Below are 140692 nucleotides of genomic sequence, written 5' to 3' on the forward strand. Positions count from 1 at the left end.
GTGAAGGGTCATCAAGTTATAGCAGGAATCTACCTCACCAAGCAAAGTGAGAAGAATAAGAGCAATAAGGGTGGTGTTGTCGTCATGTTCGTCGCCAAACCCACTGGCTCCATGTCATCTACAAGACCCTGCTAAGTAAAGCAGAGAGTAACTGCTTGTTTCACCTCAAAAAATAGTCTCCTTTTCACCCACCAATAGGCTTCTGTCCCTGTGACAGGACTGAAAATGTGTTACATGTCAATCTTCATTTGCTGCTTGTCTTTCTCATTTGCTGCTTGTGTTCTTTCTTTAAGAGAACACAAAAAAGCCTTGGGCTCCACGAGTTGTAAGAGCACAAAAACAGAGTAAAGGTATTGAAAGTTTAACTACTAGAAATTCAGAAAGCAAAATGCAAAACAATAGTGTTCAGATAAAGATGGAAAATCCTCCTCCACAGATCCTGAACCTGTGCCTGCGGGAGGAGGAGCAGCAGCGTTTGCGGGAGGGGGAGTTTGAGAAGCAGAGACAACTGGAGGGTAGGGAGAGATTGCGCGCTCTCAACGCCATCCAGGAAGAGATACTGCAACTCAATCAGCTCCTGGAGCTGGCCGCACCCACCCAATCAGACCCGACCCCTGGTCTCACATCCTATAGCACCCGCGTCAACCATCTATGCTCCCAAGTGTCGGAGGTGGTGCGCACAACAGCTGAGGTCAGTGAGATCCTATTCTTCATTCATCTATAATAGAATGAGTCTTGAATGGCCTAAATTGCACTTTCAATAGACATTATAGCACCATATGTCAAATGATGGAACTCTTCCATCATGGTTCTTCATCAGAGTATGGGGGAAAGTAAACATCTCCATTGTTGCGATGTTTTATGTGCCTACTCTGCTCAATATGTGTAAGTGGCTGTGTGCTTGTGTAGGGAGAGTTCTCCAGTGTGGAGAACAGGATGGTGGCAGAGCGGGCACTGCATGAGATGAGGTCACTGATCCGGATGTTGCAAGAGGCTGCTGCCCAGGTGACGAGGAAGGAGCAGCGGGAGGAAGAGGAGCGCAGGAAGTTGTCAGAGCTGCAGGCCCAGCAGGAGGAGCAGAAGAAGAATGTAGCTCTGTCAGCCAAAGAGAAAGAACGGAATAAGGGTAAGGAGAGGGAGGATAAATGGATGGATAAAAGGAAAGTCAGGAATGTTTTAGTTTGGATACGAATGAGTGAAAGGTTAGGAATTGAACAATCGGTTTAAAAGCACTGTTCTGCCGAGTGCTGCAGCGGTCTAAGGCGTCACTACAGACCCTGGTTTGATCCCAGGCTGTCTCACAGCCGGCCATTACCAGGAGACCCATGAGGCAGCGCACAATTGGCCCAGCGTCATCCGGGTTAGGGGAGGGTTTGGCCGGCCGGGTGTCGGGTCGCGACTCCTTGTGGCGGGCCGGGTGCCTGCAAGCCAGTGATGTAAAAATACTTGAAAGTACTACTTAAGTAGTTTTTTGGGGTACCTGTACTTTACTTTACTATTTATATTTTTGACAACTTTCAACTTTTACTTCATTACATTCCTAAAGAAAATGATGTACTTTTTACTCCATACATTTTCCCTGACACCGAAAAGTACTCATTACATTTTGAATGCTTAGCAGGACAGAAAAATGATCTAATTCACACAATTATCAAGAGAACATTGCTGGTCGTCCCTACTGCCTCTGATGTGGCAGACTCACTAAATACATGCTTAATTTGTAAATTATGTCTGAGGGTTGCAGCATGTCCTTGGCTATCCGTAAATTTAAAAAAAACAAGGAAATGGTGCCGCCTGATTTGCTTAATATAAGGAATTTGAAATTATTTATACTTTTACTTTTGATACTTAAGTATATTTAAAACCAAATACTTTTACTCAAGTAGGATTTTACTGGGTGCCTTTCACTTGAGTCATTTTCTATTAAGGTATGTTTACTTTTACTCAAGTATGACAATTGGTACTTTTTCCACCACTGCTGCAAGCTGACTTTGGTCACCACTTGTACGGTGTTTCCTCCGACACATTGGTGCGTCTGGCTTCCGGGTTAAGCGAGCAGTGTATCTCGACCTTCGCCTCTCCCGCCTCTCTCTAGTCCATACAGGAGTTGCAGTGATGGTACAAGATTGTAACTACCAATTGGATATCACGCAATTGGGGAGGAAAAAGGGGTAAAATAAAATAAAAAGCTCTCTTCTTCCCAAAGGCCTGTAGACTAAAGCAAGCAGAGTCGTACCAAGAGCTCCAGGCCTCAGCTAACCAGTGGTACCAAGAGCTCCAGGCCTCAGCTAACCAGTGGTACCAAGAGCTCCAGGCCTCAGCTAACCAGTGGTACCAAGAGCTCCAGGCCTCAGCTAACCAGTGGTACCAAGAGCTCCAGGCCTCAGCTAACCAGTGGTACCAAGAGCTCCAGGCCTCAGCTAACCAGTGGTACCAAGAGCTCCAGGCCTCAGCTAACCAGTGGTACCAAGAGCTCCAGGCCTCAGCTAACCAGTGGTACCAAGAGCTCCAGGCCTCAGCTAACCAGTGGTACCAAGAGCTCCAGGCCTCAGCTAACCAGTGGTACCAAGAGCTCCAGACCTCAGCTAACCAGTGGTACCAAGAGCTCCAGGCCTCAGCTAACCAGTGGTACCAAGAGCTCCAGGCCTCAGCTAACCAGTGGTACCAAGAGCTCCAGGTCTCAGCTAACCAGTGGTACCAAGAGCTCCAGGCCTCAGCTAACCAGTGGTACCAAGAGCTCCAGGCCTCAGCGAACCAGTGTGCGCAGTCTTTTGAAGGCCTGAACAACCCTAAGGATATTCAGGTTGGTTGATCCTGCATGAATAAGAAATGCCGTAATAGGAACATGCAGTACCCACTTTATGATACACCTTCACAATACACCTTCACATTAAAAGCTGCATTAAAAATGAATGGCAAAATTGATATTGCTTAGTTTTTTTTATGTTTCAGAAAAATAAGGTAAGAATGTCAGCCAGATCTCAGGTGCGTCTGTGGGTTATGGATATGGATCAGAGACAAATAATGACACTCATATCTGTAGTACAGTGAAAGAAGGTAAACATTGCTTTAACATGTGAGATTGAAATTGTCTGCGGCATGTTTGTCAAATATCCAGGTTCCAAGCTCAGTGACATTTTTGACAAGATTGACAAGCTGTTGTCTGGGCGATTGGTGGTGTCTGGAGGGAAGTCTGTGTCCACCTCCCAGCATCCCAACAGCATAACGGCACAGACTTTGTCAGTTAAAAACTGGCCGAGAAGTTTGTGGTGAGTTCATATGACCTTGAATTTGAACTGGTGGAGACACAGGACTATTGGTCTGTTTTGTCTCTTTACAATCCAATGTGTCTTCCATACAGTGCCTAATGTTTAATCAAATCAAATTTGATTGGTCACACATGTTTAGCAGATGTTATTGTGGGTGTAGTGTTATTGCGGGTCTAGCTCCAACAGTGCAGTAATATTTAACAATTCACAACAATACACACAAACCTAAAAGTAAAATAATGGAATTAAGGAATAGATAAATATTAGGATGAGCAATGTTGGAGTGACATAGACCAAAATACAGTAGAATAGAATACAGTATGAGATGAGTAAAGCAAAAATATGAAACATTATTAAAGTGGCCAGTGATTTCAAGTCTATATACATAGGGCAGCAGCCTCTAAGGTGCAGGGTTACGTAACTGGGTGGAAGCCGCCTAGTGATGGCCTTGCGATAGAAGCTGTTTTGATGCACCTCTACTGACCTCGCGATCTGGATGATAGTGGGGTGAACAGGCAGTGGCTCAGGAGGTTGTTGTCCATTATGATCTTTTTGGCCTTCCTTTGACATTGGGTGCTGTAGGTGTCCTGGAGAGAAGGTAGTTTGCCCCTGGTGATGCATTGAGCCGACCGCACCACTATCTCGTCATTGTTGGTAGTCAGGCTTACTGCTTTTCTCGTCTGCAAACTTGTTGATTGAGTTGGAGTTGTGGGGCCCCTGTGTTGAGGATCAATAAAGTGGAGGTGTTTTCTACCTTTACCACCTGGGGGCGGCCTGTCAGGAAGTCCAGGATCCAGTTGCACAGGGCGAGGTTCAGACCCAGGGCCTCGAGTTAATAATGAGCTTGGAGGGTACTGGTATTGAATGCTGAGCTAGAGTCGATGAACAGCATTCTTACATAGATATTATTTTTGTCCAGATGGGATAGGGCAGTGCAATGGCGATTGCATCGTCTGTGTATCTATTGGGGCGGTAAGCAAATTGAAGTGAGTCTAGGGTGTCAGGTAAAGTAGAGGGGTGGTCCTTAAGTAGCCTCTCAAAGTACTTCATGATGACAGAAGTGAGTGCTACGGGGCGATAGTCATTTAGTTCAGTTACCTTTGCTTTCTTGGGTAGAGGAACAATGGTGGACATCTTGAAGCAAGTGCAGACAGCAGACTGGGATAGGGAGAGATGTCTGTAAACACTCCAGCTGGTCTGGGCATGATCTGAGGGCGCGGCTTGGGATTCTGTCTGGGCTGACAGGATTAACACGCTTAAATGTCTTACGCATGTCGGCCACGGAGGAGAGCCCACAGTCCTTGGTAGCGGGCCGTGTCGGTGGCAGTGTTATCCTCAAAGTGGACGAAGGTGTTTAGCTTGTCTGGAAGCAAGACGTCGGTGTCCACAACGTGGCTGGTTTTCCCTTTGTAGTCCATGATAGTCTGTAGACCCTGCCACATACGTCACGTGTCTGAGCCGTTGAATTGCAACTCCGCTTTCTCTATACTGACATTTTGTCTATTTGATTGCCTTACGGAGGGAATAACTACACTGTTTGTATTCGGCCATATTCCCAGTCACCTTGCCATGGTTAAATATGGTTGTTTGCACTTTCAGTTTTGTGCGATTGCTGCCCTCTATCCACAGTTTCTGGTTATGAGGCTACCCGAAACATACCCCAGTCTACGTGATCAAAACAATCTTGAAGCGTGGATTCCGATTGGTCAGACCAGTGTTGAATAGTCCTTAGCACGGGTACATCCTGTTTGAGTTTCTACCTATAGGAAGGGAGGAGCAAAATTGAGTCGTGATCAGATTTGCCAAAGGGAGGATGGGGGAGGACCTTGTAGGCATTTTGAAAATCTGAGTAGCAGTGGTGTGTTTTCTCAGTGTGAGTGCTACAGTCAATGTGTTGGTAGAACTTGGGTAGCGTTTTCCTCAAATTTGCTTTGTTTTTATTTATTTAATCTATTTTAGAATAAGGCTGTAACGTAACAAAATGTGGAAAAAGTCAAGGGGTCTGAATACTTTCCGAATGCACTGTATAGTATGCCAAAAATACATTTGCATATATCATGGCCAGTATCATGAATGCAATATTGGATAAAATGGTTATTCTTAGTGCTAGATTTACAGAGTCATTGTTCCTTACCGTTGTTGAGAAGATCATTTTCAAGGTAGTTAATGTGGCTTCTTGCTGTGTATGGTTCAAGGTTTTTTCCCCTTTTCTCATTCACTGCAGTGATAATCTTTGGGTTCGCCAAAGTCATATTTTTTTTTTTATTTTTTTTTTATTTCACCTTTATTTAACCAGGTAGGCTAGTTGAGAACAAGTTCTCATTTGCAACTGCGACCTGGCCAAGATAAAGCATAGCAGTGTGAGCATACAACAAAGAGTTACACATGGAGTAAACAATTAACAAGTCAATAACACAGTAGAAAACGAAGGGGGGGTCTATATACAATGTGTGCAAAAGGCATGAGGAGGTAGGCAAATAATTACAATTTTGCAGATTAACACTGGAGTGATAAAAGATCAGATGGTCATGTACAGGTAGAGATATTGGTGTGCAGAAGAGCAGAAAAGTAAATAAATAGAAACAGTACGGGGATGAGGTAGGTGAAAAGGGTGGGCTATTTACCAATAGACTATGTACAGCTGCAGCGATCGGTTAGCTGCTCAGATAGCTGATGTTTGAAGTTGGTGAGGGAGATAAAAGTCTCCAACTTCAGCGATTTTTGCAATTCGTTCCAGTCACAGGCAGCAGAGTACTGGAACGAAAGGCGGCCAAATGAGGTGTTGGCTTTAGGGATGATCAGTGAGATACACCTGCTGGAGCGCGTGCTACGGATGGGTGTTGCCATCGTGACCAGTGAGCTGAGATAAGGCGGAGCTTTACCTAGCATAGACTTGTAGATGACCTGGAGCCAGTGGGTCTGGCGACGAATATGTAGCGAGGGCCAGCCGACTAGAGCATACAAGTCGCAGTGGTGGGTAGTATAAGGTGCTTTAGTGACAAAACGGATGGCACTGTGATAGACTGCATCCAGTTTGCTGAGTAGAGTGTTGGAAGCCATTTTGTAGATGACATCGCCGAAGTCGAGAATCGGTAGGATAGTCAGTTTTACTAGGGTAAGCTTGGCGGCTTGAGTGAAGGAGGCTTTGTTGCGGAATAGAAAGCCGACTCTTGATTTGATTTTCGATTGGAGATGTTTGATATGAGTCTGGAAGGAGAGTTTGCGGTCTAGCCAGACACCTAGGTACTTATAGACGTCCACATATTCTAGGTCGGAACCATCCAGGGTGGTGATGCTAGTCGGGCATGCAGGTGCAGGCAGCGACCGGTTGAAAAGCATGCATTTGGTCTTACTAGCGTTTAAGAGCAGTTGGAGGCCACGGAAGGAGTGTTGTATGGCATTGAAGCTTGTTTGGAGGTTAGATAGCACAGTGTCCAGAGACGGGCCGAAAGTATATAGAATGGTGTCGTCTGCGTAGAGGTGGATCAGGGAATCGCCCGCAGCAAGAGCAACATCATTGATATACACAGAGAAAAGAGTCGGCCCGAGAATTGAACCCTGTGGCACCCCCATAGAGACTGCCAGAGGACCGGACAGCATGCCCTCCGATTTGACACACTGAACTCTGTCTGCAAAGTAATTGGTGAACCAGGCAAGGCAGTCATCCGAAAAACCGAGGCTACTGAGTCTGCCGATAAGAATATGGTGATTGACAGAGTCGAAAGCCTTGGCGAGGTCGATGAAGACGGCTGCACAGTACTGTCTTTTATCGATGGCGGTTATGATGTCGTTTAGTACCTTGAGTGTGGCTGAGGTGCATTACTTGTAAATTTCAACCTATGGGGTATTTTTATTGGATGGATTTCTGTCCCTTAAGGTTTTGAGAATGTGACTTCCTTTATCTTGTCTTTCGGTTCTTATTTGTTGATTTACTTTTAGAACCAGTAACTATCATGACATCCACTGTTCAAGTCATATTGTCAGTGTTGTTGTAGATAAGGGAAGGTAATCCACAAACATTTGTTCATAGACATGCAATTTGCTCATGTTTTTATAGTGTATAATAATTCTAGGGAATACTTGTGTAACTTGTAAAGTATGAAATGTTATAGCCATATCTTGCAAAATAGAACAATGTAGTGTTCCTGAATGAGAACATGATACATTATCAGTTTACTCATTTTTATTGAACATTTTTACATGTATGAACATCATTGGGGTGTTTTTAAATTTGTTAGGAGTCTCGGTACCACTTTGTCCAATGGATGCTGCCAAATTATAACAATCATTTCACTTCTTACACCCTGCATAGTTGATAAGAATGAGAATGTAATTAATCTGGCTATGACTGGAACCCTCAAGAACAACAATGAGGAACAATTAGCATCAGTCAAGAAGTTAACAGATGAAAGAGAATCTTGAAACAGGATTACTGCGCTTTTTTTTTTAGGGGAATTCAAACCCTGAGGAAAATAATATACTGATTATCAGATGTAGCTAATTAAACTAAGTCATGTTAGCTCGTGCAATCATTTGAACCTTCAAGTATATTGGAAAACAGAATGGGGGCGAAAAAATGTAATCCAAAATGCTAAGACTGTGTGTAGGAGGTATTTGACAATGTTTACACAGATGCAATGTAAATGTAAAGCTGCTAATTTGGTTTTACTTATGTTATATACACTGACTATACCAAACATTAGGAACATCTAATGTCGTCTCCCCTTAAGCCCTCAAAATGGCCTCAATTCGCCGGGACATGGACACTACAAGGTGCCGAAAGAGTTCCACAGGGATGCTGGCCCATGTCGACCTCAGTTGTGTCAAGTTGGGTGGTGAATCATTCTTGATATACACAGGAAACTGTTGAGTGTGAAAAATCCAACAGTGTTGCAGTTCTTGACACAAACCGGTGCGCCTGGCACCTTCTACCATTCAAAGGCACTTAAATATTTTGTCTTGCCCATTCACCCTCTGAATGGCACACAGGGTAGCCTAGTGGTTAGAGAGTTGGACTAGTAACCGGAAAGTTGCAAGTTCAAACCCCCGAGCTGACAAGGTACAAATCTGTCATTCTGCCCCTGAACAGGCAGTTAACCCACTGTTCCTAGGCCGTCATTGAAAATAAGAATTTGTTCTTAACTGACTTGCCTAGTTAAATAAAGGTAAAATAAAAAATACACAATCCATGCCTGAATTGTCCCAAGGCTTAACAATTCTTTAACCTGTCTCCTCCCCACTGAAGTGGATTTATTAAGTGACAATAAGGTTCATAGCTTCCACCTGGTCAGACTCATGGAAAGAGCAGGTGTTCTTAATGTTTAGTATACTCAGTGCACATGTTACTGCAGCCTTGACACCAGGTAGACAGAATGCCACAGTAATCAAGGATCTACAACTAAACGGCTTGCTGCTGCAAGTTTATTCAAGCAAATTAACATAGATCATTTGGGTGCATTTTCACAGGAAATAAATCAAGAGGTTGGCCTTTTGCCTAATCCATATTAGCTAGAGAAGTCAATTTCTGTGAATTGCATCAGGAGGACAAGAGCCTTATGACAAATGTATAGCATTTTTTTCACCCATCTCTCCTTAATGCAATAACTCTTCACATCTCCTGATTAAGTGAGGGCTGGAAGTGCTATTCAATCAGATCTCCTATTGCTGGTCAATATTTAGAGCAGTGTCAGTTTGGCCCTTGTGGCTTTTTGTAGCTTTCTCCATTCGTCTGTACCAGCTCTTCACCTTGGTGTTCTCCATCATGTCATCCCAGGCCTCAAGACCCTCCATCACTCTCAGGATCCCATACACTGCCTGCAGAGAGAAGAGTCGTGGACATAATTAGCAAACACTTCCTGTTTACTATTTGTCTATAGTAAACAAAAAGACAAACAAAAGTCTCATCAGCAAAACAAGTTATAGAAGTCTAAGATAATACTTCACATGACATGTGGTGCTCTTACCAGGTCAGCCAGATTGGGCTGGTCTCCACCCATGAACTTCCTCTTCTTGCCAATGGCCACCACCCACTCATTGACTGCTTTGTACAGATCCTGTCTCACGTCATCCTGCAGGTTGTGTCTGCAGGACAGAGGGGTTTAATATAGAACAGAGCTCATCACCAAACATTGGCTGGTTATTCAGAAAAATCCACTTATTCAAGAACTATTTACAAAACCTTAGAACAGATCATCTTTTTTAAATTTTTTATTGGGGCACCCACCTACTTTTCAGTCTTTTTGAGATGACAAACATGGCAGCTGCTCCAACATACTTTGCAAAGAATCCCTCATAAGTGCCAAACTTGCCCTCACGGACGATATAGTCAAAGGAGGCCAGGGCCTCTCCAGTGGTCCGGTAAACATTGGGCGAGATCAGGTGCACCAGCCAATCATCTGCCCACTTACGCCATTTGATCTCCTCCCTAAAGCAGTTTGAAGGGAAAGAGATTTAACAGAGACATTTAAGCCTAACTGATGCTTGACATGTATTATATTAGCATCCCCAATTACTACTCTTCCTGGGATTCAAACAGGAAACAAAACAAGTAAAATACATAACACAATACAAAATACACTACATGACCATAAGTATGTGGACACCTGCTCATCAAATATCTCATTACAAAATCATGGGCATTAATATGGAGTTGGTCCCCCTTTGCTGCTATAACAGCCTCCACTCTTCTGTGATTTCCACTAGATGATAGAACATTACAGCAGGGACTTGCTTCCATTCAGCCACGAGCATTAGTGAGATTGGGTACTGATGTTGGGCGATTAGGCCAGGCTTGCAGTCGACGTTCGATAGGGTTGAGTGCTCTGTGCAGGCCAGTCAAGTTCTTCCACACAGTTCTTGCCAAATCATTTCTGTATGGACTTCACTTTGTGCATGGGGGCATTATGCTGAAACAGGAAAAAGGGCCTTCCCCAAACTGTTGCCACAAAGTTGGAAGCACAAAATCCCCTAGAATGTCATTGTATAATGTAGCATTAAGATTTCCCTTCACTGGAACAAAAGGGGCCTAACCTGAACCATGAAAAAAACAACCCCAGCCCATTATTCCTCCTCCACCAAACTTTACAGTTGGCACCATGCATTGGGGCAGGTAGCATTCTCCTGGCATCTGCCAAACCCAGATTCGTCTGTCGGACATGCCAGAACACGTTTCCACTGCTCCAGAGACCAATGGTAGCAAGCTTTACACTACTCCAGCCGACGCTTGGCATTGCATATGGTAATCTTATGCTTGTGTGCAGCTGCTCGGTCATGGAAACCCATTTCATGAAGCTCCCGACGAACAGTTATTGTGTTGACGTTGCTTCCAAAAGCAGTTTGCAACTCGGTAGTGAGTGTTGCAACCGAGGAGAGACAGTTTGTGTCAAGCGCGTCAGCACTTGACGGTCCCATTGTCTGAGTTTGTGTGTCCTACCACTTCGCAGCTGAACTGGTGTTGCTCCTAGATGTTTCCACTTCACAATAACAGCACTTACAATTGACCAGGGCAGCTCTATCTGGTTGGAAATTTGACAAACTGACTTGTTGGAGAGGTGGCATCCGATGACGGTGCCACATTGTTAGTCACTGAGCTCTTCAGTAAGGCCATTCTACTGATAATGTTTGTCTATGGAGATTGCATAGCTGTGTGCTCGATTTTATACATCTGTCAGCAACAGGTGTGGCTAAAATAGCCCAATCTACTAATTTGAAGGGATGTCCACATACTTCTGTATATACAAATGTCTGTCTTGACAGTCCCCTTCGCAAACATAAGATCTTTTATCTGTTTTTAAAAAATCGTTTTTTATTGCTAGCTTGAGTTACCTGGGGTGGCAGAGACTTCCATGTAGTCATGGCTCTACTTAATACTGTGTTTCACTGCCTCTGTTCTGGACCTGGGAACTGTGAAGAGACCTCTGGCTGCATGTCTTGTGTGGCACCGTTGAGTGTCTGAACTATGTGCAGACAGTTCAGTACATTTAAACCATCAACACCTCGCACAAAGACCAATTGTGATGCAGTCAAATCTCTCAACTTTGAGCCAGGAGAGATTGACATGAATACATACCACTGACATTCTCCCTCTGTGTACATCTACAGTAAGTGCAATACACGCTGCTCTGTTCTGGACCCACTGCAATGTCCTTATTTGCTGCACCACTGGGCAGTAGTCCAGCTGTGACAAAACTAGGGCCTGTGGGACCTGTCTGGTTGATTTAGATGTCAAGAAAGCAGAGCAATACCTTATCATGAACAGATTTCTTCCCATTTTAGCAACCATTGAGTCTATAGTATATGTTTTGACCATGCCAGCTTGCCATCTAGTGTTACACCCAGAAGGTTAGTCTCTTCAACTTGCCGAATCAACACATTCAGTAATCGATCTAGATGAGGTTTAGGCTTGAGTGATTTGTCCCAAAAACGGTGCTTTTAGTTTTTCTTATATTTAGTACCAGTCAATTGCTAGTTACCAATTCTAAAACTGACTGGAGCTCTATGTTAAGGGTGTCAGTTATTTATTTGACTGTCGTAGCTGACTTGTACACAGTTGAGTCATCAGCATACATAGACACAGGCTTTATTCAAAGGTCAGTGGAAGGTCATTAGGAAAAATTTGGTACACCCCTCAACCGAATTCCATTAGACATCCATTAATACACTGAATAAAAATAAACACAATATGCAACCATTTCTAAGAATTTACTGAGCTGCAGTTTACATCTCATTCAAATAGAGTTGATCAGGCTGCTGAATGTTGTCCCACTCCTTTCAATGGCTGTGTGAAGTTGCTGGATATTGGCGGGAACTGGAACACGATGTCGTACACGTTGATCCAGAGCATCCCAAACATGCTCAATGAGTGATATGTCTGGTGAGTATGCAGGCCATGGAAGAAATGGGACATCTTCAGCCACCAGGAATTGTGTACAGGTCCTTGCGACATAGGACAGTGCATTATCATGCTGAAACATAAGGTGTTGGAGGAGGATGAATGGCACGACAGTGGGCCTCAGGATCTCATAACGGTAACTGTGCATTCAGATTGCCATTGATAAAATGCAATTGTGTTCATTGTCCGTAGCTTATGCCTGCCCATACTATAACCCCACCATGGGGCGCTCTGTTCATAATGTTGACATCAGCAAACAGTCAGCCACACAACACCCTACACGCTGTCTGCCATCTGCCCGGTACAGTTGAAACCGGGATTCATCCGTGAAGAGCATTTGCCCACTGAAGTCGGTTACGATGCCGAACTGCAATCAGGTCAAGACCCTGGTGAGGACAACGAGCATGCAGATGAGCTTCCCAGAGACTGTTTATGACAGTTTGTGCAGAAATTCTTCAGTTGTGCAAACCCCCCGTTTAATTAGCTGTCCGGGTGGCTGGTCTCAGATGATCCCGCAGGTAAAAAAAAGTCAGATGTGGAGGTCCTGGGCTGGTGTGGGTACAGGTGATCTGCGGCGGTGAGGCCTGTTAGAAGTACTGCCAAATTTTCTAAAAAGACGTTGGAGGCGGCTTATGGTAGAGAAATTAACATTAAATTCTCTGGCAACATCTGTGGAGGATATTCCTGCAGTCAGCATGCCAATTGAGTGCTCCCTCAACTTGAAACATATGTAGTGTTGTGTGACAAAACTGCACATTTTAGTGACGTTTTATTGTCCCCACCGAAGCACCTGTGTAATGATCATGCTGTTTAATCAGCTTCTTGATATGCCACACCTGCGGTGTGGCAGGTGGATTGATTATCTTGGCAAATGAGAAATGCTCACTAACAGGGATGTAAACAAATGTGCACACCATTTCTGAGAAATAAGCTTTTTGTGCATATGGAACATTTCAGGCAGCTTTTATTTCAGCTCAGGAAACATGGGACCAACACTTTATATCTTGCGTTTATATTTTTGTTCAGTGTAAATAGGTAACTCAGTCAATGAAAATCCATAACACCTCAGTATTCAGCAATAGGTTATGATCAATGATATCAAAAGCTGCACTGAAATTTAACAAAACAGCTCCCACAATCTTTTTATTAATTTCTTTCAGCGAATCATCAGTCATTTGTCAGTGCCGGGCATGTTATTAGGTGCCCTTCCCTATAAGCATGCTGAAAGTCTTAATTGTTTTTCTGTAAAATAACATTGTATTTGGTTAAACATGATTTTTCCAAAAGTTTGCTAAGCACCGGTAACAGGCTGATTGGTCAGCTGTTTGAACCATTAAAGGGTGCTTTGCCATTCTTGGGCAGCGGAATGACCTTTGCCTCCCTCCAGGCCCGAGGGCACACACCGTCATCTAGACTTAAACGGAAGATGTAGCAAATAGGAGTCCCAATGTATTCTGCTACCAACTTCAGCAATTTACAATCCAGGTTGTCGGTACCAGGATGCTTGTCCTTATTTATGGATACCAACAACTTTGTTCACCTCTGCTACAGCAACAACTTTGTTCACCTCTGCTACAGCAACAACTTTGTTCACCTCTGCTACACTGCTTGTCTTTCATTATTTGGTCTGTTATGCATGAATATGAAGACTCAGCGTTTGTTGTTTGCATGTGATGCCTAAATTTGCTAATCTGGTCAAGTGAATATATCAAAGGGTTTTGTTATGAACAAGCCATCTGCCTCAATGAAGGACGGAGCCAAGTTTGCTTTTTTTACCCAAGAATTTCATTTAAGGTACTCCAGAGCTTTTACCTATCATCTTTGTTCCATGGTATATTTTCTCCTTTTTGTTTAGTGATCTCAATTTACTGTATGTTTGCCAATCTGCGGAGTTGGAAGACTTATTTCCTATGCCTTATCCCTCTCAGCCATAGTTTTTTAATTAATCTATCCATGGGGATTTGGTAGTGCTAACAGTCAGTTTCTTGATGGGCGCAGGCCTATCTGTAACTGGAAGAAGCAATATCATAATCTAAAAAGAGTAGTGATGTATGTACACCTTTAGAGAGATTTGGACAGACATGCATGTATTTTCATGAATGACCCATGCACGGAATGGTTTTTGGTCATTATATGGTCAGCAGTAATTTGGCACCCAATGTGTTCACCTACTTTCTGGAATCTTTCTCGGGGTACATCGTCTGACCTTCAGCTTCATTCACCATCACCCAGTACTTGTTGTTGAACTCGATCACCTCTTTCCCCTTCTCATTGACGGCCTTCATCTCTGGGTAACAGCACAGAATTTCTGAGATGGTTTTATCCCTGAGGGGGAGATGGAGAAATCAGACCACTTCATGTAAAGAAAACACAAGAACACTTTTCATAGAGGAAGTTACTTACTTGCTCATCAACCGTGTCTTCAAGGCACTGATTATTAATGAGGAGTCATTCAGTTGCTGATGAGTCAAGAGCACAGAAGGGGAGAGAGAGAGAACACCTGACAAGTTTTCCCATCATCCCATACACACCTGTATGTTGTAACTATAATACCAAGTCATGCAGAGTGACTGTGTCCCCTCTTACCACATCATCATTCACCATCACAATTGGCACTTTTCTGTAAGTTGACCACTTGATTTCCTTCCTCATAACGGGGTTGACCTCCACAATCTCATATGGAAGCCCATGGTAGTCTAGGAAAGCTCGCACTTTACTGCAGAACGGGCAGGTCTTGTACTGATACAAGGTCAACTTCAGGCCACCAACAGAAGGCTGAGAAAGACAGGGATGTCAGTTAAAAGTACATTTCATTCATTAACGTTACATATACATTTACAACGAAAAATGTGGCACATTTGAGGATGTAACATTGGGCAAGCTACTTGACAAAAGTACACCAGAGGTTGTTAGCTGACAAACATAAGATTACTGTGCTTCAAGTATACATGGCCAGTAACGAAAATATTTTTCACATTAATATTCTTGCCAAGTATTATTACCTTGACATCTTCTTCAGCAAGGTGATGTTGGACGGAGAGCTTTATTGTTTGATACAAGCCAAGCCCCCCTCCAAACAGGAACGCACACCCCAGGACCCTGCCACCGCGCAGAGGTGTGCTGAAGAGCAGTTTGGAACGGAATCCTGCACCACCTGTTCTGTAGGCCCTGCTCGATCCATGTAGCGGGACCCTTGGAATCAGGGAGGCAATATTCCCAGCACGACATGGTGGAGACTCCAAAATGTGCCAGCCGACCTTACCGAGAGTTCTCGCACAGGCGGCTGCCATCTTAATTTTACATAAATTCCCACAATTCTGTGCGTTGGGACTTGTTCTAGTACATCGTATCAACGCAGAATTTTCGCTCTTGGTAATGCGTTTTGGTGGGATGTTCAAGAGCGAACACTTTCTATACGCTTGAGCTAACTCATACTGTAAATTCAAAATTTTTATTGGCTGGTTACGAGCTGGATTTGAAAGATTTAGTCGCACAGCTGTAAATAATCTTTTCTTAAAAGTTTATTTTGAGCATCAGTCGACATAACGCATCACTGCTTGATGCGATGTACACCAACGTAAAATGATAGGATCATGCATTATATGACTAGTGTTTGTATTACTACTGGGGCTGGATTAAATGAACAATTCCAAAGAAAGAAATGGCATCATGAAATTGTTAAAATCAGACCAATGCGCATTGCACGCCCCCCGTGGTTGCAGGGGGAGGTTTGAGAATGAAGATAGAGGATGACCTAGAAATTAAATGCTGAGCGATTGCAATGGATTGTGAAGTTTAGACTAATATCTGAATAAACTATTACAGTATCGTACTATATATCAACTCAAGGTGGTGCTGAACTCACTGAGGACATTTCCACAAGGATACCAATCGCTGATTTGGTACACGAACTGTGGATAATCAAAATGCTGGATGCCGGTACAGAAGAAATGAGAATCTATTCTGAACGTGCACGAGAAGACATTTGAAGAAGGTCATGAAATTGAGAGGATGATAATGCTGGAAAAACAGGTATACTACAGTCACCTGGGGTAACGTTCATTATGTGAGGTGCACTAGCTGTCACGGTGTTGTAGTGTTGCGTCGACACACATAATAAATAATACATCATATTATGATTTTGATCATGGTGGATTATTTTCATCTGAAACCTCACTGAATAAACCCCTAATCTGAATGCATGCGAATAGTAATTTGTCAGCATGCCCAAGACCCCAAGTATGTTTATGCATTTATTGGATGTGTAGATAATTCTCCCTATGGTCTACTATGCTGAAGGTGAAATATCATCCCCTCATCGTTGGTGCATGAATAAACATCTATCTCACATCCATCATTGCAACAGCATCTGTAAGTCAGTTTCATTAGATATGGTCTGAATGTGATACACATAATCTCTCTCTCTCTCTGTATCTCTCTCACTCACTCACACACACTCATGCTTTCTCTCTTTCTCTCTCTCTACAACACTTTCTGGAGTCTCTTTGCATTTCCAATGTCTTCATCATGTGTGTTTATCTGTCTGTGTGTTTCCATCAAAGGCCCCTGTGTAGACTGCCTTCACATTTAATGACATACACACATGAACACTTTTCTGATTAAAAGATAAAGGGCATGACGCTGAATATTTAAATCTCTATTGTTTTTATAATAGGCTGTGCATTGATAAGAATTAACAATAAACACAATGATATTCTTGGCAAGGAAGTGAAGTTCTCTAGGAAATATCCTTTTTGGATCAGGCCCTCCGGCCTTCAGCGTCTGAGGGAGGGTGACCTCCCATTGTTAAACTCAGCTCTTGGGCTATAAAGAATGCAAAGAAAGCCTCCCCCAAAAACAACAAACTCTCCAACAGCTTTTGAAATGGACTTGTTTGCTCTCTCTGGATTTTGATATATTATACATATGTGAGAGGCAATATCTGGGGTTACCATGGTAACATCACCTGTTGACCATGAGTTTTCAGGCAGGGAGAGGTTTTGCAGGATGTTGCTCTCTGCGTCACTCCTGGAACACAGGTTTTCCTTTGTACATAAACCTATCATGAACTGCCTCACAAAGTTGTTTTTTATGTCCACGTGTCTGTGTGCTTGTGTGTGTCTGTCTGTGTCTGGTGGGGGGGTGGGGGGTTGAATATTAAGAAACATGCCTAAAAAGGCATGAAATGATGGCTCTGTTCATTTTCGATCTCGGTCTTTCTCCTTCCCTGACTTCAAAACTGTAGACGATTGATCTTCTTCATGCATTTTCTCTTCATTGTTGTATGACTTTAAGCAGTTTTGATGTGGCATATGAGCTCATTTCTGATTCTGAATAGAAAAAAGCAGACCTCCTCTCTAATAGGCTGGCCTCACTGCACACATATGGCTCCTTCTTCTTTATGGAATGTGACAGGAATCTGTGATTTATTTTAAATCACACGCCTTAGTTTTCTGTGCACAATGCAGAAGAGGCTCCTTATAATCATTCTATATCTTTTTGGCCCTGCCCTTTAATCATCAGAACGAGTTGTAATGTGAGTTAAGTTATGATACAATGCCTTTGTGTGTAAACTTACTTTGCAAGCTGTCATTGTTCCAATAGTATAAAGGCTATGCCATTACCACTGTAGGAGCCATTTCAGCCTACTTGCAGTGCATTCAGACCCCTTGACTTTTTCCACATTTTGTTACATTACAGCCTTATTCTAAAATTGATTAAATATATCTATTTTTTCATCAAACACAATGCCCCATAATGACAAAGCAAAAACAGTTTCTTTAAATTTTAGCAAATGTATAAAAAAACTAAAAAACAGACATACATTATTTACACAAGTATTCAGACCCTTTGTCACGTTTGTCGTATGAAGGCAGACAACTACAGGCAACTACACATAGTCAAGATCCCAAACCAGAACGTGGGAAAAAGGCCTGCCTAAATATAAGAAAAATATTTAAATAAGAACAAATTCTTATTTTCAATGATGGCCTAGGAACAGTGCATTAACTGCCTGTTCAGGGGCAGAATGACAGATTTGTACCTTGTCAGCTCTGGGATTTGAACTTGCAACTTTTCGGTTACTAGTCCAAGACTCTAACCACTAGGCTACCCTGCCGCCCCAAGACAATGATAAACAGCTGTCTCTGATTGGGAACCATATCAGGCCAACATAGACATACAAAACCCCTAGACATACAAAAACCTAGAGTACCCACCCTAGTCATACCCTGACCTAACCAAAATATATAGAAAACAGAGATATCTAAGGTCAGGGCTTGACAGTACCCTCCCCCCCCCAAAGGTGCGGACTCCCGGCCGCAAACCTGAACCTATAGGGGAGGGTCCGGATGGGCATCTACCCTCGGTGGCGGCTCTGTTTCTGGACGCAGTCCCCGCTCCCTACACTGATCCCTCCGCTTCTGTGGAACTGGACCATGGATCGTTGTCGGAGGAACCGGACCATGGAACTGGGAACCGTCGCTGGAGACCCCGGACTGGGGACCGTCGCCGGAGGCTCCGGACTGGGAACTGTCGCCGAAGGCTCTGGACTGGGAATTGTCGCCGGAAGCTCTGGACTGTGGAGGCGCACTGGAGGTCTGATGCATGGGACTGGTACAGGTGGCACCGGGCTAATGACACGCATCTCAGGACGAGTGTGGGGAAGAGGCACAGGACGTACTGGACTGTGGATGCACACTGGAGACCTGATGCGTGAGACCGGTACAGGTGGCACCGGGCTGATGACACGCACCTCAGGGCGAGTGCGGGGAGGAGGCACAGGACATACTGGACTGTGGAGGCACACTGGAGATCTGATGCGTGGGACCGGTAGAGGTGGCACCGGGCTGATGACACGTACCTCAGGGCGAGTGCGGAGAGGAGGCACCACCCTTCCTGACTAGATGCTCACTCCAGCCCGCCAAGTGCGGGAAGCTAGCACAGGACGCACTGGGCTATGAATGCGCACTGGAGACCTGATGCGTGGGACCGGTACAGGTGACACCGGGCTGATGACACTCACCTCAGCACGCCCGCTCTGCAGCGCTCTCAACTGCTTCATGTGCCCCCCCCCCAAAAAATTATTGGGGTTGCCTCTCGTGCTTGTTCCATTGAGCTATTATCGTCGCCGTTCCGCTTTCGCTGCCTCTATCTCCTCCTTAGGTCGGCGATACTCCCCGGCCTGCGTCCAAAGTCCTGCTCCATCCAGGATCTCCTCCCAGGTCCATTCCTCCTGAATACTCTGCTTGGTCCATTTTTGGTGGGAACATCTGTCACGTTCATCGTATGAAGGAGACCAAGTTGCAGCGTGGTATGAGTACATTCTCTTTATTAAAATAATGAACACTGAACAAACTAATAAAATAACAAACAAAACGTGAATCTATACAATAGAGTGCTGACAGGCAACTATACATAAGTCAAGATCCCAAACCAGAAAGTGGGAAAAAGGCCTACCTAAATATGATCCCCAATCAGAGACAACGATAAACAGCTGTCTCTGATTGGGAACCATATCAGGCCAACATAGACATGCAAAACCCCTAGACATACAAAAACCCTAGACATACAAAAACCTAGAGTACCCACCCTAGTCACACCCTGACCTAACCACAATATATAGAAAACAGAGATATCTACGGTCAGGGCGTGACACCCTTTGTTATGAGACTCGAAATTGAGCTCAGGTGTATCCTGTTTCCATTGATCATCCTGGAGATGTTTCTACAACTTCATTGGAGTTCACCTGTGGTAAATTATATTGATTAGACATGATTTGGCAAGGCACACACCTGTCTATATAAGGTCCCACAGTTGACAGACATTCTGCAGCATTGAAGGTCCCCAAGGACACAGTGGCCTCCATCATTCTTAAATGGAAGAGGTTTGGAACCACCAAGACTCTTCCTAGAGCTGGCTGCCCGGCCAAACTGAGCAATTGGGGGAGAAGGGCCTTTGTCAGGGAGGTGACCAAGAACCCGATGTTCACTCTGACAGTGCTCCAGATTTCCTCTGTGGAGATGGGAGAACCTTCCAGAAGGACAACCATCTCAGGATTCTCTGGTCTGATGAAACCAAGATTGAACTCTTTGGCCTGAATGCTAAGCATCACATATGGAGGGAACCTGGCACCATCCCTCCGGTGAGGCATGGTGGTGGCAGCATCATGCAGTGGGGATGTTTTTCAGCGGCAGGGACTGGGAGACTAGTCAGGGAAAAATGAACGGAGCAAAATACAGAGAGATCCTTGATGAAAACCTGCTCCAGAGCACCCAAGACCTCAGACTGGGGTGAATGTTCACCTTCCAACAGGACAATGACCCTAAGCACACAGCCAAGACAACACAGGAGTGACTTCGGGACAACTCTTTGAATGTCCTTGAGTGGCCCAGCCAGAGACCGAACTTGAACCCGATCAAACATCTCTGGAGAGACCTGAAAATAGCTTTGCAGTTACGCTCCCCATCCAACCTGACAGAGCTTGAGAGGATCTTCAGAGAAGAATGGGAGAATATGAATACTTATGGAAATCTGATATTTCCGTTTAAATTTTTTTATTTAAAAAAAATTGCTTTGTCATTATGGGGTATTGTGTGTAGATTGATGAATGAGGGGGAAAAAACAATTTAATCAATTTTAGAACAAGGCTGTAACATAACAACATTTGAAAAAGGTAAAGGGATCTGAATACTTTCCGAATGCACTTTATGTGGTTGTTGTGTGTTATGTTGTCCATAGTTTTTGTCTTTGTATATTCCACGTAATTTGTACACTAGACGACACTATATGTTGGGTCATTGGTCACATGTATATTGGCACACAGGTGACCAGGAAGTAGGGATGCACAGGTATGGCGAGCATATGCTGTTTTTATCTTTGCTGATGAATGGGCAAAAGACCCAACAAAAGAGTGACATTTGGAAAGCGGTTTGTTTTGCAAGACATTTGGCAAATCCCATTGTATCCCACCAGTGCTAGAGTGGCTATCAAGAAGGTTGGCCAACTACAGTTTGGGTCCTGTTAGTAACTATCCCTTTTATCTAGTCTGGCTAACTAGTAGCCGACATGGAAGTTCCATAAAACGATTTGGATATCACCAAAGACATTTTGTGTTTACAACATGCTGACATTGGAGAGCAAAGACGATGTTATTAATAACGAATAGATGATGTCCGGTGGCATTGACTATTATACTTTTAAGCAGAACAAGACTCACCGTGTTGTCTGCATGGTGGGGGTTCTGAGTGTGCTGTGTACCACCCTGTCCTGCCTTTGTCCACAGGAAGTGGATGTGTAGCCTATGCCACAACCAAGCTTCCTGTCCTGGCTGTGGGAGTGAGGCAAGACTCGCATGCATGCAGCCATCGCATTGGCCACACGATTTAGCCCTATGAGGGGACATATTTGTCTTACAGTTTCCCTGACAACAACTATTCTACATTATGCAGGAAGTGCATCTGAAAACAGTTTGCAGTGTCTCAACCCTCGTTCTATTGAACATAGAGGACACATACTTGTTTCACTGCCCACTTATCTGTCTACCTATAGCCAATGTTAAATTGCACCCAATCTACGAATTAGGGTTTGATTTGGTTTAGATTACAAATTGGTCTCTTCTCACTTCTCTGAATGAGCATTGTACGCTAGTACTACATGTAGATGCTTTTGAAACTTACATTTCACAACAGCTACTGTGAATCACTCTTGTAAATTATGAAACCATGTGTTTTAAATCAAAATGTACCAAGTCTATACATGCTTCTTTCATGGGAGAAACAACTTATTTGTCTAATCTTGTAAAAAGCGACTTTAGTCTTTAGCCATTTGAGCTAAAAGCTGTGTGACCTAAATGCAGTATCATGTCTGTCATTCATTTGAGTTCAGCTCTCTGTTTGAAGTCCTAGTGAGCTACTAGAGAGGGTAGCTTGGGCATTAACAGGAGCAGTACTTCATGCAGAAAGATGTGTGGACTGAGTGTGGACACATTGCACCTCTAATGTATCACTTTCAGCCAAACAAACACTTCTAATTTTGCCTTGACAGCAGCCGACATAGCGACATGGATTTGCCCCAGAGCTATTTTCTATTGTTTTACCTGGATGTGTTGTTTTTTCAGCACCTCTCTTTACACAATTACTTGTTTTCTCTGCTGTCTGCATACTTCTGTAGGCTGTGGTCCGTGTGAAAAGGTGTGCGAACAACATTACAATGCTACTGAGGAAGGAAAATCAGCCACTAATGTTTGAATGTGCTGCTGAATGCTGAGGGGTTCTACCTACAGCAGGATGAAATAGAAGAAAGTGGCTTGGGCAGCTGCTGAGAACACAGACAGTCCCTTGTGAGAAACACTCTGTGGAGTTGAAAAGAGAGTAAGAGGGGGAGGGAGAGAGAGAGAGAGAGAGAGAGAGAGAGAGGGAGAGAGAGAGAGAGGCTAGAAGAAGCAGATGAGGGAGCGGAGGGGTTCCTTCCAGTCTGCAGTGGTGGTGTTTCTGTCAGCAGCAGCCCGAAGTTCCCGTTTGTTTGTGTGTGTATGTCATTGATGCAGAGTGAGAGTTAAAGCAAAAGGGAGAGTAGCGATCTGTTGCTGCAGGAGCCTCTACCCTCTGTGTTCTGTCTCTTGGAGTGAAATTATCAGCATGGAGACCAAGTCCCTCTCCAGCTTTCACAAAGCCCTGGCTCAGCCAGTCAAGATGTGTATGTTTGATTTCCCTGTAAACATACTGGATGATCTGGTAAGAAAGAGCTAATCTGTTGTAATTTGAGGCAGCCGCAGTCTCTTTGACTGTTGTGTGTGTGTGTGTGTGTGTGTGTGTGTGTGTGTGTGTGTGTGTGTGTGTGTGTGTGTGTGTGTGTGTGTGTGTGTGTGTGTGTGTGTGTGTGTGTGTGTGTGTGTGTGTGTGTGTGTGTGTGTGTGTGTGTGTGTGTGTGTGTGTGAGAGAGAGAGGATTGTGATTGAGAGAGAGAAGACTTGTTTGTATGCTACAGTATGCTACCACCGGAGTGGGGGTTCAGCTGTTCAGTGTGTCTGGCACACATTCACAGTATAGTTAGGCAACCATTCCCCTGTGATGTCATTCACTTCTGCTTTTTTTCTCACACATGTTTGATCATGCCCACTGTTGAATGTGGATGTGTTTTTATTGCTTATTACATAGCTATAAATATGGTAATACTTGCTGATGGTTTGGTGTTGTTGTTATTCACTGAGTTTGGAAATAGACTATGTGATCTGGTCTCTAGTTCCTTCTGACTGTGACAGGTGCATCTCTGTGTGTTTCATTGTGACAGCTGTTTTGCTCTAACTGTACTCTTCTTACTCACACCCTCATACACTTAATGATAGAGGAACCTGTTTTTGTTGTACTAGGTCCCTGTGGTCTAGGATGTACTTACAATTACCTGTTGAACAAATTGGAAAACAGAATCATTGCCATGGGGGCATTTTAAAGAAAAATGTTGTGTTCCCTCTGGCAGTCTTAAAAATGTTTGGTGTAGTATTTCTAAATGAAAAAATGGGCACGAAAATTAGTAATTTCTTGTTGAATGACAACAAAGACTTTCCTGAAGGATCTCTACTGTTGACCAATCATCGACGAAGGGGCGTAGACTTCAGCTAACGACCTCGGCTTGCCTCAAGAATTGTTGTGTGCCTGAACAACCGGGAAAAAACGAACCAAAGTCCAAAACAAACAAACATCACAAAAGTCGTCATAATATATGCACAAACTCTTCCGAACTGTTTCGGCTGTGAAGCATGCCGACACCCCAAACCATGTCAGAAAGACCATGCTTCCCCTGCTATTAGATAGGCTGTCTCCTCAAGGTATTTTTAAACTGCCTAAGAGTGATTGCTTTTGGTATTGTAAAATGATTTTTAAATGCAAAGACCTATGCGCTAGGAGTGCCTCAGAATGGGCTAGCAGCTGCTTGGTTCGCAGGAGTTATTTCACTGTGCTTGAATGGAAGGTTTCTTTAGGAGCCGCCTCTCCGTCTGTCAGGGGGAAGTTCCTCTAAGAGCTATATCGATGTGACTTAGTGGACTTTTTTGTTCAGCTTGTTCAGCTTCTAGTTCACATAACGCCCCATAAAACTAGGCTCTGTAACCTTTATCAGAGATTCACCACAAAAACACCTGTAACTTATAGTTCGAACGATACGTACTCCACCATAAAGAAGCTGTACTTGTGTTGGTAGTGGCACTACTTTTGGTTTAATTGCTTATGCTGACCATTTTTGCTTTCGTTTTAGCTGAAATCTACATTTGTCAATCCATTAGTTGATTTTCTGATGCAAATATAGAATTGTCATAATCATATTTTGTTAGGCCTAATAGCTTTTGTATACATTTTGCCTCACAAATGAGCGAGTAACAACGTTAGTTGAATGGGAATACCCCTGGGAAATCCAGGGTAACATGATGCCAGTGATTTCATTTTCTGTTCAGAGAAGTAAAGCGCAAAGTTTGTTAAGGTTTGTGCAGTTGAACATAGGGACAGTGTATTCACTCTTACAAGCTATTAACAGGCTTTTTGGAATCCCTATTATTTTTGAGTAGAAGTTAATGTTTTATTGTTCTGTGCGTGTTGACCCAGCTGTTTAAGTAAACACCCACTGGGGTGGGCCTGAAGTGGTCACCCAATCTGTGACTGGGGTGGGGAGCGAGGGGAGGGTGAACTCTGAGCCCTGCTCATCCCGGTCCGGTTTCATCTCCAGTGTTATCTCCTGGTTCTGAGGGAAGCAGTGATGTGGGCTCAGTGGACCTGTGGACTGCTGAGGAATGGAGGCTGCTGTAGGACTCAGTCTATGTGCCAGGCTGCCTTCATTACTGTGAGACACAGAGAGGTAGACAGACAGGTAGGCATCAACTCTGATACACTTAATATTACGCCGGGAAATGTGAGTTTCTTTGATATCTGATCTTTTTTTACTTAGCTTCTTTTAGCATGTTATACATGCTTTTAGTGAGCTTGAGCATGTGCGTGTGTGTGTTCCTCACATTTGACAGTGGCATATTATCCAATAGCTTGGCTTTGACTCTATTCTACAGTGTCTTCAGAAAGTATTCACACCTTGACTTTTTCCACATTTTGTTGTGTTACAGCCTGCATTTAAAATGGATTAAATTGAGATTTTGTGTCACTGGACTACACACAATACCCCACAATTTCAAAGTGGAATAATTTTTTGGGGGATTTCACCATGAGGCCAATGGTGACTTTAAAACAGTTACAGAGTTTAATGGACATCATAGTTACTCCACAATACTAACCTAACTGACAGAGTGAAAAGAAGAAAGAATGTACAGAATAAAACATATTCCAAAACATGCATTCTGTTTACAATAAGGCACTAAAGGATAACTGCAAAAAAAATTACACTATGTTCTGAATACAAAGCGTTATGTTTGGGGCAAATTCAAAACAACACATCACTGAGTACCACTCTTCATATTTTCAAGCATGGTGGTGGCTGCATCATGTTATGGGTATGCTTGTCATCGACTACGAAACATTTTTAGGCTAAAAAGAAGCGAAATAGAGCTAAGCACAGGCAAAATCCTAGAGAAAAACTTGGTTTAGTCTGCTTTCCAACAGACACTGGGAGACAAATTCACCTTTCAGCAGGACAATAACCTAAAACACAAGGTGAAATACACTGGAGTTACTTACCAAGACGACATTGAATGTTCCTGAGTGGCCTAGTTACAGTTTTGATTTAAATCAGCTTGAAAATCTATTGCAAGACTTGTAAATGGATGTCTAGCAATGATAAACAACCAACTTGACAGAGCTTGAAGAATTTTTTAAAGAATAATGTGCAAATATTATACAATCCAGGTGTGCAAAGCTCTTAGAGACTTACCCAGAAAGACTCACAACTGTAATCACTGCCAAAGGTGATTCTAACGTGTATTGATTGACTCAGGGGTGTGAATACTTATAAATTAGAGATTTCATTTGAATTTTCCATAAATCTGTGAAAAATTCTACAAATATATTTTTACTTGTTGTTATGTGGTTTTGTGTGTAAGTAGGTGAGAAAAACATATATTTAATCAATTTTGAATTCAGGCTGTAACACATCAAAATGTGGAATAAGTCAAGGGGTATGAATACTTTCTGAAGGCACTGTAAGTCAGATATGCTCATACTTCTGTATTTTGCAGTTGTAGGTTACAGATAGTACAATTGCACAACCTGAGGTGAGCCCAGTGGCCAAAAACACAATGACAAGTGTCATAAAAAGGTTAAGGCCGGGGTCTCCTCTCAATTAACTCACGCAGAGAATTGTTGTGATCAACTAGCATTATTTTTCTTTCTTCTGAATAGCTTGCACATGATTCATGGTTAAAACAGTCTGTCTGGTGATATAAAGGCCTGTTGTTATATGGTGAGACCTGTCTCTCTGGGTCTGTTAGCTCACAGGGGCTTGTCATGAGACGAGCGGTCAAGGACTGAACTCATGTAACACTGACCTGAGACTGAAAACACCATGGCCTGTGTTGCCGCCTGGCCCTGACCCACTATGGCAGAGGTCTGAAGCTGCGGATCTTAGAATTATCAGCAACAGGGAAATTCCAGAGTAACGGATTGATGCTGAGACAAATAATTTTCACATTAAAATCTATACCAATCAAAAAACAATGATTACGAAGTTAAATAAACCATCAAATTCTGTGCACAATGACAACTTTTTAAGAATTTTGCACTAAACATTTGACACAAACACATTTACTTAAAGAACAGTGCAGATGCAAAGTTTGGTAGCAGATTGACGGTTTTTGCTGTTGGTGACATCATTCTGTTACCATGGAATTGCCCAACAGCCATTTGATGAGCAGCAGATTGCAGCGAAATCATTCAAGTTTCCTAGTCAACAGATACCACCATGTAGATTTGCTGATGACAATGCATGCTTTTCAAGGTGGATTAATTTATGCTTGGTAAATTCTTGTTGAATTATGGATAATGGGAACCTTTTTGTCATGGCAACCTCAGGAATTGTGGTCACTGGGTTGAGTGTGTTGGTTGGCTAAAAATGTCAGAAAACGTATGATTTCAATTAAGGTAAGGAGTGCTGCCTGTATTATGCAAAGTTTGTGTGTTAGGTATGTGTGCATGCATGTGTGGATGAAGTCCCTCCTGAGAGAGTAGTAAAGCATGTTGGGGTATTTGCCAGAGCCATAGTAGAACAACACTGCTATTTGTTGATTCCAGAAGGAAGCCTGACAAATGGAATAGGGCGGACTGTTGTTAAATCATCACAGGGCAAAAGGTAGCAGAGTAATTACATTGCATTGATTGCAACCAACTGCTTGCACCTACAGGCTGACAACTTTCCATTTCCATCTCTCTCTCTATCTCTCTGTCTTTCTGTATCTCCTCATCCCATACAGCTGTTCAGGGAGAGATTTGTGAATTTGAAGCGTAGCAGCACTGGTAATCTGTATTTTGTGCTGCTGAATGCTGGGAAAGGGGAGAAAATGTGGACTCAGGAATGTATTGGGGAAAACACCCCCTGTTATTGAAGCAGATGTGAATGAACCAATTCACATTCACACCTGTTTTTATTTTTATGTTGTTGAATATTGTATTTTGCAATGTCTTGTAGCAAAGCTTGGTTCTCAAGAGGTTCCAAGTGTGTTCCAATTCTGACCAGTAGAGGGGAGTGTCACTCAAGAAAAATACCAGCAAAATGGTCTGTTCAGTCAATGTTGGAGATGACATGGGCACTCATCCACAGAATACAAGAGGCATAAATAACACCAATTATACCATTCCTTTGAACTGCAAACGTATTATCCTTGTGGTATAAGCAGCTGTTTTCAAAAATGCGAAAAGTATTGAATGCTATAGTTGATGCCTCACCTCCTTCAAACATGGCCGATTTGCCTTTATACAGATTACAATTCTCATTTCTCACTAATTGAAAATTAAACGTATTTTAAAGTATCTCCATTTCTTAAACAAGCCATACAAAGCTGGTTACAATTTCAATTTTATCCTCCAGAAAATATAGAACAAATATTACAACAAATATTATGCTTAAACTCCAATATAATGATTTATAAAATAAACAGTCTTTATGAAAATATTTTTTTTAAATGGTATTGTATTTATTAAAGATATTATTAATAGAAATGGTGGAGTTATGTCACAGACTCTGTATTTTTGTTCAGTGTATATGGGAATGTCTGCTCAATCCAAAATGACAACCAACTGATTGCAGAATTACCACATAAATGGAGGAGGGAAGTGGAAGAAGGAGAAGGTAGAGAACTTGTCTGCCATATATTAAAGATATAAATTGGCTGAAATGGATTGGCATAAATAGAAAAATATAGAGATTTTCGATTCCGTGGCACATGGTATATGAACTGATACAAACAAATTGTTTTCGACACTTCCGAGTTTTTCCATTTCAATTATTATACAACATTCTTACCACCAACATAATGCATATACGGGGGCATACAACAATCTCAGCTCTGTAGATTTTGCTGCGAAGAGACAGAATCACTAAATAATGTATTCTGGTAATGCCCCTATGTAGCTTGTTTCTGGTCACAGGTTCAGGAATGGTTAAAAAACATTAATTTAAAATGAACCTTACAAACAGTGTTGGGGGATTTGGAAAGCCATAGTCAATCGATCAATAATATAATAACACTCGTTGGAAAGGTTTTCATCTTTAGCTCACAATCGGTGGATACTATGCGATTAGAAAGGTTCAAAATGAATGTTCTACGTCACAATTCAAAATATATGGCACATGGAAACCAAACGAGGGCGGTCTACGGTGATGGGTGGGATGGGTTGAGAGTGGCTGTGGAGTGGGATTAAAGAGCTCGTGTTCGGTCATGTTTATTGGTATGTGTTTGCTGTATATAAACGTATATTATACGTTTAGATTATAATACCCCAGTATATATTATAATACCCCAGCGCTAAATTAAGTTATGCTGTTCTACTCACTAATTCCCAGGGAATTGCCCTCACTGTGGTTCTCTGACTATGGTCCATCCAATTGTAACACGGATGCGTTTTTTTTATTCATTATATTTATTTATAAGGTTTTAGTGGATTATAGCCTACAGTTTTGTTTTTTCTATCATTTTTCTGTATCTACTGAGGTGATGTCTATAATACATCTTGCCTGTATGGATATCTGCATTGGAAACATTTTAACAGGACCAATATTTCAGTCTTGAATATACCTTATCTGGAAACGGTTTCCACAGAGACCTAATAGTAATAACATTCACAGCGGGACGGGTACGGTCAGAAAGGAGGAGCTATGAGTAACATTCCGCAATGAGTCATGAATTTCTAAATACAGTAGGTCGAGGCGCCTGCCTTTTAGCAGTCTACAGTAGCCAGCGTCGTCTCTGTACTTCACTTTTTACTGTGTGGTCCTCTGGTAAAATGAAATGTATTGTAGCCTATCATCAGACGTAACTATGGATGTACGACAAAGAAAGGTTGTCACATCTATTGACTGTGGTAATCGTATCCGTTACTAATGGTCCGCTTTATGGGGATGTGCTCTGATGCGCAAAGCATCAAATCGGGATACCTCGATGAGATGTTCGATGCTGGAACATGGAAGGTGCGCAATATTTGGGATGGGGTAAAGCTGGAGGTTGGCGAGGACGAAAGCCCCGTGGTCCTTAACAGTTTTACACATTTGGACCCTGACCTACCACTATTTGAGGTAAGTTGGGGAACTGTGCGTAAAGGATTCTCCATCAATACCGAGACACTATTTTAATCTTATGTCCTATAGCTAGTGTGTCACTATACTGAACATTTGGTGTGATAGTTGCCTCGTGATTTGTGTCTTATTAAAATGTATAGAATTTAGGCCTACTGAAGTTCATAGTAATGTGGCAGAGTTTTCCTATGGTTGGTATCATGCTTTCCAGAAATATGTCCGGAGTGTCCTGTAGCCTACTACCCATTGCATAAGGACACGTTTAAATTCTCTAGGAAGGTCCAAAGAGTGGAATATGTTGGTTTTAATTTACTATCTGCTAATGCTCAGTATTGGCCTTATAGGCATATGGGGAAAGAGTAAAAAAGCACATATACTTCAGCACATATTATAAAGTGGGCGGTTCCTTTAGCAATTGTTATTTACTGAGACGTTGCAGCAAATAAACAATGTGGATGACTAGTCAAGTTGGTTGGCTTTACATAATGCCTCCTTCCATCACATGGAATCAGATGAGGGCAAGAGCGTAGTTGATACAGTGACTTTGAATGTTGGAAAAGTAAGTAAGTGAGTTGATATTGGCTTGGCTATTGGGTTAGTTGTTACATCAGATCAAGATTTGCCAGGCAAAACATCGGTAATTCTGGGAAAGTGCATTCTTACGCACACCCTGTCTGTGTATGTGTGTGTGTTTTCAATAACACCACTGTCTGGGCATGTATGTTTTAAATATGTTCAATAACCTTCTGAAGAATAAAATATGCCTTTATTTTCACCAAGCTTATGAAACTAAAGGCTGGAACTCAGACGATATGTTATTTTTTATAATAATTTTGTATTATTAAAGACAGTATGTTTCCTTCATTTATACATGTCACATGCTTAGAGAGGGCAATTCAGGCTCCACTCCTACATTTCTCTCTCCCTCTGTCTCTCTCTCTCTCTCCTATAATCTAATCCTCTCTAGTAACACAATTACTTGATGCTTAATCCCCCTCTTTCATTGGGCTAGGAGCTGCCTCTACAATCACAGCCATTCTTCTCCTTCAGCTGAGAATGTATGGTGAATGTACAGTATTGGGATTCAATGGTTCAGTTGTGTATAAACAAACTCAGGACACTGCAATTAATGTGACACTTCAGCCAATGGCCATTGATCGCTTTAGGGCCCCTGTAACCCTACCACAGTTATCCTTGAGCTGAAGCAGTAAGAGACTGTAGATAGACCAAATTATACTATATCTCAGTAGTGCTGTGTCACAGGCTTGTTGGCATAAGATTGATAGTGTTATGGTCACTCTGTCTTCTGAAAGGTTAAATTAATGGTAGTGGTACAACCAAGGGCAGTGAGGAGGATCCACCCTGTCATCACTATATACGTGTGTCCTTAGGCCCTATTCCAAAAGCCGTGATGCGTAGTCATCTAGCCAATATTGTCACGTATACTCCCTCTCCAGCCTCTAGGTCATTAGGCTGCTGATTATCCCGCATACCTGTCACCATCGTCTCGCTCACCTGCGCCTCATGACACTCATCTGGACTCCATCATCTCCTTGATTATCTTCCCTATATCTGTCCCTCTCCTTGGTTCTTTCCTCATGTGTTATTGACTCTGTTAGCATGTTGGTGTGTTTTTTGTGTTCATTTTATTTATTAAAACACTCATTCCCTGAACTTGCTTCCCGACTCTCAGCGCACTCGTTACAAATATACTGTTCTGATGATAAAGTACTGCACTCTATAGCTAATTGTTTATTTAGGGGCATGAGTTTATTATGGCAATCCAAGAGATTAAACTGGTGTAACTGGCACAAATTCTCCTTGGTAAAATATGAAGGACCAAAAGCCTGTTCAGATCAAAAAGTCTTATTGTTAATCATGTAATAATGAAAATATTAGGAATTAAAGTGTATTTCCACATATGGGGTTGTGAGCCTATTGGATTTATTATTTTGTCAACCAAAAATGTCAATAGCAAATCATACTCTCCCTCTAACTAGTCAATTACATACTTTGTTGTTGTTTTGTGTATGTTTGGAAAAGGTCTAGAATTGTCTTGCTGATGTTAAGGAGACCTTTGTTTGTTGGATCTTGTCCTGAAGACTCCAGGCGGAAGCTTAACTGAGTCCTGTAATAAGAAACTGGAGGTGGATTTGTAGAAACAGACATAGAGGAGCTTTTGTTGTTGTAGATCATTGAAATGGAGACAGAAAGAAGAGCGAATGGATAGCGAGAAAGAGGGAGAGTGAGTGAGAGGGTGAGGAGCACTGAGGTTCAGGGAGGTTGAATGAGAGAAACAGACAGTGGGTGGAATGTTTCGGCCTGAAGCCTGGAAAATAACTTTATTCCAAATTCTCTAGACCTAATAATACCAAATAAGTGGTAGTCTCGGTCTTACTTGGTTTGTCTGACTACTCAAAATCTAAGTTTAGTGGATACAGCTCCTGATCTAAATTCACATATAAAAAATAACTCTTACAGTGTGGCACTCAAAAGAGAATGTGGAAGTCAAGCAGATAATGCACTCTTGCATTCCTAATGACTAAAAGCTCAATCAGTTTACACTTGCATTACTAAGTGTTGTGCAAATCATAAATTGATGTCTATGGGACATTTTCTGCAAAGTTTGCGAATATTTTGGGTTTAAAGTTACAATTCTGCTCCAGATAAAGTGATCCTAAGCGGTTCATCATCTCATTGGCATTCTACAGTCGTTGTGTGTGAGAGAAAGCTGCTGCCTGTGCTAGAGGGCCACTGTTGGACTTCACTATTGTTTGTGTTGTGTACTCTATTTTGGAGCATCTCTTTCTGGTGGGGAATTCCAATGTGTCCTTCCCTGAACAGCTGGAGGAGACAGTGATCATTATCAAACCAGTTGTGGATTGGCCTACAGTTTCCAAATAGCCAACACTATCAACACTACTGAAATACTATTATGAAAAGTAGATGGTTATAGCGATGCTATGCATTTGCATTAGCTGTTATTGTGCCATGTGACATTGTCTATTCGGGCACATATATAGAACTGATCATCTCTCCACTGATGACTGAAGGATGGATGTGTCTGTTGACACTAGCTCAGAGTCCAAAGATCGGTGCTTTGTTGATGTGGTCATTGTGGCAACAGCTTCTGTACATGCTTTTCATAAGCCTTCTAACTGACTGAATCTAACACATGTTCCAGATAGATTCTTTTTATGGATGGGATGTACAGTACATAGATGATACCATTAACATGCCCACTCATTGTTGACATGCTTTGATAGAGGAAGTTCCCCATAGAAGTTTTTATTCTGATGCAGTCTTGCACAAAAAGTGATCTTGTGAAACGGAACCCATTGAAATGTTGCAGTTGTTGTGGTTACGGAGAGGTCCTCAGCCAGTCCATTACAGGCTAGTTTTTTGTTCCTTCGTTTTTGACGGACTTTCCAGTTGGATTTCGCTTTCTGATAAACTGCATGACTTATTGGACTTTAGTTATTCCTCGTGTGAGGCTCCTTTCCTTTTTTCCCTATAGGGATTTCCCGCTATTGTCTAGTATCTCGCTTAATCATCACTCTCTCATGAAAGTGCAGTACCTGTTTGTCAATGTCTTGGTTTTTATTTTCATAATAAGGAAGTTTATTTATTAGAATGTATGGTTACACTCTATTAGTGTGTGCTCAACACTTGATAAAATCACCTTAAGATCCAACACTTAATAAAACATCTACTCAAGTAGAATTTCAACACTTGATAAAATCATCATATGATTGAGTCGAGTACTCACAAAATATTAACCAGAATAATAAAAGTCTGTCAACAAGATGGTTGGTGACAAAGTTATTTCTTAGTTTACCTGAATCAAATGTTGTATATTGTATGTGTGTATGTGTTTGTCGGTGTCTATTTTTCCGTGAGAACTACAGACACGTGGAATTAAGACCATGAAAGGCATACTACTATTGTGTATGTGTTACCAGGGCTCAACATGCAATCTTTCACGTTCTGACCATAGTTCTGTTATTTTATTCTTTGTTTTAGTATGGTCAGGGCGTGAGTTGGGGTGGGAAGTCTATGTGTGTTTTTCTATGTTGGGGTTTTGAGTTCAGCCTTGTATGGTTCTCAATCAGAGGCAGGTGTTGTTAGTTGTTAGTTGATTGAGAATCATACTTAGGTAGCCTGGGTTTCACTTGTGAGTTGTGGGTGTTTGTTTCCGTGTGAGTGTTTGTTGCCACACGGTACTGTTTCGGTTTCGTTCATGTTCACGTTTATTGTTTTGTATTTCATAGTGTTCAGTTTATGTCTTAAAATAAACGTTATGGACACTTACCACGCTGCGCTTTGGTCCTCCGATCCTTCTCACTACTCCTCCTCAGAAGAGGAGGAAGAATGCCGTTACACAATCTCTGTCTGATGACTAAGCTATGATTCCGGCAGAGAGGGATATGACTGGTCAAGGCTTAATGGGGGAAGCCCTTCTCACTTGTATGTCTGTTTCCTGGCCCTATGTATGCCCTGTTCTGTTGGGTCTTTGGGAGTTCCCCCTGGTTTCCATGGTAACCTGGTCTCTGAAAGCCTCTGAGAGTTCCCTGACTTTCCACAGTTGTAAATAGGTCCTGTGTGGCATGGCCAGGCCACAGGCTGCCACAGGTCACCACAGTATACATTCACACACAGTCCAAATGTTATCTACAACCCTTTAATCGATATATAATCTTATATATAATTTGATATTTTTTTTATTCAAGACCTGGTGAATCTGAATAGGTCTGATTTGAGTTTTCTTAGGCCTTGTTCCATTAACATAGAGAGAAAGATTGTCCTTATGTCAAGAACAGGGCTGTGTTCCATTGGGTTTAGATTGATAGACCAGCAGTATCTGTGTGCTCAACTGATAAGGGCTACTCTCACTGTGAAGTCCAAGGTCTGTGTGCTCAGAGCCTGCTTTCAAACACAGCCATACAAACATGTTACAAATGATTTATAACCACGTACTGTAAACTCCTCTGTTCTAAAATAGAGTGTTAGTAATATAGCACTCAAACTGGATTTGAATCTCTGCCCAGCTCCATGGAAACCAAGCAAAACAGAGTGGCTGTGTGATTGAAGGTGAGAGTAGGCTATGACTAACAGCGAAAGTATTTTGGAGGTGCTGCTGTATATCTAGCTACCGAAAGGTTCTGATGAATAATATGCTACAGATGCATAAGTAGGTGTATGACTGATGCCTGTGTCATGCTTGATTAGTGTACATACCACTACCCCACTGAGGAAGCCGCAGTCGTCAAACCGATGTTGTTTGGCTATCTGGGTCAAGTGCCTGGGATGCTCACTGTAAAGTCCTCGAAAATACCATTACTGTCCATATCATTCTGTGTTGGAGAGCTGGAGAAAAAAGGAATGGTGACAACAACCAACAACCACACTGTTTGGTACAGACCCCTCTTTCATTGAGGAAGCAGCTTGTGTTAATTCCTTGTTTGTAAAGCATGGGCTTTAGCCTGTGTTGTTGGGCTGTGTATCTAGCAACCTCTGTTTGATGTAACAGTATTGTTATTCATAGCCACACATGTAGGGAGGGAGGGAAGACAGACCATTGCATCTCTTTGTCTTATTTTCCCTGTAGAACTCGACACAGGAGATCGGAGAGGAGGTGGAAGAGGGGGCAGTCTTCACCATCACCCTGAGGAAGGTACAGTTGCACCAGTCGGCCAGTAAGGGACAGCGATGGCTGGGCGTGGAGACAGACTCTGCTCTCAGCCTGTATGAGACATGTAAAATACGCACCATAAAGGCTGGTACGCTGGAGAGGCTGGTGGAATACATGGTGTCTGCGTTCAGGGGCAAGGACTCCACCTACGTCACCATCTTCCTCTGCACCTACCGCTCCTTCGCCACCACCAAGCAGGTGCTGGACCTCCTACTCAACAGGTACAGAGTTGGCCGTGAAGCTAGAACCGCACATACATGTGTACACACGTAAGCACATAAATACAAAAACACACTATACACAGTGTAATGCTGACAGATTTCCTTCATGTCTTAGGTATGCCAATCTACAGAACCAACCTGTGATAGATATACACAGACACACTCAGGATGACAGCGCAGAGCTCAGAAAGTAAGCGTCTGGGGAGACCAGCATTATCAAACATAAAGATATGTTCGTTTTTTGGGTGCACATTTCATGTGCAGTGTACACACATGTACTGTACCATACACTCTTCCATGTCTGTCATCTGCACGTCTCCTCATTCCCCGCCTCTTCCCTACTGGGTTGTGTCCTGCAGCACTGTGTCATCCATCCTGGGGGCTTGGCTGGACCAGTACTCAGAGGACTTCTGGTGCCCTCCACAGTATAGCTGTCTACACCACCTGATGTCCTACCTGCACCACCACTTCCCTGGATCTGACCTGGAGCGCCGCGCACGCAACCTGCTGGCCCTCTTGCACCGCAGACAGCAGTGTGAGCCCGACCTTGACGGTGAGAGCCAGGATAGGGTTTAACTGGGGCTTGTCTGTGTCTCAGTGATATCAGACATGATGGGGTTGGTGTTTATGCTTGAAGTGTTAAGGGCCTGTGCTGGACTATAGGCAGTCCTTTAGGCAGTCTGATTATTAGCTCATCTGTGTTTTCTTTACAGTGGAGCACATTGGCTGTCCCTTCGCCATGCAGGAAGAGAGTGGCTTTGAAGACGAACTAACTGCCCTGAACTTTTTGTCCTTTGACCCCATCATGGTTGCCGAGCAGTTCACACTCATGGATGCGGTGAGACCCCACCCCCCCATTTCAACAAACTGCTCGATTTCAAGTAACTTCAATTTTAGCTGCTCTTGCGGTGTGCTTTGTGCTCACCCTTACTCACCCTTACACCCTCCTCTGGCCTCCCCCTGTAGGATCTGTTCAAGAAGGTGGTCCCTTACCACTGCCTGGGGGGCATCTGGTCCCAGCGGGATAAGAAGGGGAAGGAACACCTGGCCCCCACCATTCGAGCCACAGTGGCCCAGTTCAACTGTGTCACCAACTGTGTCATCACCACCTGCTTGAGCAACCCCTGTCTGAAACCCACCCAGCGAGCCAGACTGGTGGAGCGCTGGATAGAGGTAGCCAGGGTAAGGCATCAGACCCACTCTCTGGGTCAATCACTCAGCAGTTAGTTTCAGTTGTGGATGATTGGTCATGCTGTTTTTCTCACTCTATGGGTTCTTTCTGCTGTGTTTAGGAATGTCGTATCCTCAAGAACTTCTCGTCCCTGCGAGCTATCCTCTCTGCCCTGCAGTGTAACTCTCTCCACCGACTCAAGAAGACATGGGATGAGGTGTCCAGGTGAGAGGCGATCAGTGACTAAGGCTTCGGTTTGGAGGGTTTATAATTGGATTATAAATTGGACCAGGGAGTTTTCATGGCCAGGTTACATGTTCAAGAAAAACATAATTAGTGTCGTGGGTCTTTGGTTGGGTTGATGGTATAAGTTAACATTTCGTTGTTATTTGGAGGTCTTTTGAGTGGTCGTTTATGTTTGTTTTGGCCCCTGAGATGTAACGTTCACCTTTTGACCTCATTCTGCCAACAGAGAGAATTTCCGCACCTTCCGTGAGCTGTCAGAGATCTTCTCAGATGACAACAACTACTCTCTAAGCCGAGAGCTGTTGGTCAAGGTGGGTCAATGAACAGAGGGAAAAACCATACTCCTGGAATCTGTGTAATGGGTTTGTACAAACCTCTGTGGGCTGTATGTGGTACAATGTGTCTGTGTTTGTGTTTGTGTAAACCTTTTCCTCCTCCCCCATATGTGTAAGTGGATGTGGAGACAATAGTTGGTACAAATGACCCACACGTTACTCTGTGTGTATGTGAGAATGTCCCTGTGTTAGTTTTGGCTTTTTCCACCTGCCTCTTAAATTGAATGTGTTGAACTGGATATGAAGACCAATATGCGCATAATTGACCTGAATGTTACTCAGCGGCTATAGATCTTTAAGATTTGAACTGCGTTTGAAAACAGGAAGAGGGTATGTGAAAAGTGGTTTTGAAAACTAGTAGTTGACAGGAAATATGGCTGGCTGACCCGTTACTGCTCTATAGACTCTCTTCTCGATCTATACAGCTGGGTCTCCATAGCAACCAGAACATAAATAGACAAGCTAGCTAACACCTTGTCTCCTCTCAGATGCGAGCTCATTCATCATTCATCATGAGTTGTACAACACAGTATAGAATCTTACCTCGTAGTGTTCTCTCTAAAATGTATGAGTGCAAGTATCAGTGTGAGTGTGGTTTGAGAGGACTTGATATGCGTAACCGCATGCTTGTAGAAGTGTGTCACCAACAATGTAGGCTGTGGCAGTAGTCATGAATATTTTACTCGTTCAGCATGAGGCCCACTGCTTCTGTCAGGACTAGAGGCAGATCAGATTCCCTTTGATTAAGACCACATAGGATTAGATAGCAGACAACATGTTTGGTTATATCTGAATCCTCCAAGAGAAACATATTTAGTCTGCTCACCTGAATACATTCCTGCACAAAGAAATGGGAAGTGCCCTCGCCATTGTTATGCCAATTTTGCATAAGTTACTCTTTAACTTGCAGCATATTCTTTCACTGGTTAAATAGTGAAATATGAATGCAAAAAATAGAGGGTTTCTCCAACAGGAATGGCTGTCCACATTCCTAGGCTTTTAGACAGGTATTTGAATTGGCCCTAATATTGAAGCTTGGGGTTTTTGGCTATGAGATGAGGAAACCTGTGCTTGCTCAGAGGGAACCCCAGCTGACTGTAGGCAGTTGGCAGGTACAGAAAAGAGCCCCACCCTGATGATGCATGAGTCTGTAAGGGAAATTCCAAGGTGTTGTCCCACTTACCTCCTTTCCTACATTCCACTAGTGCTTAATCTATCTGGGCCAGCCCAACCAGGCCTGTGTGGGATTGCAAACTCTGGATAGGTTGGGTAAAGAATTCCCCTGTTTTGTATCATTCACAGAAACATTAGAGCTAACTCAGCTGTAACCCTTCCTGCACACTCTCATTCATACATTAGTGAATTAGTTTAGCCCTGTATGTCTACTCTTCTGAAAGTGTAATCATGGCCATTACTAGTTGTGTTTCAAACTCATTTTTGCACTGTTCTAGGGATTGTTTTGTAAAACCAGATTATCCTCTCTCTCTGCAGGAGGGCACCTCCAAATTTGCCACACTGGAAATCAACCCTAAACGAGCACAGAGGAGACACCAACAGCAGAGAGACTTGGTGAGTCTAGATCTTTTTTGAGCTAAATAATTTATCATGAAATACCAACTTCAATCACTTTATGCCAAGTATACTTGAGTGCTGTTATTGAGTTCATAGCGCCATCTAGTGGTTAAATGAGAGCATTGTTATTGCTCATGGAGCCTGTGGTCACTGCGCTCTTATCAAACTTCTCTCTGAATATGTCTCTGTCATAGGGGGTGATGCAGGGGACCATTCCTTACCTGGGCACCTTCCTCACTGACCTGGTCATGATGGACACAGCTATGAAAGACTACACAGAGGTGAGAGTCTATCTCTATCTATCTCTGGATCATGTAGCCTCTTCAGTCTACTTGTTTAGTCTCTGTTCACATCTAATTATTATTTGTTCTCTATTCCAGAGTGGACTCATCAACTTTGAGAAGCGACGAAAGGTAAATTAAATTCTTACGTGCCACTGATAAATAGGCGTTGATAAACAGGGAGACATCGCCGGGAATTGTGGCTATGATTGGCTGGAGACTCACCCCCCCCTTCTCTCTACAGGAGTTTGAGGTGATAGCTCAGATTAAGCTGCTGCAGCTGGCATCCAACAACTACAGTTTCACCCAGGACAGCTTCTTCAGGGAGTGGTTCTCAGGAGTGGAGAGACTCAGTGAGGCAGAGAGGTAAGGAGAGATTTTTATGAAATGTAAATTAAAATAATGAAATGTATGGGCATACAGTGTTGTTATTTCCATGCCTTTTTTCCCATAGCTACACTCTGTCCTGTGAGATTGAACCGCTGTCAGAGTCATCCAGCAATACTATCAGAGCCAAGAAAAACGTCGGCATCATGAAACGCTGGAGCGAGTAAGTCCCATATTGCATAGATAACTTTTCACACTATGCCTATGTTTATTATAGTTGCAAATGAATAATAATGACATTTTTATTTTGAGCATACATCCTTCCCAGTGTGTTTTTCACTGTGTACAGTTCATTATGTTTTTATGGGGCCCTGTTCGCATACGTCTCCATGTATTTCCCTTTTCCTCCAGTCGCCAGTTAACTGAGGCCAGCTGCAGCAGTGCAGGAAGCTCCCATTCCAAGTTGTTTGACCAGTCCCACATCAGACCGTACCAGAGAGGGGGAGGTGATAGTGGGGACACCCTCAGCGTCACCTCAGCCGGCTCCAGTGGCTCTGACCTGGAGGATGTCAACGCCAGCTTCCTGTCTGACTCGCCAGATGCCCACGAGAGAAAGGTGAGAAGGAGGAAGGGCCAGGGTCACATGGGGGAGGAGAACACTCCCACCAGAGAAGCATCTCATCATGATTCATGCCACACAGCAATTTCAGTCCTGACATTTCAATGTCTTCGAATTCATGTTCTGTAAGGGCCATGTTGATGATAAGGGCCATGTTGATGATAAGGGTCATGTTGATGATAAGGGCCATGTGAATTGACACTGACCGTGTATTTACTTGTCCTACCTGTCTGACTTGTGGCTGACTGTGGCTCTGATTCACTCTATAGACCTCTACATCCTCAGTAAAACATTCCGTCTCTGCTTTGGGGAAAGAAAGCCAGACTCCTGATCCCAACTCCACGGTACTTTCACTCACTAGCCTTCTCTTTCCATCTCTTTCATCACTGGGCTTTTTCTTCTGTTCTAACTGTCTCTCTCCCTACATTCTCTCTCCCAGTCCCAGAATATCACTGGCCTTCTCTTTCCATCTCTCTCATCACTGGGGTTTTTCTTCTGTTCTAACTGTCTCTCTCCCTACATTCTCTCTCCCAGTCCCAGAATATCACTGGGGTTCTTACACTAATGCTGCACTTTCATCATATTACAAACCCTTTCTCATTCTCAGAAGTTTGTTCTGTGGACTGTAAATGGTTGTAATCATTCTCTCTCTGTCTCTCTCCCTCTCTCTCTCTCTCGCTCTAGTTTTGGGAGTCCACCTCCCTGTCTTCTCTAGACACCTCAGGGATGGGTTCGGGCTCCAGCAGCGCCTCGTCCTCCTCTGTGTCCTCCACCACTCCTCTCCCAGGTGCCTCCCGCTCCCACAAGCGCTCCGTCTCAGCCGTGTCCTGCTACTCTACACTCTCCCTGCCCCTCTACAACCAGCAGGTGGATGACTGCTGCATCATCAGAGTCAGCCTAGACGTGGACAACGGCAACATGTACAAGAGCATTCTGGTAAGACAGAGGGAGAGGAAGAGGAGGAGGAGAGAGCTTATATAGATTAATAGATTCTAAATGTAAATTGTTAGCAGTGGGCGGTTGATTCAATTAACAACGTCTGAGCCAGAGAAGAAGCAAATCAGGCAAATCAGTTTTAAATGTCAACCAAGAAAGGTATTCTTCATCTCCTGGTGCAGGTGACCAGTCAGGACAAGACACCAGCAGTCATCAGTAAAGCCATGGTGAAACACAACCTGGAGCGAGAGAAAACGGAGGACTATGAGTTGATGCAGAAAATCTCTGAAGAAAAAGGTAATATCATATGATAATTTTCCCCATAAATATACATTTAATTTTCATTCAAATAGATTGTCATTAACAATATATTAATGTGTTGTTCTTATAACGGATTGACTCTAATCCATTAATCTTGTATAGTGTCCTAATTTATTCATTACTTAAATGAAAAACAAATGTTTTTACTCACAATATATACCTCTCCTCTCACCATAGAGCTGCGGATCCCAAACAATGCCAACGTTTTCTACGCCATGAACTCTACCGCCAACTATGACTTTGTGCTGAAGAAACGTGGCTTGTCCAAGAAAGGCCGGGCCAAGAGTGTAGCCAGCTCCACGCTGCCCCGCATGAAGCAGAAGGGCCTAAAAATCGCCAAAGGGATCTTCTGAGGACGAGTGTCCCAGCTCTCTGTCAGTCTGATGGATTAAGGCCCTCTAAATCCACCTAAGCTAAAGGATCTAAGAACTACTCTAGAGACGGAGCCCAGTGGAAAACAACAACAAATCATGTCTGCATGCATCACAAGCAGGCAGCAAAGCAGGAAAAACAATTACCGGTATCAGACTGATGTCTTCTTGGCTCAGGCCTTGATGAAGGGGAGCTTAACAATGTGCTGTCCCTAACCCTTCGTGCCTAAGTTTGTGTCAGTGGTGTTTACAAAGGGAATATTATAGAGAGTGTATAGCGTACATATGGCCACGTTATAAACTCTCTCTAACTGTGTGGTGATTAGAGTGGTGTTGGTAAATGTCGACTGAGGAGCATAGAGGAAGGCACAGAGAACAATGGTGGCCAGATTTTTTAAGCCAAGTTAGTCTGGTGAGATAAAATACTTTTTCAAGAGAGACCTGGACAAAGAGACCCGATGTGCTATCCTGGTGGGGTACTGTGAATAGATGGAAAGGTGGTCCATTGTAAGTTTGAAGAGTTGAATGCAGATACTGCCATATTGAATATGGGTCAAGGTGTGTGATCATTTCAGAGAAAACAAGGTGTGAGGAGTGGACACTCTGTTAAGAGACATACATCTTGTTTTATTGAATTACAACCAGGATAAGGAAGAATGACATTGCAGTGGGGCTCGATATGCTCAACATTTCAACGATTATGAAGGGTTGGTGTAAAACTAAAAATAGATAAACAGTGAGGAGTGATAGATATTTACAAAATACCCACACAGTATAATATCAGCATTACTTTGCAATGGACCTTTATGTTTGATGATGTTACCATTACAGTTAGGCTATTTGTTTGGTATTCTTTACTTTGCAATGCTGCTGCTAAATGTACATTTTATAAAAGATCAATAATTCACCTTATTTTTTTACAAACTTTTTGGGGGTGAGGACAGGCATGACGTTGGGACTCTCCGATGACGGCGTTGTATTGAGTATCACTAAGTGATTCAGGGGCTCAGATGACAGCATTTCATACCACCCGTCCCTACTGGACTATCTCTGTTTGGAAAACAATGGTTTACATCCCAGTACTGACAGTGGGAGAGTGGTATCATGTATAATCTGTAACTGCCAATGATTCTCCTTATGGCTGCCCAATGCCTGCTCCATGTATGCAAGAGGAGGTAACAGTCCTCGCCTCACAACAAAAAGCAGTGCACTAACCCACACCAGCTTCTTCTTACTTACAATCTTAAAGACAGAGTGAGAGTAATGACACAAACTCTGAGATCCTTACAAGCATGCCAGTGGTTGTTTTATGTCATGGAAAGTACAGACAAAAAGTAGTTTGTCATTTCACTGACATTACATGCCTTTATTGCTCAGTGCTGCATGCTGGTCCCAGCCCCTTTAAATGGCCTTTTAAAATGGTCCTTTCCATGATGACCATGATAGAACCATAGAGGTAGGGGAAAGCAATATGGTGGAAACTCCCCTGTGATTGGTACTATCCAGACCTCTTGTATGCATGGCGAGGAAGGGGCGGAGAAGAGGCTGTTCTTTTGGGACATACATAGCATAATGATTGGTTGTCTCTGCTGTGCTTTGTCACTGTAATTTGCTACTTACACTGTGAATGGGTCTTTGCCGATCACTCTGATTGGCTCCCTTCAATGCTGAACACTGAACACACACACATTGGTCGTGTTCCTCTGCTCAGACGTTGCATGCATCAATCAATGGTTGTGTGCCACATCATCGGCTGTGCAGTCGGGAACCAGATTGCTATAACATATGATTTGGTTTGCTGACACATAAAATACCCATCTAGGCGTTGTAAGATCTGTCATGCATCAGCAGCGTCTGAGCAGAGGAATACGACCCTTCTCTCTCTGTCTCGCTCTCCATTATGACACAGTTAAATAGGAAAAGTCAACCCTGACAGAGAATAGATAGAGGTCCATGTAGTGGTAGAAATGTGTTCAGGGCATGGAGAAAAGGTGGCAACTGGTTTACCACTATATGTGCCAAAGAGATGAGGGGTCTGTCACTCTCAAAAGACAATGTTTGTTTCATTTCTCTATCACTTGAATTTTCTAGGGGAGTTTACCATTTCTGAGTGTTATGTTCTGAACACTACAACACCATTCTAAGAACCTCAGATACACTGTTCAAGCTTAGGTGGCAGTGTGGTTACTACTGGTTACCCTTGGAGAAACTGCACCACTTCCCTAAATAGTAACAGTCCTTTGGTTATTTTCAAAGAATGGGTTCAGTATAATTTATGCTTTACATAAGTGACTGTGTTTACTACCACTTGACTGATTGTTTTGTGGTGTTATTCATAATTACTGGAGCTTGCTTTGCTTGACCTGGAATGACTGGTCCTCTGCAGATTTATTTAGCCTTATCTGTCACCTTTACCATTATAACTGAGTTAAAACCTTTGTATGTGTTTGCAGTATCTTGTCTCTCATGTTTTTCTATTCCTAATGAATTAACAGAATATTGAGATGTCATACTATATGGAATTGTCTTTGTTTATGTCTTTGTTGACCTTTGTTGGCATTATTTATTGGTTTGTACAGAAAGATTTTGTTATGCATTGTATATTATTTCCTCTCTTGTGTAATTATAGATTATTATATATTCATGTAAATACAAATAAACACTTAAGTTTACAAAAGTACTCATTTATATAACATTTTTGGTGTAATTTAGTTCAAGTGAGGTGAGAAGATGGCTCCTTCCTTGGCAGATATGATAGCTAGTATTAACTTACAGCCTACACAATAAATGAAAGCAATATAATAATATTCACAGGAAAGCATCTAAGATGATGAACATAATAGGCTACAGTATTTTATCAGTACTGGACTACGGAATTCTTTATGTCCTCTCTGGTGCTTCAGACTGGCCACGAAGGAAAGGAGACGAGCAAAGGAAGTTAGATAAGGAAGCCATTATACTGACGTCATTTCACAGCGCCAGTTAGTTTTTTACACAATGCGCATGCTCATCCGCGCTGATCTTTGTTGTTACATTTCCAATATGGCGCTTAGTAAGACATTTGGACAAAAACCTGTCAAATTTCAGCTTGAAGAAGATGGGGATTATTATATGATTGGGTCAGAGGTTAGTATTTTCTTTGGTTATAGTATATTTTAAGATGAGTCATTTAGTGTAATTTAGCTATAGTATAACCAACGTTAGTTACGACGTTTTGGTGCGTTTGCTTGATAATTACCGGAGGGAACATTAGCAACTAGCCGAGGCGAGAGATAGCAGCTAACAGTAGCTAGCTTGTCGATAACAGTAACAGATGCTACCCTCGTAAGTTAGCTATAGCTAGTAAGCCCTTACGTTTTCTCAATTTGCCGTTTTTGATTTTAGGTAGGAAATTACCTGCGTATGTTCAGAGGTTCCTTGTATAAGAGATACCCATCACTATGGAGGAAACTGGCATCAGTGGAGGAGCGGAAGAAAATAGTGGAATCATCACACGGTTAGTAACTTAGCTAGTTAGTTAATTACCATGAAACGATAACATGGGATAACGAAGGCATACTCTTGTAATGTGGTTAATTGTTAAACATTTTCTTCACTTCTATCAGATCATGGTTACACAACCTTAGCTACCAGTGTGACCCTTCTGAAGGCATCAGAGGTAGAGGAGATCTTCGAAGGAAACGATGAGAAGTACAAAGCAATCTCCATCAGCACAGAGCCCCCAGCTTACCTCAGGTATTGTCATCAGCATTCTCTCATAAATGTTTTGCCTGGTCCTTGATGGTCTAGGTATTGTAGTCAATAAATCTTGTTTCATATATTGTCTTCATGTGTCACTGTGTCTGGTCTTGAAAACAGGGAGCAGAAGGGTAAGCGGAATAGTCAGTGGGTCCCCACGCTACCCAACAGCTCTCATCACCTGGATGCTGTCCCCTGCTCCACCACTATCAACCGCAGCCGCTTAGGCCGAGACAAGAAGAGGACCTTCCCGCTCTGGTGAGCCTGATTAAAACCTAAACCGCTGTCAGAACAGATGAACTCTGATGTAAAGGCCTATCATAGTCAATCATAATGTAAACAAAACTGTTTGAAACAATTTTTCAAATGTGTGACTTGTGTGTTACAAAAATGTGTTACTGTTCTCTCTCCCATGCACAGTTTTGATGACCATGATCCTGCAGTGATCCATGAGAATGCCACCCAGTCTGAGGTTCTGGTTCCAATCCGACTGGACATGGAGATAGAGGGGCAGAAGCTTAGGGATGCTTTCACCTGGAATATGAACGGTAGGATTGCATTGTAGCTCTGTCTAAAACTGGTGTCCATAACAATGGTATTTGAATCCCTTTATATCTCTTTAGTTTTCTAGAACAAAATTATTTAAACATGACAACATTCTTGTCATCTTCTGCCCAACCACCTTTTCTTCTCAGTCTCGGTCCTAGTTCAAGTTCTCATGTCATACATGCTGTTGTTCTTCAGAGAAGCTCATGACTCCTGAAATGTTTGCGGAGATCCTGTGTGACGACCTGGACCTGAACCCCTTGGCCTTTGTCCCGGCCATCGCCTCAGCCATCCGCCAGCAGATAGAGTCCTATCCCACAGACAGCATCCTGGATGAACAGACTGACCAGAGGGTCATCGTCAAGGTACAACCAAGATTGTTATGTTAACTTACTGTGTGTGCAACAATGTGGTGAGACCAGAGTCACAGAACTTAGACTGTGTCTGATAATTAAAAGGTGCCATTTGTAGAAATAGCACCACCATTTCCTGGTTTAAAAAATATTCAAACGTTCACCTGATTTTAGCTTGACACAATAAATGTATAGTGTACAAAATCATTGTACCATCTAAACTGCTGTGAAATATATTTTGAATAACCAAAAATATTGTATTTATCTGTTTGAACCCGATGTAAAAAAATAAATAAAGTATAAAGAAGCTAATATAAAACTTACGGAGGGGAATCATAGAAATATCACACAAAGGTCATGCCGCGTATCAGACTTGCTTTCAATGAGAATGGCAGATCTATAACTCGCATTTCTATCTGAAATCACACAATGGACCTTCAACTGATTAGTTAAAACATGATTTCTTATCTTTACCATAAGCTAAACATCCACGTTGGAAACATCTCGCTCGTGGACCAGTTTGAGTGGGATATGTCAGAAAGGGAGAACTCCCCAGAGAAGTTTGCCCTGAAACTGTGCTCGGAGCTGGGCCTAGGGGGAGAGTTTGTCACCACCATTGCTTACAGCATCCGAGGACAACTTAGTTGGCACCAGAGGACATACGCTTTCAGGTAATATATACAGATTGGTCTTCACACCCAAGACCCGATCCGGGACCCGAATTCTACATTTTCTCACAGGTCTGGGTCCAATCTGATATAATTACACATACCTGAGACCCGTGACAATCATAACGTGTTTCCCCTTAAGGACCCGTACAGACCTGAACGCAGCTGCTGCAGTAAAGAAAGAGAGAATTATATATATGTGGTTGCTCTTGCTTTTCACGAGTGGCGTGTAGCTTGTTTTGTCCACCAATCATAAGTCATCAAAGTGGCACTACAGTCATAGAGCCTCCGTGTGTGGCAAAATAAGTTAGGAGGTATCTAATTGCTCAGCTCCGGATGATGAAGTAGCTTAAAAATTGGCTTTTATGCTGCTTCCCTCGCTGGGATCGGACCGGGTTTGGATCCAACCGGGTCTATACGGAACGGGTCTCTAACATACAGTACCAGTCAAAAGTTTGAACACACCTACTCATTCAAGGGTTTTTCTTTATTTTTACTATTTTCCACATTGTAGAATAATAGTGAAGACATTAACACTATGAAATAACATGGAATAATGTAGTAACCAAAAAAAGTGTTTAAATAAATCTAAATATTTTATATTTGAGGTTCTTCAATGTAGCCACCCAAGGTAGGGTTGGTATACAGAACATAGCCCTATTTGGTAAAAGACCAAGTCCATATTATGGCAAGAACAACTCAAATAAGCAAAGAGAAATGACAGTCCATCATTAAGACATGAAGGTCAGTCAATACGGAAAATTTCAAGACATTTGAAAGTTTCTTCAAGTGCAATCGCAAAAACCATCAAGCACTATGATGAAACTGGCTCTCATGAGGACTGCCACAGGAAAGGAAGACCCAGAGTTACCTTTGCTGCAGAGGAGATGTTCAATAGAATAACTGCACCTCAGATTGAAGCCCAAATAAATGCTTCAGAGTTCAAGTAACAGACACATCTGAACATCAACTGTTCAGAGGAGACGGTGTGAGTCAGGCCTTCATGGTCGAATTGCTGCAAAGAAACCACTACTTAAGGACATCAGTAAGAAGAGACTTGCTTGGGCCAAGAAACACGAGCAATGGACATTAGATCGGTGTAAATCTGTCCTTTGGTCTGATGAGTCCAAATTTGAGAGTATTGGTTCCAACCACCGTGACTTTGTGAGATGCAGAGTAGGTGAGCGGATGATCTCCGCATGTGTAGGTCCCACCGTGAAGCATGGAGGAGGTGTGATGGTGCTTTGCTGGTGACACTGTCAGTGATTTATTTAGAATTCAAGGCACACTTATCCAGCGGCAGTGTAGCCTAGTGGTTAGAGCGTTGGGCTAGTAACCGGAAGGTTGCAAGTTCAAATCCCCAAGCTGACAAGGTACAAATCTGTCGTTCTGCCCCTGAACAGGCAGTTAACCCACTGTTCCTAGGCCGTCATTGAAAATAAGAATTTGTTCTTAACTGACTTGCCTGGTAAAATAAAAAATTAAACAAATAAATGGCTATCATAGCATTCTGCAGCAAACACCATCCCGTCTGGTTTGGGCTTAGTGGGACTATCATTTTGTTTTTCAACAGGACAATGACCCAAAACACACCTATAGGCTGTGTAAAGGCTAATTGACCAAGAAGGAGAGTGATGGAGTGCTGCATCAGATGACCTGGCCTCCACTATCACCTGACCTCAACCAAATTGAGATGATTTGGGATGAGTTGGACCGCAGAGTGAAGGAAAACCAGCCAACAAGTGCTCAGCATATGTGGGCACTCCTTCAAGATTGTTGGAAAAGCATTCATCATGAAGCTGGTTGAGAGAATGCCAAGAGTGTGCAAAGCTGTCAAGGCAAAGGGTGGCTACTTTGAAGAATCTTAAACATATCAAAATATATTCTATCTTTAACACTTTTTTGGGGTACTACATGATTCCATATGTGTTATTTCATAGTTGATGTCTTCACTATTATTTTACAATGTAGAAAATAGTAAAAAAAATAAAGAAAACCCCTTGAATGAGTACTGTATGTATAGCAAATACTCAAAGTGGAGCTGGTAAGGGGACTGATCTCCAATAGTTTTTGTATTTGGGTGAAATGTAATAGATGTTCTTGACTTTGTAGAGTTTGTGAAGCAATGTATGAATTGGGTGAAAAGTAACTCCCCAGACAGTAACACTGACCTCTGCTTCTATTGGGCTCCTATCCTAAAATATCCCTTTCAGCAACATGCTATTTTCCTGTTTGGCTGTGTCTCATGGTGGTGCAAGTCATTTGTTGTGGCTCTTTGTGTCCGTGCAGTGAGAACCCGCTGCCCACGGTAGAGATAGCCATCCGGAACACAGGTGAAGCTGACCAGTGGTGCCCACTGCTGGAGACACTGACAGATGCAGAGATGGAGAAGAAGATCAGGGACCAGGATAGAAACACTCGGTGGGTGGTGCTGCGTTGGACTACTGTCCTAAAAATATACTTCATGATCTATAGACGGGTTGGTTGTTTAGCAACAAAACCGACGCCTGTGCGACTGGCAAAACAGACTGGGTGGGCTTAGATTGTTGACATGTAAACTATATTTTGTTTCCAATATTTGTAAATTAATATTTTCAATAATGAGCACTTGTCTCTCAAATACATCGTTACAATTGTTGGTTAGCTCGCTAGCAAATTTTAGCCATATTAGCATAGACATCCAGTCAAAACAAGACAAGCTGAAACGAGAACAATTTTCCACGTGGCAGCTTCTTGTCATTGACCAATTAGTGAGCAAAAGATCAGATTTGGGCTGCCTGTCTAAATGCAAAGTTTGGTAAATGGAACTATCCACCTAGCTTCTGTTCATTCAATAAAATGTGTTTGTGTCGTTACTGATATTGACTCTCCGTGTACATTTACATTGCAGGCGCATGAGACGACTGGCAAACACATGGTAGTTGATGCAAGCGGAATGTCTTGCTCCTTCAACAAGACCGACAGTAGGCCATTTGATGAAGTACGAGAGTGTTGGGACTTGCTATGCTAACAGCATTAACACAGGCATTGCTTCAGCCTGTTTACCAGAGCAGGTCCTCCTCTTCACCGATCACCTCAGCTCTCTACACAGCCTACGTCTCCTCCACCCCTCCATGTGTTTATTTGAGCAAAGCTCCACCACAAACACCCCCTACAATGTGCTCCCTCCCCTTCCCCTGTGTGGTGAACCTGTTCCCACTTTGACGACGGACTCTTCTACCCACCCACAGAGGAGTGAAAAAACACAGGAAAACTCAGACAATATATTCTGTTATGTTATATTTGTTGTCTTTTTGTACATTTGATTAATTCTTACAAAAATAAAGGTGAAATGATCTTGATTGCTTTTGATAAGTGTTATGTCTTTGTAAATTATATTAGTGACCATACAACCAAATGAAAGGTTATTAAACTAATTTAGGAAGTAAAAATAAGTTTGCCACCTTATTATAGTTGGTGGGCTGTTTTGCATGCTTTGTTCATGCTTACAACACCCGGCACAACCCAGTTGGTGGTGTGCTAAGCCATTTCTATTTGGCAGCAGTGCTTCACCCACAAAGGCAATAGTTGGAAAGTGCAGACGGTGCAAGTTCCCTCGGTAACAGGATTCCAGATAGTCGGCAGATTTATGAATGAGTCGAGCAGCAGGTCAATAACAAAGACGAGGCAATCATTTTGTTTGCACCTGTATTTAAAAGGTGTGATTCTGTTTGAAATGGCAAATGGTTGCTTGCCATTAGTACCACAGCCAGAAATGCATGTGGTGATGGAAAGGTTGCAATGATCATTGGCCTCTGATTGCATTTGACATTTCTAATAACACTCGGTGACAGAAGTCTGCAACAAACTCACTACGGTGGCTCCCAGTGGACACACTGAACTGTACAGATGGTACGTTGCTGCGCTCTTCATCCACATCCCTCTGAGGAGTAAACCCTCTATCCACAGCTGGATGGCTCCTGGTTTCTTCGGTGGGGCTGGGAGTACATCTTGGGTTTATATGGGGTTAGATGGTCCCCATGCTACTGCCCCTGGTCATTGGGCTCCCCTCCGTCTCCACCTTGGTCCTGCCAAAACTCTCCAGCCTGCTCCTCAGGGAGTGGGAAGTAGCTGGGGTCTTCCTCTTGGGTGTCAAACACGGTTCGACTGCAACAACAAACAAGTGTGCAATGTGCATCAGACACTGAGGGATACTTTGAGGGCCCAGAGCCCAAATTTAACTTGAGAAAAGGGTAGAGTCACTAGTCAACACCACTAGTGATATTGATACTCACAGAAGTTCTGGTGTCATCAGCAGCTTCCTGCCTCCAGGCTGGTTTGGAAACACATCTTCCAGAAAGTAGTAGATGTGTCCTACTCCGATTCCTGAGGTGGAGGAGCAAACCAGTAGCATTTACAGTGACATGACTTCACAAATAAATAAGCCTGGCAATGACTGACATTGTTAAACATACAGGAACTGTAACACAATGTCCGGGGGGACACATCCTTATTGTTTGTCTGGACACATTTGAGCCTATGCTCTGTTGATACAAGAGATAAACACTGTAGACGACTGACAGCTTGGTTAAAGTAGGGGGAAACCCATATTGTTCCTCACTGCTATCTCAGGGTATGTGTGAGACACATAACATACTGTACCTAGAAGGTCAACGACAATGGAATTGCCAAGCAGCAATGAGAATCCCATCAGCACCCAGGGCAGAAACGGTGCCTGGAAGTTCAGAAGGCCGAAGAAGTTCATGCGTATGTAAGGATTCCTTCTACTCCACACATACACCAGCATGATGGTGAATGCCTGGCCCAGGAAGAATAGGTTGGCAAAGAGGCCAAACAGCTGTGTAGACCTTCAAGTTAAAGACACCAGTAGAAACATTAGCTACACCTTTAATATGCCAACCTGAGATTTTACGTGTAATTTCGCTTTGCTCAAAACACATGGCAACCCATAAAATGTATTGCTGCCTATCACAATACAAAAACATACTAATACAATTTGACCTAGAACATTACACAATAGAAGGAGGTTATTAACTGGAGACTACAATATATTATTCTTCAGGAATGCACAGTATGGCTACAGCTGTGACGGAACAGGGAACTGCTGGATGCCATTTTTTACTTGAATACCGCGGTGCATTGGGTACATTGTGTCAGTTCTAATGTAAAGGATACAGTCATGAGGACACCCCCAAACAGGAACATATATACGAAATCTGCAGTGCGGCCTCGGAAAGACCCTTCCTCCAGCATACGACAATAACGATACCTGTTTGTCTGGTAAAGGAAAGGAACCGCAATAACTCAAAAACAATAGACATGGGTAAGAGGGAGCCAGGGGTTCACAAATTAATTAGGAACATTCCATTTGTTTTGACTTCAGGATGACAAAGTGTTTTTTTTTCTAACATCTTTTGTAAAAACTAAATGGAGTTTTAGATTAATAATATTTATTTTAAGATGTCCAGACAAAAGATACAGAAAGATGATGTTGAACAAAAAACTGAATCCAAGTGAGCCGAAAAAGAGGAAGTTGGTGATCAGCCGCCATATCTGCAAAACAGAGGGGGAAAACGCAAGTAATATTAAATGGATAGTTCACCCAAATTACAAAAGTTCACATTGGTTTCCTTATCCTGTAAGTAGTCTATGGATAAGTTATGACAGGGAAACTAATCCAAAACACAGATTGCTGTCATACCTTGTCCATGCACTCTTAGAAAAAGGGGTCCCAAAAGGGTTATTTGGCTGTCCCCATAGGATAACCCTTTTGGTTCCAGGTAGAACCCTCTGTGGAAAGGGATTTAAACATGGACCCCAGAAAGATTCTAACTGGAACTAAAAGGGTTCTTCAAAAGGGCTATCATATGTGGACAGCCGAAGAACCCTTTCAAATTCTAGATAGCTCCTTTTTTTCTAAGAGTGGAGACTGCTTAGAGGGTAAGGAACCCGAACGTATAACGTTGTAATTTGTGTTTACTATCCCATTAAGTATGAGGTATACATTGTGTTTACTATCCCATTAAGTATGAGGTATACATTGTGTTTATTAATAGAGGTTCTCTCTTACCTGGTATCTTCTAATAATAAGGTCTGGGTTGAAATAAAGCTGAAATGGGGTGATTACCTCCAATTGCTACAACCCCAAAGAAAGATAATACATTGAATGTATGAATTAATCATCAGAAACATTTACACTGTTTCAATATGGTATACCTTTAAATAACGTATAATGAAAGTGTGTTCTCTCATCTTTGAGTATGTATATATTATTTCTATAACCAAACACGCCAAAACAACCAGTGCACAGTCGGCAAGCTGTTTACTGCAAGCCTGCTGAAAAATAGATGCCACTCGTCAGTCGCTTACCACCGCTGCTGTAGTCAAAACGCAAGCTGTAGTGTACGCTCTGGTAACAGAAGGAATCTGGAAATATTCTTGAGTGAAGCTGTGAGCCATGGTCAGAATAAACTCGTTTTTTCCTATGCTTAATACATTTGTTGATCCATTAGGTCCGGGTGCAACAGCGGATGCACCTTTAACAGAGCAACACGAAAGCGATAATAGTCATGGCACGCCCCTACTTATATTAGCCAATCAGACTAGATATCTATCCATCTATTTATTTATCTGATTCACAAAAATGGATAATGTACTCAATCTTAAATATTTTATTTGTACCAAAACACAGTACATGATTAATATTTTTGTATTTGCATAGTAAATGTGGCATTTGAGTAGAAAAACATGTTAAAACATAAAGATATGTAATCAGAACAGATGATGGCTATTTTATTAAAAGACAATTATGTCTTGAAATGATTCTGAGCTCTATAGTCAACACCCAAAACTTTAGAAGAGATCTGCCAGGCTGCGGCTATTGGCTGTCAAACAATGACAAAAATATCACAAATACATATTTTACAGTAAAGCAGATATTATAATACTAATACTAATAATAACTTTATTTGTACAGCGCTTTTCAATACAGGTAACAAAGTGCTTCACATCATAAAATAAAAGTACTAACAAAGAAACAAAGAAAGAATAGCTAATTAAAATCATTTAAATCGTACATTAAAAGCATCTTTATAAAAGTGTGTCTTCAGCAGGGATTTAAAAAGAGCCACTGAATCTGCAGCCTGGTCTCCTCTGGCAGACCATTTCAAAGGCTAGGGGCCCTAATGGAAAACGCCCAGTCTCCTTTCGTTTTCAACCTACACCAGATTTTTGAATGGTCAATAGTGCCCTACCAGAGGATCTCAGGCTGCATCCTGGCTAAGAAGAACAAACATATCAGTGCCCTGCACTTACAAAATGCAATGAATGGCCCTTCCAAAAAGTAAGTTATCATCATGGCTTAGATTCACATCATGCAGCACCAAGGATGGAACATTCCATCCCTTTGAACTGACTGAGAGCACCATGGATGGACCATTATTGAATTAAGTACAGCTATCTTAGAATGAACATAAATGTGACCGTGTTACAAGTAAGACTGTGAGTAAGTGTTCATAACTTTAGAGGACAAAAAGTGTCCCTGATTGTCAGTGATTTCCAGACTTAGCACCTTAATTAGTAAAAAGAAAAAAAAGACTTCATAGAAAATTGCAGTGCCTTAAACATATTTCCCTTTAAGAAGAAAACAAACTACAACATCTCGTGAGTAAATTAGACATCACGATACAGTTCCTAATCTCCTGCAGATGGCGCTGTCTTCTCAGCCCACGGTCTTTACCAACGCCTTTTCTGACCGTACACTCTTGCAAAGGGTTCTACATTGAATCCAAAATGGTTCTACTTGGAACCAAAAGGGTTCTACCTGGTTCTACCTTCCAACAAGGGTCCTTCAAAGGGTTCTCCTATGGGGACAGCCGAAGAACCCTTTAAGGTTCTAGATAGCACCAGAGTAAAACCCAACCCAGCAACAAATAAATACAACTATATAGCTGCACATGAAGTCCAAACTCTGAGGAAACATTTGAATTTGTGTTTTCCTGAGAAGAAAAAAGGATCTAGTCCATTCAGTGTTAAGATAATGAGTAAACAAAAACATATTTGAGGAATAGCAAACATTTTGTGGAAATCACTCAAGTGAAGTAATAAAGTCTTCACCTAAATAATTTGTCTCTGGTCTTGTTACGCAAAATGGTCTTGTTCCCCAAAATGCACAAGATTATAAAGTTGTATTTGAAAGGACCATAAGGACAAGAGCATGGTTGGACTTGACTTGGACTTGAATTTGATATTGAGAGCATTATCACCTGATGATACTCATACATTTCTGCAACCAAAGAAGTCCATGTGAAAATAGCGAGGATACCCCTGTAGTGAATTCATCTCCACAGGATCAAACTTCCAGTACTGCCTCCCTCTGATAAAGTGGGCATAGCCTGTCAATGGGGGAAAAAATCTATTCATCAATACAATTAAATAATTATCCTATGATCTAACTTTTCAATGTCAGACTCACTCCCAAATTGAGGTGATTAGGTGATTCACTCATAATATTACCATATTGGTCCTTGAATGCTGCGTCGACATCACTGGGGATGCCGCGCCAGTCCTGCATGTTGCGAGGGTAGATAGAGTCGACACGGTTCTCCTTGGGGCTAAACCTCCAGTAGCTGCCTGACTTGAATAAGTAGGTGTTGTAGTTGTTGTCCTGGCCCCAGCGCAGAGCTGCCTGGATGTGGGAGACTGACAGGCCGAGGCTCTGCACAGAGTCTGGCCCTGTGATCTGTCTCTCTGCATCAAACACCCAGTAGCTTTGACCTGCAATAGCGCGAGAGAGAGAGAAGAGAGAGAGAGAGAGAAGAGAGAGAGGAGAGAGAGAGAGAGAGATACAGTAGATGCCCCTGCTGTGGGATCTGGGCTATGTTTTCATAGTTTCCATAACTCTTGCCTATTCAACACTCTTGTCACTCTTGACATGCCCTACTTAAAGTTGCAGAATAACACTTTTCTGGCTAACCAAAAAGTTCATAAAGCTATAATGCAGTTGTTTTCCTGCTTGTCTGCCTACATGTATGTTAACCTGTTAGTTTTCAACTTGGGGCTTACCTAATCCTACACTTATAAAATATAACTAACCACAGCACAATATCTATGTCACCCACCTTGAAAGAACCAGATATTCCCTGATTGGTCTTCAAAGGCTGCATCAATGCTCTCTGGAATCCCCCTCCAATGGCGGGATGCCAGCGCGGGGTAGCCTGCCTCCAGCCGCCCCTCCCGAATGCGCCACACATAGCGTGACTTAAAGAAAAACAGCTCTCCGCGAATCATAGACACAGCATCGAAGTCTGTCTGGCAGGCGTCAGGCTGGAGACAGAAAGAGGACCACTAGACTCTTAGAAGAAACTGTGCTATCTAGAACCAATAAGGGTTGTTCAGCTGTCCCAATAGGATACCCCTTTGAAGAACCCTTTTTATTTCCAGGTAGAACCCGTTTGGTTTCCTTATAGAATCCTTTCCACAGCGGGTTCTACATGGAACCCAAAAGAGTTATACCTGGAACCAAAAAGGGTTCTACCTGGAACCAAAAAGGGCTCTCCTCTGGGGAGAGCCGAATAATCCTTCTGAAACCCTTTTTTCCAAGAGTGTAGTGCATTTCCATACTGTCGTATCACATTTATTCTTGTGTGGCTAGTATCTCAGTTGTATTGTGTGTCTTATATTGTGATTATCTGCCTGTGTAGCACCTCCAAAGAAAAATATGGCGAGATTAACACTCACAATACTACTAATGATCTCATTGGTATCTGTAGTGATTTGTGGCAGTGGTTGGGGTGGAGATGGGGGCTGGACATGTGGATGAGGGCCATACAGGTATTGGATCCCCAGCTTGTCATCCTCGCTCAGCTCCAGAGGATAGGAGAAGCTGTAATAGGGGGACATCACTGCGCCCGGTTCCTGGGAGTGCTGCAGGCCAAGAACATGCCCGAACTCATGAGCAGCCACTTGGAGGAGGTCTGTGCCTGCAGTAGAGTCAAGGCGAGGGTCACACCTCCAGAGATAATACACTACAACTGTAGAAATACCTCCTGACTTTACTAATTTTACATAGAGCTCTATGTAAATCAACTCTCCATATTTCCTGCATGTTCCCTGCCAAGAAAACACTCACCCATGTAGTTGCCAAGGGACCACGCCTCATCATAGTCAAAATGGATGTCGCCCTCCCTGTGGGTCTTGGGGAAGAAGGCATGGGCTAGAATGCCCCCAGGGCCGTCAAAGGGCAGGTTATCTCCATGCCAGTAACTACAGTAGAGATCCATATGAGGGCAGGTTATCTCCATGCCAATAACTACAGTAGAGATCCACATGAGGGCAGGTTATCTCCATGCCAGTAACTACAGAAGAGATCCATATCAGGGCAGGTTATCTCCATGCCAGTACCTACAGTAGAGATCCATATCAGGGCAGGTTATCTCCATGCCAATACCTACAGTAGAGATCCATATCAGGGCAGGTTATCGCCATGCCAGTAACTACAGTAGAGATCCATATCAGGGCAGATTATCTCCATGCCAGTAACTACAGTAGAGATCCATATCAGGGCAGGTTATCTCCATGCCAGTAACTACAGTAGAGATCCATATCAGGAAAATGCTGGCTGAGCAGTAACTTAAAATCGGACATTTGAATACACATAATGTACACACATGCGTACCTAGTGAAGTCAATGACAATGTCAGCCTTTCCACTGCTGACCTCAGTGAATGTGAGGGGTGTGACCTCACTCCACACTCTCAGGGCTTCCAGCAGGACACGCCGCACTTTGTCTTCGCTCATCTGCCAGGGGAAACGAACCACTCTGAGGAAGAAAGATGTATAGATATAAACAGATATAAATCAGAGGACGTAAACTCCACGCACACATGCACACACACACACACGCACACGCACACGCACACACACACACACACACACATGCACACACACACTCCATAGTCTGTAGCCTGTAAAAACACACCAGAGACTACCAGCCTTGTTGCATACCTAGAACCTCCCTCTCATTTGATATCTAACCATCAAATCAACAGATAGGTGTGCTGTTACATAGACCCTCAGGCTCTGTAAAATAACAGTGTATCATAGTCCTGTTCCTTCCAGTTTACTTCATCTGTAAAGTCTCATTAGCCCATCGTGGCTTCCCCTCTCCTCTCTCTGAACGGCTTCTTAAATTCCATTGCATTTTGATAAAGAACAGCCACAATGAGAGTAACCAGGGTAGACACAGACAAAGAGGCAGCAGCCAGTCGACAGACAGCCCAGCCCAGACAATCCATACAGTGAGTCTCAGAAGGAGGAAAAGTAATACCATAAAAGCTACTTTATGACCAAAACAGGAGACTAATGATGGATAGAGTAACACTGGATTCTGAACATACAGTACCTTTCCCACCAACACAGGCAAATATGCACCAAAACAGGATACAAATACTATTTCCTTTGTTGGGACCAAGTCCATCTCAAGCTGTACACGAGTGTGGTTATGCTATAATAATAATAATAACAATAATAATATTATTATCCTTACTTGTAGGTGAGGTCAGTTTTCTCCAAGCGCCCCCCAAACAGGACAAAGCGTTTCTGCCTGTGTCTCCCCCTGTAGATGACATCCTTCAGTGTGGGGTAGTCAGGGACGCCACACCGGGGGCGGTTAGACTCCTCAGTGTTGTTATTTACCAGTGCTGCTTTTACAGGGTCTCCTATGGCCAAGGCTGTGTCTTTGAGTGTGTCCTGAGGATGGGCCACTCTTCCTCTCTTCTTTAGGTCATGGAGATCAAACCTCTGGAGCCATCCCTTTGATAGATAACATGTTTACAAAAGTGTCACTTATAAGGATGAACAACTTTAATTAAAACGCATTAGAAAACAATAGATTTGGTGTAAATATGTATCGCAATGCATTGCACTTTTTTGGAATCCATGCATGCACTGACATTGCCTTAAAGGGAAATGTAAGAAACAACATTCTACTTCACATTCATCATCTCCAGCACCACCCTAACATCAACATATGTGAAAATGGTGCATTCCTATGTTTTGTAGTAAAATAGATAGAGAAAGATTAGTAGACAATTAGTAGGCAATGCCTACTCACATGCATACAGATGATGTCATTAGAAACACGTATCTTCCTCTACCTATTTTACTACAAAACATAGAAAAGCACCATTTTCACATATATTGATATTGGGGTGGTGCTGGAGATTATGAATATGAAGTTGAAAAAATGTGAAGTTTCCCTTTAACATGATTGTCAGTATCTCTGAGAGTGGGAGTATGAGAGGTCAATAATAACTGGAAATAAGTAAACAAACAAACATTGCCTGTCAGAGAGTGTTTCCCTTGTTGACTTGGAGTGGGCTTGTAGCTTACTTTACTGTCAGTTATCATTACACATAGGAACTATTACAGTAAATACCCCCCTGCAGAACCCAGAGGAAATGACTTTGCTCATCACCTCCTACCTCAAGCATAAATTACAGAGAGGAGAAATACTGTCAGTGGCACAGCGTCTCCATGGCTTTTTGAAGTTGTACAATTCAAGGCCTTTTACATCTTTGCAATTCAGGAAGCATTGGGGTGCTCTTCATGATCACAAATGTCTTTACATTTCCTCTGACACTGCTACTGTAAAACACATTGGATTTCTTAATGCACTAAGAACACGAGGATGTAGCGTATTCTACACTCTTAGAAAAAAGGGTTCCAAAAGGGTTCTTCTACTGCGCCCATAGGAGAACCCTTTTTGGTTCCAGGTTAGAACCCTTTTTGGTTTCAGTTAGAACCCCTTTGGGTTCCAAATAGAACCCTCTGTGGGAAAGGGTTGTACATGGAACCCAAAAGGGTTCTCCTATGGCAGGGTTCCCCAACTGGCGGCCTGCGGGCCGGGTGGTTTTATTAGGCCCCACATGTTTTCTGAGTAAAAAAAAATAATTCATTGTGGAATTTCATTGTTGGACATAAAAGACTGTAAAAATAACAGGAAATCAGCTCCAAGTGATTTTAATTTAAGAATTCCCATGCATAATAGAGAGACATGTGACCGTATACAAATGTAAGCAAGGTTTGAAATGATTATGTTTTAGTCTAACATTATATCTGTTTGGGCTTCTTGCGGTCAATTTGCAGTCTACAAAATATTTGTAATTATGTTCAGGCCCTCCTACCATCCGCTCCAGAAAAAAATCGGCCCGCGGCTGAATCTAGTTGATGATCGCTGTCCTACGGGGACAGCCGAATAACCCTTTAAGGTTCTAGATAGCAAATATTTTTCTAAGAGTGTAGCGTATTCTAGATGAACGATAATCAGACATAAGTCCTAATCATTCTGTCATTGTGTCAAGCCAGTCCTCCCTCTGGTAGCCTACTGCTTTGTGAGGCTTTAGTGTTGTGGAGTTGTGGGATAATGGGAACAATGCCCAGCAGGATTCGTGGAATGTGCTCCAGACCTCAAAACGAGAGGGCCTTACCCTGAGTTATGTGCCCCAATCAAGGAAGAAACACTAGGCAGCAGAACTCTCAGTCATCCCGCCTGCATTTCACTTTGTAATTTAACCCTAATATATGGATCTTGGGCTTGCACTCTAAATCTAGTTTGGCAATAAGATGTATACCCAACTGCATGAGAATGGGAGTGTGGGCTATCTACAGTGCATTGTAAAGCGTGGCTAACAAGCAGGAGGAGTGTGCACTCAACATATTTCAAAAAGGGAAATGAGAAGAGAAATTAGTGCTGTTGACAAGTTGCTGACAATAACTCCCTCCCATCTGTCAAAAGGATCAGTCTAGCCCCTGAGGTGAGAGAAAGCACAGCTCCTCCCCTCAGATTGCCAACAGGGTAATGGCCAAAGTTCACTTCCATGGTGTCACAGGGGTTGTACCATGAACTTATGAAAGCTTAGACTGTCCTCAAATTGCCTGTCTTTGTTTACATTTATGGCATGTACTGCATATGCTCTTCTGCATGTATGTCCACTGAGCAGACAGTCTGGACACATATTAAAATTTGTGCATGTCACGCCCTGACCATAGAGAGCTTTTTATTCTCTATGTTGGTTAGGTCGGGGTGTTACTAGGGTGGGTCATCTAGGTAATTAGATTTCTATGTTGGCCTGGTATGGTTCCCAATCAAAGGCAGCTGTTTATCGTTGTCTCTGATTGGGGATCATATTTAGGCAGCCATTTCCCCTTTGTGCTTTGTGGGATCTTGAATATGTATAGTTGCCTGTGAGCACTATAGTAACTTTGCGATTTATTGTTTTTTTTGAGTTTCACTACCTAATAACGAGGATGGAACCATACCACGCTGCATCTTGGTCCACTTGTTATAAAGATCGTGACAGTGCATATGTTGTGTATACCCAACACGTGGTGTTCAGTGGTGTCGTCTTCTGACGTGTATTGTGATATATTTGAGTAAAATTGCTTTCATTACTCATATCTGCTGTCCTGCGCCTGACTCATCTCACCAGCTACACACAGACGTAATTACAGAATTACTCACCTTCAAATAGATTCAGCAGGAGTAGTCGCCCTCCCTGTGGAGGTAGAGGACCATGTTGCAATGTCTGAACACCGCCATGGATCGCGTGTTACAGATGATGGATCATTGGGAGAGAGCAGGAGGTCATCCAGCGCCTTCACCAGCCCCACTACAACAGGCCCCACTGTCCACCCCTCCTTCACCCGGTCCCAGCGGGAATCCGCTTGAGCTCCCGAGGGAGTATGATGGGACGGCTGCCAGATGCCAGGGGTTCCTACTCCAGCTGGAGCTCTACCCGGCGGCCATCCACCTGGCTCCTTCGGGACGTGAGAGCGTGTCCGCCCTCGTCTCCTGCCTCTCAAGCAAAGCCCTGGACCATTACACAGAGTTCACCCGCCGCTTTCAGGCAATTTTCAACCACCCGCCTGAGGGTCGAGCGGTGGGTGAACGTCTGTTCCACCTGAGGCAGAGGACTAGGAGCGCGCAGGGTTACCGGACCCTGGCCACCAGCACGGGATGGAACGACAGGGCCCTGATCGATGCAGTCTGCGCGAGGATGTTCGTCGGGAATTGGCCTGCCAAGACACCACCCTCACGTTGGACCTTCTGGTGGATCTGTCCATCTGTCTGGACACCCTGCTGATTTGATTGACCGTTCATTTGCTCATAGTTTAGGGACCCCCTTGTTCCTGTGGATATGCCCTTCCCTGTGCACGCCCTAGATAGTCGACCATTAGGGTCAGGGCTGATTAGGGAGGTCCCCGCTCCACTAAGCATGGTTACGCAGGAGAGTCACAAGGAGAGAATCAGTCCCTTCCTTATTGATTCTCCTGCATTTCCTGTGGTGCTGGGCCTACCCTGGTTGTCCTGTCACGACCCCACTATTTCGTGGCAACAGAGGGCTCTCAAGGGGTGGTCACGAGAGTGCTCAGGGAGGTGTGTAGGAGTTTCCATCGGTGCGACTACGGTGGAAAGTCCAGACCAGGTCTCCACCGTGCGCATCCCCTCGTAATATGCAGATTTGGCTCTCGCTTTCTGTAAGAAGAAGGTGACTCAATAACCACCCCATCGACCGGGGGATTATGCGATAAATCTCCTGGTAGACGCAGCACTTCCCAGGAGTCACGTGTATCCCCTGTCACAGGAGGAGATGGCGGCTATGGAAACATATGTCTCCGAATTCCTGGGGAAGGGATACATTCGGCAATCCACTTCACCTGCCTCCTCGAGTTTCGTTTTTGTGAAGAAGAAGGATGGAGGTCTGCGCCCGTGTATTGACTATCGGGGTATCAATCAGATCACAGTGAGGTACAGCTACCCGCTGCCTCTCATAGCCAGTGCGATCGAGTCAATGCACGGGGCGCGCTTCTTCACAAAATTGGATCTCAGGAGCGCTTACAACCTGGTGCGTATCCGGGAGGGGGCCGAGTGGAAGACGGCATTTAGTACCACCTCAGGGCACTATGAGTACCTCGTCATGCCATACAGGTTGATGAATGCTCCATCAGTCTTCCAGGCCTTTGTTGACGAGATTTTCCGGGATCTGCACAGGCAGGGTGTAGTGGTGTATATATCGACGACTTTCTGATATACTTCGCTACACGCGCAGAGCATGTGTCCCTGGTGCACAGGGTGCTTGGTCGACTGTTGGAGCATGAGAAATGTCTGTTCTTCCAACAGTCCGTCTCCTTCCTAGGGTACCGCATTTCCACATCAGGGGTGGAGATGGAGAGTTACCGCATTTCAGCCGTGCGTAATTGGCCGACTCCCACCACGGTAAAGGAAGTGCAGCGGTTTCTAGGGTTTTCCAACTACTACCGGAGGTTGATCCAAGGTTTTGGTCAGGTAGTGGCTTCCATTACCTCACTGCTAAAGGGGGGACCGGTACGACTGCAGTGGTCGGCTGAGGCGGACAGGGCTTTTGGTCACCTGAAGGCTCTGTTTACCTGGGCTCCCGTGCTGGCCCATCCTGATGCCTCTTTGGCGTTCATAGTGAAGGTGGACGCATCCAAGGCTGAGATAGGAGCCTTGCTCTCTCAGCGCTCGGGCACACCACCAAAGCTCCGCCCCTGTGCTTTCTTTTCGAAGAAGCTCAGCCCGGCGGAGCGAAACTATGATGTGGGGGACCGGGAGCTGTTGGCTGTTGTCAAGGCTCTGAAGGCGTGGAGACATTGGCTTGAGGGGGCTAAACACCCTTTCCTCATCTGGACTGACCACCGCCATCTGGAGTACATCCGGGCGTTGAGGAGACTGAATCCTCACCAGGCAAGGTGGGCCATGTTGGGCTCTGTCCTACAGACCAGGTTCCCAGAATGCTAAGGCAGATGCACTGTCCCGGATGTATGACACAGAGGAGCGGTCCATGGATCACACTCCCATACTTCCGGCCTCTTGCCTAGTGGCACCGGTGGTGTGGGAGCTGGATGCGGATATCGAGCGGGCGTTACGCACAGAGCCCACTCCCCCACAGTGTCCAGCTGGGCACCTGTACAATCCGTCTGCTGTCCGCGACAGTTTGATCTCTTGGGCCCACATGTCACCCTCCTCTGGTCATCCTTGCATTGGTCAGACGGTGCGTTGCCTTAGTGGGAAGTACTGGTGGTCCACCTTGGCCAAGGACGTGAGGGTTTATGTTTCCTCCTGCTCAGTGGGCACCCAGTGCAAGGCTCCCAGGCACCTGCCCAGAGGGAAGTTACAACCCCTACCCGTTCAACAACGGCCGTGGTCGCACCTGTCGGTGGGATTCTTGACGGATCTTCCTCCCTCGCAGGGCAACACCACGATCTTGGTCGTTGTGGATCGGTTTTCTAAGTACTGCCGTCTCCTCCCTTTGCCCGGTCTCCCTACGGCACTACAGACTGCGGAGGCCCTGTTCACTCACGTCTTCTGGCACTACGGGGTGCCTGAGGACATAGTCTCTGATCAGTTCACGTCCAGGTTCTGGAGAGCGTTCATGTAACGTCTGGGGGTCTCGGTCAGCCTCACATCAAGTTTTCCCCCCAAGAGTAATGGGCAGGTGGAGAGAGTAAACCAGGATGTGGGTAGGTTTCTGCGGTCATATTGCCAGGACCGGCCGGGGGAGTGGGTGGCGTTCATCCCTTGGGCAGAGATGGCCCCGAACTCACTTCCCCACTCCTCTACTAACCTCTCTCCCTTCCAGTGCGTACTGGGGTATCAGCCGGTTCTGGCACCTTGGCATCAGAGCCAGATCGAAGCCCCTGCAGTGGACGAATGGTTTAAGCGCTCAGAGGAGACCTGGGAGCCCACCCATGTGCACCTGCAACGGGCCGTGAGGCGGCAGAAGGCGAGCGCCGACCGCCACCACAGTGAGGCCCTGGTGTTCGCACCAGGGGACCGGGTCTGGCTCTCGACCCAACATCTGCCCCTCCGCCTGCCCTGCCGGACGCTGGGTCCGTGGTTTGTGGGGCCATTCAAAATCCTGAGAAGACTGAACGAGGTATGCTACAGGTTACAGCTTCCCCCAGATTACCGTATTAATCCCTCGTTCCATGTGTCTCTCCTCGGGCCTGTGGTGGCCGGTCCACTCTAGGAGTCTGAGGTGGGGGAGGTTCCTACCGCCAGTGCCGGTGGAGGACGTCTTGGACCCTTCGTTGCTGCGGGAGTTCCACCGTCTCCATCTGGATCACCCTGCGCCTTGTCCTCCGGGTCGTCCCCAAGGTCAGTGTCGGCACGCGGTCAAGGGGGGGGGGTACTGTCACATCTTCCGCCGAAGTCGATCCCTCTCCTTGTTCGGGCGGTATTCGGCGGTCGACGTCACCGGCCTTCTAGCCATCGCCGATCCACTTTTCATTTTCCATTTGTTTTGTCATTGTCTTACACACCTGGTTTCAATCCCCCAATTACTTGTTCATTATTTAACCCTCTGTTCCCCCATGTTTGTTTGTGAGTAATTGTTTATTGTATTGCGGTCTGTATTTGTGGCCTTGTATTTATACGACGTGTATAAATATATATATTTGAGTAAAATTGCTTTCATTACTCATATCTGCTGTCCTGCGCCTGATTCATCTCACCAGCTACACACAGACGCATTACATAGATGACCACTCTGGGTAGTAGAGCTATTGGAGGAGCAGAGGTCCCCAGACAATATTGACTTGTCTGCAGCCGGTTTGCGTGTTCCCACATCATCTGAGAGCAGACAGAGGATATCCTTATAGGAGTCTCTGGCACAGTGTTTCTCAGCTAAGCCCTGGGAGACACAGTCAGTCCATCATCTTCTGTCCTGATGACTATGCAAGATGCCATTTACGAAGTAGTTCACCCTCCAAAAGAGGGCTCTAGGTGACTCAGGATGTTTTATCATTGTGTTTGGAACCAACATGTTTTGGGAGGGGGATCCATTACATGTATGGACACATCTATCTTCTGGTTACAGTGATGACAAGATCTGTGAGTCACTGCAGTGGAGTGACAGAGTGGTATTCAAAGAGCACAACTCAACATGTCTGTACAAGTATACAAGTATCCTAAAGCCTAGACATTATAAAATGTGGACATTGTCAGTTCTTGTAAGAATTTGTAAAAAAGGAGGACACTTAAACCCTTTCATATAGGAACAATACTAGAGGACATTGTCTGCAAACGGAGCAACTTGGTAATGTTTACACAATGCATCGGATATGGTCTTGATTTGGAGAGGGTATGTATACTACTGAGTAAATACAGACAAACTGTTTCACTATAACAGGATAGAAGATTCAACTGATGAGGTGAAAGATAGATGCACCACTATCAACACATGCCTTGGTATCTGCCTCCTTATCCTCCTTAATCCAATACATCAGCCACAATCAGTAACACCAGGCAATAGAAAATCGGTTGCAAATCTCCTGGGTTCTTACTGTGCTCTTTTATCTTTCCTGGCAAACAAACTTCCTCCCCTGAGACCTCAGGCTTCCAGATTCTCTATCTGCCAAGCAGAGAATCAGGGGGATAATGCCACCCTCACCTTGCATGACCTGATCACACATTAACTGGGTTTTGTGCCCTGCTGTGACTTAATTCAATAGGTGAATGCTATGGAAACTGAGGCTAGTAATCTCTGATGTCACTTCCAGTCTCATGGATGTCTAGCAGTCAGTTTGGCCAGAGGACAGAACTAATGGAGCAAAACAGGAAGAAAAACCAAGGGACATGGCTTTTATTCACAAAGGGATATCCAAACATTGAGCCCATCGTATTATTTTCCCTTCATTTTCCCTGTGAGAGCAAACAGGCTCTGTGTTTCCTGACCCAGATACAGAGAAACTTGTTCCTGCTTGTATAATCACCAACTCTTTTGTCAACAATGGGAAACAAATTGACAAAACTACAGATTACGCTTTCCAGTTCAGTTAACAACTAGACATAACAATTAATTATTATTTGCATGTGTTGCCATCGCAGCTGCAAGTAATTTCGGTAAAGGAAGAGAGTAGAAACTAAACTAACAACTTTTCCTCCATGACATTGAGGGGACGTTTGTCATACTTGGTCCTTCATACAGTTGGTTTACAGTAGGCTACCTCAGACATTCTCAAATTAATGAGTTTGCATTTTTTCCAGTTTTCATCAAGAAGCCGATAATCTCTGTCATTGAGGCAGTAGGCTAATATTGCAAGTTATCAGCAATACATAATCTAAAACATCAATTTGGACAATAAAACACCCCCAATGGCAATGTGGAGCTTCCCTCTTTATCCTCTCATTCACAGAGTTGTTGACAAAATGTCTTTACAGACCAGTTATTATCGTTTCCTGCCCTGCGGAGACAAGAACTCAATTACCTTCTCTATTTACCACACGCCCATACCCTGCAGGACTTTCAGTTGTGCCATGGTAGCACAAATGTTAGATATCAGATCAATTAACATTGTAAGAAGGTTGAAAATAAAAGCCTTTTACATGTCAGTGTTGATGTTGTGGCAGTGGCTCTGTGAAGTTTCTAAATGCCACATTGCTTAGACTTAGTCCCATCCTGGGAGGGTTATGTGTTTGACAGATAAATATTTTTGTTTAGGATTAATGAGGCAGTGTTTAAAGGGCAAATCAGCAATTGAAACAATAATAAAGCTTCTCCCAGCCCTGTTTCGGTAAAAAGCTGAGGGACGGGCTGGAAACATGTAACCACTCTCAAATTCATAGACAGAGCTATGAATGCAAGGACTGATCATCCTTGACATCAAAATTATAGTTTTAACCATGTTTTAAGGCTATATAGTGTTTGTTTACATTTACATTGTTATTAACAAACATTCAAGTGAAACAAGCTTATATTTTAGGGTTTGATCGGGTACCTTAATCTAAGCTCATAAATCATTTATAAATTATATTCTTAAAAAAATCAATGGATACATATCACAACTGTATAAATCCAAAAATGGATGTAGCAACTGCTGATTGCCACTTTAAAATATGATGTTGTAATATACTCATTTCATATCGGTCATCTTCGAAAGATATGACACTTTGTCCACTGCACAGGTTCATCATCTTAACACTAACATGCTGACCAGACCGAACACGTCGGGTGCGCAAGCGACGCAAAATACATTTTGAAATCCATGTTATTCAATTATTGCATCCACACTGCTCGCGTGCGCCAACGAGCGTCTGCGATGCCAAGGGCCAAAATAGAAGTCATTCCTATTTCTGACGCAGATCGAGCTGAAAGTCCTGCCTCTCCTATCTCCTCATTGGTTTATAGAAGCAGGAACCCACGCGCCATCTCCTCATTGGTTATACCCACGTGGGTGATTGAAAGACGAACTGTTTTGCCAGTAGTCGTGGTAAAACTATGAAAGTTTAGATGTGATCACCATATAAGTTCAAAGATGAAAAAGCCTGGAAGGAGGAGAGATGACTTGAAACGATTCGGTTGGCCGTTTTATGTGTAGATTAATTGTCGGAGTAGAGGACCTTGTGCAGTTCAGATTTTTAAAAAAAATATGTTTTCATTTTTTTCCCAGTTCAGGTAAAATAACAACTCAATGTTTATATCCCAAGACAAATTAGCTAGCAACAGCAAGCTAGCTAAATAGGACAAATTAGCTAGCAAGAGCAAGCTAACTAGCCATACATGTTTAATGCTTTTCGACCTGTCCCCAAATTAATGTCATTGGTTTAGAGTTTGTTTTGCTATTTTAACCTGCGTGTCGTGAACGCGTTTGGTGTGGGGGGACAAAATACATTTATGCACGATAGCGCACGCGCGCAGCCGGTTTGGGTTCCGTGTAAGTATTGACATAGAGCCCTTCTAATAATACTGAGCATAAAATCTACAAGATTATTTGTTTTGACAGATGGGTTTTAAAGATTTACCAGGTTGGTGTCGGTCAACCAGGGCGAAGCATAATCATAACTGTAATAAAGCACACTGTAGTGTGGGTATAGCACACTGAACATTCGAAAAAGCCTGGAAAACTGGGATTCACAACTAAGAACTTTTCTGAACTCTCATGTGTGCATGATTTGAAATAGCAGGTGAATTGGGAATGCACTAATAATAATTGGCAGTGACTTGCAACACCGATGAAACTTCCAGTAATTGCACTATCAAGATATTTGTGTCTGCTGAAAGATATTATCAAACAAAGAAAAAGTAATACAACTAAAGTATTCTGCACTCACCGGAGTCGCTTTGTACCTGATTGCTTCGGGCACTGGCGAACAATGCATGCTTCGGAGGCATTGCAGCGTAAAGACCCAAGATAGGACAGAAGTCTGCATCATTATCATCATCTTCTGGACCCGTGGACAGCTCTTTCTTCAGCTCTCTCTTCAGCCGAAGAGTGACGGCGCAGCTTCTTGTGGGCTCTTATATAGGTTCTGATTCTGTGTTCTTTCTTCAAATACGCGTTTTATAGTCTGGACTCTGGAGTGATAATTCCACCCGCAACAACGTAACATTTAACCCATTTTGTGCTGCGCTAACATGGATTTTTTTGGGATTCAAAACGGATAATCTACCTGCAATTGAAAGAATAGGAAACTAATGCATTTTCTCTTTGGAAAAAATGACTTATGTGAAACTCAAATGTGTTATTCATCAATAAATATTTCAACAACGCTATTGAAGGTGTTGGTTTATTTTTGGATTGATATTAATACACGTATGGCTATTCATTTCAGCCAACTGGTAATGACACATACTGTAGGCTACATACATTTCGTTTGCAACAAGTTGTGCGATTGTTTCCATATAACAACAGCCCATTCACCATTTTTGTCTTTGATTTTGGAAATATTGTGTCACAACAACTCTCATAACCCAAACTTTGGTCCTAGGAGTGGTGCCCATCTCCAAATTGACAAGTCACACCAGCCACAAAAAAAGCTGCAAAAGCAACTGCAAGGCATTTAAGCCACAGGGGCATTTAAGCCACAGAGGGCATTTAAGCCATAGATGCATTTAAGCCACAGAGAGGCATTTAAGCCACAGTGGGCATTTAAGCCACAGGGCATTTAAGCCACAAAAGGCATTTAAGCCACAGAGGCATTCAAGCCACAGAAAGGCATTTAAGCCACAGAGGCATTTAGGCCACAGAAGGCATTCAAGCCACAGAAGGCATTTATAGCCACAGAAAGGCATTCAAGCCACAGAAAGGCATTTAAGCGACAGCAAGGCATTTAAGCCACAGAGAGGCAGTCAAACTCTATTTAAGTTGATTTCAGTAAGGATGGGCATTAAATAACAGGATTGGGGAGTTTAACAGGGCTAGTTTATTTAATTACATACAGGTAGGTAGGCACAGGGAAAAAGCCCTAATAAATCACATTTTTCTGAAAGAGAATTACAACACACAAACCACAGTGGGCTTGTTAACAGAAAGTTATAGTATAAAGAGGTGTGTGTGTTTGTGCGCGTGCGTGTGTGTGAATGACTTTGAAATTGCTGACTAAAACTAACTAAAGCATTTCAAGGACTTGAAGACTTGAGTGGACACCCAACAAGAAGGTAAGACCTTCCAGGAAATATATTCCCAATAATCCAGTGCTGTGCCCACTGCCCATCCTTCTTGATTACTGTTTCTCTCTTGAACCAGGGCCAGGTGGTTGAACACTGACCTCAGTGTCCCTCTCAACCACCTCATCTCACCTACCTCATTGGCCCCCTGTTGGTCAGACAGATACATGATGAGGTGAATACCTTTGTTCAGGTGACATGAACTCAATGAATAGTATGGACTATTGCAAGCATTATGCTCCACTAACTACAGCACATAAAAAAGTATATTGTTTATTGTTGTAGTATTTTGCCCTTGAACCTAAAAACATAGCTTTACCCAATGTACTATGAATTGAAGCTATTGTTTGTTTATCAGATGCACAGATTATATAATGTTGGAACGGATCGATTTCCTCTGCTGTATGTTTAGAATTTTGACTCCAAACTGTGCGCTGCATTGCTCTCCAGTGAGATCATCCGCTGGGTGGGGGTGAAATGAATTTTAAAGCTTGGCTGCATTAGGCCTCTCTGCCTCAGTCTGTTTCAAATGGCAAACACCAGTGTGATGTCTTCAGGACCTTGTATTCCCTTCTCAGGAAAGGGTTTCTGTTTAATATCACCTGTGAGCAACACTGAGAAAATCACACTGGTCTTTACAGAGAGGGCCAGCTATAAATCCTAAGAGGTGTTTGATATATAAACCTTAGCCTTAATAACATGTCAGGTCTGTTTCAAACTCCAGTCTGTGTGAGTAACATTCTCTGTACAGTAGCCTAATACTCAACTCATGTTAATATTGGTTCATCTGTAAATCTATGTATTATTGTGTACAGTGCAATCAGAAAGTTTACACACCCCTTAACTTTTTACACATTTTGTTATGTTACAGCCTGAATTTAGAATTTATAAAATGTATATATGTTTTAGTCACATACACAATACCCCAGAATATGTTTTAGAAATGTTTACAAATTAATAAAAACTGAGAAGCTGAAATGTTAATAAGTATTCAACCCAGGTTTTTCAATGCCTTGCAAAGAAGGGCACCTATTGGTAGATGGGTAAAAATAAAAAAGCAGACAATGTGTATCCCTTTGAGCATGGTGAAGTTATTAATTACACTTTGGATGGTGTATGAATACACCCAGTCACTACAAAGATAGACGTCCTTCCTAACTCAGTTGCCGGAGAGGAAGGAAACCGCTCATGGATTTCGCCATGAGACCAATGGTGACTATAAAATAGTTACAGAGTTTAATGGCTGTGATAGGAGAAAACTGAGGATGGATCAACATTGTATTTACTCCACAATACTAACCTGATTGACAGAGGGAAAAGAAGGACAACCTTCAATGTTATGTCATAATTGTCACGTTCTGACCTTTATTTCCTGTGTTTTGTATTTAGTTAGTATGGTCAGGGCGTGAGTTGGGTGGGCAGTCTATGTTTGATTTTCTATGATTTGGGGTTTTCTATGTTTCAGCCTAGTATGGTTCTCAATCAGAGGCAGGTGTCATTAGTTGTCTCTGATTGAGAATCATACTTAGGTAGCCTGGGTGTCACTGTGTGTTTGTGGGTGATTGTTCCTGTCTTTGTGTTTTGCACCAGATAGGGCTGTTGAGGGTTTCACACGTTTCTTGTTTTTGTTGTATCAGTTGTTCATGAGTAAATTTTCATATTAAAAGAACCATGGACACTTACCACGCCGCATATTGGTCCTCTGATCCGTTTCGCCTCTCCTCTTCGGAAGAAGAGGAGGAAATCCCTTACAATAATGACGTAAAATTCTGGCAAATTAGGCGGCTCAAGCTGTTGCATATACACTGACTCTGCGTGCAATGAATGCAAGAGAAGTGACACAATTTCACCTGGGTAATATTGCCTGCTAACCTGGATTTCTTTTAGCTAAATATGCAGGTTTAAAAATATATACTTCTGTGTATTGATTTTAAGAAAGGCATTGAAGTTTATGGTTAGGTATACATTGGAGCAACGATACGCACCACATCGATTATATGCAACGCAGGACACGCTAGATAAACTAGTAATATCATCAACCATGTGTAGTTAACTAGTGATTATGATTGATTGATTGATTGTTTGTTTTTTATAAGATACGTTTAATGCTAGCTAGCAATTTACCTTGGCTTACTGCATTTGCGTAACAGGTAGGCTCCTCGTGGAGTGCAATGTAATCAGGTGGTTAGAGCGTTGGACTAGTTAACTGTAAGGTTGCAAGATTGAATCCCCCGAGCTGACAAGGTAAAAATCTGTTGTTCTGCTCCTGAACGAGGCAGTTAACCCACCGTTCCTAGGCCGTCATTGAAATTAAGAATGTGTTCTTAACTGACATGCCTAGTTAAATAAAGATTCAATAAAGGTGTATAAAAATATATTTTAAAAATCGGCCAAATCGGTGTCCAAAAATACAGATTTCCGATTGTTATGAAAACTTGACATAGGCCCTAATTAATCGGCCATTCCGATGAATTGGTCGACCTCTAGTGCGTACGGCCCAGTACACCACTGGGGCCTAGCTCCCTGACATCCAGGACCTCTATACCAAGAGGTGTTAGAGGAAGGCCATAAAAATGGTCAAAGACTCCAACCACTCAAGTCATAGACTGTTCCCTCTGGTACCGCATGGCAAGCAATAGCCGAAGCAAGTCTGGAACCTAAAGGACCCTGAACAGCTTCTACCCCCAAGCTATAAGACTGCTAAATAATTAGTTAAATAGTTAACCAAATATCTAACCTGACTATCTGCATTGACCCCATTTTGCAATAACCTTTTTGACTCATCGCATGCGCTGCTGTTACTGCTTAACATATATCCTCTTGGCTAGTCACTTTATCCCTACCTATATGTACATATCTACCTCAATTACCTTGTACCACTGCACATCGACTTGCTACTGGTACCCTGTGTATATTGCGGAGTTATCGTTACTCATTGTGTAGTTATTCCTCGTGTTATTATTTTTCTATTTTTTTAAAAGGGTATGACAAATAAAATGTGATTTGAATTGATTTGACAGAACTGTGCATGCAGAGTGGAAGTGACAAAAACATCTGAAACTTGGGCAATAGGGCTATCTATGTCAGGTGTTCTGAGACACTGCTGAACAAAAATGACAATATTCACATGCCGTCATCAGGGACACGCATGTACTCTCCAAGGCTGTTGAGCCCATTTATTCATTTGCTAAATGTTACAGGAGTCTACTGCATTCCAAGTGGAGATGAAAGAGTTTAAACGGACTGCCAGTTAACCAAAACCATTGTTAGACCAGGCCCTTGTCTCTGGGGGTTGAGAGCAGAGTTGTCATGCCCATAGTGGGCACAGGGGAACATGCCCTGTAAGATTTGTCCTGTTTCCAATAATAATAATTTCACATAATGTTTAGTTGTTGTTGTTTCTCTGTAATAACACTAGCCATCTAGGAATTTTCTGAAGTAGGCTTTAGCTAGCCCAGATAGGTTCCTAATCTCCCAACCTCATAACTAACTACCAAGAAGCCATTTCAGGCTATCAAATTAGAGTAGTTAGCTTGTCTAACTATCTTAGCTGGCATACCTGCAGGCAAGGTTGGTAGACTTGAAAAAAGCATGCAATAACTAAATGTACTGAATAAGACTCACATTCCTTTCAATCTTTCACATAGATCTTAGCATTGATGCAGAAAAGCATATTTAGTTCATTAAAAAAAAATACAGACAGCTCAAGTGGTATGCTTTAGCTATGCAGAAAAATATACATATAAATACAAATATATATTTTTACATAAAATTAAGCATAACAATTATGGCTCTAGATTGTAGGAAAAAGCTGTTTCGGATTTTTATAAAATGCAAAATGCCATTCTCATGTACTTTGTGACACCTCAAATTTTTGGGGTGCGTGATGTCCCTGGGTGAGAGTCTCTGGACTTATGCCTTCCTCCCAAATCTGTCTTAAAGGCCCATTATCTTAGTAAACAAAAGACTTGACCTACTTATAACATGATCAATACTGTGGTGAAATCGACAACGCTAGTTATCAACTGCACTACTGTTTCAGCTGTATCACTGGTCATCAACTTTGGTAAAATAAAAAAAATGTAAATTGCACTTAGTGAATGCCCAAAAATGTGTTCATGAAATGATCCAGACTCGCAAACAATAACTGTCTGAGACATTGCTCATTATATGACATTATAATAAAACAGTCTATATGCAAATAATAACTGAATCATAGCATGGTCCATTGAGTCGCCTTTATGGCTCAGTTATTTTGTCTGGATAATTTTATAAACATTTACAAAATGTTGCCAACGCCTGACCCGACAACCAGAAGCAGACACCACATTGAACTGTCGGAACCCTTTATAATCATTTGACTATATGGGAGGGGCTCCATACCAACATAAAGGATAGCGGGTGCTGGGAAGAGATTCGGTACATAACATCCCTTCTACATCTGTGAAAATGCCGTTGGAATTGTATCTTGATCTGCACTCTCAGCCATGTCGCTCTGTGTTCATTTTTGCAAAGAAAACAAACATTCCGTTTGATTTCAAGTTTGTTAATCTGGCTACAGGTAGGCTACTGCGAGATATTTGGAATGTGATTTATAACGTTTATATTGAATATATAGTATTTATGTTGACGACTTCTACACAACAGAGTTTTGGTGTGTATAAAATATGTTCAAATATAGTGAAATTCTATTCGAGGTAAATCCAAAAAATATTATTTTGAAGCAAGCACCCAACCATTTTAGTAAATATGGGCCTACTGCAAATACAGTTAGGAAGTAGCCTAGCCTATTATGACAATGAAAGTTCGATTTTATATGTATATATGTAGGCCATAAACTTCTAGGTGAAAACAACCAATTGCAAACTTTGAACTTGTTACATAATGACCTTGTTTGTTTATTCAGAAGGTAATATCTAACTGGACCCAATAACTAGATAGAAGTCATGAAACATGAAAGACATACTGTATATGGAAAAGTTTTTTCACAAAGATAATCATCATGCTATATGTGTAAATTCATTATAACAACAAAATAACTATATTTTCTTAAAAGTAATATTGGATAAATCAGTGTCACAATTGTTTTGCTCCTCAGGCCAGCAGTATGGGGAAGACTTTGGTAAGATCAGTGTGGTGAGAAAGGTTCCGGTCATGAGAGATGGAGACTTCATTCTTACAGAGAGGTAAAGTAGCCTACAGTAATCTACACAGAGACACTTCCCACTGGTTGAATCAACATTTCAATGAAATGACTTTGAACCAACGTGGAATAGACGTTGAATAAGTGGGTGCCTAGTGGGTTACATGTCGACTCTAATTAGGTTTCTAGGGAGTTCCTTAAATTAATTGTATATCTCTCCTTATTTTTAGTGTTGCCATCCTAAAGTACCTGGCTGAAAAATTTGGCACCTCAGATTCAGACCACTGGTACCCAGCAGACCTGCAAAAGCGAGCCCGGGTCAACGAGTACCTGTCTTGGCAACACGCAGCCATGCGAGCCCATGGCTCAAAGGTGTTCTGGTTCAGGGTAAGATATAAACATCCAATATGTCCTGTAAGTGGAACTGCAATTAGAAAAAAAGGTTCTACCTAGAACCTAAAAGGGTTCTTAGACTGTCCTCATAGGAGGACCCTTTGAAGAACCATTTTTGGTTCCAGGTAGAACCCTTTTGGTTTCAGGTTTGGTTCCGTTCCACAGGTTTGGAACGGAACTTTCAGGTTTGTTTCTGTTCCATAGGAGAACCAAAAACGGTTCTCATATGAGGACAGCCCAAGAACCCTTTTGTAAGCTTTTTTTCTAAGTGTGGACCTTGGCTGGTTATTGAACCATTTGTACACAAATCATTTCTTACGTAATAACTTAGTTAATGACTGAAGGAAATCATTAGCATCATTGGTGAATAGACATTTTATTGCTGGATTATTTTATTAAATGTAGACTCAGCGACATGACTCAGGTGCATAAAGTAAACAGCATAGTGGGTCGATTTCCAGAACAACTAAGAGAATTGAAGCGCGAGGCTCAACTTCTTTGTTGTTTTGGTGCCCTGGCTACCACACTGTGAACAGTGTTGCAACTTGCTAATTTCAATATCTCCGGTGCTGTTCGTGGCAACTTCATTTTGCTCAGTCTACCTTTAAACCATATTGAATAAGTATGGGTATAGACACAAGTGAAATTTTTTAAATATTTACATATTTTCAGGCAATAGTTCCCATCATAACTGGTTCAGACGTCCCTAAGGAGAAAATGGACTCTGCTATGGAGGACCTGATACTGTCTCTGAAGGTGTTTGAGGAGAAGTTCCTGGATGACAGACCCTTCATCATTGGGGAAAAGATCTCACTAGCAGACCTGGTGGCAATAGTAGAGATCATGCAGGTGACATTACATTTGTAAAATGTGAAAGCTTAGGGAAGTGTGAGTTGTGCATGATTTTGAAGCTATTGTGTGAGAGATTCTCTCACTAACTGTTGTAAATGTCCCTCCCAATGTCTTTGGTTGCAGATTTGCGCTGTACTTTCCCTGAAATTATATGGGTTTTCCTGTGTGTGCATGTTTTTCAGCCGGTTGGCACTGGTCTGGATTTGTTTGAGAACAGGCCCACTCTCGGTGCCTGGAGAGACAGGGTAAAAATGGAGCTTGGCGAGGCTCTCTTTGACGAAGCTCACAAGACCATCATGGATGTGGCCAGCCTGCCTCAAACCTTTGAAAACAATGGAATGCTGGAATTTCTCAAGCCAAAGATACAGAAGATGTTCAACTAACTCATGATGAGAACATTTTGACCACCAAGTATTGTGTGACAATGCTTTTCATTTTTGTCTTAATTTTTGTATGTCTTTGCACATTTTATTAGCAACCTGAACCCAAGTTTAGACGTAACATAGTAAACGCACATCCGATACTCCAATTAGTATGATATGTTATATTTCGTATTGTATGTATTAATTTGTGGAACTCCATCAACCATTTTGTGTGATATGTTACAAATTACAATTCATATGATATGTTACAGATTGCAATTCATACAATATGTTACGTTAGCTAGGTGGCTAAAGTTAACTAGGCTAGGGGTTAGGGGTTAAGAGAAGGGTTAGCTAACATGCTAAGTAGTTGCAAAGTAGCTAAAAAGTAGTAAGTTGTTGCTAATTATCTAAAATGCTAAAGTTGTCCGTGATGAGATTCAGAACACACAACCTTTGGGTTGCTAGACGTTCCCGTTATATGCCCATCCAGCCACCCTGACTAACCACCCTACTTTTTGCCTTAAGTAACCATCTGTCTTATGTTACCATACCAAATATAACATATCATACTAATTTGAGAGTCCCGGATTTACATTTACTATGTTACGTCTAGTCTATGAGACCAAGCTGTTATTAGAATAAACACTTACTTTCTTGATAATAAATCAAATAAAATCTAAATGTGTCTTTTTCCAATTTTTTCCAATTTTTTTTAATTCTTAAAAATAAAAATAAACAATAGAATGTAAAGTACTATTTGGTGAGAGATGCAAAGGTTCTGCAGTCCAAAACCTGAAAGAAAATTCTTTAAACTCTTCCCATTTTTCCAAAACGGTTTAGTTCTAAAAAGAAAATGCCCAATTAACAATAGAATGTAAAGTACTATTTGATGAGATATGCAAAAGTCCAAAACCTGAAAGAACATTCTTCAAACTCTTCCCATTTCATTTACAGTGCCTAGTGAAATTCTACACATCCCTGGCACAGTTTTCACCTTTTGCTGCCTTAATAAAATTATGTAGATCTAAAAAAGGAAAAAATTGGATTTTTAGTGGATTTTTCCCCTGCTTATCTACCCAACCTGCTTCACATTAACAAAGTTACATTTATAGAACATTTTCTTAGTTAATAAAAATATTAAAGAAAGATGTCTTGCATAAGATTTGCATATGTCTTCACACTCCAGAGTTTGTACTTGGTGGAAGTGCCTTTGGCAGAAATTACAGCTGTGAATCATTTTGAATAAGATTCTACCAAATCTGCACAACTCTATCCATTGTTTTTGTTAAAATTGCTCCAGCTAAGTAAATTTGGCTGGTAATCATTGATGGACAGCCATAATCAAACTTTGCCTCTGATTGTCAAAGATTCAAGTCAGGACTGCTACTGGTCAACTCAGGAACACTCAGCACCATGCTGGTGTGTCTTCGGCATTAACATTTGTATAATTGTCCCTCTGAAAAATGAAACTGACATTGAAATAGTGTAGACTTTCACTAGGCACTGTACATAAAGCCACACTCCTTAATTTGTGCAAATCATCAATAAGAAAATACATAAAAAATATAAAAAGACAAATAAAGCCAAAACATGCACCGCTACGTAAAAGTAAAATACTATGAAACCCAGTACACCTAAGCATAAAAAGCCAACAACAGCAGTAGCAAAAAGGAATTTTACAACAAAATAATTAGCACCTGCTTGTAATATCTGGCAATGACAAACATGAAGTATATTGTGACATAATACACTGCCCTGAAGAACTGAAAAGGAGACATTGTATTAAAACTCAAAAGCATATCAAGCTGCCCCAGTTTCTCCACTCAGGCTTTTGCTTGATGCATTTGATGCCTTGGTACCGCAGAAAAGAGCCCCGAGTTTCTCCCGCAGGTTCTTATTGGAGATAGTCAAGAGAACGCCTGATGCTATGCAATAGAAGGAGTAACCCAGCAGGAGTGAGTTAATGCTAATGTCAGAGCCATATAGTTTAGAGAGGTAGAACAGGGAGATGATGGTCAGAGTGGTTATGTAGACGCCCACCAGGGCCACAGTAAGCTTGCACACCAGCAGGTAGGAGTCAGCACTCTGAACATCGGTCTTGTTCTTTCTCATCTCCAGCGTGTGTTTGCAGAGATGGACCACCAGTCTGATGGAGGAGGGAACCATCACCATCACAGGTAATGGAGCCAGGTAGCAGATGAAGACTAGCACATAAAGGTTCATGTTGATCCAAGTGGGGAATAGAGGTGTCTTAATCACACAGGTGGTGTTCTTTGTCACAGGTGTTACGTATGACTCGTTACGGTAATTAAGGGATAAGAAGGGGGAAAACATCACACAGGAGTTCAGGAAGGTCACTGCAAGAGCCACGTTGATGATGGGTGAGATGTTTGTCTTGATCTTAGCGAACAGCTCAGAGGTGAAGTTGACCACCTTCACACAATAGAGGACACTCAGCCAGGCGATGGACCAGAAGCTCAAATAGCTACTGCTCAGCCACACATACAACATGGCACAGAAGAACATGGGTAGATCATCCCAACACAACACCCCACGCCACATAGTGACTACGATGCCAAAGGTGGAGAGGTGCAGGAAAACATTACCCAGGGAGATAGTGGAGATGATCAGTCCCACAGTCTGGACACCACCAGCCTTCCACTGCTGGAACATGGTTGTTATCAAGTTGAATGTGTTCCATAGCACTCCAACAACGACCAGGACAGCTATACCATACAGCTGGACTTCATGTTGTCCAGAACCCATAGTTATAACCAGATGAGAACGATTTGGCAGAATTCCTCTTTGTTATGAAGCAGAGTATTATTCACATACCATTTTATAGAGAAAATGAGTATTCCTATGCAAATCTGTTTCTGTGAGTAATGACTCTCTGAGATAATGTAAATGAGGGACAATGTTGATTGATGGTAGGGCATGGCCATTCCACAGCAGAATTTGAAAACACAAATTAGCCATGAGGAAGACAAGTCACGTTATTCATAACCATTTTGCTTTTATGAAAAGCATGCATGAAGTATACATTGACTAGAATGTAGACTATTACTGGATTTGCAATGCTGTAACCAGACACAGATTCAATTGAAGATGCAAGATAGTCAATACTTGTATCATCTCAACCACTCTCATTGTCCCTAGTGAGGATAACCATGACATGTTACTTACTGTCTGCCTTGCCACTGTCCATCGTGCCATGGTTTTTGTTTACAGACCAGACAGTCATTTACTTACAAGAATCTTCTGTTGGTGGTTTTACATTTTTAAACCATGGAAATTATATGTATTTTATTTTCCTTTGCCTGATGAGGCTGAATGTATTTCCTTATTCAAATCCATTATGTATTTCATTTGTACAAGTTAGCTTATTCAAAATGAAGTTTTGTGCTTTTCATCCTGTTTCAATGTCATGTCATTCACAATGCAAATGGTTTTGAGCGCATAGTCTCTTTTCTCCAGATTTGATATTTTTCTCAGGCATAATTGCACAAGCAATGTTAATGTCACACAATAACAAAAATGAAATATATTGAACTACGGTGAAACTAAAGCTAGTATGTGACACAATTATAACATCCTCATTTTCAAGCTCCTGTGGTGGCCAAATACATCCAGTTCCTTTCCATACTAATTATTTACTGCTATCTAGAGTTTAAAATTATTTCTTGATTGGGCACCAAATCAGGAAACTTGTTTGGCACAACTTTCACCCCAAAGAAACTGTCACTCATACTGCATAAAAAACATCAAGCCTACTGTAGCCTATATCATATCTGGACTAAGATGCAGTGCACATCTTCACAATCAAGTTAAGTGGTCCGGATACAGCCATGCCCAGATACAATGACTTCCTTCATAGGGATATGTGACCCTTTGATTTGCAAATACTGATAGTGAAATCTTAATTTAATCTAATTTATCAGTGTACCCCATGGTAGGCCTACTTCATATGTTAGTCTTTAATTCATATGAATGCATTCGTGTAATTTTCATGTAATAAATGATCAAATCATTTCAAAGTAGCAAATAACATAAAACAATAGACAAACGCTACTTTGTTCCAGCTTTGGCTGCACAACAGGGATACATGCATAATGCTATACAACAACGACGACTGGACCAGTCTTGAATTTTAAAGACGTAGAATATTGTTTGGTCAGTGGAACTGAAACAGCTCCAAGCAGATGTACATGTGATCACTGACCCACTCAGGAAGGAGAAGAACCAGTATGAGTCAGGAGAAAGAGATTCACTCTCTCTGACAACATCCAAAATGCCGTGTAAACTGCTAAATCTATGTGAGTATGAAACACATAAACTGGTCCGAATACAAAGTGCAAGGCTGGGATCGCTGAAATGGACATTTAACGGAGTCATACTGATGTTCATCTGGTGAGTATTCTGCAGAAGGATTCAGTTTGCGGTAATAACGGTAGTAGACAAGGAACGCCCACGAACCTTGATCAAGAATGTGTGCATGAAAATAAAGTATGAATGTTATTATAGATAGTGAATACATTCTAAAATAATGATGTATTACTTTTATCAATTGTATTTACTATTTTTAAAATTTTATTTACCATCCAACTTTTCTAGCCATACCAATAATATTTCAAATATATCAGGGACACATAAAAGTAATTTACTCCAATTTGCAACATTCTATAATAAAATACTGTTTTACATTGTAGCATTTTAATGTTCTGGAACAAGGAGTACCAAGAACACGACTATGTGGTCAGCTCTGTTACTGCTAAGGTCAAGGGAGTGGCCATGACCAGCTTGCCAGATGTTGGTGATATAGTATGGGATGTTGTAGATTACAGTGGGCCATCACAGGTGTGTGTGTGTGCATTCATACATTTGTGTTTTACGAATATTGTTGTTTTATTGTTGTATATTATACACATATTATATTTGTATTATACATGCATATATTTGTACATTGGTTCTGACTTTCTATACATTTGTTGGACTTTCTGTTTAAGGGAAAGAATTCATTTTTTGTGGTGACCAATGTCATTGTTACAAAAAATCAAAGGCAAGGAAAATGCCCTGAGGTAGAGTGCCAGTAGGACATCCCTACCCAATTCCTGTAAATTATAATGTCTGATATCACTTCTATTAACCACACTACTTGATGACTAGAACCAACTCATCTCCCAGGAGTCTGTGTATTACAGGTCCCTCCTTACGGAAAAGTGTGTTGGACAGACAAGGACTGTGTGAAGGGGTTCTGGGATCAGAACAGCCACGGTACAACTACAGCTGTCTACAACTTTTCTCCTGATCATTCTCCTATGTTTGTGTCATCTCTATCTGGTTAGACCATTAGTTCTTGCAAGGAGGGGAGGAATTTGTCCCTGATGTGTTGAGGTTTCAGATGGTCTGCTCTGTTTTCTCTGTCTTTACTGTAGGCAGATACATTCTGGTTATGTAAGGGTTACACAGTAGTAGTAAACATGTAGACACGTGATAATAGAACAGCTAGGACAATTTTTGTTATTATTTGTCACGTGAACCATATAATAGTTCAAATTGAACTCATTCTAAATTCCACATGTTGCTTTCCTTTCAGGGGTTCAGACAGGTGCATGTGTGAAGTTTGATGTAAAACAGAAAACATGTGAGGTGTCTACATGGTGCCCCATAGAAACCAAGAAAACGCCCCCCAAGTAAATAAGCTCACTATTATTTGTATTCTCATTATCAGTATGTGTGCCTGCCTTCCCCCTCTCATCATATTCAGTGTGATTTTACTTGCAGTCTCTGCAGAGGTTAGTTACTCAGTAAATCAAGTTATCTTCACTTCTACATAGACCACTGCCTGACAGCTATATTTATACTTTAGTTCCTCTAATGTGGGGGAAGCTCACCACATTACCGCTGCATGAGTGTATAGTCAAATATGATGAGGAACATTGTTTCAAAGTAGTTTCACAACAACTTTGGAATGAAAATTAAGGGATCTATCACGGAATCTGTAACACTTCAGCTTTAACGATTGAATAGAGCCCTAAACCGTCAGCTGTAAAAACATATTTTTTTCACAACTATGCTTCAATAGTGCAATTGATGACTGCTCTGACATCTAGGCCTGCTCTCTTGGCATCAGCTGAGAACTTCACAGTCCTCATCAAGAACAACATCAGATTCCCAAACTTTAACTTCATTAGGTGAGACTGCCCAATTCAATGTGAATAGATTTGTATTTTTAGCTTGCATACCACAGTTAAGTATATTATATATATTATATTCAGAGTAACCTTCACCACCCCACCTTTACATACTCAAAGGGTCATAATCACAAAAAACACAATTACATGAATTCATAAACAGATGGAAAACGAGCACCGTCTTTACATTCAGCTGATCTTACTAATGTGTGTTTGTCTCACAGAAGGAACATCCTCCCTGAGATGACGGACAGCTACCTGAAGCACTGCCAATTTAACAGGCGTACAGACCCCTGGTGCCCCATCTTCCGCCTCGGGGACATTGTGCAGGAGGCCAGAGAGAACTTCTCAGAGATGGCAGTTGAGGTGGGCTGCTCTGTTAGAGGGAATTTTTCAAATAACCACAAACTTACTCTATGATGCTCAATTATGTATGTATATCACTGATGTCTGCATCTATTTTGGCATTGCACATACTGGCAATTCATAACGGTGGACATATTTGATTACTTAATGAATTACAGAATGAAATCACCTTAATTACTTCAGATGTGAGAGGGTTTACATGATTGTCAGGTAAGGTTGACGTTGAGTAGATCATCTTCACCATGCTCTCTCACCAAAGGGTGGCGTCATTGGGATCCAAATTAAGTGGGATTGTAATCTGGACGGGTTCTTGCGGAACTGTCTGCCCAAATACTCCTTCCGCCGGCTGGATGAGAAGGAGAGCAACAGAACTCTGTACCCTGGTCTCAACTTCAGGTAATTGTGACTGGCCTTGTTCTTTTGGCCGAATGTTATAGACCATATATGGCGAGTTGACCCAATTCAAATGAGATTATGGAAAACTGTCAATCTATACTTTGTAATTGTAGACATCGGTGCATCCAGATATTACAGTGTAACATCGTTTTTTTTACAGTTTTATAACAACATGTGTTGGCAGGTTTGCTAGATATCAGACAGAAAAAGGTGTTGGGGAGAGAACCCTGTTTAAAGCGTTTGGGATCAGGTTTGATGTCATGGTATTCGGAAAGGTTTGTATGACTCATTAAGTCTTATCATTCAAACCTGCAATAATGATGATGGTAATCTAATGAATGAGCATATATTATTCTAATCAGTGCATGAATCAGAATAATACAAATGGTAATTTATCATGTGTGTTCTTTTAAAGGCAGGAAAATTCAGCATAATCCAACTGATCATCTATATTGGATCAACTCTATCCTATTATGCACTGGTGAGCTTTATTCAGATGTTTTTGTTCAACTTTTTTTGAAATTCAACATTTTAACAGGCAAAGAAGCCTACATTGACTGTGACTTTCCCCAGACCACGTTATTCATTGACTGGCTCATTGGGACCAGCTGCTTCTCTAAAGAAGCCAGACAGAACTACTCAGAGAAAAAGGTTGAATCTGTTCAGGACAGACAACAGGTAGGAGTGGGATGGCATTCCCCACTGGGGATTATACATACCCTCAAATCCACAGCAATATTTGCATTCCCATTGACTGAATGTTGGATGTAAATATGTGGTGAGACGCTGAACAATGGCACTGTTCTCCTTCTGTGTTCCAGTGCATTCTTTGTGTCTCGTTTGTGGACGAGAACCATATAAGAGTGGTGAAAAGATCACATAGGAAAAGTTTACAACAAGTGAAGCCCATGTCCGTTCACCCATTCAAGGTTAGCATAATTGTGTTTTCCCAAATACAGTAGATACTCACTTTTAAGCTCACTTTATGTTACCCTTCTCTTGTCTTTTATACAGTTACTGAGCAAGGTAAAACTATTGTATATAAGTACACATGACTACTGTAATATGTATGTATTGCACTCTTGTTGTCAGGACGACATAAGGCACCTGAGTGCCATGGCTGGTGTATTGCAGAAAGGGCACAGCATAGACAAGCAGCCCCAGGCTCTCCCTCGGCCCAGCCGTCCAGCCTGGTGTCTGTGTGGCTGCTGCCTCCCCTCCACCCATCCCCAGGAGCAGCTGTGCTGCAGGATGAACAGAGGTCGCTGCATCACCACCTCCTCCTTGTTTGAACAGCTGGTGCTGAGTAGGCCCTTGTTGGAGGCAGTGTTGCTGTACAGGGAGCCTCTTTGTGAGCTGACCGAGGGGGAGCAGTGGACCACCGCCATGCGCCACTGCGCCTACAATCAGTATATCACCTGGAGATTTGGGGCCCCACCCAGAGAAAGCCTTCCTGTCATACCTAGTTGTAGTGTGTGGAGAATCAGAGAGGAATACTCCAGCCAAGATGGAGAGTACACTGGCATGAGACCCAGAAGAACTACTTCTCCCCAGTCCAGCCCTAACACATAGCTTTAGGGAAGAGGGAGAGTCAGTGTTCTAGAAAGCAGTGTTCTATATAGAAATCAGAGACTGGTCCTCATCATGTAACAGCTGTATCATGCATTTGTACTGGTGTATTTATCTAATCTTCCATTCTGCATTAAGGTTAACATTTTCAACTTGATCATTATTCTCACCTATAGATATTGTGTCTATCCATCCCACTGTCTAGAGACCATGAATGATGAAAAGGGCTCCCAAGTGGCGCAGCGGTCTAAGGCGTTGCATCTCCGTGCTAGAGGCGTCACTACAGACCCTGGTTTGAATCCAGGCTGTATCACAATCCGCCGTGATTGGGAGTCCCATAGGGCGGTGCACAAATGGCCCAACGTTGTTCGGGCCGTCATTGTAAATAAAAAATGTTTCTTAACTGACTTGCCTAGTTAAATAAAGGTACAATTTAAAAATATATACAGTGGGGAGAACAAGTATTTGATAGACTGCCGATTTTACAGGTTTTCCTACTTACAAAGCATGTAGAGGTCTGTAATTTTTTTTATCATAGGTACACTTCAGAGAGAGACGGAATCTAAAACAAAAATCCAGAGAATCACATTGTATGATTTTTAAGTAATTAATTTGCATTTTATTGCATGACATAATTATTTGATCACCTACCAACCAGTAAGAAATCCGGCTCTCACAGACCTGTTAGTTTTTCTTTAAGAAGCCCTCCTGTTCTCCACTCATTACCTGTATTAACTGCACCTGTTTAAACTCGTTACCTGTATAAAAGACACCTGTCCACACACTCAATCAAACAGACTCCAACCTCTCCACAATGGCCAAGACCAGACAGCTGTGTAAGGACATTAGGGATAAAATTGTAGACCTGCACAAGGCTGGGATGGGCTACAGGACAATGGGCAAGCAGCTTGGTGAGAAGGCAACAACTGTTGGCGCAATTATTAGAAAATGGAAGAAGTTCAATCACCCTCGGTCTGGGGCTCCATGCAAGATCTCACCTCGTGGGGCATCAATGATCATGAGGAAGGTGATGGATCAGCCCAGAACTACACGGCAGGACCTGGTCAATGACCTGAAGAGAGCTGGGACCACAGTTTCAAAGAAAACCATTAGTAACAGACTACGCCGTCATGGATTAAAATCCTGCAGCGCACGCAAGGTCCCCCTGCTCAAGCCAGCGCATGTCCAGGCCCGTCTGAAGTTTGCCAATGACCATCTGGATGATCCAGAGGAGGAATGGGAGAAGGTCATGTGGTCTGATGAGACAAAAATTGAGCTTTTTGATCTAAACTCCACTCACCGTGTTTGGAGGAAGAAGAAGGATGAGTACAACCCCAAGAACACCATCCCAACCGTGAAGCATGGAGGTGGAAACATCATTCTTTGGGGATGCTTTTCTGCAAATGGGACAGGATGACTGCACCGTATTGTGGGGAGGATGGATGGGGCCATGTATCACGAGATCTTGGCCAACAACCTCCTTCCCTCAGTAAGAGCATTGAAGATGGGTCGTGACTGGGTCTTCCAGCATGTCAATGACCTGAAACACACAGCCAGGGCAACTAAGGAGTGGCTCCGTAAGAAGCATCTCAAGGTCCTGGAGTGGCCTAGCCAGTCTCCAGACCTGAACCCAATAGAACATCTTTGGAGGGAGCTGAAAGTCCGTATTGCCCAGCAACAGCCCCGAAACCTGAAGGATCTGGGGAAGGTCTGTATGGAGGAGTGGGCCAAAATCCCTGCTGCAGTGTGTGCAAACCTGGTCAAGAACTACAGGAAACGTATGATCTCTGTAATTGCAAAGAAAGGTTTCTGTACCAAATATTAAGTTCTGCTTTTCTGATGTATCAAATACTTATGTCATGCAATAAAATGCAAATTAATTACTTAAAAATCATACAATGTGATTTTCTGGATTTTTGTTTTAGATTCCGTCTCTCACAGTTGAAGTGTACCTATGATACAAAATTACAGACCTCTACATGCTTTGTAAGTAGGAAAACCTTCAAAATCAGCAGGGTATCAAATACTTCTCCCCACAAATACTTCTCCCCACTGTATATATATATATATATTTACATTTTAAAACTAAAAAAGATTGCGGAAGATCCATTATCTTAGATGACAATGAACTGGAGCTAACTGGAGAAGGAATTGTGTTATCATTTTGTTTGTCTGTCTGCATACATGTGACCTATTTCAATTATTTTTTATATTGAACAAATCTTTTTAACCATGTGCAATAAATGTAATTTTGAAAATATTGTTGACTTGATGATAATGTAATTTCACATCTTCTCCAGTTCTTGTGTGCATACAATAGTACATACCGTTTCTATGGATCCATTGTAGTCGATGTACAGTAGTTTTATTATGCCTCTATTCAGATGAGTTAGATTTGCGAAATGAGCCAGCGTCCGTTGCAGTGGAGATTTTAGCATGTAAATCTACGTGGGGCAAAATAATAAAAAAAGGTGGGATGCATGCCAGCAAAGCCACTACACTACACAACACTAAACAATACATGAATTGCACTATAACGGTGACAAACGGTTCCCACAAACTGGCCTACACAGAGCTGTCTTAACAGCAGAGTCCAACAGCAGTCCCAACACCTTACTACTGCTACACCTGGCTGTCAGGAGAGCCTTGTCTGGCAGCGAAACAGTTCATTCAGCCTCATTTACTGCCTTTTTTAAAAACATAGCTGATATGGCTGACTTACTTCAACAAATGTGGTTCCTACTGACATTTGAAATGTACAAACTATGGCATAAGGGGATGACAAACGGATAAGCGGCAATCCGTAATTTCGATAAAGACAATGAGTTCTTACAGTATTTTCCCTGTACACCAAGATAAATAACGGGGCATATAAGCAGACAATGAAAGCTCTTACAATATTTGATGATTACATTTCTCTAAAAACAGGCAATAGGCTAATTAAGAGAGGAAAAGGGACCAAATTATTAGTTTGAGGCACATGGGCAGCTAACAACTTACTAAACAACATACACTAAGTAACGTTATTACTTTCTTAGCTACAGTATACATAACTCCCTGGCATATTACATAATTTAATGCAGCAGAATACAATACATTTTTGGACTTCAAAACCACTCATTGTTTAAATTTGCGATTTCTAACTTGTTGTGTAATGTTTGTCCAATAGCCGATGAGCCCCGATAAGTTTTATCTATAATTTCTCTTCATTATTTATTTTCATGTGACAAGGATTAAAAAGGATTTATCAGTAGATTGTCAACTTCATTCATGATGATGACTGCTAGCTAAGATTTTGAAAGTATGATGTTGACATGATCAGTCCAATCAAAGCTACTGTACAAGTAACGTGATTTGACGTCATTTTATCTGTGGCCAATGACCTTGAGTCTTCTTGGATGGGCACTTCTAATGTCAGCAGCCAAAGGGCTAGAGTGTTTGAAGTCTCCCCTTACACTTCACGGTGACGTAGTTTCCCCATGAGTTACAGAACACTGAGCCAATCAAAGCGTCAAAATACATGCCGTATTTTCTGCTGGCTTTCCCCACCACCACAGAAAGCACTGAGCTAGGCTGAATCACCTGCATTTTGGAGCTGCCTTACTCAAGAAAACAAAAAGAGACCATGTTTGTTTGCAGCGTTCTTAACTCAATGATAAACTCGGCAAAAAAAGAAATGTCCTCTCACTGCCAACTGTGTTCATTTTCAGCTAACTTAACAAGTGTAAATATTTGTATGAACATAACAAGATTCAACAACTGAGACATAAACTGAACAAGTTCCATAGACATGTGACTAACAGAAATGGAATAAAGTGTCCCTGAACAAAGGTGGAGGTAAAAATCAAAAGTAACAGTCAGTATCTGGTGTGGCCACCAGCTGCATTAAGTACTGCAGTGCATCTCCTCCCCATGGACTGCAACAGATTTGCCAGTTCTTGCTGTTACCCCACTCTTCCACCAAGGCACCTGCAAGTTCCCAGACATTTCTGGGGGGAATGGCCCAAGCCCTGATCCTCCGATCCAACAGGTCCCAGACGTGCTCAATGGGATTGAGATCCGGGCTCTTCGCTGGCCATGGCAGAACACTGACATTCCTGCAAGACAGAAATCACGCACAGAACAAGCAGTATGGCTGGTGGCATTGTCATGCTGGAAGGTCAAGTCAGGATGAGACTGCAGGAAGGGTACCACGTGAGGGAGGAGGATGTCTTCCCTGGAACGCACAGCGTTGAGATTGCCTGTAATCTCCCGGGTGGCGCAGTGGTCTAAGGCACTACACTGCAGTGCTAGCTGCCCCACCAGAGACTCTGGGTTCGAGCCCAGGCTCTGTCGCAGCCTGCCGTGACCGGGAGGTCCATGGGGCAATGCAAAATTGGCCTAGTGTCGTCCGGGTTAGGGAGGGTTTGGCCAGTAGGGATATCCTTGTCTTATCGCACACTAGCGACTCCTGTGGCGGGCCGGGCGCAGTGCACGCTAACCAGGTCGCCAGGTGCACAGTGTTTCCTCTGACACATTTGTGCGGCTGGCTTCCGGGTTGGATGCGTGCTGTGTTAAGAAGCAGTGCAGCTTGGTTGGGTTGTGTTTCAGAGGACGCATGGCCTTTGACCTTTGTCTCTCCCGAGCCCGTATGGGAGTTGTAGCGATGAGACAAGATAGTAACTACTAATAATTGGATACCACGAAATTGGGGAGAAAAGGGGGTAAAAAATGTTTATTTGTCATTTTTAAAGAGATTGCTAACTGATATGTGACACGCATTAATGCAAAATGACTTGCAAAACAGGCAAGCCCCTCCCCAAAAAATGTATGACCACTGGTCAGTTGTAGTTTTCTTACTAGCCATGAAGATGATTTTACTATTATCTCAGCAGGCTGTGGGTGTGAGACCTGTTTACCTCTTGTATTACTCCCATTGCTAGTTTGCTACAGTATATCCATAACTCAGAAGACAGGCTGCTGGAGCTGTCAGAGCTGCCTCTGCTGTTTGTTTGATTATAAAACATGAGGAATTATTGTGGCTAAGAACAAAGTGGTGGGAGCTGTCTTTAGATGAATCCAGTTTCTGGATGTGTTTGGGTAAATAGGGGCTTCAATAATTCAGTTTGTATTACAAAGCCATCTATATTAAGTCAGAGTGGATGATGTGTGATTGTATCACTTTGTCTCTACACTTGTTTCCTCTTGTGTCCTTGTCTAACCTGTTATACTGCAGGTGTGTCTGTACGGTGCAAAAGTCTTACCAGGAGCCTGACTCAGTGATCAGCTCTGTCACCACCTAGGTGAAGGACATTGCCTTCCCCAACATCTCTGATCTGGGTGCCTGTGTGTGGGATTTGTCTGATTACAACATCCCCTCTCAGGTAGCATCATATACTCAATACACTTAATCTACAGTTGGTAGTTTTGGTCAGTTTCAGTTCAAATTGTATTTAACTGTTTTTATATTTGTGAATAAGGGGATTTGTTTGAGGAAAATGTGATCTTTGTCTGGCAGACTGACATGATCGTCACCCCCAATCAAACTCAACTGAGCTGTCCAAAGGTACGTTTCTGATTTCTTCTTTAAAATACACTGAGAAGTATATTAGGCTATATTGTGAAACATTATGTTATTGTTTGAATTGAACACTACTAAAAATACATTGTAAAATGTATAATGAGACTGTAGTTACACATTAATACATTTACTTATACAACCTTTATTTCAATTGTAGTCAAAAAGGTATTTGAATGTTAGTGAAATGTGATCCTGTATCTTCTTAAGTGACTGCACAGAGGGATCCAGTGATGTCCGTGGCAACGGTAAACCTCCATGTCTTGCTAATGAATCCTTGTAGAATTGTTAACAAGGGCAGCAACCAGCAAAGAGATGGCTGAAACATTTATTCAGTGTCATAAGTAAATACATATCTACTGCTCCAGAGAAATGTGTCCTAAAATTCATTAACATTTTCTGAATCATCCTGCAATATATTTGAATAACTATATAGCAATGTCTCTAATCATATTAATCTCTTCAAAGGTATGTAGACAGGGCTATGCGTAAAGTACTCAGAGACTGTCAATACCTGTGAGGTGCCATCTTGGTGTCCTCTTGAAATAGACACTAACCTACCTGAGTAAATAAGAACACATTACAGTGCATTCTGAAAGTATTCAGACCCCTTGACTTTTTCCAAATTTTGTTACGTTACAGCCTTACTCTAAAATGGATAAAATAGTTTTTTTCCATCATCAATCTACACACAATACCCCATGATGACAATGAAAAACAACAGAGATATCACACTTTACTCAATTAGTTGACGAACGTTTGGCAGTGATTACAGCATCTAGTCTTGGGTGACGCTATAAGCTTGGCACAATTGTATTTGGGGAGTTTCTCCCATTCTTCTCTGAAGAAACTCTCAAGCTGTCAGGTTGGATGGGGAGCGTCGCTGCACAGCTATTTTCAGGTCTCTCCAGAGATGTTCAATCAGGTTCAAGTCCGGGCTCTGGCTGGGCTACTCAAGGACATTCAGAGACTTGTCCCGAAGCCACTCCTGCGTTGTCTTGGCTTGGCTGTGTGCTTAGGGTCGTTGTCCTGTTGGAAGGTGAACCTTCGCCCCAGTCTGAGGTCTGGCTCAGGTTTTCATCAAGGATCTCTCTGTACTTTGCTCCATTCATCTTTCCCTCGATCCTGACTAGTCTCCCAGTCCCTGTTGCTGAAAAACATCCCCACAGCATGATGCTGCCACCACCATGCTTCACCGTAGGTGATGGTGCCAGGTTTCCTCCAGACGTGACTCTTGAAATTCAGGCCAAAGAATTCAATCGTGGTTCCTTTAGGCCAGAGAATCTTGTTCCTTGTGGTCTGACGGTCCTCTAGGTGCCTTTTGGAAAACTCCAAGCAGGCTGTCATGAGCCTTTATACTAAGGAGCGGCTTCCGTCTGGCCAGTCTACCATAAAGGCCTGATGGGTAGAGTGCTGCAGAGATGGCTGTACTTCTGTAAGGTTCTCCCATCTCCACAGAGGAACTCTCGAGCTCGTTAGAGTGACCATCGGGTTCTTGGTCACCTCCCTGACCAAGGCTCTTCTCCCCTGATTGCTCAGTTTGGCCAGGCGGCCAGCTCTAGTCTTGGTGCTTCCAAACTTCTTCCATTTGAGAATGATGGAGGCCACTGTGTTCTTGGGGACCATCAGTGTTGCAGAAATGTTTTGGTACCTTTCCCCAGATCTGTGCCTAGATGCAATTCTGTCTCGGAGCTCTACGGAAAATTATTTCGACCTCATGGCTTGGTTTTTGCTCTGACATGCACTGTCAACTGTGGGATTTAATAAATAGGTGTGTGCCTTTCCAAATAATGTTCAATTGAATTTACCACAGGTGGACTCCAATCAAGTTGTAGAAACATCTCAAGGATGGTCAATGGAACCAGGATGCACTGGAGCTCAATTTCAAGGGTCTGAATACTTCTGTAAATAAGGTATTTCTGTTTTAATTCTAAAAACCAGTTTTTGCTTTGTCATTATGGGTTAGTGTGTGTAGATTGCTGAGGATTTTATTTATTTAATCCATTTTAGAATAAGGACGTAACGTAACAAAATGTGGAAAAAGTCAAGGGGTCTGAATACTTTCCAAAGGCACTGTATGTTTGTGTTGCACTCAAGTGAAAGATGTAGGAATAAAGGCAGGACACCTGCTTAAGAGTTTTATTTTATTCTGCAGAATACCCCATATTTTCTCCATTAGTCTCTTGCAGAAGAAACATTTTGGCTGATGTTAACCCTTCATATCTGAAGCAATCTGATTTCAATCGCACATCAGACCCCAACTGTCCCATCTTCCGCTTCAAGACATGGTCACTGAAACTGTGGAAGACATTCAGACCATGGCTATATGTAGCCACTCACTTTCTTTTCTAAGGTCCCATTTAGAATTGACTCTGCATAAGCCCATATTAGATATTCTTGAACTTATTCTCAGCAGTTATGCCGTGTTTGGTTTGTGTCACAATTTAATAAGGTCTTTGTCCATGTCCATCAGGCTATAGGCTATTTGGGCAGTAGTGTAACTCTGTGGTATATATACACTAAGTATACCAAACATTAGGGACTCTTTCCTAACATTGAGTTGCACCTCCCCCCACTTCAGTCTCAATTTGTCGGGGCATGGTCTACACAAAGTGTCAAAAGTGTTCCTCAGGGTTGTAGGCCCATGTTGACTCCAATGCTTCGTGCAGTTGTGTCAAGTTAGCTGGATGTCCTTTGGGTGGTGGACCATTCTTCATACACACGCGAAACTGTTGCGCATGAAAAACCCAGCATTATTGCAGTTATTCACACAAACCGATGCGCCTGGCCTGGCAAAAACTACCATATCCCATTCACTTAAATATTTTGTCTTGCCCATTCACCCTCTGAATGACACACACACACACAATCTTTCTTTAACCTGTCTCCTCCCATTCATCTATACTGATTGAAGTGGAATTAACAAGTGACATCAATAAGGGATCATAGCTTTCACCTGGTCAGTCTTTCATAGAAAGAGAAGGTGTTCTTAATGTTTTGTATATTCTGTGTAAAATTAGCTAAATAGCTGAATTTTGAAATTAGACTATATCATGGTTATGTTGTTAAGGGTGGCGTTCTTTGGATTATGATTGGCTGGAGCTGGGACCTGTGGCCCTAAGTACTCTTTCCGCAGGCTGGACATAAAAACTCTGAGAACAATGTACAGTTGAAGTCGGAAGTTTACATACACCTTAGCCAAATACATTTAAACTCAGTTTTCACAATTCCTGACATTTAATCCCAGTAAAAATTCCCTGATTTAGGTCAGTTAGGATCACCACTTTATTTTAAGAACGTGAAATGTCAGAATAATAGTAGAGAGAATGATTTATTTCAGCTTTTATTTCTTTCATCACATTCCCAGTGGGTCAGAAGTTTACATACACTCAATTAGTATTTGTTAGCATTGCCTTTAAATCGTTTAACTTGGGTTAAACTTTTCGGGTAGCCTTCCACAAGCGTCCCACAATAAGTTGGGCGAATTTTGGTCCATTCCTCCTGACAGAGCTTGTGAAACTAAGTCAGGTTTATAGGCCTCCTTACTCTTACACCTTTTCAGTTCTGCCCACACATATTCTATAGGATTGAGGTCAGGGATTTGTGATGGCCACTCTAATACCTTGACTTTTTGTCCTTAAGTCATTTTGCCACAACTTTGGAAGTATGCTTGGGGTCAATGTCCATTTGGAAGACCCCCATTTGCGACCAAGCTTTAACTTCCTGACTGATGTCTTGAGATGTTGCTTCAATATATCCACATAATTTTTCTACCTCATGATGCCATCTATTTTGTGAAGTGCACCAGTACCTCCTGCAGCAAAGCACCCCCACAACATGATGGTGTTCTTCGGCTTGCAAGCCTCCCCCTTTTTCTCCAAACATAACGATGGTCATTATGGCCAAAATGTTATATTTTTGTTTCATCAGACCAGAGGACATTTCTCCAAAAAGTACAATCATTGTCCCCATGTGTAGTTGCAAACCGTAGTCTGGCTTTATTATAGCGGTTTTATAGCAGTGGCTTCTTCCTTGCTGAGCGGCTTTTCAGGTTATGTCGATAAAGGACTAGTTTTACTGTGGATATAGATACTTTTGTACCTGTTAACTCCAGCATCTTCACACGGCCCTTTGCTGTTGTTCTGGGATTGATTTGCAATTTTCGCACCAAAGTACGTTCATCTCTAGGAGGCAGAACGCATCTCCTTCCTGAGCAGTATGACAGCGGAGTGGTCCAATGGTATTTATACTTGCATACAATTGTTTGTACAGATGAATGTGGTGCCTTCAGGCATTTGGAAATTGCTCCCAAGGATGAACCAGACATATGGAAGTCTACAACAAAAAAATTCTGAGGTCTTGGCTGATTTTTAAAATGTTTCCCATGATGTCAAGCAAAGAGTCACTGAGTTTGAAGGTAGGCCTTGAAATACATCCACAAGTACAACTCCAATTGACTCAAATGATGTCAATTAGCCTATCAGAAGCTTCTGAAGCCATGACATAATTTTCTGGAATTTTCTAAGCTGTTTAAAGACAGTCAACTTAGTGTATGTAAACTTCTGACCCACTGGAATTGTGATACAGTGAATTAAGTGAAATAATCTGTCTGTCTGTGTCATGCACAAAGTAGATGCCCTAACTGACTTGCCAAAACTATTGTTTGTTAATAAGAAAATTGTGTAGTGGTTGAAAAATGAGTTAATGACTCCAACCTAAGTGTATGTAATCTTCTGACTTCAACTGTAGCCCCTGGATACAACTTTAGGTGAGATCAATGAACATGTGGGCACAATACTCTAAAGAGAATACATATAGCTTTTCAATAAGACTTATTTCCACAGGTTTGCAAAGTACTACAAAACCACTGATAATGTGTAAACAAGGACCTTGAAGCCATGCTTTTTTTGTCCAGACCTTTACCCACCTCCAATATCCAGCCCCTGCCACTAAACATCATGCATACACTCGTATTTCCTTAACTTTCTAACTAAGCCTCTTCAGTGTACAACCTATCAAACTGCTCTGAAGGTTAGCCAGAATGCTTGCTTATGTGCACATACCATAATCCAGGGATGAGAAATGCGTTGTACTCCGAATTGTCCCTTTATCTCAACTGTTACACCGATAAGATTGAACGACTGCTAGTTACAGAAAACTGCCCTTTTCATCCTAATGCTAGGTAGCAGAAGCAAGAGCAGCCGTTTTGGAATAGCAGTGTCAGCCAATAAGCTCCTTTGTTGTTCAACAGAACATTCCATAACAGCGGCAGTGGCTACTGCTAGCTAGCATGAGAACGAAAACAGCAGTTTACTTAAACTTGCAGTCGTTCAATCTCCTCAATGTTACAGTTGGGATAATGGGACAATTCGGCATACAACTAATTTCTCATCCCTACATTGAGGTACGTTTCCCGAGCCATATCTCGCACCGGCTCCGCTGTGTTTGAATCTAAACAGGAAACCTGTTCGACCCCAGTGCAGCTGTAAGCAAGCGTAGGGTCGGAATCTATAATGGCTACTCTAAAGTTATTTGCTACCTGATAACAAGGAACATATCAATATTAAGAAAATCATTTTAATATGGAAATTGTATTTTGCATCATTTATCAACAAAATAACAAACAAGCGTTATTATAGAATGTAGAAAATAATTTTTACAATTATCGCCTTTTCGGGAATATATTTCCTCTTCCCATCCCTCCACGTCCTCGACCCCTAGCAGCCACTGGGAGAGGAGACAAAGCAAATTGTTCAATCAACATACATTATTACAATAATCTGCTTCCATAATTTATGTAGCAAATCCAATAGGATACTAGCCTGGGCCTAGATCTCTTTGTGCTCCTGCTAACGCCAACTCAATTGCCATCATAGTCAAGCCAAACATGTTTGGCATCACAATGACTGACAATGAGTTGGCATGATGGCACACACAGGCCAGTTGGAATCAAAGAAGATCTGATTAGGCCCAGAATGTAATAAAATCTATACCTTGTGCTTTGAGAATGGCAGCTTTGCCTCTCCCAGCTCCAGCTCCCTGGTTCTTGTTCTTCATACTCTTTAGCATTGGTGCATTCTTCAGCATGTCTGGTAGAATAAGGAATCGAATCTTGCTGCCTCGGATGTACACTTGCTCCAGCTGGGCTACACGGCCGTCTCTGTGAGTCACTGTGATGTTGGCCATCTGGAGGGGACAGAATGTTGAATGAGAAATACATCAAATTAGATTAGGGAGGGGTTGGGGGTAGGTTGTAGAGGACTACTTTATGAGGGATTCAGAGAAAAGATATGCGTATTTATAAATCATAATATTAAAATATAGACTAGTAAGGAACTTAGAACTTAAGAGAACTTGATGCAACATGTTCAGAATGATACTTTCTATACAATTGTAATTCGTGTTAGGCATGAAATCCACTTTAACGTTTGAGACGCTTATTACCTGGCAGTTCATGTTGTCCTCAGCTTCAATGAGTTTCCCCCGGTACACCTCCCCGGTGTTGGTCTCGCAGGTAACGATGTGGCCCTCAGCTTCATGAAGGACTTTGATTGGCACTCCAATGGACATCTTTCTGAGCACCACCACAAATACAGTAATGATTTTAGTCAAATATAAAACAGCTTCTGGTTGATGTTATTTGGCACTAAAATCAGTAGTTAAACGTTAGTAGCTAAAACAGGATGAATGGAATTGGCTAGCTGGATGTTAGCTAGCTAGGCTTGGTAGCTAACGTTGGCTAACGATACATATCTAACGTTAGCGCCGAATGATACGTACTGTAGCTAGCTCATTTCCATGTGCACTGCTATAATTCTAATAGCTAGATAGATGATGATGATAACCGTAATATCTTACCGTGTAAATCCTTGCAAACAAGTTCGTGGAAATTATTAAGCTAGATAGCTAATATTTTTATTTAGGTCTAAATATAGGTGAATGGCAAAGATGTCCTGCTTGTTTGAAAGCTAGCCTCTCCAGCCCCGTGTATTTCCTGTTTGACTGATTCATAGCCATGGCAAAGATGTTTTATAACTAATAGCTCATTGTTCTATCTGTGGCGATGCAGGGTGAAAACTAGAGCGAGAACTGTATGTACTGCCACCTACTGATGTCATGCCAATGGTGCAGTTTAGTTCACTACTAAAGCTTTTTTCTTTTACAGACAACACTCAATCCAATTTATTACGTTTTTTTATATTCCATCTATAGTATGAACAACAATTCAGCGACTCGAATAATGTGGGATACACTCTGTGATAGATGTTGTTCTTGTTTGCGACCAGGGTTATTTTGGTGGCAGTGTAGTTTCTGGATCCACTTTTAAGTGTGTGTGTGTGCGCGCGCTATTAACAACATTTGGGTGTGCGGGCGCTACCAGCCACCGGAAGTGAGTTTGACTCGCAATCCTCGTTCGTATCAATTATTTGAAGAAACCCAGCTAGCTATCTGAACAGAACTAGTTTAGCGATCAGTACAAGAAAACACTAAACAATTCACATGAATCCACTTTAAATGATCTAACAGTTAGTGGGCGAATTGACTATTAAGTCGACCAACTAGATGTAAATAATGATATGTTCTAGGGTACACTGATTTGGTTGCTAGCGCCAGGCAGTGCTAGCCAACACCCTCATGAGGCAATCCAACTCCGGAGGATTAACTAGCTACCGACCGTAAGCAAGTCTAACTAGTTTGTGATTTGCATCTAGCAGCAAAGAACAAACCAACATAATGTCAGGTACGTGTGCTCTAGTTATCTAGAGTGTTTTTGAAATGTCACGTTTGGTAGTAGAATCCACCTAACTTAGCTAGCTAACCACCAATTATTTAACCTTTATTTAACGAGGCAAGGCAATTAAGAACAAATTATTATTTACAATGACGGCCTACCCCGGCCGAACCCTCAACTAACCCGGACGACGCTGAGCCAATTGTGCGCCACCCTAAGGGACTCCCGATCACGCCCGGTTGTGTTACAGCCCGGGATCGAACCAGGGAATCCCATCCATCTCATGACATTGTCACATGTAAATAGCACTTGCTGTGTTTATCAGTGGTCCTAAAGAAATGTCCAATCCATTAGAAAAACATTAGTTAGCTAGCTACAGTAGTTATTTACTTTTGTAAACATGATTTTAATTAATTTGGAGAAGCTTGCCACAACAGAAAGAAACTGACATATTATAGGCCTGGTGAGCCCAGTAGCTAAGATTGTGTAATTCTTTCCATCAGCCTCATCACATCTTGTTTTTGACAGATGATGCTGTCCTGCTGAATGTACCCGTCATTCGGCAGCTGTACCACTGGGACTGTGGATTAGCCTGCTCCAGAATGGTTTTGAAGTATGAGGACATTTCATCATATACTGCATACAGACATGGGTCTGCATTTGAACTACAGTGCATTGTGTTGGTGAAGACTTCATCATATACAATAATTTGGCAGGTACCTCCACCCTGTGAGTGATGAGGAGTTTCAGGGTGCTTGCTGGGAGTTGAAGCTGACGCAGAGTGTTTGGACAATTGACTTGGCCTACCTCATGTGCCAGCTGAGGGTCCGGCACCGCTTCTGCACTCAGACACTGGGTGTTGACAAGGGCTTCAGGAATCAGGTAATGAGTCAACACTTTGTAGGCCATCACAAGTACAATAGTTATAATGTAAGGTTAAGTACATTTAATTATCATGTAGCCCACCATAACAAATGTCCTTAACTAATACGTACCTGAGAGACTTACTATGTTTGTTTCTTTCATCTGTTTCCAGTCCTTCTACAAAAAGCATTTTGACACTGAGGAAGACAGAGTCAACGAACTCTTCCTAAAGGCTGAAAGCAAGGGTGTGGTGGTGAATAAATGGTTAGTTAACTTTGTGAAAAACTTGCACGGATAAAGAAAAAAGACCAATTGTTCCAAATCTACCAGCTTGTCTGATTAGTAATAGTTTTTTTACAGACCTAGACAGAAAATAACTAAGAGATGCTAACTTTCTGCCTTTTTGAATGTCACCTGTAGCTCTGTGACAATTCAGGAAATCCAGGAACATATTTACCAGGGCCATGTGGCCATAGTGCTGGTCAACGCTGTGGTTCTGGTGTGTGAACTCTGCTCTTCGCCTGTCAAGTACTGCTGTTTCCTGCCTGTGGGACAGAAGTGCTTCTGCAGGAAGCCAGAATACCAGGGTCACTTTGTGGTGGTGTGCGGCTTCAACCGGAGCACTGGCTGCATCTTCTACAACAACCCTGCCTACTCAGACCGTTAGTCCTCCCTCTACACATTTCCAACAGTCGACAGGGCCACCGACTTACTAGACCCATATATTCATTAAGTATAAGTGTGGAATAAATCACATTGTGTTTTTTCGCATTCCAAGTTCTAAATCTAAGTGCTTCATAATAAATTGCACAATAACATAACACCTGTACCTGTCTCTGTGCCCTACATGGGGCTTTGCATGAACATGTAACCAGAGGGTGAAAAGTTAACCATGTTCTTGTCAGTAAGCACAGAGAGATTGAGTAAGAGTGAAAATATCACATTGACAGAAAGCCTTTGTGTGTTTTGCTTACAGGCGTGTGTTGCACCAGCATTAGTAACTTTGAAGAGGCTCGAATGAGCTACGGGACAGATGAGGATATTCTGTTCATCTTCAAGGAGAGCTGATGGCTTAGGGACAATGAAGATGCAGATGGTCTCCACATCGCTATGGTGCCCCATCCTCACTATGATGACACATCAGTGGGTCTACAGGTCCCTGAACTGGGACTGCTGGTTCCAGCTCTAGCCCAGTGTTGTAGATGGTCCCGGGCTGTCCTTTCCAGTGCTAACTGACTGCTCACAGAACACACATCACTCCCAACGTCACCACACCTGCCTCACTTCACATAGCCCATGCTAGTCGTCAGTGTGTAAAGGAATAATCACTGAAGACATAGATAAAGTGTGGTTTTAAGTTGGTTGGGGGACAAGCAGATAGTTGAAATAGAATAAAGGAATTTTTCCTGTGTCCCATTTTGTTTAGTTTTACTTCAGTTAGTTGATTCTACCAATTGACGTGTGAAGGGTGAGCAGTGCAGGACTAGAAAATCCTATTTCTAATGCTGGGTGGAAAAAATAACATGACACTCAAGTTGATTCTAGACTTGTAGAGGAGGACAAAACAATGCACATACAAGGGCTTATGGCAACATGATGCTATCTTTGGTTTTACCTGGTGTCATGCAAGTCTGATGGGCCATGTATTGCTGCTTTCCTCCCCTTAGAATAGGCTTGTCTTATTTTATTAATAATTATTTTGATACTGTTTGTTGAACTTCATGTATTATTTAGTATTTTCTAATAACATGGAATTGAGGGAGAAATTGTTTTTGAAAGACTCAGGTAATTAATGTCCATAGAGTCTGATGTGTTGTACTACAATAGCAAACCCATGTTACAAATGTATTTTCTTTAATGCAATACACCTTGACCCATTTCCTGTTTATGGAACCAAATCTGCCTGGCATGCCTAGGTGTCAGTCATCAGGACATCATGTTCAACCTCAGCCTGCTGCTTTGTACAGACTTTGCTTTTGTTGTGTGAACCGATGATTACAGTCCATGTCAGTGTCATTCACATCAAGGAGATTATTATAGAGAATCAGCTATAGTTTCAACTGAAGGCAGTGGAGGCTGGTGGGAGGAGCTATAGGAGGATGGGCCCATTGTAATGGCTGGCATGGAATTAATGGAACTGTATCAAACATGGAAACCACATGTTCGAGTCCGTCCCATTAATTCCATTCCAGCCATTACAATCAGCCTGATCCTCCTATAGCTCATCCCACCAGCCTCCACTGTCTGACGTTTTTTCAGTGTTGCACTACATGCCTCGATCTCCATGCTCTTTGAGTTTGGAAAAGGGAGAATGGAGACACAGTGGAAAGTGTGAAGTACTCGGTACGAGGTAGATGGATGCCTTGCAGGTTTTGCTTCAGTATATGACTCAACACTACCTTCCGAGTTTTAAAGGAATTATTAGATCATAAGATATTTTCTGTTGAAAATAGCAATCAAGTGGAGGCAACACACAGAATGACTTCATTATTCTCTTTCAACATTTGTTTTTATATTTTGGTATCATGGATGATGTTATTGCACTTTGGTTTTTTTACCAGCCATAATTATGTATTATTTAATTTTCATTTTACCATGATAACATATTTTCCCAATCTAGATGGAATGACTGATTTATTCCTGCTTGTGTATTTTTGTTATGAACAAATGGAATGTGTTAAAATGGCTTTATTTTTATGAAATATACAATTCCATTTATGTACTGTACTCATTAAAATAATTTGAACACATTCTTTGGTTTAGCTTATGGCTGGCTTGTTTGGTGTGTTAATAATCTTGATAGCACTAATCATGTCTTCCTCAGCATTGACCTCATGTCCTCTTATTGAGATAGCCTACTGTCTACAGTGCAGCACGTCTCTTTGTTTAGTTGTACCTTCAGGTCATGTCGATCTTCTACTTCTTGATAATGTTTGGCTTGAAATCATGCTTGGATTGCCCTGGTGAGCTCCTCTGAATAGTCCCCATACCTCCCAGTCATCTGCCGATATAGTAGTGCAAACTACTTATGCAAATGTAATATACCAGGGTTTTATTATCGTGTAACTGAACATGATACAGGTTAGACCAGACAGTATTGTCTGTTAGTGTTTCACAGGTAGACAACCTGCAACTTTATGCACAGATCATGAGGTCTATGGATATGAATGTGCTGTGAGGCTAACGTTCAGCAACATGACTCTTGTTAACATGGTAGTAGGCCCCGGGCCTGTTCTGGATGCAGAATGTAAATGGCAGACAGACACACTGCACTTGGGTGTGGCTCATATATCAAACATGGGTCTATGCCATTGAGGCTCACTGTCAATGACGCTGGTATAGACCTGACCCATTTCTGGATATCCCTTTTGTATGCTTTACTTATTCAGAAGTAGCTCTATTCATGCAGACATCCATGTCAAATTCTTGACAGAAAGATACAGTGTTGATTGAGTACTTAGTTGAAAAACAGATATGCAGTAATATGCATGATACTACACTGTCCTAAAAAAAACTGAAAGATGTATACCTTTTTTTTCCATTTCCAGAGGTGAACTCATTCTTAAAGTGCTCCTACATAAAACAAGATAGATATCCTCTTCAGAAATCTGCATTATGATGGTTCATACATAATATAGTTGTGTTCACCAGCTGTGAAGTCTGGCAGTGGCATACTGTATGAGGCTACACACAAAAGAGAGGATACCAGTATATCATGGATAACTGGACTATGGAGGCAGTAGAGGGCAGAATGGAATAGATTTCAATGTCCCTAGGACTTGGCTCAGTAATAAGAGGTTGTAAAAGAGATCATGTGGAACAACATTGGTGGTATTTACTGTCCCAACAAGGTTGATTCCACAGGTGAAGCAGTGGTTTGCTATAGTTGCATTCCTAGCCTCAATTGACCACATGGGCTCACTGAGTTGAAGAGGATTTCTGCTTATATATCTGAGCCTAGAGGAAAGTCATTGTCCTCAGGCCTGGAGGGAAGCCAAAGTCCTTCCGCTACCCAAGAGTGGTAAAACAGCCTTTACTGGTTCTAACAACAGACCTATCAGTTTGCTGCCAGCTATTAGCAAACTGTTTGAAAAAATTGTGTTTGACCAAATACAATGCTATTTATCTGTAAACAAATTAACAACAGACTTTCAGCATGCTTATAGAGAAGGGCACTCACCATGTACTGCACTGACACAAATGACTGATGATTGGTTGAAATAAATCAATAGGAAGAAGATTGTGTGAGCTGTACTGTTAGATTTCAGTGCAGCCTTTGACATTATTGACCATGAGTTGTTGTTGAGAAAACATATGTGTTATGGGTTTTCAACCTTTGCCATAATATTATGATGGATTCAGAGCTATCTATCTTATAGATCTCAGAGGGTTTTCTTTAATGCAAGCTTCTCTAATGTCAAACATGTAAAGTGTGGTGTACCGCAGAGCAGCTCTCTAGGCCCTCTACTCTTTTCTATTTTTACCAATGGCATTTAACAAAGCATGTATGTCCATGTAAGCTAATGATTCAACTATATACACATCAGCAACCACAGCTAATGAAGTCACTGAAACCCTTAACAACGAGTTGTAGTCTGTTTTGGAATTGGTGGCCAGTAATAAATTGGTCCTGAACCTCTCTACAACTAAGAACATTGTACTTGGTACAAATCATTCCTTAAGTTCTAGATATCAGCTGAATCTGGTAATGAATAGTGTGGCTGTTGAACAAGTTGAGGAGACAAAATTACTTGGTGTTACCTTAGATTGTAAACAGTCATGGTCAAAACATATAGATTCAATGGTTGTAAAGATGGCGAGAGGTCTGTCCATAATAAAGAGATGCTCACACTCCACAGAGCAAGTCCTGCAGGTTCTAGATGGATCTTATCTTGATTATTGTCCAGTATTACAGTATGGTCAAGTGCTGCAAAGTGTTACGTTCTGACCTTAGTTCTTTTATTATGTCTTTGTTTTAATATGGTCAGGGCGTGAGTTGGGTGGGTTGTCTATGTTCCTTTTTCTATGTTTTGGGATTTCTGTGTTTGGCCTGGTATGGTTCTCAATCAGAGGCAGCTGTTTATCGTTGTCCCTGATTGAGAACCATATTTAGGTAGCCTGGTTTCCCTTTTGAGTTGTGGGTGATTATGTTCCGTGTTAGTGTTTGTTACCACACTGGACCAGTTCGTTCAGTTTCAGTTTGTCTATTTAAATTGAAAACTTAGCACGCTGCAAATTGGTCCGACCTCTCTTACTCCTCATCAGAAGACGACAACGAATGTTACACAAAGAAAGACCTAGTTAAGCTGCAACTGGCTCAGAACAGAGCTGAACATCTTGTTCTTCATTGTAATCAGAGGGCTAATATTATGCCAGTCTCTTTTGGCTGAGAGTTGAGGAAAGACTAACTGCTTTTATAAGAAACAATGTGTTGGAAATTCCTAATTGTTTGCATAGTCAACTTACACACAGCACCGACACACACTTACACCACCAGACAAGCCACCAGGGGTCTTTCACAGTCCCCAGGTCAAGAACAAATTCAAGGAAACGTATAGTATTATACAGAGCCATGAGTGCATGGAACTCCCTTCCATCTAATATAGCACAAGTGAACCTGGTTTAAAAAAAAACAAATAACGCAACACCTCACGGCACAATGCCTCTCCCAATGTGACCTACTTGTTGTGTATGTACTGACATGCACGTGTAACTGATAGATGCACAAATTACACTACATGTTAATGTTTTTAAATGTATGTCAATTGTAAAGTCTTTGGTCTGTATTGTATTTTTCAGTATGTTTCAGACCACAGTAAGACTAGCTGTCGCCATCGGCTGATGGGGATCCTAATAAATAAAAAAATCTAATCAAATCTCAATCCATTCATACTGTACATGAACCAGTTGAGAGGGTGATGGTGCCCATAGTAGATGTTCATAGCAATCTTTCCAAACGGGGTCTGAAACACTCTGTGGCCAGTGTCGCACTCCATGTAATTTGTGGACTGAGTTAGGGAGGGGGAAAAAGTCCAAGCAAAAGTCTGTGCATATCTGCATCCAGTATAGTATATTTGCCATAAAAAAAAATGTAAGAGGTCAGTTTAACAGGGTTACATGTAAGGAAATATAGAAGAAAAAGACAAAAGAAGAAGATTCAAATAAATTCTCAGAAGCTCTACAAATCTAATGTATTCCGAAGGAAATGGTTGATACTGTAGGTGTCAGTGTAGGACAATGAACATGAGCAATGCACATGTCATGCATGCCTTGTCATCTGCATGAACATACAGAATCCGTTGACCTGAAATAATAGGTTTAGTGGATGACATGACATGATTATTAACTTCTTGAGAAATGAAACAACAGCCTGTTGTGTTCAGCAAGTAATGAGTATGTCTTCCTACTGTAGACACACCATTGTGGGATGGCAGCTGGAAGAGTATAGTGTGTGTGTGTGTGTGTGTGTGTGTGTGTGTGTGTGTGTGTGTGTGTGTGTGTGTGTGTGTGTGTGTGTGTGTGTGTGTGTGTGTGTGTGTGTGTGTGTGTGTGTGTGTGTGTGTGTGTGTGTGTGTGTGTGTGTGTGTGTGTGTGTGTGTGTGTGTGTGTGTGTGACAGACACAAGCAACTTTAGAGTATAAAGTATAAAGATGGCTGGAACAGTCCTCCTGACAGCCCTAATTACAAAGGTCTGTTCCTCACTCTGAGTATGGACATGCATCTAATGAGACAAGCACACAGGCAGATAAAAGAGATGGGGTCGTAACATTGTTAATGTTGTAAATGACTATTGTAGCTGGAAACGGCAGATTATTTATGGACGTGCCATTGGAATATCTACATAGGCGTACAGAGGCCCATTATCAGCAACCATCACTCCTGTGTTCCAATGGCACGTTGTGTTAGCTAATCCAAGTTTATAATTTTAAAAGGCTAATTGATCATTAGAAAACCCTTTTGCAATTATGTTAGCACAGCTGAAAACTGTCCTTCTTTAGACGAGTTGAGTATCTGGAGCATCAGCATTTGTGGGTTTGAAATTTCTTCTGAAACTCATCAGTCTATTCTTGTTCTGAGAAATGAAGGCTATTCCATGCGAAAAATTGCCAAGAAACTGAAGATCTCGTACAACGCTGTGTACTACTCCCTTCACAGAACCAGAATAGAAAGAGGAGTGGGAGGCCCCGGTGCACAACTGAGCATGAAACTAGACACATTAGAGTGTCTAGTTTGAGAAACAGACGCCTTACAAGTCATCAACTGGCAGCTTCATTGAATAGTACCCACATAACACCAGTCTCAACGTCAACAGTGGAGACCTCTACTGCTGTGTTCCAAAGTACGTTGTGTACCTTTTCTCACTACAAAATGTGCGATATCACTACGATGTTGTATTTCTTTGCCAGCTGAAGACAAAACAAGAGTAGAGTTTAAGACATGAGTCATCATACAAAGACAAAAGGCTGGAATTGCCCATCTCCATCAGCACAAACACATGCACGTGTAACAGTAGAACTTTAGACCGTCCCCTCGCCCATACCCGGGCGCGAACCAGGGACCCTCTGCACACATCAACAACAGTCACCCACGAAGCATCGTTACCCATCGCTCCACAAAAGCCGCGGCCCTTGCAGAGCAAGGGGAACTACTACTTCAAGGTCTCAGAGCAAGTGACGTCACCGATTGAAACACTATTTAGCGTGCACCATCGCATCCGTTACACACGCACACACATGCAAACACAGAGGTGTATGTGTGTGACAGCGCACAGCTACATGCTGGAATGCTCATATCAGACTGGAGCTGTTTTTATGTTCTAGACCCCAAACTGAGCATGAACTCCCACCACAAACATATATTATTCACTATGCATGAATTAGATGACAGCATGCAAACTACCCCAGAGTACAATCACTCTTTGTTTCTCAACAGCTAGGCCTACATTATGTTGTAGAATGTGCCTTGTCGTTAAACATAATGGAACATTATTTCACATGCTAAATAATACACTAAGGAGCAATACCAATCTCTAATCTATACAATGGCATTATTTGACTACAGTTTCATATCTGTTAACCTTATACTGCAGTGGGCTAAATCAGGGTCACACAGTGTTTCTTGGTAGTCAAATAAATCTACTTTGAAACAAAAGTACTCACCTTACACACATGGTTATGGGCTTACAAAAAGAAGACACCTGGACCATGTCAGATATAGAGTTGAATGTATAACATTTTTAGTTTGCAACTCAATATTACACTTTATATACATCACAGAAGACTGAAATATACAAACACTGTTTGATATAGAAACACAGGATTTGCGCCACAATTGTTTTGTTTTATTAATATGGAAATTCTGAAAAATATTAATAACATTCCACCCATGAGGCCACTAGGTCATTTGACTGCAGGGATTTGTAAAACTACAGTTAGATTATGCATACTTACTACTACCCATACTATTAAATGGCTTCTACTATGACTGTTCTCAGAGTATGAGTCACTAGCAGTATTGCATTGGATGTGGTATATTCTTGTGCCGTGGATGACCCTTGACCTCTAACCTCTTGGCAGAAGCGGGTGGTGTATCCACCTTATGCAGACTCTGTCCACATTTCTTTCTCCCGGGTACGGAAGGCAAAGGGAGTACCTGTGATGGGGAACAAAGCAGGATCATCTCTAAAAACTCAGAGCCGTAAAATGGAGGTACACACTAGAGAGCACTTAAACATAACTGTTCATATAAGTATATCTCTCAGAGGACAGAAAATAAGCATACGATGCTCCAAAAATGTATCACGTGATCTGTCTTCACACCATGTGAAGCATTTTGATGAAAATCTCTGTGTATGCTTATTACTGTTCCACGTAGCTGTGGGGATGGGGTCACCTCCCTGATGGAGCACTTGGTGTATTTCTGCTATACTAGGACTCTCTAAATGGGCAAGAGGCCATAGGAATGCACACCTCTTTCATCAAATGTTCAACACATCATAATGTTGTTTAGGACCCCAAACAAATAGGATAACAGACTGTGTTTGGTGTGCTGCTGATGTCCCTTTGACCAATTAAGGACAAATGAACCCTCTGCCGTATACCCAGATCCTATCACCCTGGCTGATCCAGTTAAAGTACAGTAAAGTGAACAAGCACAATTTGTATCCTTATTCTCTGTAACAGATTGCACAAAGAAAATGTATGGAAAGCTCCAATAGGCTACCTCAGTAAAACAGATCTGTAATCTCACTCACTCCAGGCCCCCTGAAAGGAGACAATGTTGACCCCACACATGGCCGCCACATCGACCATCTCACCAATCCTTTTGTGGAGTGCTATTATCCGGGTAGAGGGATGAACACCAGTGAAGGCTGCTGTGGGCAGGACGGCTCATAATAGTGGCTGGAATGGAGTGTAATGACTGGAATGGAGTGTAATGACTGGAATGGAGTGAATGGAATGGTGTTTGATACCATTCCATTTACTCCATTCTGGCCTTCATTGATGAACACAGAGATCAGTCACCAAGCCCCATGCGTCTTCTCAACACTGCTCATAGTAAGGACTTCAAATTGCAATTGGGTAAATCCATTTCAATTCAATAACGTTTTGACAGCACCCATTTAGATTTGAACAAAACGTTCCATACATATTTTCCAATTGTAGAAGTGCTCAGAAAGTGACTTTTTGGACTGAATGCCAAATCATTCAAGAGAAAAAGGTGGTCAAAGTTGACCCACTATACGATGAAACATCCATGTCATCACTGGAAAAGATAAACGGTTGATATTAATATAATTGAAAAGTTTACAAACAGGGTTGTCAAAAATAGGTCATGTTTTAGCTTAGACCCTATTTTACATCATCTGAGGTTTATGTGTGCTTCTACATCTGCATTGCTTGCTGTTTGGGGTTTTAGGCTGGGTTTCTGTACAGCACTTTGAGATATCAGCTGATGTACGAAGGGCTTTATAAATACATTTGATTTGATTTGATGTGTTGTGACCGTCATCAGTTGAGGCACAACGTGTGCTTGAATACAGGGTGGGTGTCATGTTTTGGCTGATAAATGTACTAAAATGGGAATATATTGAGATGTCAACTTTCAAATGGTACGACAAAGATGGTTAGAGGTCCACACATCAGAGGATGTTGACTTGAATGGGAATATCTGTTGTTTTAGATTATACTGTCAATCCTCCATAAGAAACATGGCCATTAAGTTGAATATTCAACGATGGTTGGACCGGTGGTAGTAATTAGAAGTTAACATTTCTATTCAATTTTAATGGTGTACCAGCTAAATTGCAGTGGTCTGAAGGGATATGGTCTGTTCTATGAATTATATTTCTATGGTTGAAATAACACCCACCCTGTATTCAAGAGCATGTCGCGTCTCAACCGATGGCGGGCACAACACAAAAACCTCAGATGTGAAAAAGGGCCTAAGCTACAACATATGTGAATATGAACTAAATCTGAGTTAACGTGTTTTTAGATCATTTTCAAAGGTTTAAAATATACATGTTTATTTAAAAGCATTTTTTCAAAAACGAATCAAATAGTGTGACTAAACTGTAAGCTTTAAAATTATATCGAACTCAACCGTTTATATTTTCCAGCGATGAAGACATGCATGTCTCATGGTATGTTTTAGCATTCAGGTCGTTTTAGCATTCACAAAAATACTTTTCTGACCACTTTTTCCATGGGTAAACATAAAACATTTTGAGTAAATCAAAAGGGATGCTGTGAAAAAGTGATTGAATTGAAATGGATTTATTGTAACTTTACATGCACATATAACGAGAAGAAAGAGAGAGTGCCATAGATGCAAACAATATTGCAGCAGGCTTTGGTTGGTAAAGAGATTGAACCTAAGTAGTCATTACTCTCTAACCTGAACCAGGACAGGGGCATCAGTGGGCAGAACGATGCGGTTCTGAATGAGGACGTTTCTCGGGGGCCTGAGCTACTCCGGAGACGCATCAAGCAAGTACCCATGAAGCTCAAAGTCCCTCTCCAATGCAGCCTCCACCTCACATGCTGGGAGATCAAACTTCCTGAAAGAGATTGTCAAATGTGCTTTAAAGGTCAGCTAAACCTAATTATCCAGACAGAAGTGACTCTCATCTGGTTTCACAGACCCTCAGCAACACCTATATGAAATACTGGTAAACCCTACAAACAAGTGCATCTTTGTGTGATTGTATTAACAGTTGAGTAATTAACAAAATACTACACAATTTTGATTGAACCATCCCTTTATTTTGCCATTGCTGCCAGGCAGATAGTGTGTGGATTGCTTAATGTCCATATATACTAAAGAGTGAAGATTGCCCCTATGAAAGGTTCAATCATAGACATTAAAACCAGGGTTCAATACTGCCCCCATTCACAGGCGCTATGACAGGGGTTGGTTGAAAGGACACTGTTTTGATCAAAGTCCACTTGATTGTAAATAAATGACTCATGATATATTTTTCACTTTATAACAGCAGTGTCAAAATGTGGCTAAACCTCATGGATGAGAACATATTGTCCACATAGTTATGAAATACATTATTCATATGAGATGAATACATTATTCATCTCATATGCATATGTATATACTGTACTCTATATCATCGACTGCATCCTTATGTAATACATGTATCACTAGCCACTTTAACTATGCCACTTTGTTTACATACTCATCTCATATGTTATACTGTACTCGATATCATCTACTGTATCTTGCCTATGCTGCTTTGTACCATCACTCATTCATATATCCTTATGTACATATTCCTTATCCCCTTACACTGTGTATAAGACAGTAGTTTTTTTGGAATTGTTAGTTAGATTACTTGTTCGTTATTACTGCATTGTCGGAACTAGAAGCACAAGCATTTCGCTACACTCGCATTAACATCTGCTAACCATGTGTATGTGACAAATAAAATTTGATTTGATTTGATTTGAAATGCAATCTACTGTATTTTCTATGGTCCCATGGCAACCTGGTATCATAGCATTTCATATTATTCTGTGCATGTATCTGAAACATTCCATTTAGTATGATATGTTATGTTATGTTTCGTATAGTATATATTTAGTCCCAGTATCCTTAGCTTAGCTCATCACTAAGCTAAGGATCCTGGGACTAAACACCTCCCTCTGCAACTGGATCCTGGACTTTCTGACGGGCCGCCCCCAGGTGTTACGGGTAGGTAACAACACATCTGCCACGCTGATCCTCAACACTGAAGCCCCTCAGGGGTGCGTGCTCAGTCCCCTCTTGTAGTCTCTGTTCACCCACGACTGCATGGCCAGGCACGACTCCAACATGTCATTAAGTTTGCAGACGACACAACAGTGGTAGGCCTGATCACTGACAACAACGAGACAACCTATAGGGAGGAAGTAAGAGACCTGGCCGGGTGGTGCCAGAATAACAACCTATCCCTCAACATAAGACAAAGGAGATGATTGTGGACTACAGGAAAGGAGGACCAAGCACACCCCCATTCTCATCGACCGGGCTGCAGTGGAGCAGGTTGAGATCTTCAAGTTCCTTGGTGTCCACATCACCAACAAAATAACATGGCCCAAGCACACAAAGACAGTCATGAAGAGGGCCCGACAAAGCCTATTCCCCCTCAGGAAATGAAAAGAATTTGGCATGGGTCCTCAGATTCTCAAAAGGTTCTACAGCTGCAACATCGAGAGCATCCTGACTGGTTGCATCACTGCCTGGTACGGCAACTGCTCAGCCTCCGACCGCAAGGCACTACAGAGGGCAGTGCGTTCGGCCCAGTACATCACTGGGGCTAAGCTGCCTGCTATCCATGACCTCTATACCAGGCGGTGTCAGAGGAAGGCCCTAAAAATTGTCAAAGACGCCAGCCATAGACTGTTCTCTCTGCTACCGCATGGCAAGCGGTACTGGAGCACCAAGACTAAGACCAAAAGGCTTCTTAACAGCTTTTACCCCCAAGCCATAAGCTTCCCGAACATCTAATCAAATGGCTAACTGGACTATTCATTGTGTCCGCAAACCCCCCCCCCTTTTACGCTGCTGCTACTCTGTTTATCATTTATTACTTTAACTAATCCAACATGTACATATTTCCTCAATTAGCCCGACTAACCGGTGCAAACGCACATTGACTCTGTACCGGTATACATAGCCTCGCTACTGTTATTTTTTTAAATATTTTTTTCCTTTAGTTATCTATTGTTTTCCTAATACCTATTTTTTACTTAAATACTGCACTGTTGGTTAAGGGCTTGTAAGTAAGCATTTCACTGTAAGGTCTACTACACCTGTTGTATTTGGCGCATGTGACAAATAAACTTTGATTTTATTTGAATTTGTGATTACAATTCGTATGATATTTTACGAATTGCAAGTTGTACAATATGTTACAAATTGCAATTTGTAACATATGTCATGAATTTTCAAAATGTACGATATGTTACGAATTTGCAAAATGTATGATATGTTTTGGATTTGCAAAATGTATGATGTGTTATAAATTCCAATTTGTTGTTGCTAAAGTTAGTTAGGTGGCTAATGCTATAAAGTTAGCTAGCTGGCTAAGGGTTTGCTAGGGTCAAGATTAGGAGTTAGGTTAAAGGTTTTAAGGTAAGAGGAAGAGTTAGCCAACATGCTAAGTAGTTGTAAAGTAGCTAAAAAGTTACAAAGTTGCTAATTTGCTAAAATGCTAAAGTTGTCCATGATTGGATTGGAACACACAACCTTTGAGTTGCTAGATGTACGTGTTAGGGTTAGGGGAAGGGTTAGCTAAAATTAAGGTTAGGGTTGGGGGAAGGGTTAGCTACATGCTAAGTAGTTGCAAAGTAACTAAAAGTAGTACTCTAAGTAGTTGCAAATTAGCTAAAATGCTAAAGTTTTCCATGATGGGATTCAAACACACAACCATTGGATTGTTAGACGTTCACATTATACACCCATCCAGTGCTTAATGGTAAATTGGGAGGTGCTGGAACAAAAAGTGAGCCCGAGAAACCTGGGCCTGAACACATAAATTTTTTTAGATATATCCTTCTGCATACTGGCATAGAGCAGTAGAGTAGAGGTGCTTGCACAAGTTGCACAAATGAGGGAACATGTTTGTCCGGGAAAATGTTGGCCTTTTATAACCGCATTTCATGCAATTCTACATAATTTTAGATTACTGAAAAAATATTTGGTTTGAGGTCTTTGCGCATGCGCTTTGTAAGCCTTTTGGAGCGCATTCCTTTTTTTATTAGAAAAAAAGTATACTTTTTAAAATTATGAACACAACAAATACAAATAAACAGAAATATACAAACAAGAGTACATAAACCTAACAGACAGAGAGGGGTATCACATTTCAAGATTCATTTTCAATTTGTTAAATACTTTTATGGTGCGTATTGCTTTTTGGTTTTTACATTTACTGATCATTTCAGAATAATATTTCAATTCTATCTTAAATAATGTGAAAAGGGGTTTGTTCTCTGCCCACTTCATTTTATGGACAAAGAATCTTCCATGAAAGATTAACAAATTAACAATAAAAGTTAAATTAGGGTCCATATAATTTGGATCAAAATAAAACATAATATCAGAGTCTTTCAAATTAACATTAATAGTTGTTTCTTTTAAAATAAAATATTCTAACTCACACCAACATCTTCTGACATAAGAACCAAAAATAAATGGTCAAGAGTCTCTGGGTCACAATCACAAAATACACATTTGTTGTCAATAGCTATTTTAAATCTGTGTATAATAAAGGTCTTTACAGGGTAGATTCTATAAATTAGTTTGTATGATACTTCTTTCACCTTATTAGATATACAATATTTACCAGATAACAACAAAACTTTGTTCCAGTTCACTTGTCCTAGGGCTGCCTTCCAGGGCACTTGTCCTAGGGCTGCCTTCCAGGGCACTTGTCCTAGGACTGCCTTCCAGGGCACTTGTCCTAGGGCTGCCTTCCAGGGCACTTGTCCTAGGGCTGCCTTCCAGGGCACTTGTCCTAGGGCTGCCTTCCAGGGCACTTGTCCTAGGGCTGCCTTCCAGGGCACTTGTCCTAGGGCTGCCTTCCAGGGCACTTGTCCTAGGACTGCCTTCCAGGGCACTTGTCCTAGGACTGCCTTCCAGGGCACTTGTCCTAGGGCTGCCTTCCAGGGCACTTGTCCTAGGGCTGCCTTCCAGGGCACTTGTCCTAGGGCTGCCTTCCAGGGCACTTGTCCTAGGGCTGCCTTCCAGGGCACTTGTCCTAGGGCTGCCTTCCAGGGCACTTGTCCTAGGACTGCCTTCCAGGGCACTTGTCCTAGGGCTGCCTTCCAGGGCACTTGTCCTAGGGCTGCCTTCCAGGGCACTTGTCCTAGGGCTGCCTTCCAGGGCACTTGTCCTAGGGCTGCCTTCCAGGGCACTTGTCCTAGGGCTGCCTTCCAGGGCACTTGTCCTAGGACTGCCTTCCAGGGCACTTGTCCTAGGGCTGCATTCCAGTTCACTTGTCCTAGGGCTGCATTCCAGTTTGCTTGTCCTAGGGCTGCATTCCAGTTCACTTGTCCTAGGGCTGCATTCCAGTTCACTTGTCCTAGGGCTGCATTCCAGTATATTTTAGCAGAGGGAATAGTAACATATTAACATAGTGTCCTTATATACATGTTATTACATTTATAGTTTAAAATGTCAATTCCTTCTAGTTGTATTGAGGCTACAAAATCCTCAACAGTTGCACTTGGAGTACTGTTATATTATCCTAAAAGAAGAATAACACCTTTAGGGACAGCTCTAACAACAATTTGATACTCCTCAGGAGTGAATGTAACATTGTGTGTTCTAAAAGATTCTGGATAATCATATAGTATTTTATGTCTTTATTATTCCAGATTGTATACATATGAGGGGAAAAATTGTTTTTTTACATGAGGTTCTAAGTTAGAAGTACTTGTTTATGAAAGTTTGCAGCTTAATAGGGATTTTACCCAAATCAAAGTTGCATTTGATTAAGAATTCTAGACAACCAATTTGTTGGAATATTAAATTAGGGATGATATTCCAGATGCAACCCTTATTTCATAAATAGTTTCCATTTAATCCTAAATATTATATTAGAGGTTTTAAAATCCAGAGCATTCAACCCTCCCTCACCTTGGGTGCTACATATTACCGCTTTTCTTAAATAATGAGCTTTATTCCTCCATATAAAGTTAAATAATTTAGTATCAACCATTTTAGTTACTGACAGAGGAACATCCAAGACAAGGGAGGTATAAACTCATCTGGACCTTCAAATTGTGATAAAAGTACACGTCCAGATGAAGAAAGATCTCTTAATAACCAGGAGTTAAATCTCTTTCCAATTTTCCCTACAATAGGAGAGAATTTTAAGTTGTCCCTTTCTTTCTGATCTTTGCTAACAGTAATACCAAGATATGTGATCACATCTTTTACAGGGATATGGCATACTTTAAGTCACACCTTTTCAACGCAAATAATTAACATTTCCTACTTTCAGAGATAAACCTAGACATGTGTGAAGGCATTAATACACTCAATAGCTTTCTTGACTTCATTATGATCTTTCAAAAAAAATGGTGGTGTCGTCTGCCAATTGTGAAATGACTGACAACACTGTCAGCCAATTCGATGTCTAGTTAGTCTCAACTAGTGAAAAGCCACTAAAGCCACCAATGGGAATGCTAGACGTTCTCAACTGACGGTATCCAACCACCATCGCCCTTTTGTCGTGTTGGTGCAATCATGTTCGTACTTTGACTTTAGCCCCGGCCCCAACTCGAATTTTCAAAAACAAACGGCGGCCATGACGCTTTCCCCGCGTTGTATCATTGTTTACGTCACACGGAGAGAGAGTTACATTGTTTTATAAAATGGCATGAAAACGATTGTAATGTTTTTGCTACATTTGTGTATTTGTATGAATGGAAAGCGAATTGTAAACATTATTATACAGTGCAATCTCATTGTAAATAATAATTTGTTCTTTAACTGACTTGCCTAGTTAAATAAAGGTTAAATACAAATAAATAAAATACATCTCTGGTGTCATCTACCTATGATGCACGTAGCATTTAGCGGCATCGGTAAATCATATTTTTACAATCGTAGCTATTTTAATGCGTACTTGCGCTTAAATTTGTTGGTTTTTGTATGGAATAAGACGTCTGTTAAGTTGTGAGAAAGTAGCATGCTACAGTAGTTTATTTTCGGTTCCAGTGTATGGCACAGTTTTTTGTAATAGTATCAGTCATGTATTAGCTAATGGATGTATTTTGTTAGCTAGTTTAATGGTGTAAAAATCGTGATATTTCCCTTGCATTTCAATCTACACAGTCATATGGGTCTGCAATATTAGGTAGGCTATTCAATTCCCTTGACATTCTGCAAGCATGAATACTTTACAATAATGGAAGATATGCATTGTGTTAATCTTACTATTGTCCATGTAGATTTTTTTATTACATAAAAAAAAAAAATAACTAGACAAGTCAGTTAAGAACACATTCTTAGATCTGACATGCGTTTAAATTTTACACAACTTTACATGCATGCTTTCCATAAATGCAATGTGTGCATGCTTTGCACAGATGAAAAACCTTCCATGATGACCCTCTTCCTGTATTAGTCATATAGGCCTATGGATTCTTTGTCCTATAGCTACATAACTAAAGCTTGTAGCTCACTAAATCTAGTAGCTGTAGCCATGCTGCTGCTTGGCTATAGATTTGCTCTCATGGTGCTGAGAATGCTTAGTACTGTAGCTGTCACTTATGTATTCTCTGTATGTATTATGTATGAACCCTTGGACGTACAGGTACCTCCAGCATGCCCTCCTGCCTCACATTTGGCCCCTGTCCCTCATGATCTACCTCAGGTCCTCTTGTAATCCACCCCATTCTTCTGTCTGTGCCTTGGTAGGGCGAAGACCTGCCTCGATAGCATGCCTCAGAAAGTGCTGAGGTGATTTTTTCTATAATAAATAAATTTAAGATTTGTTAATGTTTGGATAACTATTAGTAGTTTAACTCTCTCTCCCTTAAATGCAGCTGGTGATTCCGGAGAGCTGGCAGGCAACTCTCAACAGGAAGCAGCAGCAGTGGATTGACCGGACGCTGTTTACCAATAGCTGCCTACGGAGCTCACAGTTCATCACTGTCCTTGCCCCTGTGGGCAAAAAACAGAAGAGGGCGATGTCCTTCTTGCCTCCAAGGCCTGCCTCAGAAAGTTCTGGGATGAGTTTTTCTATAATAAATTAGAAGCTTAGAAATGGTAATTGAATAGTTGTTGGGTCGACTATTAGTATAGTAGTATAGTATAGTAGTATAGTAGTAGCATAACACTCTCTCCCTCTCTCTCTCAGCGCTTGCGGGCAACTCTCAACAAGCATCAGCAGCGGTGGATTGGCCGGACGCTGTTTACCAGGAGCAGCATGGGAAGTTCATAATTCATCACAGACTTGCTTGAGACACCAGACTAACGACGGTCCAGTGGTTGCTTGTCTAACCCATGCTGACAAGAGACATTTAAGTGTGACATTTTGTAACTAATCAGCATTTCACTCAAATGTGTAGCATGCATATGCAATGCTTAAAATTGTCTACTACAAATGGACAGTTATACAGACACTCCTGTTATGTCTATGGCTTCCTCTAACTTCGAAATGTTAATTGTAAACTGAAAATAACTATGTTTTAAGTTCTGCTGAGTGGAAGATTGTAGAACAGTGGCTGGCGGAGATGAGAGACGCTAAGGGGCGAGGTGCTGAAGGAAACTGAGCCACTCGTAGGGTGGTCGTGAAACAATCCTTTTGTATATACACTGAACAAAAAATATAAACGCAGCATGTAAAGTGTTGGTCCCATGTTTCATGAGCTGAAATAAAAAATCCCAGAAATGTTCCATACACACAAAAACATATTTCTCTCAAATTTTGTACACAAATTTGTTTACATCCATTTTAGTGAGTATTTCTCCTTTGCCAAGATAATCCAGCCAACTGGTGTGGCATATCAAGAAGCTGAGGACTATTTCTGTCTGTAATAAAAGCCCTTTTGTGGGGTAAAAACTCATTATGATTGGCTGTGCCTGGCTCCCCAGTGGGTGGGCCTATGCATTCCCAAGCCCACCCATGGCTGCACCCCTGTCCAGTCGTGAAATCTATAGATTGGAGCCTGATGAATTTATTGAATTGACATTTCCTGATATGAACTGTAACTCAGTACAATCTTTGGAATTGTTGTATGTTGCGTTTTAGATTTTTGTTCAGTATTGTTCACAGTTCAACTTGTTCCCCTCTACCAAGACAGTGTAGAGGCTTGTGTGTTTGGAGGACCCTCTGAGCTATATTGTCTATAGCCTATGACAAACTGCTCTGAGGTGACTCCCCAGCCCAACATCGGTTATTTTTTCAATATGGGTCTAACCAATACTAACAATTATTTATTCCAAAGGAACAGACATTTGGACATTGCTGAAATGTGTTTTAAGTTTGACATTTGTTACTAATTTGTAGTTCACTAAAATGTGGGGTGTGAATATAAGCATTGCTTACAATTGTCTTCTACAAAGGGACAGTTATACAGACTCTCCTGTCATTTCTATGGTCCCCTCTTCAAAACATTAATTGTTTTAAGTGCAAAATATATGAGTACAAGAGACACGGTAAGAGTACAAGAGACAAGAGACACGGTAAAGGTTTATTTTACTTGATTATACATTCAAAATGGGAAAAGGATATGTTTAAAGAATATGTAAAAAAAAAACTCTAAATGAAAAGAAATACATATAAGAATTTGTGTGAGGCAGGGGCAATAGGGAGGGGGTGGGAAAGGGATATATCGACAATGTAGGAAATTGAAATATGAACTGTAAAAAAAAGTCATGAGTTGAGTAGAATACAATGACATCTCATTTTCTGTCTACTACAAAGGGACGGTTTCACCTTTAACTTGTATGTATTGTAATTTAGTCCATCTTCTATCACCTTAACTTGCACAGTAGGTATACAGGGGACATACAGACAGTGGAGCAATTGTGCTGTGATGGTTTGGGGCACACGCTATCCTGTCATTTCTTTCACTGTGTTGTTTTCCACATTTTGTACAGGTGTGACAAGCTTCTTTTCAACAGGAGCCATTTACTTTCCAATTTGTGTTTGCTGGTGATTGTATTTCAAATATTGGGAAAGGCCTGTTTTAGCTACGTTCTGTTCACTGAACAATTTTCTGCACGTTCCCAGCTGTAGGTGATTGTGATTGGGCTACACACAATCAACAGCGAGGCAAAAATATTAAATAAGCTATTGATCCTCTGTGGCTAAATTATAGGCCTACTCGTGGAGTAGTCTTCTGAATTATTTCACTTATTTTTGAACAGGCAGCAGTAATTCTATAACTTTGTCAAAAGTGTTTAAATGTATCAGGGGTGCTGGGATACATCCAGCACCCTTCCCGCGGCTATGATTCTATAAGTAAATAAATTATGAACTGTAATGCTGGAGAGATGAGAGTTGCAGGCTCATGTTCATCAGAGCAGAGAGAGGGACAGAGATCATAAAAAGTTATGCGAGAGATACAGGTGTGCTTCTCTCTCTCACCACAGCAAAGGCCACGCATTGGTCTATAGGCTACATGTTTCGCAAACAATAAACCCGGGCCGGCCCGACTCAAATCAATTTGTGGAATATCAGACACTTTTTCTCATTACATTTTTAAGGGGCAGGATAATTACGGAGGAGGCAACTTGAATGAACTCTGATTGCTTTTATTATAATTTTTACATTGCAAGCTGACAATGATTTTTTATGGCAATAGAGATACCAGATCTTGACAAATGGGTTTACGGAATGAAACAGTCCAAAACGGAGAGGTGCAGGATCCTGTTCTGGCAGGATCTGTCTCAAATTATGCTCTGCGCTCACCCATCCACCCTGACCAACCACTCTCCTTTTGTTTTTGCCTTAAGTAACCTTCTCTCTCATGTAACCGTACCAAACGTTTCATATCATACTAATTTGCATGCCCCGGATTTACTTTTACTATATTACGTCTAGTCTATGAGACCAGGCTCAGCATACAGACAAGGAGACTTCTGCAGCCTGATAGGGCCGAGTGCAGAATTCAACAACAACTCACTTGGTTTCTTTTCCAAACAAGATTAATTTCACTTCTTTCAATTCCTCATCTGGAATATGTGTCTCCAGTATCTTCTCCAAAGATTCAAACTCAGACCCCGGCATTGTGAGGCTCCTTCTGTACAAGTTCCACCGTCCAAACCTTGTGCTTCTGTTAGTGAACCCGATAGCCCAGTAAGCCCACCCCGTCGTCTATTGGGCAAAATAAACATAGTCATATTTTTACTTTTGCTGTGGTTATGCAACCTGTCCGATTCTATCACGTTTCTCTGTCATATATCATCATGAAGATGATGAGTCACGCTTTACACTGACTACAGTTAGGAAGTCTATGACAGGTCAGGTACAGTATAGACAAAGCTTGTATTGTATAGAAAACTATGTGGTATAACACTAGGCACCGTATCTACAAATATATATGCTACCTTTACTAGTTGTTCAACAATTGTTGTATTTTATTTTAACTTCATTAATTGTTGTGAATACATGGATAAGTAGATTTATGCATTTAATAAGTGGTCCATATAGCCTACCTCTCACAAATAGTCCTATATGAGTACAAAACGTTTCTGGACCTATACCAGCCTCTAGTATGCACAGCAGACATGCAACATTCTTACATTACCCGTTGGGATATGTTAGAATGTTAATTTATCAACCTAAATGTACCTTTGTTAAAAAATTATCGGAGTGAATAGCACCACAGCACCAACACATTTACTGTATTAGTATGTGGATCACATTGTTTTATTCATGCATGTCCATCACCATCATTTTCACCTTTCCTCCTCTCCTCTCATCATAGTCAAAGTTTTCCAGAATGGCTCTTCTTGTTTCCAGCGGTGGCCTTGCTCCAGGTCTGGTTAACAGAGCCTTTCCTTGACGGAACAGCCTTTCTGTCCCGCTCCTTACAGGGGTTGGACAACTTCTTTAGGACATCTGAGGTAGAACAATTGTACTAAAGTAACACGGGTGCAGACAGTACATACAAACGTACATATTAGCCACCCCTTTTCATAGTCTTAAATCAGACTTGATGTGGGTTTGCTCAAGGCAAGGGCGGTGCACATGTACAGTAACTAGGCAAGAGAGTCATTTGGCATTACCTGCTAACTCAGGATGGCTCTTGTCCAGGTCATTTAAGAGTGGCACATACTTCTGCCCTTCAGTCCCGTCACCTTCTGGAGGCAAAATATGAAGTGAATGAAAGTTAATCCGTTTCATTAATGTAAAATATCTTTAGTAATAATAACATTTATTGCAGCCATGTTAACAACCTATCTATAACATATTAGTAAGCATAGTAATAGTGTTTGGCAAGCAATGTGAGAAACCAAACTTTGATCCCATGGGATTTTTAATATGGACATGTGAAGCCTAGTGCCTTCATCATATTTTGAGAGACTCACTGCAGATGCGTATGAGAACGTAGCTGTGCCTCTTCTTCATCAGACTGCTGGCCTGCTCCATGCTCTCCTCCTTGTCACTCAGGTTCACCAGCTCCCCTGTCCTGCCTATCAGGTCCACACAGTCTGCAGAGTACATCTTCAATGTGACCTTTACACTGGGCTCTCTCGGTCTATTACATATTCACTTATGACATTTACTCAGTCAGGAAACAATCTGTCAGAGTTACCATATAAACTCAGCAAAAAAAAGAAACGTCCTCTCACTGTCAACTGCGTTTATTTTCAGCAAACTTAACGTGTAAATATTTGTATGAACACAACAAGATTCAACAACTGAGACATAAACTGAACAAATTCCATAGACATGTGACTAACAGAAATTGAATAATGTAATAATAATTGTTCAGAGACACATCTGCAGTCTTCATGCCTCCTTGCAGCATACCTAAGGCACGTTCACGCAGATGAGCAGGGACCCTGGACATCTTTCTTTTGGTGTTTTTTAGAGTCAGTAGAAAGGCCTCTTTAATGTCCTAAGTTTTCATAACTGTGACCTTAATTGCCTACCATCTGTAAGCTGTTAGTGTCTTAATGACCGTTCCACAGGTGCATGTTCATTAATTGTTTATGGTTCATTGAACAAGCATGGGAAACAGTGTTTAAACCCTTTACAATGAAGATCTGTGAAGTTATTTGGAATTTTACAAATTATGTTTGTAAGACAGGTTCCTGAAAAGGGTCCGGTTATTTTTTTGCTGAGTTTACATTAAACCTCACACTGCAATGTACTGTGTAATGTATATCCAGTACTGTTTGTATCACTCTTTCATACTGTAACCACACTATCAGGTTGAATTAGGAATGTGATATTTGATGAAACACATCAGAAGTTGAACTGTAAATTATTTTTCTCTATGGGAGAAGTACAGGACAGTACCTTGAGGATCCAGATCACACCTCTCCTTCAAACTGTGGATGAAGTTTATCATCCTGCAGTTCAGGTTAAACAATTCTGTTTGGGCCTCTTTCAAAGTAATAAAAGAGAAGTATTTTTGTACACGTCCTCTATCTATAACCTCATACTTCATTAAAGTAACCTGATTGTCACATCTAAATCCCCACAATGATTTTCTTAAAGTTTTTATTCTCATATGATCCGTTTATATCAACAAAGCTCTCCATTACCGTATGTCGGACATTTCATTATAGGTCAGCTGTTGACCTCCACAGAGATGATGGAATTATGCTCAATCAAATCATGATGATGATGTAGTGCCATCTTTTTCTTACCTCCAAACTGCACTGTGACAAACATTTCACCTTCTCTCTATACAAAATGCGTCAGACCAGACCTCTATAGCCCCCTCCTGTAATGTAGCTACAAGCAGCTGAAGCACTCGCCTCTTCCATAGAGCCAAAAGAAGTAATGCGTTTGGGCTAAGCACACAGTGCCACAATAGGGGATGTTAAATCAATGTTGTTGACTACAATCACACTTAGTGACATAGCTTTGGCACTGAGGGATTGGCCATTGTGAATGGCTTCTGCAGTTGCTCTGAGCAAACCAACAGTTGACAGGGTAAATATTATGTTTGGAATTTTAACCAGACATGTAAACAGTTTTGAACTGTTGCAGGGACCTCACATTCCCCCATGGTCGATAACCCCTCTGACACCCACTCTTCTCTCTTCTCCTTTCAAAAGATGAGAAGACAGGAAGCCTTTTATGTGAAGGGACTGTTTTTGTTTGTATCCATGGAGTCAATATACAAACAGAGCTTTTACTGCTACTTGTTGAACACTGTGGTCTGACAGCTATACTGTGGGGGATGACTTATTGTCAGCCGACCACTAACTGAAATTGAAAACAAGACTGTGTATGACCTATAGAGACAATGCTACACTACTATCTAGCGAATTACAATGGCAAACCAGTTGTTACCACAAGCCTCATCACAACAACTCTAAGAGAGCAATATTCTGTCTTTATGCTTAAAGATGTTAGGGGCAGGAATCAGCTTTTCCTCTTACTTCACAAATACCACACAAGTTGTATTGAATACACTTCACACAATCTCTACTTACCACCATAACACTGACAGGTACAGTAGATCATCTGAGGACCTAAGTCCATTCATGGCAAGGCCTGCTGACTTGTATATGCTACATCAAGCAGGGCTGGTGAGAGTGAAACCATCAACACTGAACTATGAATAAACTAGTATTTCCCCCTCTATGACCATGAAGATAATTGCATTGCTCAAATCACACTATCAATCAGGTGAGCCAAGAATACCAGACCATCGAACACTTGATAGATTGTACAGTGAATGAGAAACGAGAACCACTTAGTGACAGAATTAGATTAGTCTTGTTCAGTGAGCACCATTACTCATGGCCAAATGTACAGTACACCATGTACAGTATCAGGACCAATGGTCATCACTGAGTCATGACAGGAAGGTAACATAACCCCCCAGGTCACTTAGGACAGTCACAGGTATATCATTTTACATTAGATTTGAGTAATTTAGCCGACGGTCTCATCCAGAGGGATTTACAGTAGTGAGTGCATACATGTTCATACTGTTTCTTATATCAACAGTGGAGGTTAGTACAGTAACACTGGAATAAAAATAAATGTGAGTGAGGATGACACTGTAAAACAGGTAAGTGGTGAGTGAGAGATGTATTGGTCAGAATGGCCACAGCTAAAAGGGTGTGTTGTTGAAATCTGATTTAGTAATGTCAGAGATGGGGGGAGAGACAATATGTTGTTGTGCAGAAAACACCAGTCAACTAGGCTGGGAGCATCTTTTAAAAAACATTCAAATGTAATTTCAGGAAGCCCCTGAGAGAATATCAAAAGGAGAATGCCCTGTAACCCTGTAACCTGGAATCATCAGGGAATTTGGATAAAAGCTGGGAAAGCTGGAGAAATCTGAGGATCTCACAGCTCGTGATAGGGGACATAAATCCCCATAGAGGGCCTGTCTGCTCTAGTCTGCTCCCTCCCCAGACTCACCAGCAAGCCTGCCTCCGGAGCTTCACTTCCCTTTGTCCAAAACTCCTCCCTGCTTGGAGCAAAGCCATGGTGAGCCCTAGAACTTTCTCTGCACTTATTGATCCATTGTTGGGAAAGCTTATTGATCAATAGTTGGGAAAGCTTATTGATCAATAGTTGGGAAAGCTTATTGATCAATAGTTGGGAAAGCTTATTGATCAATAGTTGGGAAAGCTTATTGATCAATAGTTGGGAAAGCTGTACAGTAATTGTAATGCGTAAACAGTGCAACATGGAAACACAAACAAATACACTTAGAGATGACAATTACATACAAATATTTATTTTCAAACAGGAGGTATTGCATCTGAAAATGTGAAATGCAGAGAATGCCATAGCTATGTAACTCTTGAGAGTATATTCAGTGAAAAATGTAAGCTGTATGTGTCATTGATTAATTATTTTGGCCATTTAATTGTCTGTGTAATCTCAACGATCAGCTCAACAGTTTTGGTTTGTGTTACTGACAGTTAGACAAGTTGAGAAAGTGCCCAGTAGTTTAGATATTCCTCAAAATAGTTTAAAACCATTATCATTTAAAAACACGCAGATCATTTTTTGAGCATTCATACATTTGCAAGATCATAAACCTGAACATCTAAGAGATTGCTCTTATCATGTCCATCTGTATGGTGCACAAACATTCTAAATCAATGCAGTAGTACCGTCCCCTCATCACGAACCTGGAACATCCCTGCCATCCCCAAACACACAAGATTCATCATAAAGGTGATTTATTAAAACCTCACCAGTTATCATAGCACAAAAATCAATTGTGAGGATTCCGATTTAAGCACCAGACACGTCACAGAGCAAGAGAATAAACATCGTAAACAGAATCACATTTAACCATTCGAGTCACATTAACGTTTCTTCCATAAATAACTAAAATGATTTTTGTTTACAAATTTAAATAGAATTGTTCATGCCCCCAAAATAAGTTGTTATCTTCCACATGGTGAATGTACAGTAGGGTTTGCATGCCTGCCTTTGTGTAGGTCCTCGTTTCGTACTCATTCAGGACCAACGGTTACAATCCCTGGCGATAGAATGCCTCCAAGTATGTGGAATTAGGATACAAACAAACTCTGGATACAACCAAACTCTGATCCTCAGATTGTGAGCCTGACTGCCCAGTAATCTACTCTGAGCTGACTCCAAAAAAATGTACACATCAGCAGTAATTTCACACCAAAGGCCAGGTGATAAGGATCCTTTGTAGCTGTCTAATGCCCATTCTGTGTCCATTAGGACACCTCAGTGAGCTCAGTGAAATGGGTTTTATGTTTATAGAACAGTGTTTTGACCTGGACAGGGGAGAGATCCTGCCTGTCCTTTACCTCTTCCACGTCCGGACCTTTGTGAGACTGCTGCTGCTGGTCCCCATACTGCAGGGGATGACATAACGGGTGTGTATGTGTCTGTCTGAGAGGCTGTGGCACAGGGGGGCTTTCCCTGTGATTGTGGGAGCTAATCACGGTAAGAGGGTGGTTGTGAATGGGCGCTGGCTTCAGAACGCCGCCTGCAGGTTTGATATGGCTATGACAGGGATGGGAGCTCTCACAGCTGCTGCTGCTGTACTCGGAAAAGAGGTCGAGGCGGAGGCCATTGGCCTTAACCCTTACTGAGCCGCTGATACTGTTGTGGGTGGAGGTGTGGCTGCTGCCACCACTGTCAAACAGATCCCGGCGGAACAGGATATGGCGGCGGATGACCCTCTTGAAGGTGTGGCGGAACTCCTGGATGCGGTTTGCGTAGATGAAGGGGTTGACCACTGAGTTGCCGTGAGAGAGGATGATGGCAACGTATATGATCCAGAGGGGCGGGCGGGCACACTGAGGGCAGAACAGGGTGAAGCAGTTGATGATGTGCAGCGGCAGCCAACAGATGGCAAACAGGCCCACGATGATGGCCAGCGACTTAGCCGCCTGGACCTCCTTCTGCAGGGTGGAGTGGGACTTCCCCCCATGGACAGCCTTCAGTTCTATGAGCTTCAGCTGATGCCGAGCTGCCATGAAGATCCGCAGGTAGATGACCAGCATGAGCAGCAGAGGCATCAGCACACAGGCAAAGAAGTTAAAGTAGACCATATAGTCCATGACCACCACATCCTCAAACAGGCACTCCATCAGGCCTGGGGGACAGGTGCTGTTGGGGCGCTCAGTGGACTTATTCCAGCCCAGCATCGGGGTCAGGCCGATGATGATGGACAGCACCCAGCATACAGCAATTATCCCCTTGGCACGCTGGCCTGTCACCAGGCTATTGTACCTGTGGGAACAATAAAGATATGGACTGTCAGTAAGACACACATTATGGGCTCTCTTGGCTGGAGGAGGATAAGTTGTCTCTCTGGAGGGTTAGACTCCCCCAGAGGTTAAGGGATAGTGAGTTAAATAATAAACACTATAATAGTGGGCATATCATTAGCGACCAATTTTAATGAGAATATTCTAAAATCTTTATTAAACAATATGCGCATTTTCCCACCAGAGATGTTTCCATCAAACATACTTTTTTCAGATAAAAGGCTGTGCGTGATGACATTTTCAAATCTACTGATGGTTTTGTCACAAAAACTGTTGTGGTATTCAGCAAAAGTGCCCACTCCAGTCTTGACACATGCACTCTAGCCAACAGCTCACAGATACAGCAGGTAGGCTACCTACATTATGAGATTATTATGGATAAGAGCAATATTATTTTTATTTGTCAAATGGCAGCCAAGCATCGATTATCATGTCACCAGAATAAGACCCTTGATATTTATTGGAAAGGAGCATCATGCTCATTACCTTTAACATCCACCACACTGCGAAGTTCATCATCAATTCTTTCATCTGTAGCCTAATAAACTGCATGCTTTCCCGAGTCGTAGTGGGAGGACAACACAACATACACTACATGAACAAAAATATGTGGACATCTGCTCATCTAATATCTCATGCCAAAATCATGGGCATTTCATGGGCATTAATATGGAGTTGGTCCCCATTTGCTGCTATAACAGCATCCCCTCTTCTGGGAAGGCTTTCCACTAGATGTTGGAACATTTCTGCGGGGACTTGCTTCCAATCAGCCACAACAGCATTAGTGAGGTCGGCACTGATGTTGGGCGATTAGGCCTGGCTCTCAGTCGGCGTTCCAATTCATCCCATAGGTGTTCAATGGGGTTGAGGTCAGGGCTCTGTGCAGGTCAGTCAAGTTCTTTTGCACCGATCTCGACAAACCATTTCTGTATGGACCTCGCTTGTGCACGGGGGCCTTGTCATGCTGAAACAGGAAAGGGCCTTCCCCAAACTGTTGCCACAAAGTTGGAAGAACAGAATTGTCTAGTATGTAATTGTATGCTGTAGCGTTAAGATTTCCCTTCACTGGAACTAAGGGGCCTAGCCCAAACCATAAAAAAACAGCCCTAGACAATTATTTCCCCTCCACCAAACTTTACAGTCCACACTATGCATTCGGGCTAGTAGCGTTCTCCTGTCATCCGCCAAACCCAGATTTGTCCGTCGGACTGCCAGATGGTTTAGCGTGATTTATCACTCTGGAGTCCAATGGTGGAGAGCTTTACACCACTCCAGGCGACTCTTGGCATTGCGCATGGTGATCTTTGGCTTGTGTGCGGCAAGTCGGCCATGGAAACCCATTTCATGAAGCTCCCGATGAACAGTTATTGTGCCGGCCTTGCTTCCAGAGGCAGTTGGAACTCGGTAGTGAGTGTTTCAACTGAAGACAGGCGATTTTTACGCAATATGTGCTTCTGCACTCGGCGGTCCCAGTCTGTGAGCTTATGTAGCCTATCATTTCCAGCTCAGCCATTGTTGCTCCTAGAAGTTTCCACTTCACAATAACAGCACTTGCAGTTGACCGGGGCAGCTCTAGCAGGGCAGAAATATGACAAACTGACTTGTTGGGAAGGTGGCATCCTATGACGGTGCCATGTTGACAGTCACTGAGCTCTTCAGTAAGGCCATTCTACTGCTAATGTTTGTCTATGGCGATTGCATGGCTGTGTGCTCAATGTTACACCCGTCAGCAACAGGTGTGGCTGAAATAGTCGAATCCACTAATTTGAAGGGCTGTCCACATACTTTTGTATATATGGTGTATCATTGCGTTTACTTCGACATGATGGTTATTATATCAATATTTGCGCATAAAGGCGTTTGCACTGCTTTTCTTGCGTAATTAATTTTACAGACACAAAGAGATCCCGCCATGTTGAACTAACAAATTGTCTGTCGGCATATATAACATTGCCCGGTTGTGACTTGTTTCATGCGTCAGGTAATTCATCTGCATGAAATGTTTGGATGGAAATGACTATCTTTTTATGGGAAAACCTCTCATCTAAGTTATAAAAAGAGACTTAAAAACAAAACGTCAGTATTTAGAAGGGAAGTCTATTTCAAGTGTCTGTTGGTCAGTGTGGGAGTGCAGCTGATTTTTTTGGGCCTGTTTCTGTCACATTCTCTAGACGTTGAGGTTCAAAGGTTAGCTGTGAGAAAACAGCAACCCCCCCCCCCCTGTGCAGCAACACAGACATGCACAAATGCCCTGAACACATCCCAGGGACACAACAGAACAGCAATCTTGGACGCAATAAAAAGGGAGTGAATGGCATGTTGTTTTTAGGTAATGCACACTATCAAATACGTCAGTCGGAGTGAGGTTGAAAAGAGTGTGTGAGCAACAATCTACACACACTATCCAGAAAGTGTATAAGTAATTACTGATTAATAATACATTTTAGGGAATAATGTAATTTATATATCAAGGAAAATAAATGACTGGTCTGAACAGCTATTTTATTTTTTACATGCTTATAGTTCTGAATGGGGATCATGGTCTGTATAAACTATTAGTAAGAGGAGATTACAGTTAACTGGTCTTGGGTGAGATGGCCTCCTAGGAGACTATAGCTGGTTCCACTGAGGAAATCAAAGCTCATCTGGCCCAAAAACCTAAAGTTCATTTAAAAATAGCCTCTGCTACTCTATTCTGAAAATATCTCACACAGATTTTAAGATTAAGAAAAATGTAGCAATGTGCTACTGGCATAAAGCATGAACTACACAATGTACCTGCAAACTGGGTAGGCAAATCAATCAATAACCCTATACAGCCTCAAAGGGTAGATTTAAATCTTTGAAAAGCCTAACCAAGGGGTGGGAAACTTTTTGACTCGAGGGCCACATAGGGATTTCGAAATTTCTTGTGGGCCAATTTGTTAGTCAGCATCAATTTGCGGGACAGAAAAATGGCAGTTATTTAAAATATAAAGGGTCCAATATCATTTCTACATAGTTTCTACTTTTTTTTTTTTTTACCTAAAATAATACTTTCCCCAAAAAAGTTGTTTGCTCACCCCTGGTCTAACCTCTTTCTCCGTATATGGGAGTGGAAAGCAGCGCGACAGCAGCAATATGTTTAAAATGGTTAGCACACTCTCTGTTATGTTCATAGAATTTGGAACTGACCTGAGGGGCATCTTGATAGCGATGTAGCGGTCTATGGCAATGGCCAGCAGGCTGAAGATGGAGCTCTGGGTGAGCACCAGCACAAAGCAAGCAATGAAGAGGCAACCATAGAAGTTGGAGCAGAAGCCTGTGCTGATGACGATGGCAAAGGGGATACCCAGCACTCCCACAGCAATGTCTGCCACCGCCAGGGACACCACAAAGAAGTTGGTGATGCTCTGCAGGTTGCTGTTGAGACAGACGGCCCAGCAGACCAGCACATTGCCCAACACAGACAGTACAGCTATCAGCAGCTCCAGCACAATGTAGATGACAGACGCAGCATTGTTCAGCATGGTGAAAAGAGCAGCGAGGTCACTGAGGAGGAGGGAGGACCACTCTCCTCAAGGTCCATAGCTGCAGCCTGGCAGCAGTTCGCTTACTCTATAGGGTGTATCTCACTGCCTGGGACTATGGCTGAGCTCTCCACACAGAGACCACTTCACCTTAAAGCCTCTTAGAAGTCCCACACAGTTGGTGGTCAGATAAGCAGTCCAAAGGCTAAGGCATTCTCCTCACTTAACATATAAGGCATGACAGTCTCCTTTCTGTTATGGTATCTGCTGTCCTGTCTGGCCGTCTCCTCTCAAGTCCTTCCCCGCCACTGTTTGAAGATTCAGCCCTGTGAAACTCAGATGGGGCTCAGACTGAGCCAGGAAGTGATCACATGGGCGTCATACTGCTGCTGATAAAGGGAAGAAAGAGTAAATAAAGTGGAAATGCTGAATGCAGAAATGACTACACAAAATACCAGTGAATAAGAGACTTTCCATCAAATATTAACCACATTTGAAGTCAAACAATAAATTACAATGTATTGTCTGCCATGATACTCTGGAATTTCCAATGTAGCAAGTCAAATAACAATTGTACTGTTTACTTTACATAGACAATGTACTGCATTCCCCATACAACTGCCGGTCATCATCATTGATATTTGATCCGAACCAACATCAAGATCTGCAATAGTGAGCACTGACATCTGACTACGGATTACAGTATACTGACTACATTACACTACCTGGGCAAGTGCAGTGGTCATGTTAACACATGATAACTGACTTTCCACCAATCCTCCTTTTTACCATGAACAACAGTCACTAAACTGTAAACCAGGGCTAGAGGAAATAATGTCTGATGATACGGTGGTGTTATGGAGCCACTATCACAGTGACAGTTAAATGTCAGCTGTACCAGAGAGAGGAAGCAGTCAGATGGTTCAGGGACCGGAATTTTCTATGTCCCCCTGAGATCATCCAACCCCTGCCTGATAAGGAGAAAGTAGTCTTGAGGACATCCAGAGACAGAATCACTAAATGAGGTTATCAGGACACCAAATTAAGCATTCAAATTTCGTTAGAGAAGGGTGTCGTCATGCTCAAGAAAAAGAAAAAAACAAATCAAAACAATTAAAGTAGTACAGTATGTGGTTTGGGATTACAGCAGGCATAATCTACACTTGAAATGACAATTGTTTTAAACAAGGTCTAATTTGTCAATCAACTGTGGTCACTGTGCCACGCTCAATTTCCCTGGAATTAAATATGAGTGTGAAGAGGTTTCCAAACTCCTTTCACACAGAACTCTGATCATGTTTATGGAGAATTCCCACAGTGAAGCCAAGGATGTTTTCTGAGGTTACTCATGGTTTCAGGAGAGAGCAGTTGTGATGGAACTGAAAGGCCTTTGCTCTCTGAAACATTTCCATTCAGGTGGGACTGAGGTTTTTTCCGACCAATCTCAGTTACTATTTTGAATTTATCACACACATACAGTATAAGGCACAGAGGCTACTGTTGCAAATAGTGTCAGTCTTGGAGCACATGTAACCCAACAGTGACAGATCTGATAGCCATAGACTAGTATACTGTAGGAAAAACCCTTTGCATTGCAAAAAGCCTATAATGCAGTCGTGAAAAGAAAAGGCAACATTTTGTTACCCCTCACACAGACCTAGTCACAAAAGGACCAGGGAAGGTACAAAGTGGTACCTTCAATATAGAGTTTACAACTGGATTAGAAGTGACATCTCAATGTGACTGCATATGTGACCACAGTCACCTTACAACAGCAGTCAAAAACGAGGTAATAACAGGGTATTTCAGTTGTCCCCTTTGACAGCATTTGAGGGGTATGAATAGTCCAAGTATAGTCTATAATGTTAAATTCATGTTTATTCCATTGTGAAACAGCTGTAGCAAACAAGAGCTCTGACTGTATTCTGCTGAACAGTGGACCCTGGTGGTTGGATTTAAACCAAGGGTAGTGCTTTGATACTGCATCTCAGATTTAAAGTATTATTTAAAGTAACTGTCTAGTGTTTCCAGATTTCTATGAAATATGAAGGGTAATTAATTACGTGAAATTGTTGTAATTCCAAGAAATTATGATAAAGCATGTTAAAAAGCAGCTTTTCTGTGTTGGAATGGTGTAGACGTACCCCAACAACAGAAGGGTGTGGGTGTATATGGGTCATAAAATAATTATGTAAGTAGACCACTGATTGGCCAGCTCATCGATGACATCATCCTCTATGAGGAAATAGCAAACATTTTTTAAATGGTCTGTTTGCGATACAAGTTTGAGGATGGGTTAAAAAAAACGTTATATCAACTTTATGCTTTTTCACAAATATGAGCATAGGATGAAACAAAAACATTATTTGGGTATGAGTTAACAGAATATGAATTTATAAATGTTAGATTTTCTCTGGACAGTTACTTTAAGCTTGACACAAAATATGTTCAAGCTTGACACAAAAAGCTAATTAAATAATTCCCATGAAGATAAACCAACTGAACATACAGGGCCTCAATAAGTGCACATTATTGTGCTTCATGTAAGACTGTTTGCTGAGGAAACCATCTGACTCCCACTTTAATACACTTACCTGGAGAGGTAAAACCACTGTGGTAAAATGGAAACCTAATATACTTGGCACACCCATCAACATTATCCTTACCAGTAAGTGACAGTATTAGTATCCCTAACTATCTACTCACCTCCATCCTGTAGTTCCCTATCAAAGAGGGAGTATTTGTTTATTTGGATCCCCAATAGCTTTTGCAGAAGCAGCAGCTACTCTTCCTGGGGTCCACAAAAAACACAAAACATGACAAGTAACAAAACACTGATACACTGACAGACAAGGACAGTCACAGAAATGTTTAAATACAATGATTTACAAACAGCAAGGGGATCTGTGTAAACATAATATCTAGAAATACATAAAGTGATTAAAAATGTATTGGGCAATTATCCATAATATACAGTGCCTTCAGAAAGTATGCATACCCCTTGACTTATTCCACATTTCTTGTGTTACAGTCTGAATTCAAAATCTATAAAAATACAAAAAATCTCACCCATCTACACACAGTAACCCATAATGACAAAGTGAAAACATGTTTTTAGACATATTTCCAAATTGGATAGAATTCCAAGTGTTTGGACTTCTAGTTCACCCTTCTAACTCCATTTTATTAATCTATTATCTATTAATTAATCCAAGTATGTAAGCGCTTTGCACACCTGGATTGTACAATATTTGCACATTATTCTGTTCAAAATTCTTCAAGCTCTGTCAAGTTAGTTGTTGATCATTTCTAGACAGCCATTTTCAAGTCTTGCCATAGATTGTCAAGACGATATAATTCAAATCTGTAACTAGGCCACTCAGGAACATTCAACGTCCTTTTGGTAAGCAACTCCAGTGTATCCTGTATTTGGCCTTCTGTTTAAGGTTATTGTCCTGCTGAAAGGTGAATTTGTCTCCTAGTGTCTGTTGGAAAGCAGACTGAACCAGGCATACCCATGATGCAGCCACCAACATTCTTCAAAATATGAAGAGTGGTACTGAGTGATGTGTTGGATTTGCCCCAAACATAACGGTGCATTTTCAAACCATTAAGTTAATTTCTTTGCCACATATTTAGCAGGCTTACTTTAGTGCCTTACTGCAAACAGGATGCACGTTTTGGAATATTTTTTATTCTGTACAGTTTTCCTTCTTTTCACTCTGCCATTTAGGTTAGTATTGGGGAGTAACTACAATTCTCAGTTTTCTCCTATCACAGCCATTAAACTCTGTAACTGTTTTAAAATCCTCTTTGGCCTCATGGTGAAATCCCAGAGCTGTTTCTTTTTTCTCTGGCAACTGAGTTAGAAAGGATGCCTGTATCTTGTAGTGGCCAGGTTAATTGATACACCATCCAAAGTGTAATTAATTACTTCACCATGCTCAAAAGGTTATTAAATGTCGGCTTTTATTTTTTTTACCCATCTACCAATAGGTGCCCTTGTTTGCGAGCCATTGGAAAACCTCCCTGGTCTTTGTGGTTAAATCTGTGTTTGAAATTCACTTCTCGACTGAGTGACCTTACAGAGAATTGTATGTTTGGGGTACAGAAATGAGGTAGTCTTTCAAAAAGCATGTTAAAACACTATTATTGCACACAGAGTGAGTCCACGCAACTTTTCATGTGACTTAAGGAAATCTTTCCTCCTGAATTTATTTAGGCTTGCCATAATAAAGGGGTTGAATACTTATTGACTCAAGACATTTCAACATATAATTCTTTATTAATTTGTTTTTAAAAAAGTCAAAAAACATAATTCCGTTTTTGACATTATGAGATATTGTGTGAAGGCCAGTTACACATAATGTCAATTTAATCCATTTAAAATGCAGGCTGTAACAACAAAATGTGGAAGAAGTCAACGGGTGTAAATACTTTCTGAAGGCACTGTAAGCCTTGCATAGGCTGTCCCGTGTCTGTGTACCTGGCCGAAAATCATTTTGATTGCACCAGCACTAACTGTTGTATAAACTTACATTGTCTAACAAAATGTTTAATTAGGCTATTCATTAAATAGTTAAAATAATCTAAATGCAAACCCCTTGACTTCTATCCAATTCTATGTTCAATAAAAAAAAACGTACCTTTTTAAATGTATGCCTCGTCGTATTCGAAATTAATTACAATCTTTTTAGAAATGAGTTTGCACCATATTTATAATAATCGCTTAATAAAATAACATAATTCCTCGAAAACCCGTTGTGAAGAATAAGAAATGGGAAACTCAATTTGTTAGGCTACTTGTGCGCTCCGCTCCCACTGTTTCACTACCGATTCTCCGTTCAATACCGCAGGCTGACCAGATTTACACCACGTGATCGCATGGTCGGCGTTTGTGCGGATAATTACTTTTCTACACTAAACCGAGCAACACAGAATGAGAAAACGGACAGTTGCTTTGGTTTTAGACACACATTTTAAAACGGATTTCTTATTTTTTCTTATAAACGCAAACACAATTTGATATTTTGATTTTCACATGTGGGTGGGATTAAATGTGGAATGCCTGTCATTGGCCTGGCGTTTCCGGACCTCGAACATCGCTTAACCACAGCTCCTATCTTGGTTCATCTGCACCCTTCCAGTCAGTTTGTGGTGGAGGCCGATGCTACTGATGTTGGAGTGGGGGCGGTCCTATCCCAGTGTTCTGCCCTGGACCTCAAGCTACATCTCTGCGCCTCCTCCCATCGCCTCAACGGAAAATAACTACGATGTGGGGAATCGTGAGCTTCTGGAGGCACTGGTTGGAGGAGGCGGAACACCCATTTATCGTGTGGATCGACCACAAGAACCTGGGGTATCTCCGCACCGCAAGCGCCTCAACTCCAGGCAAGCCAGATGGGTCCTGCTGTTCACACGGTTCAACCGTACTGGCCGGGATCCAAGAATGTCAAGCCGGTAATCGGATCTTTATGTCTAACACTGTCCACGCTGTGGTCCTGGAGTGGGCCCATTCCACCTGGGGTCCCGTCAGACCCTGGCCTTCGTAGAACAACGCTTTTGGTGGCCTATGATGGTTCCGGATGTCGCCGCATTTGTCTCTGCCTGCACGATCTGTGCTCAGAATAAGACTCCTCGGTAAGCTCCGGCTGGTCTTCTGCAACCACTGCCTGTTTTCCAAGGCCGCTCACTTCCTTCCTCTCCCCCAACTACCCTCAGCCAAGGAGATGGCCCAGCTCATGGTGTAGCACGTCTTCCGGATCCATTGACTGCCCGTGGACATGGTTTCCGACTGGGGGCCTCAGTTCTCGTTCTGGAAGCCATTCTGCGCCCTCATTGGGTCGTCTGCCAGCCTGTCCTCTGGGTTCCACCCCCAGTCCAATGACCAGTCGGAGCGAGCCAACCAGGATCTTGAGACCACTCTGCGCTGCCTGGTCTCCTTCAACCTCACCTCCTGGAGCTAGCAGCTGGTGTGGGTCAAGTACGCCTGCAACACCCTTCCCTGCTCTGCCACGGGCCTATCTCCGTTTGAGTGTTCCCTGGGGTATCAGACCCCGCTCTTCCCAGAGGAAGAGGTCGGCGTACCTTCTGACCAGATGTTTGTCCGCCGCTGTCATCATACCTGCAAGAGAGCCTGGTCGGCCCTCCTCAAGACCACCTCCAGGTATCGATGACAAAAGGATCGCCATCGGACCCCGGCATTGTCTCGGGCAGAAGGTATGGCTATCCACCCGGGATCTTGTTTGTTTGTCTTCTGTTGCCCCGTACCCTTCGTATACATCCCACCTTTCATAAGCCCAGAGTCAACCCTATGTCTCACAGCCCTTTGTCTTCTGTTTCCAGAAGAGGGGGGGTCGCCCATTATCCCCTGTGTATTTATACCTGTGTTCTTTGTATGTCCATTGCCAGTTCTTCTTGTTTGACAAGTCAACCAGCATTTTTGTACTCAGTTCCTGCTTTTTCCAGTCTCTCTTTTTCTCCCCCTACTGCTTGACCCTGAGCCTGCCTGCCCCTGTTGGAATATTAAACCATTGTCAATTTGACATGTCTGCATCTGGGTCTTACCTTGATTCCCGATAGCTAACCATTTACAATAACAGCAGTTCTAACTGATATATTCTAGCTAGTCACCTCCAAAATGATTGGCAAAAAATACTTTATAAATACAAATACTGAGCTATATTGTAGGCCTACGCAAAAAAAAAGGAAATTTTATACAATTGCTCAAATATGTTTAAGTAATTTAAAAAAAGGTGTCAATTATTGGCACCCGTTTTCAATACTTTGTGTACCTTGCCCTTGTGAGGATAACAGCATTTAGCCTTTTTCTAGAACTCAGATCATTCCTCCATACAGAATCTTTCCAGAGCCTTGATATCCTTCGGTCTGCACTTATGGACTGCCCTCTTCAATTCAAACCACAGGTTCTCAATGGGGTTCAAGTCCGGAAACCGAGATGGTCATTGCAAAATGTAGATTTTGTGGTAAATTAACAATTTCTTTATGAATTTTAATGTGTGCTTGGGTCATTGTCTAGCTTTACGATCCACTTGAGGCCAAGTTTCAGCCTCATGGCTTAGGCAACCAGGTTTTTGGCTAAAATGTTGGGGTACTTGGTAGAGTTCTTGATGCTGTTGACCCTAACAAGAGCCCCAGGACTAGTGGAAGCAAAACATCCCTATAAAATCAAAGATCCACCACCATATTTTACAGTAGGTATGAGGTTCTTTTCTGCATATGCATCCTTCTTTCAAAGCCAAAACAACCACTGGTGTGTAAAGACAAAAAGCTCTATTTACATCTTATCTGACCATAGCACCCAGTTCCAATCTAAGTGTCATGAGAATTTTCAATCCCAATGATAATAACTATCAATCAATCAATAGCTTTGACCAATCCCCGAGGTTTGTAAGACCGTGGGTATAATAATAATTAGGCAAAGACTCAGCTTTATGCAAGAAGTATGTACAGTTTATTCAGAGAACGTTCTAAAGTCAAGAATACAAAGACATCCATTTTACACCAGGCTCCTTAATTACGCACATACTTTCACACAAACAGTAGATATCCTACGCACATACATACACACAAACAGTAGGTGAGTTTTATCCTTCTCCATAGTTCTCACCACTGTGTATCACTACCTAGCCGACAGTTCCATTCCCCCGAGATTAGGGAAACCTTGAGAAGTAAGGACGTCAGAGGACAAAAATCAGTTAACCACCTAACTGAGGAACTCAATTTAACTTTGCGCAATACCCTAGATGCAGTTGCACCCCTAAAAATTAAAAACATTTGTCATAAGAAATGATCTCCCTGGTATACAGAAAATACCCGAGCTCTGAAGCAAGCTTCCAGAAAATTGGAACGGAAATGACGCCACACCAAACTGGAAGTCTTTCGACTAGCTTGGAAAGACAGTACCGTGCAGTATCGAAGAGCCCTCACTGCTGCTCGATCATCCTATTTTTCCAACTTAATTGAGGAAAATAAGAACAATCCGAAATGTATTTTTGATACTGTCGCAAAGCTAACTAAAAAGCAGCATTCCCCAAGTGAGGATGGCTTTCACTTCAGCAGTAATAAATTCATGAACTTCTTTGAGGAAAAGATCATGATCATTGGAAAGCAAATTACGGACTCCTCTTTAAATATGCGTATTCCTCCAAAGCTCAGTTGTCCTGAGTCTGCACAACTCTGCCAGGACGTAGGATCAAGAGAGACGCTCAAGTGTTTTACTACTAGATCTCTTTACACAATGATGAAAATAATCATGGCCTCTAAACCTTCAAGCTGCATACTGGACCCTATTCCAACTAAACTACTGAAAAAGCTGCTTCCTGTGCTTGGCCCTCCTATGTTGAACATAATAAACAGCTCTCTATCCACCGGATGTGTACCAAACTCACTAAAAGTGGCAGTAATAAAGCCTCTCTTGAAAAAGCCAAACCTTGACCCAGAAAATATAAAAAACTATCGGCCTGTATCGAATCTTCCATTCCTTTCAAATATTTTAGAAAAAGCTGTTGCGCAGCAACTCACTGCCTTCCTGAAGACAAACAATGTATACAAAATGCTTCAGTCTGGTTTTAGACCCCATCATAGAACTGAGACTGCACTTGTGAAGGTGGTAAATTACCTTTTAATGGCGTCAGACCGAGGCTCTGCATCTGTCCTCGTGCTCCTAGACCTTAGTGTTGCTTTTGATACCATCGATCACCACATTCTTTTGGAGAGATTGGAAACCCAAATTGGTCTACACGGACAAATTCTGGCCTGGTTTAGACCACTATTGTTTTCACTATATATTTGACCTCTTGGGCATGTCATTCGAAAACATAATATTAACTTTCACTGCTATGCGGATGACACACAGCTGTACATTTCAATGAAACATGGTGAAGCCCCAAAATTGCCCTCGCTAGAAGCTTGTGTTTCACCCATAATGAAGTGGATGGCTGCAAACTTTCTACTTTTAAACTCGGACAAAACAGAGATGCTTGTTTTAGGTCCCAAGAAACAAAGTGATCTTCTGTTGAATCTGACAATTAATCTTGATGGTTGTACAGCCGTCTCAAATAAAATTGTGA

General features: G+C 42.0%; 13 protein-coding genes and 1 long non-coding RNA gene across 27 annotated transcripts; 7 read left to right on the plus strand and 7 right to left on the minus strand.

Annotated features, from left to right (window-relative positions):
• The first annotated feature begins 415 nt into the window (after positions 1-415).
• On the plus strand, positions 416-2793 carry LOC116362052 (nucleoporin GLE1-like). The gene is made up of 3 exons (XM_031816359.1): positions 416-691; positions 910-1126; positions 2207-2793. Exons 1-3 carry the CDS (start codon positions 416-418, stop codon positions 2212-2214), a joined length of 501 nt encoding a protein of 166 aa, XP_031672219.1. The 3' UTR covers positions 2215-2793.
• Positions 2794-7499: 4706 nt separating this feature from the next.
• Positions 7500-15481, minus strand: ptgesl (prostaglandin E synthase 2-like). Its single transcript, XM_020470281.2, has 7 exons — positions 15162-15481; positions 14746-14934; positions 14563-14618; positions 14332-14484; positions 9493-9693; positions 9233-9350; positions 7500-9083 (listed from the first exon to the last, which is right to left on the minus strand). The coding sequence occupies exons 1-7, from the start codon at positions 15447-15449 to the stop codon at positions 8928-8930; spliced, it is 1161 nt and encodes a 386-aa protein (XP_020325870.1). The 5' UTR covers positions 15450-15481; the 3' UTR covers positions 7500-8927.
• A 405-nt stretch (positions 15482-15886) lies between these two features.
• LOC109878069 (ral guanine nucleotide dissociation stimulator) lies at positions 15887-44650 on the plus strand. Of its 4 annotated transcripts, none has more exons than XM_020470314.2 (18): positions 15887-16191; positions 35483-35787; positions 35903-35977; positions 36147-36340; positions 36501-36625; positions 36754-36969; positions 37080-37183; positions 37431-37515; positions 39031-39108; positions 39306-39392; positions 39492-39524; positions 39637-39758; positions 39847-39942; positions 40131-40335; positions 40608-40682; positions 41023-41274; positions 41457-41571; positions 41773-44650. In XM_020470314.2, exons 1-18 carry the CDS (start codon positions 16171-16173, stop codon positions 41946-41948), a joined length of 2364 nt encoding a protein of 787 aa, XP_020325903.1. In that variant the 5' UTR covers positions 15887-16170; the 3' UTR covers positions 41949-44650. The 4 variants fall into 4 exon arrangements, with proteins under 4 accessions (XP_020325903.1, XP_020325895.1, XP_031675011.1 ...); XM_020470306.2 differs by lacking the exon at positions 15887-16191 and adding an exon at positions 22630-22892; XM_031819151.1 differs by lacking the exon at positions 15887-16191 and adding an exon at positions 24832-25014.
• A 312-nt stretch (positions 44651-44962) lies between these two features.
• Positions 44963-50612, plus strand: LOC109878093 (SWI/SNF-related matrix-associated actin-dependent regulator of chromatin subfamily B member 1). The gene is made up of 9 exons (XM_020470321.2): positions 44963-45092; positions 45351-45462; positions 45572-45701; positions 45825-45962; positions 46125-46252; positions 46449-46615; positions 47084-47274; positions 49561-49692; positions 50162-50612. The coding sequence occupies exons 1-9, from the start codon at positions 44964-44966 to the stop codon at positions 50190-50192; spliced, it is 1158 nt and encodes a 385-aa protein (XP_020325910.2). The 5' UTR covers position 44963; the 3' UTR covers positions 50193-50612.
• On the minus strand, positions 50529-53853 carry derl3 (derlin 3). The gene is made up of 7 exons (XM_020470325.2): positions 53641-53853; positions 53342-53407; positions 52751-52824; positions 52447-52540; positions 51913-52108; positions 51546-51636; positions 50529-51417 (listed from the first exon to the last, which is right to left on the minus strand). Exons 1-7 carry the CDS (start codon positions 53728-53730, stop codon positions 51294-51296), a joined length of 735 nt encoding a protein of 244 aa, XP_020325914.1. The 5' UTR covers positions 53731-53853; the 3' UTR covers positions 50529-51293.
• Positions 53854-53927: 74 nt separating this feature from the next.
• Positions 53928-69650, minus strand: LOC109871723 (stromelysin-3-like). Its single transcript, XM_020462694.2, has 8 exons — positions 69404-69650; positions 58817-59082; positions 57947-58090; positions 57401-57534; positions 57010-57251; positions 56391-56595; positions 55786-56046; positions 53928-55664 (listed from the first exon to the last, which is right to left on the minus strand). Exons 1-8 carry the CDS (start codon positions 69512-69514, stop codon positions 55546-55548), a joined length of 1482 nt encoding a protein of 493 aa, XP_020318283.1. The 5' UTR covers positions 69515-69650; the 3' UTR covers positions 53928-55545.
• Positions 69651-75107: 5457 nt separating this feature from the next.
• gstt1a (glutathione S-transferase theta 1a) lies at positions 75108-78173 on the plus strand. The gene is made up of 5 exons (XM_020470332.2): positions 75108-75300; positions 75838-75925; positions 76113-76269; positions 76948-77124; positions 77310-78173. Exons 1-5 carry the CDS (start codon positions 75189-75191, stop codon positions 77508-77510), a joined length of 735 nt encoding a protein of 244 aa, XP_020325921.1. The 5' UTR covers positions 75108-75188; the 3' UTR covers positions 77511-78173.
• Positions 78174-79292: 1119 nt separating this feature from the next.
• On the minus strand, positions 79293-80265 carry LOC109873425 (taste receptor type 2 member 40-like). The gene has a single exon (XM_020465080.2). The coding sequence runs from the start codon at positions 80256-80258 to the stop codon at positions 79293-79295; it is 966 nt and encodes a 321-aa protein (XP_020320669.1). The 5' UTR covers positions 80259-80265.
• A 1448-nt stretch (positions 80266-81713) lies between these two features.
• On the plus strand, positions 81714-86803 carry LOC109878126 (P2X purinoceptor 4-like). 4 transcript variants are annotated; one of them, XM_020470340.2, is made up of 13 exons: positions 81714-81902; positions 82202-82349; positions 82499-82570; positions 82694-82766; positions 83089-83185; positions 83606-83686; positions 83911-84052; positions 84312-84448; positions 84609-84723; positions 84864-84929; positions 85022-85126; positions 85270-85377; positions 85541-86803. In XM_020470340.2, exons 1-13 carry the CDS (start codon positions 81784-81786, stop codon positions 86018-86020), a joined length of 1743 nt encoding a protein of 580 aa, XP_020325929.1. In that variant the 5' UTR covers positions 81714-81783; the 3' UTR covers positions 86021-86803. The 4 variants fall into 4 exon arrangements, with proteins under 4 accessions (XP_020325929.1, XP_020325936.1, XP_020325944.1 ...); XM_020470347.2 differs by having other exon boundaries at positions 84633-84723; XM_020470355.2 differs by lacking the exon at positions 82499-82570.
• Positions 86804-97133: 10330 nt separating this feature from the next.
• LOC109878162 (small nuclear ribonucleoprotein Sm D3) lies at positions 97134-98595 on the minus strand. 2 transcript variants are annotated; one of them, XM_020470384.2, is made up of 4 exons: positions 98433-98595; positions 98019-98148; positions 97568-97760; positions 97134-97301 (listed from the first exon to the last, which is right to left on the minus strand). In XM_020470384.2, the coding sequence occupies exons 2-4, from the start codon at positions 98142-98144 to the stop codon at positions 97237-97239; spliced, it is 384 nt and encodes a 127-aa protein (XP_020325973.1). In that variant the 5' UTR covers positions 98145-98148; positions 98433-98595; the 3' UTR covers positions 97134-97236. The 2 variants fall into 2 exon arrangements, with proteins under 2 accessions (XP_020325973.1, XP_020325979.1); XM_020470390.2 differs by having other exon boundaries at positions 97136-97301; positions 98019-98144; positions 98433-98559.
• Positions 98064-102920, plus strand: LOC109878145 (protein GUCD1). 2 transcript variants are annotated; one of them, XM_020470366.2, is made up of 6 exons: positions 98064-98169; positions 99835-99919; positions 100023-100188; positions 100343-100434; positions 100591-100832; positions 101147-102920. In XM_020470366.2, the coding sequence occupies exons 1-6, from the start codon at positions 98112-98114 to the stop codon at positions 101236-101238; spliced, it is 735 nt and encodes a 244-aa protein (XP_020325955.1). In that variant the 5' UTR covers positions 98064-98111; the 3' UTR covers positions 101239-102920. The 2 variants fall into 2 exon arrangements, with proteins under 2 accessions (XP_020325955.1, XP_020325962.1); XM_020470373.2 differs by having other exon boundaries at positions 98066-99315.
• A 14070-nt stretch (positions 102921-116990) lies between these two features.
• Positions 116991-120850, plus strand: LOC109878189 (uncharacterized). The gene is made up of 3 exons (XR_004208539.1): positions 116991-118137; positions 118224-118446; positions 118538-120850. It is a non-coding gene; the product is annotated as an uncharacterized LOC109878189 (long non-coding RNA).
• Positions 119853-124644, minus strand: LOC109878175 (uncharacterized protein C22orf15-like). Of its 6 annotated transcripts, none has more exons than XM_031819174.1 (6): positions 124009-124644; positions 123656-123742; positions 122719-122841; positions 122416-122487; positions 122090-122248; positions 119853-121501 (listed from the first exon to the last, which is right to left on the minus strand). In XM_031819174.1, exons 1-5 carry the CDS (start codon positions 124031-124033, stop codon positions 122115-122117), a joined length of 441 nt encoding a protein of 146 aa, XP_031675034.1. In that variant the 5' UTR covers positions 124034-124644; the 3' UTR covers positions 119853-121501; positions 122090-122114. The 6 variants fall into 6 exon arrangements, with proteins under 6 accessions (XP_031675034.1, XP_031675031.1, XP_020325992.2 ...); XM_031819171.1 differs by having other exon boundaries at positions 122416-122490; positions 124009-124448; XM_020470403.2 differs by having other exon boundaries at positions 119853-122248; positions 124009-124643.
• A 1399-nt stretch (positions 124645-126043) lies between these two features.
• Positions 126044-134598, minus strand: LOC109871728 (adenosine receptor A2b-like). Its single transcript, XM_020462709.2, has 3 exons — positions 134307-134598; positions 131266-131989; positions 126044-128053 (listed from the first exon to the last, which is right to left on the minus strand). Exons 2-3 carry the CDS (start codon positions 131598-131600, stop codon positions 127030-127032), a joined length of 1359 nt encoding a protein of 452 aa, XP_020318298.1. The 5' UTR covers positions 131601-131989; positions 134307-134598; the 3' UTR covers positions 126044-127029.
• Positions 134599-140692: the final 6094 nt, after the last annotated feature.

This window comes from Oncorhynchus kisutch, linkage group LG3, assembly GCF_002021735.2.
Source record: "Oncorhynchus kisutch isolate 150728-3 linkage group LG3, Okis_V2, whole genome shotgun sequence".
Taxonomy (NCBI): domain Eukaryota; kingdom Metazoa; phylum Chordata; class Actinopteri; order Salmoniformes; family Salmonidae; genus Oncorhynchus; species Oncorhynchus kisutch.

Excerpts from the sequence above, each read along its gene's own strand:
- LOC116362052 (XM_031816359.1), top strand. The coding sequence starts at position 416 with ATGGAAAATCCTCCTCCACAGATCCTGAACCTGTGCCTGCGGGAGGAG. Across the intron at positions 692-909 it reads TGGTGCGCACAACAGCTGAG|GGAGAGTTCTCCAGTGTGGA; the intron begins GTCAGTGAGATC and ends GTGCTTGTGTAG.
- ptgesl (XM_020470281.2), bottom strand. The coding sequence starts at position 15,449 with ATGGCAGCCGCCTGTGCGAGAACTCTCGGTAAGGTCGGCTGGCACATT. Across the intron at positions 9,694-14,331 it reads CCCGAGAAAGATTCCAGAAA|GGAGGAGATCAAATGGCGTA; the intron begins GTAGGTGAACAC and ends AAACTGCTTTAG. Across the intron at positions 9,351-9,492 it reads TCAAAAAGACTGAAAAGTAG|ACACAACCTGCAGGATGACG; the intron begins GTGGGTGCCCCA and ends TCTGTCCTGCAG.
- LOC109878069 (XM_020470290.2), top strand. The coding sequence starts at position 29,683 with ATGGTCCGCTTTATGGGGATGTGCTCTGATGCGCAAAGCATCAAATCG. Across the intron at positions 37,184-37,430 it reads ACATGGGATGAGGTGTCCAG|AGAGAATTTCCGCACCTTCC; the intron begins GTGAGAGGCGAT and ends TTCTGCCAACAG. Across the intron at positions 39,525-39,636 it reads ACTTTGAGAAGCGACGAAAG|GAGTTTGAGGTGATAGCTCA; the intron begins GTAAATTAAATT and ends TTCTCTCTACAG.
- LOC109878093 (XM_020470321.2), top strand. The coding sequence starts at position 44,964 with ATGCGCATGCTCATCCGCGCTGATCTTTGTTGTTACATTTCCAATATG. Across the intron at positions 45,702-45,824 it reads GAGCCCCCAGCTTACCTCAG|GGAGCAGAAGGGTAAGCGGA; the intron begins GTATTGTCATCA and ends TCTTGAAAACAG. Across the intron at positions 46,253-46,448 it reads TTTCACCTGGAATATGAACG|AGAAGCTCATGACTCCTGAA; the intron begins GTAGGATTGCAT and ends GTTGTTCTTCAG.
- derl3 (XM_020470325.2), bottom strand. The coding sequence starts at position 53,730 with ATGGCTCACAGCTTCACTCAAGAATATTTCCAGATTCCTTCTGTTACC. Across the intron at positions 53,408-53,640 it reads TTTTGACTACAGCAGCGGTG|CAATTGGAGGTAATCACCCC; the intron begins GTAAGCGACTGA and ends TTGGGGTTGTAG. Across the intron at positions 51,637-51,912 it reads CATTGTCGTTGACCTTCTAG|GAATCGGAGTAGGACACATC; the intron begins GTACAGTATGTT and ends CCTCCACCTCAG.
- LOC109871723 (XM_020462694.2), bottom strand. The coding sequence starts at position 69,514 with ATGATGATAATGATGCAGACTTCTGTCCTATCTTGGGTCTTTACGCTG. Across the intron at positions 56,047-56,390 it reads GAATATCTGGTTCTTTCAAG|GTCAAAGCTACTGGGTGTTT; the intron begins GTGGGTGACATA and ends GCGCTATTGCAG. Across the intron at positions 55,665-55,785 it reads AGCATTCAAGGACCAATATG|GCTATGCCCACTTTATCAGA; the intron begins GTAATATTATGA and ends CCCCATTGACAG.
- gstt1a (XM_020470332.2), top strand. The coding sequence starts at position 75,189 with ATGCCGTTGGAATTGTATCTTGATCTGCACTCTCAGCCATGTCGCTCT. Across the intron at positions 75,926-76,112 it reads GACTTCATTCTTACAGAGAG|TGTTGCCATCCTAAAGTACC; the intron begins GTAAAGTAGCCT and ends CCTTATTTTTAG. Across the intron at positions 77,125-77,309 it reads CAATAGTAGAGATCATGCAG|CCGGTTGGCACTGGTCTGGA; the intron begins GTGACATTACAT and ends CATGTTTTTCAG.
- LOC109873425 (XM_020465080.2), bottom strand. The coding sequence starts at position 80,258 with ATGGGTTCTGGACAACATGAAGTCCAGCTGTATGGTATAGCTGTCCTG.
- LOC109878126 (XM_020470340.2), top strand. The coding sequence starts at position 81,784 with ATGCCGTGTAAACTGCTAAATCTATGTGAGTATGAAACACATAAACTG. Across the intron at positions 83,186-83,605 it reads ACCAAGAAAACGCCCCCCAA|GCCTGCTCTCTTGGCATCAG; the intron begins GTAAATAAGCTC and ends TCTGACATCTAG. Across the intron at positions 84,930-85,021 it reads CTCTATCCTATTATGCACTG|ACCACGTTATTCATTGACTG; the intron begins GTGAGCTTTATT and ends GACTTTCCCCAG.
- LOC109878145 (XM_020470366.2), top strand. The coding sequence starts at position 98,112 with ATGAAGGACTTTGATTGGCACTCCAATGGACATCTTTCTGAGCACCAC. Across the intron at positions 98,170-99,834 it reads TGAGCACCACCACAAATACA|ATGATGCTGTCCTGCTGAAT; the intron begins GTAATGATTTTA and ends TGTTTTTGACAG. Across the intron at positions 99,920-100,022 it reads TGCTCCAGAATGGTTTTGAA|GTACCTCCACCCTGTGAGTG; the intron begins GTATGAGGACAT and ends ATAATTTGGCAG.
- LOC109878162 (XM_020470384.2), bottom strand. The coding sequence starts at position 98,144 with ATGTCCATTGGAGTGCCAATCAAAGTCCTTCATGAAGCTGAGGGCCAC. Across the intron at positions 97,761-98,018 it reads AGGACAACATGAACTGCCAG|ATGGCCAACATCACAGTGAC; the intron begins GTAATAAGCGTC and ends TGTCCCCTCCAG. Across the intron at positions 97,302-97,567 it reads TGCCATTCTCAAAGCACAAG|TGGCTGCTAGGGGTCGAGGA; the intron begins GTATAGATTTTA and ends CTCCTCTCCCAG.
- LOC109878175 (XM_031819171.1), bottom strand. The coding sequence starts at position 124,033 with ATGTTTGTCACAGTGCAGTTTGGAG. Across the intron at positions 122,842-123,655 it reads GTGTGATCTGGATCCTCAAG|ACTGTGTGGACCTGATAGGC; the intron begins GTACTGTCCTGT and ends TGTACTCTGCAG. Across the intron at positions 122,491-122,718 it reads CGTTCTCATACGCATCTGCA|AAGGTGACGGGACTGAAGGG; the intron begins GTGAGTCTCTCA and ends TTTTGCCTCCAG.
- LOC109871728 (XM_020462709.2), bottom strand. The coding sequence starts at position 131,600 with ATGCTGAACAATGCTGCGTCTGTCATCTACATTGTGCTGGAGCTGCTG. Across the intron at positions 128,054-131,265 it reads GCTATCAAGATGCCCCTCAG|GTACAATAGCCTGGTGACAG; the intron begins GTCAGTTCCAAA and ends TTGTTCCCACAG.